We start from the raw sequence: 137,912 nt of genomic DNA, 5'->3' as shown, positions 1-137,912 counted from the left end.
CTCTTCCTGCTCATTAACCTGTATGTTAATGAAGATAAGCATTTGGCTCATTTCTAGTTTTATCCAGTTCAGACTCCAGGCTCTACCATCTCTTCAATAATAATTACCAGGGTCAGGGTGACCAGTCTTCCACAACCCGCAGGGACACGAGAGAGCTGGGATCCTAGGTCCGACCCAGGCACGCTGCTTCTCAGGACAACACACAGAAGGTGGAGACAAAGAGATAGGTTTCCCTCCGTGTTCTCCAGCGCAGGTGCTGTGCCAGGTGGGGAGAGGTATGCCATCCCTGGGGAGAAAGCAGAAGAACCTGGAGGCAAACCCATTAGTCAGGTCTTCAGAGCAGAAGTACTAGAGGGTGAGGGGTCAGAGACAGATGAAGTGTGGTGGATCCAGACCCAGTTTGGAACAAATCTTGCCCACACCAACAATTCCTCTTGTGCACGGATTGGCAGATCACTAGGAAAGAAGCAGTTCTGAAAGGACTGAAATGTGAATGCAGGAGGTCTCCTCTGCCCTTAGCTGAGTAAATGTGTGAATACGAAAGGTAGTGCTGTGGCTGGTTGAGGAGCTTTATGGAAAAGTCTCTATGGCCTCGGTTTATCAGTCCAGAAACTGGGATGTAGGGAGCGGCTATAGGGTTAAGCCTCGGACTGACCTGCTGGCAAAGCTGCAAACAAGTCCCAGCTTAGAGGGCACAGCCCTCTTAGCATAATTAAGCTTGACCTTATGACGCTCCCTAGATCCTTCCTGGGTAGCTAATGGGCTGTGAGAGGTGCAGCAAGTGCTGCCAAAACAAGTGAAACTCACAAGAACATTGTAACTATGGTGACCACTACCTTGTTTACCTCTGGCTATAAAATAAAGGCCCAGCTTGCCACCATCTGGATCTGTTCTGTGGCCTCAGCCCAGGCACAGAAGATCCACCTAGACCAGCCGTGGGCAAACTACGGCCCGCGGGCCGGATCTGGCTGTTCTATCCGGTTCTCTTGCTCTCCCCTCCGCTCCTTTACTTTGAATTTATATTAGTTCACACAAACACTCCATCCATGCTTTTGTTCCGGCCCTCCGGTCCAGTTTAAGAACCCATTGTGGCCCTCAAGTCAAAAAGTTTGCCCACCCCTGAGTCCTAGACGCAGCTTATTCTCTTTGTCTGTCTTTTCTTCATCCTTCGCCGCCCCTCCCTCAGGCTCGCCGAACCCTTGGCTGTGCGGCACACTGGGAGAAGTTATTTTGTGCTAGAGACAGTGGAAGTCACTAGCTTAGCGTCTGTTCTTTCCTGTGGCTACCTCTCAGGGGAGGCCCCAGGAGGAGTTTACCCTGCCAAGGTACAGCTTAGGTGGGCCGGCTGGAGTCAGTCTGGGCCCTGGCATATCTGAAGAAGTGAAGTAAGTCTACACTGGAGGGAAGTAATCTGAGGTTGGCAAAGGCACCAGATGCTGAGCCAGGGAGAATGGCCCAAGGGGCAGGGGCTGACCAGACAGTGACACTGTTGGCACCCAGGGCTCAACCCCATGCTGACTCCATGCCGGGAAGAGAGAGTGTGGGGGGAGAGCAATAGAGGAAATACGAAGAGACGGGCGTCTCTCATACAACTCTCACTATAAGGGGAAGGCAATGCATGCAGGAGACAGACGAAAGCAGCACAGGCACCTCCTGTTCTTCACCTGCGTTAGGAGCAGAAGGGAGCTTTGAGTTTGTGGTTGGAATTAAAAGCTGAGGAAAGTGTGAGTGCAGGAAGAAAATGAATATAAATTGTAGAGCCAGAGTATTAATCCAAAGGGCTTTGATTTCAGACATGTCTGCAGGTTAGCTCAAGGTAGGTCTGCATATCACACACTAATAACATAAATGTGACAAACACTGAAGAACACGTGAGCTCAGAGAGGCCAGCTTGCACCATGAAGGGTCAGACAGTCACAACATCAAACCCATGTTTGTATTTCAGACAGCAGAGCCTCAGGGAAAACAAACAGCAGCACCAGGCAGAGGGGAGAGCTGAGCTCATGGAGAGCTTTCAGTCGGAATTGGGGCTGAGGACACTTAGAGCAGCCCTCTCCGTGCTCTGACTCCGGCTCACATCGGCTCCGGCCGAGCCGAGTCTCAGCTCTTAGTTGGTGCTAATGAGGATGTTTACCACACACCATTTCTAGACAGAAGCCTCCTAACTTTACAGCTAAAGAAACAATGGAGAGACACATGGACCAGAGGCAGACAATGAGATAACAGTATAGAAAGTCTAATGTGGAACGCAGGTAGACAGATGTGAGCAGACCGAGTACAGAAGGACGCCTGGGCGGAAAGCTCCGGGTGCCTAGCAAGGCGCAAAACTGGGAAAGCAAGGACCTCACCCCAGGGTCACCTTTCCTCCCCTGGCATGTTGTTAGTCCTGCCGGTCAGACCCCTTGGAGGAGGAATGAACAAGGAGTGAGAGGACAGCCCTTCAGCTCAAGCCCCCAGGACAATGAGGTTCTGACTAGAAGCAAATACATACAGACCTCAGTTGTGTTTCAGCTCCAGGCCCAGAAAATCAGCAAAACCAGACAAACGAAGCCATAGCCGCCTCAGGACCAGAGGCATTGGGTGATGACCCCCTGCCCTGGCGCTGACCAATCAGTAGAGACCAGGACCCTGAAAGGACACCCCTGGAAAGCTGATGAATATTCTATTGGGATCCTCCCCTGAGACCTCCAGACAAATACCCTCTCTATGGGGAACCCCCCCCCCACCCTCCCACCCTGCCCCAGGTGTGGTTTCCTGGCCTCTCTCTTTCTCTAAGCTCCATGGGCCCTGCTTTTGCCCCTGTAACTTGTTTCCTGAACCCATTTCTTCAACGGCTCACTTCTCATGCCTCTGCGACTTTCTATAGAAACGTTCTCTGATAGTTTGAGTCTTGGCTCTGAATTCCTAGCCAGAACTCAAGTACCCAGGTTGCTGAACCAAAGTCCGGTCTGACTCCACTGGTCTAATACCTGGTACCGTTTTCACCACTAACGCTTACATATCAATAATCTCTCTAAATATAAATGCTCTTCCCCAAATTTGCCATGTTTTCACCCACGTTGTTGTCTGTGAACAAAGCTATCTTGCAAACTCATGCTCATGCTTCAGGAACCAACCCCTTCCATATATTGCACACCGTTAGACTCTTGCTTGCAAGAGGAGGGGGAGTCTAAGCGTGGCCGACTCTCCACAAGTCTCCCCCACTCCTGGACACAGGAAGCACGGTGTGCCACACTCTGTGCATCTTGACATTGGGATAATGCTGCAACAGACAACATGTGTTACTCATTTCTGGGCTGAGAAATGTAGGCTGTGTGCAGCTCTACTGCCCTCTGTTGAAACAAAGTGGTTGAGACACCCAGTTTCCAAGTAAACTAAAGATCTGAGTGTTTTAGCACCAAGAGAGTGAGGTGTGTTCAGGAGCTAGGAAGGGGGCTGGCGGGAGGGGCTGGCTTTAAGCACTGCTCTGCTCTTCCGCTTGGGTGACCGGACCTCAGACAGTGGCAAGCAGAGACTTGCTTCATTCACCTGCGTCTGGCTTTAGGCCCCCGGTGATGAGGATGGGATTTGAGGTAGAGTAGAAAATGGGGAGTTAGCCCTGGCTGGTTTGGCTCAGTGGATAGAGTGTCAGCATGTGGATTAAAGGGTCCCGGGTTCAATTCCGGTCAAGGGCACATGCCCAGGTTGCAGGCTCGATCCCCAGTAGGGGGCATGCAGGAGGCAGCTGATCAACGATTCTCTCTCATCATTGATGTTTCTCTCTCTCTCTCTCTCTCCCTCTCCTTTCCTCTTTGAAATCAATAAAAATATATTTTAAGCCAAAACCGGTTTGGCTCAGTGAATAGAGCGTCGGCCTGCGGACTGAAGGGTCCCGGGTTCGATTCCGGTCAAGGGCATGTACCTTGGTTGTGGGCACATCCCCAGTGGGGGGTGTGCAGGAGGCAGCTGATCGATGTTTCTCTCTCATCGATGTTTCTAGCTCTCTATCCCTCTCCCTTCCTCTCTGTAAAATATCAATAAAATATATTTAAAATATATATATATATATATATTAAAAAAAGAAAGGAAAAGAAAATGAGGAGTGAGATCTGTTAGAAATAAGGCAAGCCCCCCAATTCAGGGGTCCTGGTAGAACACAAAACATACTCAGGAGCCAGGCAGCAAGGCAAACATCTTTACTTCTACATAGAAGGGTGTGCACACATGGTCTGGAACAGTGGTCAGCAAACTCATTAGTCAAAAGATCCAAATATCAACAATACAACGATTGAAACTTCTCTTGAGAGCCAAATTTTTTAAACTTAAACTTCTTCTAACGCCACTTCTTCAAAATAGACTTGCCCAGGCCATGGTATTTTGTGGAAGAGACACACTCAAGGGGCCAAAGAGCCGCATGTGGCTCGCAAGCCGTAGTTTTCCGACCACGGGTCTGGAAGCACGTGCACACCGAGCAGGTGAGCTGCTCAGCTCTATAATCCCTGATGCATGTGACCTGTCCCTTGCTCTTGACTGGAGCTCAGGTGCACAGTCTTTCCCGATTGGCCGATTGGCTAATTCAAAGGGAGGGGTTGGCCTTTGCTGTTTCAAGATGGTGGCCCCTAGGGGAGCTGCAAGCCATGTGGCCAACATGGAGACTGCCAAATCACGCAGTCCAAAATGGTGGCTGTCTAAACTGTTCTTTGACAGAAAAGATGATTTGTTTATTCTCACAATTCCCCCCTTTTCTTTATTTAAACTCTTTTCTTCGAACTCAGCTGACACTCATTGACTTTCCTGCTCTGCAGTGTCTAGGAGAAGACTAATTTGCTGTTTGGTCAATGCAGTTTCAATTAGCCCTTGGATAAGACCCCCCTCCTCCCATACATGGAATGATGTGACATCCCATCACTGTAGCTCCCAATCAAAGGGGTGAATGTGGACACCATCACTCTAGTGCACCAGAGAAAGGACCCTCGATCCCAGGCTCCAGCTCACTCATCACTAAAGCTGCCAATGCCTTAGGGCCTCAGTGATGGCCCATATGCTGTATTGTCAGGGATGAATGTACAGCAATGGCCCCCAACATGACACATCTTCCTCCTTTTTCTGCCAGAATCATACCCAAAGCCAACCTCTTCTCCCAGGTCATCCTGCTGCTGGCATCTAGCTCTTCAGCTATCCCTCTAACTGCATCTCGAGTGTAGTTAACAAGCCTTTGCTGGTTCTAGAAAATGTAATTAATCCACCACATTCTTATTCACAGTGGGCCACCAACACATGACAGACTCAAACCCTGCAGCAATCTGATTTCCAGCCTTAAACTCCTTGGCACTCCTCCTGGAACTCCAATGGGATCTGTGTGTATATGGAGATCAAAGGAGCCCCCAGACTCTCTCTCCTCTTCCTAGTCTGTCTGTCCATTGAAAAATGCTTATGATATGCCAACGTGAAAGGGATAGCCAATTGTATCAGAGCGCAAGTTCCACTCCAACTGCTGGGCAAGGCCCAAGTCAGGGTCCCCCATGACACCACCAGACATCAGCACGGGGTACCGACAGTGCAGTACAATGGGCTTCTGAAGATACTCGGCCATTTACGCATCTGGATAAATTTCTCATAAACTCCAAGCACTGTTCCCCGCCTTGAGAGGTAGGAGGTATAGTTTCCGTCGGAGGACAGGGCTGGATCCTTCTGGGGGTCCTTGCTGGATGGATGGGAACAACAGGGCGAGAGTCTTACAGGAAGCATTCCCCCAGGTGTTTTCCTCCTGGTACGAGGCAAACACACATTCCATCCCGTTACTGTCTGAGGTCCATCCGAAATGAAATGGGACCACGTGGGTCTCTAGCCTTCCTGCTGTGCAAGCGTAACAGTTGCTTTTATTCAGGGCGCATACGGAATATTTAATCCATTCCATCCAGGCATTCGTTCCCTTATAACTACTTCTATTTGCATGGTGGTGGCAGTGGCCTAGGGGATCTTGTCCTGTGACATCTATTCCTAAATCTAGTCCTAGCCAATCTTTTGACCTAAAGGCTGAAATATCCAAGTCATTCAAGTTATCTATAATCAATAACTTAACTGGGTAAGCATGATCCAGAATATACACATTTCTCCAGCCCACATTGTAAGCCCCTGCAATTTGCCAGATTCCTTAAGCAAATAGAGCCCAGTACATGATGGTTATTAAGACAGCTCACAGTTTTTAGCATCACTTTCAAGGGGATATGTCCTGGTATGGATGTTCAAGTTGAGGTGTGTCCAACCTTAACCCATGTGTTATGGGTCCAAACTCGCCCTGCAATCCGAACAGCAGTTTCTGTAGTAAGCAAGACAGGTAAGGTCCTTCCCAGGAGGGTTCCAACTTGCTTCCCTTCCAAATCTTGATTAGAACAAACGTAGCCTTCCAGTGATGGCGATCAACTGGAAACTCAAGAGGAGGGCCTTGGGTCAGGAGGCCTTCTAACCTGAGAGAGTTAAAGTGGAAGAGACACCCAGTACATAGTTCTTAAGAAATTGGTCCCTAGTTTCCATTGTAGGAAGATCTTGAGGCATTCCATAGCCTATTGGAATCACCTACAGCCAGCTCTAGGTTTAAAAAAAAAAAACTTTTCCTAAAATTCAAACCCTAGGAACATTGGCAAACTTGATTTTACCAAAAGATTATATATAACTAATTGGATGTCTGCTATCAGTCTCCCTGAGTACTTTGGCATAAGCTATTTACCCTCTGTTTAGGGAGGCAAAATGCAAATCATTGCCTTTTAAGTATCCTTGCTTTAGGGAAGATAGAGTTTTCTAAATGGTTGAAATCTGCTGTTTAAATATCTTAATTTTCCTGTTCTGCTTGTCCTGGCTTACTAGCCTGTATCATTTAATTTCCTTTTAACATTTCTCTTTTCCTTATCACATACACAACCTTTACAAATTTCACACTTTCAAATTGGCCTTCAAACCTTCTTTCTATGTCCTTCAAAAATGCATAACTATGCCTCAGTCCTTCCATTAAGTATAATTCTTCACTTTTAGAAACCTTAATTTTTCAATGATTATCAAAAAGTAAACAGTCAGCATTTCTTAGATTAACATTTATGAACACACTTTAAACACACTCTTACTTTCAAGAAAATAGACCTTCAACAAAGTACAAGACACCTTCTTTAATAAAATCTAAGAACAGGCAAATTAAAACTTGTCTAGCAGTTAATGTTTCAGTTATTTTTTTTAATGTTTAGATGCTTACCATTTAATCCAGCACTGCTCCAAAACCCTTAAGTTAATTAAGAAAATTATTATAGGAGCAGGCTTGGATTTAAACTGCTACATTTTCCCTTAGAGATAACATCTAAGGCTACTGCTGTGGCTTCTGTTTCTGGCCCTCCAGACCAGCCCTTCCCCAGGCCGCTTGTTCTACAGTTGTGAGCATCATGTTAGCTTTCTGTTTCTGCCTTCCTTATCTTTATGTACATAAACCTTCTGAGCCTCTTTTAACAGCTCTTCTGCACTTCTGTTCTTCCAGTTCTCTACCTTTGCAGTTTTCTTGAAATGTCAGGCCAACTAGTGGTGACAAATGTAATTTTTAATATTTCTTGGCCCAACAGGTCCTCAGGGTCTGGCCCGGAGTACTTTCTCATTTGATCTTTTAGTCTTTGTAAAATTCGGAAGGCCTTTGCTCTTTGCCTTGCTGAATATTGAAGGCTCTATTTAGGTTCTGAGACCAGGGAACTGCTCCCCTAATCCCTTTAATTATTAGTCCCTGAGAGATCTCTCATGTGTCCCCTATGGGCCTTGTTGTTAAGGTCCCACTGGGGCTCCCGAGTTTGGAAATTTTACATCTGCTGGAAGTACGTTAGGGCCAGCCAGGAGCTCCCTTTCCCAGATAGCCATAGCCAACTTTCAAATCACTCCCCCTTCTTCTAGTTTAGCTAGTCAACTGAGCCACATGGGTCTTCCAGCAGAATTTTTAACTTTTTTTTTTCTGCTCCAACTCCTTTTGCAGCCTAGAAAAGCTGGTTTCTGATGGCACAGTGGCCTCATGGCAGTTGGAGCCTTATCAAGATAGCTCTCCACCCGAGGGGGAGGCTGGGATTATAAATTACCATCTTGGCTGTTCCCTCAGATCGTCCCTGGGTCGCATAGGGAGGGGAAGGCAGTACAAGGGTCTCATTGCCCTTGTTCTCTTTTAGACTTCTCTGCCTTTACAGGGAGAAAGAGGACTGACCCCTTCCTCCAACAGAGAGCACAGTCAGTCTCCTCTTGAGTGACTGGACTTTCATTATTAACATATTTATAATTATTACTGAAAAGCTTTATCTAAATTCTTTACTTCAGTTACATCTATTTATTATATCTTAACAACTTTGAGATTTTTAAAGCCAATTATTACCTAAAGCATTTTCTTGACTAATTTTGTAACAGGGATAACTCAAAGTGAAAGTACCATTTTATTTTAATTATCCTGTTAACTGTGATTGCTCTTTCTGTTCAAAGAAAAGACATGCTAATCTGGCTGAGAGTCATATGCCTCCAGGACCACCCTTGGAATGCAGTCCATCCTCATTCAAGAACCGCCCATTCTCTTGCTGCCATGCCCCCAAGGTCAGCCTTAGTTCTGCCTCGGCTGGCCTGCATGGGTTTGTGACATCACAAGCAGGCACGGGCCACCCACCTCCTGTCCTGGTCCCATTTCGGTCCCATCCTGGTTAATACCAATGCTGACAACTGGATGGTTAATGGACATGATGTTGGGTGGGGTTTTACAAATTTCTCCACCCTGCCAAGTTCGGCAAGTACCCAAATACCGCCTTCCATTCTGCCACTTGGAAACCTGGGCGTTTTTCCTTTCCCTTCCCGCTTTGCCTCAGGTGGGGAAAATAATGGCTTATTAGGCTTGGAATTAGCTGGCCTTTGTTTTAACTTCCTTGGGTTGCAACCTTTACAAATTTTAAATCAGGGAAGAGCAAATTAAAGTCCCCACTTTACAGACCTACAGACAGAAATCTTACTAGCTAAGAGTTTCTGGCGGACCAACACCCTGCCAGGGAGAGTAGGATGAATCCCCAAGAATAAGGATTCTTGGCAGCTGCTGGGACATCCTGCAATCTCTGTCACGGATTCAGCCTCACCATACACAACTGGGCTTCCCCCAAGGTGGAACTTGCCCCATCTTTAAACAAAAAAACACACACAAAAAAAAACCCACAAAGAGACGTAAAACATCAACACACACTCTCATAGGCGTGCACAACACTAAAAGTTTACACCAAGAACAATGTCTCTGTCCCTGGTTTGGGAACTTGCCTCCCCAGAACCTCAGCATTCTCCCAATGAACTATTTCAGGGGAATGTATTCCCTAGGCCTAGAATTTCTGTTTTCCATCCTCGGCAGGTCCCTTGTGACTATGTACTCAACCCCCCATGTTGGAGGTTTCTTGTACTCCCTGAGATCTGCTTCATCCCTCTCTGGCCACTTCCCTCACAGGAGAACAGAACCACAGATCAGAACTCCACCCTCGCTTTATGTCCAAGACACATCCCAGTCACATATGCCCGACCTCCGAGGAGACCCAATCACCAAAGTAGTACTCAGTCTATTTCCTACCTAGGCTCATGCATGAGGTTACCTGATTGCCACAGGTCTTGCTTGGGCCCTTCCTGCATTGCTGGCTGGCTCTCGATCCTGAGCTCGGAGTCAGCCCAGGGGTAATGGCTTTCCCTCCTCACCAAGGCCGCCACAACTTGGCAGCAGGGTGCACCTTCTCAGGAGAGGGGTCCAATTTCCCTGTGGTGATAGACGGTATCCTGGACACGCAGCCAAATTGTTAGAAATAAGGCGAGCCCCCCCAATTCAGGGGTCCTGGTAGAACACAAAACATACTTGGGAGCCAGGCAGCAAGGCAAACATCTTTACTTCTATGCAGAGGGTGCACATACATGGTCTGGAAGCACGCGCACACCTTATAATCCCTGACACATGTGACCTGTCCCTTGCTCTTGATTGGAGCTCAGGCGCACAGTCTTTCCCGATTGATTGGCTAATTCAAACGGAGGGGTTGGCCTTTGCTCTTCCAAGATGGTGGCCCCCCGGGGGAGCTGCAAGCCATGCGGCCAACATGGTGGCTGCCAAGTCACACAGTCCAAAATGGTGGCTGTCTAAACTGTTCTTTGACCGAAAAGATGACTTGTTTATTCTCACAGATCCCAACATTCACGGTCTTCCATTGTATTTGCATGTCTTTGATTGCTGGTGTGTCCCTGTGGTCCCAGGTATTTGCTCACTGGTTGTGCTTCCTCTACTGGGTGGAGAGCTCCTCAGCACAGTACCTGCACCTGGGACAGTTCTTGTCCTTTTAGCCACATATTTTTGCAGGTCAAGATTGATATCCTCAGGGACATAGTTCAGGTAGGATACTCTGAGTTTGGGGTACCTGTGGCACAATGACCCTCAGATGCATTGTCCTTGAAGCTGTACATACCTGTGCCTGGGTCTCCATGAAGCCTTGGGTGAGACTCGGGAAGAGGGGCCCCGTCCTAAGGCAAATGTGCTGAGAGCTGCTGGAAGCTGCCTGCTGCTGAGTAGCAACTAAATATTTGACAAGGACATTTGAAGGACAAATGAGGTTCGAAGTGATTCAAAATATCCTCATCAATGAAGGGACCACTGCCATGGCTTCCATTAGCTTCCTTTTTTTAACATTTTTATTGATTTCAGAGAGGAATAGAGACAGGGAGAGAGATAGAAGCATCAGTGATGATAGAGAGTCACTGATCTGCTGCTTCCTGCACGCCCCCCACTGGGGATCAAGCCCGCAACCTGGGCATGTGCCCTGACCAGGAATCGAACCATGGCCTCCTGGTTCATAGGTCGATTCTCAACCGCTGAGCCATGCCAGCCAGGTCACTAGCTTTCTTAGCACAGTTCAGCTCCAGTCTGTGTCTAGTTCTAGCCCAACCTCTCCTTCCAGATGCTCAGCTGGTCCTGAACACGCCATTGCTATGTGCCACAGGCCCCCCAAACTCAGAGTATCCAAACCTGAACTATGTCCCCCAGGATATCAACAGTGACCCGCAAAAATATGTGGCTAAAAGGACACAAACTGTCCCAGGCGCAGGCGCTGTGCTGAGCTCTCCACCCAGTAGAGGAAGCACAACCAGTGAGCAAATACCAGGAACCATAGGAACACACCAGCAATCAAAGACATGCAAATACAATGGAAGACCCGGCTCTCAGCCATGGAGCCACCGAAGATTCAGAAAGAGAATGTGAGCCAGTGCATTCCCAATTGTTTGAGAGTAAATTCAAACAATTGTTTTGGAAAGAAATGTGGGAATACTCAAAAGCTCACAAATGTATATACCTGTGACACTGTAATTTCATTTCTTGGAAAATGGCCATTGGAAATAAGCCAAAAAATATTTTAAAAAAATACTGTTGGTCTCTGCAGCACTATTGAAAATAATGAAAATTAGAAAAACCTAAAAATGTCCAAAACCTGGAAGTCTGGCTTTAGATGAATTGCTCTGTAGCTATGTCAGCTGAAGCCCCCGGGCACTGAGAGGTGTATGAATCAGTTAGGTGACTGTGCAGCAAGTTCCAGAAAACTCCACTCCCATGGCTTCCACGAGAAGGAATATTGTATTATCTCCCATGCCAAGGTGAGTGAAGACGGGGCAGTTCCAACCCTGTCACTGCTCTGTCTTCAGACAGCTTGGCGGAAGAGAGTAAAATACTCCGGTAACTCCATAATGCCGCTTCACCAGACTCTTCCCGCCTGGCCTCGCTGCCTCCGCATGCGGCCACTCCCCTGGCGGAGCGGAGGCTGCAGCAACTCCAAGCATGGCGCTCTTCAACATCACCGTGCCCAACCTGGCAGAGGAGTCCTGCTTCTTAGCCCAGAATCCCCAAGCAGGGTGCCCTCCAGAGTTCATTGTCCAGAGCTGGGTCACGTGTTCAGTCCTGAGTCAATCACTGGTGAGCACATTGGTTCTCAAGATGTGGTCCTGAGACCAGCAGCATCAGCTGGACACGCACTGGAAAGGCAAATTCTCAGCCCCGGAACCAGGAAACCTGAGCATGAGGCCTCCCACGTGTCCTCCGAGCCTTCCGGGGGCTCCTGCAGCTCCAACGTGAGAACCTCTGGTTTAGACCAAACCAAAGTCACCCCTGGGGCTGGGACAAGCTCCCGGCACCACGCGGCGGGACAGAACCCTGGTCCACCCGCAGGAGGAGGGAGGGGCCCGGGGCAGGCAGCTCCGGGGAGGACAGGCCTGCTCTGCGCCCCGAGTCTGCCAGGAGGCAGAGCCCTGCCCTCCACCCTGCCTCAGAAGTATTCGCTGCATTTTCTCCGATTAAAAGAAATGTGGAAACGCTGGTGATGTGTGTGTATTTGTGTGCCCATGTGTGTGGGGATTGTCATCCTATATAATAAAAGAGTAATATGCAAATTAACATCACTCTGCTACACCCACAAGCCACGCCCATAAGCCATGCCCACCAGCCAATCAGGAGCGAATATGCAAATAAACCCAACCAAGATAGTCTCGGCCACAGAGAGCAGGAGGGAGGCTTGAGTTTCCCCGGCGATGGAGGAAGCCAAGCTTTCCGCCTGCCCTTGCCAGCCTAGGCCTCCACTCAAGGCTACAAAGTTTCAATGATAGAAGATACATAAACCCAAACAGAAATGGCAGCAGCCACGGAGCTGGAAAGAGCAGGAGGCTAGGGTTGCCCCCGGTGATGGAGGAAGCCAAGCTTTCCGCACACCCTGGCCGGCCCAGGCCTCACTTAAGGCTACAAAGTTTCAATTACAGAAGATACATAAATCCCCCCAAAAAATGGCTGCCGCCACAGATCAAGCAGAAGGCTTGACTCCGCTCCAGGCTACAAAGTTTCAATTGTAGAAGATAAATAAATCCCAGATACCAGGGCCTCCACTTGGGTCACCAGGGGGCGTGGCCAGCCTGCAAACCACCACAGGCCCCTCGCCCAGGCTGCCCCACGCCCCAAGGGAACCCCACTCTGATCCGGGACACCCTTCAGGGCAAACCAGCTGGCCCCCACCCGTGCACCAGGCCTCTATCCTATCTAATAAAAGAGTAATATGCAGATTGACCATCACTCCAACACACAAGATGGCTGCCCCCATGTGGTCAAAGATCCTGCCCCCATGTGGACACAAGATGGCCACCACAAGATGGCCAGCAGGGGAGGGCAGTTGGGAGGGACCAGGCCTGCAGGGAATGGCAGTTAGGGGTGACCAGGCCTGCAGGGGAGGGCAGTTAGGGGTGACCAGGTCTGCAGGGGAGGGCAGTTAGGGGTGACCAGGCCTGCAGGGGAGGGCAGTTAGGGGCAAACAGGCTGGCAGGGGAGCAGTTAGGCATCAATCAGGCTGGCAGGGGAGTGGTTAGAGGGTGATCAGGCTGGCAGGCAGAAGCAGTTAGGGGCAATCAGGAAGGCAGGCAGGCGAGCAGTTGGGAGCCAGCAGTCCTGAATTGTGAGAGGGATGTCCGACTGCCCGTTTTGGACAGTCATCCCTTGAGGGGTCCCAGATTGGAGAGGGTACAGGCTGGGCTGAGGGTCCCCCCCCTCCCCCGTGCACGAATTTCATGCACCGCGCCTCTAGTCAAAAATAAAGTTGCAGAAAGTCATGTAATAAAATGTGTAAATATAAAAACAAAACACAGTAGGTGTGTGCCCGCATGAACACGTGCACAGGGAGCTCCCGAGGGACACGCCTCTTTTCTGCGGGCGGGTCGCCCTGAGGGCTGAGGCCGGGACAAGGGTGCATTTTGAAACAAAAATGGTTTCAGCACTAACAGCCAAGTCGTGCGGGAGGGATGAGAACTGCGCAGCCATGTGGCCCCGCCCGACGCCGCAGCGCAGCCCCCCTTCCCCTCCCACCCCCCCACCCCCCCACCCCCCGCTTCCACTCCCGCTCGGGACGTGGTGCGGGCCCCTCCCGTCCCGCCCGGCGCCTGAGAGTGAAGCCGAGCTTTCCGGGCGTCCAGTGACTCTCCATCCGAGAGGGGCGCTGCCGGGGAGCCCTGCGCCCCCGCGGCTCTCAGTGGGATTTGCCGCCGCCCGAGCGGACGCGCCCGAGCCGGCCCTCTGACCACGGGGCGCGGAGGCGGAGGGACCACCCAGCGCCGCCCGGGGACCTCCCTTGATGAGGAAAGGGCTCGGGACGGAAGTGGGGACACCTGTCAGACCGAAACCAGAGCCCGGGCTCACTTCCTCCTGCGCCCACATTCTCACACCCCACCGGTCCGCGGGGAACGCCGCTGCCAGTTTGGGGGCGGGGTCTGCTTGCGTCCTGCTAAGAGGCAACAGGGCGGGGCTGGCGGCCAGGCTGCGGGGGAGGCCTAGAGCCGGGCTGGGGGGAGGGGGCCTGGAGCCGGGCTGGGGCGGCGGCTTGGAGCCAGCTCCCGGGCAACACTGCGTTTCTGGAAATCTCTCCTATGGCAACAGGCATGTTAGTGTGATGACCACAGAAAAATAAACCGGCTGTGGCTTAAGGTCACGCACAAGCCACTTCCATTCCCTCTGGTTCCGCCCCTTTTGCCTCCATCCATCTCTTCCTGGTTTGGGGTTCACTCTCATCTTTCCCACCGCCACCTCCCTGACACCCATCTGCCTGGGCTCCCAGACCCTGGGCGCGCCCGTGTGCCTGTCCGTCCTTCTGAGGCTCCGCCATCCTGGCTGATGTCCCTCTCTCCCGGGATCCTTGGGACCCTTGTCTCGCTCTGTTCCCTTGGTTCTTCTGGATCTTCCAGCCCCAGTCAGCCTCCAGGGCTCCCTCTCAGCCTCCCCCTCCCCCTTTTTTACTCTCAGGACCCTTCCTAGCTCTTCTCTTTTTACTGCAGACGCAATGGTAAACGTTTTCAATAAATGATTTTGATATCTTTTGCATTTGTAGTTCAGAGGTTACTATATTTTGCTATTAAAATGAACAAGTAGAATATTTACTTAAAACTTTCCGTGTGAATTTGATCACAGGTTCCCATGGTCTGTGAAAAGACTTAAATTTCTTGCCCGGCTGATGTGGCTGGTGGTTTAGTATTGACCTATGAACCAGGAGGTCACGGTTCAATTCCAGTTCTTGCAGGCTCCATCCCCAGTGTGGGGCGTGCAGAAGGCAGCCAATCAATGACTCTCTCATCATTAATGTTTCTACCTCCCTCTCCCTCTCCCTTCCTCTCTGAAATCAGTAAAAATACATTTTTATTTTTTTTTAAAGGAGAGAGATGAGACCTGTCTCCGACCCTGGAAGCTGGGTGGGCCACCACAACTGGCAGAGCAGTGGTCACAGTGACCTGGGGACAAGCCCAAGCCTCTCCCTAAAACAAAATAAATCTCCCTCTAGGAGCTCCCCGCGTGTCCCCCAGGCTCTGATGGTAGCAGCCGTTTCAGAATCTGACATATTAGGAAGAAAAGGGATTGACTGGGTGGGAACTGGAGGCAGCCAGCCGACCCCACTGCTGTGACCACTGAGACCGCCGTCCCAGCGGAGACACGGCCAAGAAGGGTCCTGTGGCTGCTCTTTGGCTGCCATAACAAAGCACCACAGTTGAGGGAGCGGAGACAACAGACCTTTATTTTCCCACAGTTCTGGGGCTGGAAGCGTGAGGTCCAGCAGTTGTCAGGGCTGGTTTCCCCTGAGGCCTCCCACCTTGCGTAGAGACTGTTGTCTTGTCTGTGTCCCCACATGTTGGCCCTGGGCATGTCTGTCCTAATGTCTCCCTATGGACACCAGTCTTATCGGATGAGGGTCCACCTTAATGTCCTCGTTTTAACTTACCCCCTGAAACAGCCCACCTTCAAATGCAGTCACACTCTGAGGTTTGAGGTTTGAGGACTTCCGCGTGTAAACTTGGGAAATAGCTTAGCCCATCACTCTAGCCCGAGATGGGAACAGGGGCATGCAGCCCTTGGGTTTCTGCAGGGAAGCAATCACCACTTTCTATTAAGACTTCTCAAGGTCGGGGCTCCCCCGGGAGCATGAGATGCTGGTAAGAAGAGGGGGCTCCTGGTAACAGAGATGCTCAAAAGGACTAGTGAACTCACTAAAACACTCTTGTTTCTACGCGGTCTTCAACCAGCACTTCTCAGGCTTCTGTCCCGCAAGCCCCGTCCCTGAAATTGATCAGCAAATATCCTAAGCGCCTCCCCAGGGCCACGCTGGACTTTGCTGCAGCCTTTTGCACTGTGACTTCTCCCTCCCTGAAGAGGGGCCTCTGGCTCCCTGTTTGTTTTCCTCGTAGCCCCTCCTCCCCATCTGCTCTGTCAGCAACTCTCGGCTGGTGCACACTTCCAGGGCCCAGTTTCTGGCCTGGTCCTCCCCATCGTCCCCATCCTCTCCTGGTTCCCCTTTTCCGATGCTCTCTAGTCAGATTCTCGTCGTCCGTGGTTACCCTGACCTAGAGCCTCTGGCGGGCCTCACAGGGAGCTCCTTGAATTACAGGGAAAAGGGGTACATTTTCATTTGTTCTTAGGAGAGGACCTAAAGCTTTTATCAAAAGTTTAAAACATCCACTTGTCTCCTAAACTTGTCTTTTGTCCAGACCTGTCCTCTGAGCTCCACGTGTCCCCTGCCTGCTTGACATCTCGCCTGAAATCACCACAACCACCTGTACCCCATCACTCTTTCCGACCCCAGCCTGCTCCTCCTCCCGTCTCCAAGTCCATGAAATGGACACCATCCTCCTGATCACCCACATCCAAGCTGAGCATCACCCAGACCCCTCCACCACCCCTCCTGGCCCATTGCTCACCCACATCCTGCCCACTCTACCTGCTCCCATGTCTGCAGTGCAGGCCCACTTCCCTGACAGACAACCCCTGACTCTCGCCTGGGCTGTTAATGACTCCATGCCCGCTTGGCTCCCACAGCCAGGGTTTCTTTTCACAGACCATGGGAACCTGTGATCAAATTCACACAGCAAGTTAGGAGCCCCTGTGGGTCACGACCCCAGGGCATGGGCATTTTAAATTTGAAAGAAAATGTTGATGAAGTTAATATGGGGTGAGGGACACTTTAGGTCTAAAGATTGAAATGCCTGCTCTCTGTACATAGGCAGCAGACAGGAGGGAGAAGGTCTGAGATGGAGATAGAGACCCTCAGGAAACACCCTCCCTCGTCCCAGTCTTGTCCCCGGGGTCCAGCTATCCCCTTCTTGGCACTGGGTGGCCCCAGCCCCGCTGGGTGGGGCAAATGCCCTGAGATTTCTGAGGATGCCCCAGGGACTGTGACCTGGTCTCAGCACAGACCCCCGTGGGGCAAAGGGACACGCCCACCTCAGCTTCTCCCCCAGGCTCTGCCCCCAGCCCCCACCCTGGGCTCCCTTGTCCAAGTTTCGATCAGGAGTCAATAATGCTCCCAGAAAAAGGAACCTGCTGAGTAGTGGGGTGCAGGGGGAGGCTGCTGACTTCCTCTCTCAAGCCAGCTAGATCACTGTCAGCTTCACCCGGGCACTCACTCACTCTCACAGCCAGCATGTGGCAGCTGCTGCTGCCCAAGGTCCTGCTCCTCCTGGGTAAGTCGGCTTGCAGTTGAGGGAGACACTCAGGATGCCTGGGATCAGGCCCCGGGTGGGACCCTTCTCATGTCGACAGGCAGCCAGCCCTAGACTTAGCTCGTAGGACAGACCGCTGGGAGGCTAGAGACAGGGAGGCTCGCTCTGAGCTGGGCCCTGTCAGGAGGTGAAGGGCACTGCGACGCCTCCGTCCTCTGTTTCCCTATCGGCAAGTTGAAGAGTCTGGACCAGCCAGACGGTCCCTAAGGGCTGTCTCTTCCATGGGACACCCCAGGGTTCCTCTCTAAGACTGCATCTCTCTTCTTCCCAGGGGACGGGGTTGCGGTTGTTCCTAGGCTGTCGTTCAGGGAAATCCAACCCATATCACTAATTAGGGAATTTGAACAGGGACCGAGGAGTAACAGGATGCTTTTGAAAACAGGGATTTGGGCCAAAACCGGTTTGGCTCAGTGGATAGAGCGTTGGCCTGTGGACTGAAGGGTCCCGGGTTCGATTCCTGTCAAGGGCATGTACCTTGGTTGCGGGCACATCCCCAGTGGGGGGTGTGCAGGAGACAGCTGATCGATGTCTCTCTCTCGATGTCTCCCTCTCATCGATGTTTCTAGCTCTCTATCCCTCTCCCTTCCTCTCTGTGAAATATCAATAAAATATATTTTTAAAAAAAGAAAAGAAAACAGGGATTTGGGTAGACCATGGGGGCAGGGCAGGAGTCACAGACATCGGAGAATAGAGTGTAGGCAGCTGGACAGCTGGCCACTGTCTGTATCCTGGTTCCGGTGCCGCGGGCCCAGGGGCAAGGCAGGCAGGGCGCCGAAGCTCAGCCCGCTGCAGCCGCCACTCCTGCTGTGCTCAATTTTTGTTTCACTCTTTTCTCTGCAGCGTCAGCCGGCACCGGAGCTGGTGAGTCTGCTTCCAGGTGTCAGACTGATCCAGTGAGGCCCTTAAGGACGCAGTAGCCACGGGCTGTGGCCACGCTGGGTGGCGGGCCAGCAGGGACAATTGCCCCAACTCGGTGGGGCTTGGCCCTACGCTCCTTTAACCAGTTTTCCTCAACATAAAAAGGCTGAAAGTGGGGCCAAGTGCCTCCAAGCCAAGATGCTCTAAGGCCGAGTCCCAGACCAAGGCGGAGCTGCCAACTGTGGTTTGGCAGGGTGGGTCCGGGGAGGCAGGGCGGGGATCCCGGCCGCCTCACTCACATTCTCCTGTCTCCTCAGAAGGTCTCCAGAAGGCTGTGGTGTCCCTGCATCCGGAATGGGATAGGCTGCTCGAGAGGGACAATGTGACTCTGAGGTGCCAGGGGGCCCAGGCTGAGGGGCACAGTTCCACACGGTGGTGGCACAATGGCCAGCTCCTGCCAAGCCGGACCTCCAGCCACTTCATCGCCTCCGCCAGCGTGAACGACAGCGGGGAGTACACGTGCCAGACCAGCCTCTCCAGCCTCAGCGACCCGGTGCCGCTCCAAGTCCGTGCTGGTGAGTGGCTGATGGGGGCGAGGGGAGTCGCCAGTGAAGGGTGACAGGAGGCTGGAGAGGCTGCAGAGAGCCAGGTGATGTTCGAAGGGTTAGAACTCAGATGAGATGATCCGTGACCCCTGTGAGGTGCATTAGCGTTAGGTCCTACCCCGGTGAGCTGGGGGTCACGCCTCGCAAGTAGAGACACAGGACTGCTGCCCAGGGCCGGGAGCCGCACCCGCAGAGGACACACAATAGTATTTATTGCATGAAGTAATGGATCTGTTCTCAGGACCTCCATCTCCTTCTCACTCTCAGGCCCACAAAGCCCTAAGCCGTCCCCACACCACCCCTAATGGCCGAGCGTCTCTTTCTCCCATCAGCACCACTCCCAGCATAAATGTCCCTCCAACACACATGTCCTCGTGTGCCCTGCACAGCGACTGTGGAGTGAAAGTGTGTGGTCAGTGGGACTCAGGCACCAGAGGCAGGTAGGGGCGCACTGAGGCAGGTAGGGGCGCACTGAGGCGGGGACTCTCTTGTGCCCCTGGAATTGCACCGCAGGCCTGTACCTGCCGAGTCCCCTGCCAGCCTGACCCCAGCAAGGCTGCCCATGTGGACAGTGGGCAGGCAGAGCAAGCCCATAGGGAGAGCCCATGCGAGCGGACCTGCCACAGAGTCCAGGCAGCTGAGCCCGAGCTGGTTTGGGGGCTCCCCTGCCGCTGCCCGTTCCGGAGCTGACACCGCACGCACAGAGCCCCGGGAGGAGTTATTAGCTGGCTGGGAGCAGAGTGCCACCTGAGACCAAATAAAATGGGGATTTTCCAACAGGAAGCAATAGAACAGTCAAGTCTAAGAGTTGTCAGTTTGTCTAGAGACTGGCTTCAGAAGGCCAGCCAGTGAGGGCTGTGTGAACTGTGACGCTGACCGCTAACCTCTCCAGGTGGGTCCGCTCTCCTTCGGCTCAGGCTCGCAGCCCGCAGTCCCCGGACTGGGCAGCCCTCACCGCCCCCCACTGGGATGTTTCTGAGTCTAAACTGCAGGTTCTTTGGGGTTAGGGTCACGGTCCTGGTCATCTGGGTGTCCCCAGTTTGCACATCACAGATACATACTTGATAAAATGTTTGTCAGATAAGCACATGAGTCCAGGACAGGACAGACAGGAAAAAGTGTGTCTTCCAAAAGCCACCAGGCCACATGCACATGCACAGCATCTTACGGCCACCACGTCATGTTACTAACGGTCCATCGCTGCTCTCGCAGTAAGTGGGTGCACAGGGTGTGGCCTCTTCTGATAGTGATATTTATTGATAAATAATGAAGGTTACCTTCTGTTTGGCAAATATTCCAGGTAGAGAATTTTTATGTTCTGCCAATTTTGTTTAGCATAAGGTCGCCTATTCTTTAAATTATAATTAGTTCTATTGTTTTGTTCTGCTCCAGAAGCCATTTGGGTTTTCAAAAATGTGTGAAAGTGAAAGGGAGAAACGCGCCGACATCTGAAAACAGTGCGCAGGTTTCCTTTCTGTTTCTGGGTGTGTCCTTTTTGCATTCTGTCTTTTTAACCTAACGTTGTCTCATGAATGTTTCTCATGTCATTTTAAATATATTTGTACTGATTTCAGAGAGAGGAAGGGAGAGGGAGAGAGACAGACACATCAGTGATGAGAGAGAATCATTGCTGGGCTGCCTCCTACACCCGCCCCCTCCCTGCCCCTTGCCCCCACCCCCCACCCCGCCCCACTGCGGATCAAGCCCGCAACCTGGACATGTGCCGGGACCGGGAATTGCACCGGGACCTCCTGGTTCATAAGGCCACGCTCAACCACGGAGCTGCACTGGCCAGGCCCTCCTGTCATTTTAAAGATTGTCGGCAATTCCTCTTTGTTGTCCAGCCCCGCCTCTGGCCAGCCCGCGGTCTCTGGCTCCACGTGGAGCCCGGTGCCGGCGAGGCCGCTGAGAACGGTGTCCTGCTGCCCTAGGAGCTTCTCTCCTGGAGGCTGGGCCCAGAGGCCCGGTGGCCCCTCGGAAACGCCCAGTTCCCACGGGCACCCCCCCCCCCCCGCCCCGTCTCTCCTCCTGCCCTTTAGTCCTTCGCCCCTGCCGCCGCCACTCCGGCCTTGCCCTGAAGCTGCACGAGGCCCCATCCTCCTGCAGCCCCCTCCCTCCGGAGGCCTTCCCCTGGTGCAGCCAGTGGCCTGTCCCGGCCTGGTGACTGGGCGCTCTGGGCGGGGCGGCTCCCTGTCACCGGCCATCGCCAGCCCAGGCAGCCCCTCCCCGCGCCTCTGTGCTGGCGCGTCCCTCACCCCGTGAGACAGAGGCCTCGGGGTGGCTCCTCCTCACGCAGGCCCCGCAGCTCTTCCCAAAGCGGGCGGTGGGAAGGGCTCCCGTCTGCTTCCCACCTGCGGGACCTGGGGCGCGTGTCCCCCCACCCGCGCTGGGCGCTGAGGCCTCGGGGCCTGCGGCCTGTCTTTCAGCCTGGCTGCTGCTGCAGGCCCCGCGGTGGAAGCTGCGGGAGGGGGACCCCCTGGTGCTGCGGTGCCACAGCTGGAAGAACGTCCCGGTGCGCAACGTCCAGTACTTCCAGAACGGCCGGGGCCGGAGGTTCTCCTACCGGAACTCGGCCTTCCGCGTCCCCAGGGCGTCGGACGCGCACAACGGCTCCTACTTCTGCAGGGGCCTCATCGGGAAGCTGAACGTGTCCTCCGAGGCGGCGGTCGTCCTGGTGGAAGGTGAGGGCTGCAGGCGCTGGCTCAGCCACTGAGTCTCTCTGAACCCCAGTTTCTGTAACTAAGACAACTGACGGGTGTGGGGCACCGTCCGTGGGCGGGACGCTGTGCTGAGGGCCTCAGCACCAGCGCCCCCTGATGGCCACGCACCGCAACAGCGGATGAGCTAGGCCGCGCTGACTCCGCAGGAGGAGCTGGGGTGAGGGGGCGGGTCACCTGTCCTCAGGTCACAGCGAAGGTCCAAGCCCGCTAATCCAGCCACGCCATCACGTGTGAGCGTTGTTCACGCACCCATGTCTTCTGGTTGGCTTGGCCCATGACAGATCAGAGCGCCCCCCCCCGTCAGAGCCACACACACACACAATCACACACACACACACACACACACCGCTCCTGGGCTCCTGGTGCCACAAAATGTCCACCTGGAACCAGACCCAGACCCATAGCAAAGCAGAGAGAGACCCACACCTAATGCGACTTTGATACAGCAAAGCCATCGTTTGTATGAAAATGATCCCACTGTGTTTAAATGTAAAGTAAAAACACTCTCAACTGGTGAGGGAAAGAAAAGACAAAGAATGAAGCAGCTGGGCCAGAACGCCAGCACTTAGCAAATGCAGGGAAAGAATAGGCGAGAGTTCTCTGTATGATTCTGGTAACGTTTTGTCAGTTTGAAATTAAATCAAAATTAAGAGTTAAAAGTTGAAATAAAAAATCAAGTATAGCCTGGTCACTGTGGCCCAGTGGTTGAGTGTCAACCTATGAACCAGGAGGTCATGGATGATTCCTGGTTGGGGCACATGCCCAAGTGTGGGCTCAATCCCCAATCATGCAGGAGGCAGCAATCAATGATTCTCATCACTGATGTTTCTATCTCTCTCTCCCTCTCCCTTCCTCTCTGAGATTTTATATACTATAGCACACACACACATATATATACTAGTGGCCCGGTGCACGAAATCCATGCACATTAAAAGGGGATTAATTAGAGGAAATAATTTAATATTGCTATTTCCCTTTCTCTATAATAGAAGTGTCAGAGATGAAAGAAAATTAGTAAAATGTATATGAAAACCTTCCTCCTGTCAGAGTCTGGGGCACATCATGGGACCCAGAGTCAAGTCCCCGCCCACCCACAGCACCTCAAAATTGTGTGAGACCCAGACCCGGCCGGCCCCCCTCCCCATTGGGCTATATCCAGACCTAGCCAGTCCCACCCTTGTCAAGCCCTGCTGGGCAGGGGAGGTAGTCTCAGGTCCCCTGGCCCCGCACCAGGATGGGGGGCGTGGCCTGAGGTCCCCCAGCCCAGACCGGAGTGGGGGGGCATGTCTTGAGGTCCCCCGTCAAGCCCTGCCAGGTGGAGGACACAGCCTGAGGTCCCCTGTCAAGCCCCACGGGGGCAGGGGAGGGCGTAGCCTCAGGTCCCTGCTGATTGCTCATTAAGGCTCCTTATGGGAACTTGGCCTCAGCTGTGGGTGCAGCCATCTTTGTGATGGAGTGATGGTCAATTAGCATATTCCCTCTTTATTAGATAGGATATATATATTTCCTGTATCTTAAATCCAGTATAATGTTTCCAGTCTGTAGACAGCGGCAAGGAATGAGTCTAAAGCAGCCGTGGGCAAACTACGGCCTGTGGGCCGGATCCAGCTGTTCTATCCGGTTCTCTTGCTCTCCCCTCCGCTCCTTTACTTTGAATTTATATTAGTTCACACAAACACTCCATCCATGCTTTTGTTCCGGCCCTCCGGTCCAGTTTAAGAACCCATTGTGGCCCTCGAATCAAAAAGTTTGCCCACCCCTGGTCTACAGCTTGTCATCAGGGGCTCAGGGGTGAGAGCCCGTGCCCCACCTCACTCCCTTTGGATTAGTTCCTGCCGATAAGGAGCAAATATCAATGGCTCGCTGTTTGTCAGATTTCCTTTAGCAACAACGAGCAATGTGGGGAGAGCAATGAGTGTAATTCTGAGACACTGAAATTAAGAAATAATGTTTTCACACCAACTTAAACTTTGACAGCTTTCAAAATCCACACCAAACCCAACATCCTAACGTGCTTGGCCCTCCCAGTGGTGGACTCGCTCAGCCCAGCCAGGCAGAAGCCAATGGGAGAAGCAAAGGCAGGTGTCAGCATGGCCCTCCGCTAATGACCTTGCTCTTGATTCCAAATTTCTGCCTTAACAACGGCTATTTCTCTGCCTCTCTGCCTCTCGCACAGCGCTGGCCATCCCCCACATCTCCCCAGGGCGCCTCACCCTGCTCTGCCTGCTGCCGGGACTCCTGTTTGCCGTGGACACGGGGCTGTATTGCTCCGTGCGGAGAGGCCTTCGAAGCTTATTGAGGAACAGGATAAATGACACTGTCACTTGGCGCAAGAGCCTCCAGGACAAGCAGGAGCAATAAACGCAGAACCTCTGACCTTCAAGCCTCAGAGGGAAGGCGGGGGGGGGGGGAGGAGCAGGGGGAGCAGGGGGAGCAGGGGGGACATCCAAAGGACTTGTGTGCATGCATATAAGCATAACCAATGGACACAGTTGGTAGGGGTAAGGGCATGTGCTGGGGGCAGGAGTGGATGGGGAGAGGTCAATGGGGGAAAAAGAGACATATGAAATACTTTCAACAGTAAAGAATTCAAATTTTTTTTTAAAAAAAGCAGAACCTCTGAGCCCCTCTGTGTTCGCAGCTCCATCATCCCCACACCCCCCTGGCAGGGGCAGGAACTCCACATGTCAGCATGGGCTGAGGGGCCTCCCCCCAACTCTGTTTTCTCTTGCTCTGCAATGGAAAGGAAGGGCCAGCAGTGGTTTTTTATATTATTGTCATTTTTAGCTCAATCTGTTTTTTTTAATTTTATTTTTAATTGCAGTTGACACAGAATGCCATACTGTTTCAGATGTGCACACCGTGATCCAGCATTTCATGTCCCTTACACAGCGATCCGGGCCATTACCGTCAGGGCCAACGTGGAGCCCTGGCCGTGGCATTGCCAGACAGTGAGGCTGCAGAGCCGCACAGCACCCGGTGGGGCAGAGCAGAGCACAGTCTCTTGGGCGGCGAGCCTTGATGTATGAACCTGTTTTAAGTGACTGGGCAAGTGGATAAGAGCATGGATGTCAAGTGCCGGCAGGCAGTGGTCCGCATCCTGCTGTGGGACGGGTGCCACCGGGTGCCCCGAAACTCCTCCCGACAACAGTGGGACTGCTGGGGTCTAGGAGAAGCAGCAGGACGGGGGAAGGGGGGCTGAGAAAGAACAGGCGGTTCAGGACAGACTAGAGTGTTGGGGAGCACAAAAGACTTGGTTAGAAAGTTGGGAGGAGGACATTCTGAGAAAAGGGGAGTGTGTGGAAGGCCTCCTGCCCTGTTTATTGGCATTCCGACTTAGGGGAGTGCCGGGGGCTAAGACCAACAGTAGTTAGCATATTAATGCAGTATTCAGCAGGGCTGAAAATCAGCATAACATTGCCCTGCTGTTGTCCAAATGGCTCAAGGCAATTCCCTAACCTGATACTTCTTTTACTGTTTACAAACTTTACCTTTGATATGCCTGTATGCATTCCTAAAGGGCAAATGTGTATTCGAGTGAATAATAAGCTGACAGGACCCAGTTTTCAGGGAGCTTCTCCACAAGAGGAAAGTTTTCCGCCTGGCCCCCCCATGCCTTCTAAATTCCTATTGTCTGGTGTTTCCACTTGTGCATGGCCCCTTCTTTAAGTCCTGAACCCTAGCTGCAAATGGATGTGGATTCACAGGGGAGACTTAGGGGTGTGTTGAAAGCAGCACCCCTGATTATTCCTTGACCTTTCCAAACAAGTCTGTGCACGTGCAGACCCCCGGGTGTTTACTAGAATCCTTATACTTAATCCCTGGATGTCCTTGCCTAGAAGACAATGTACACATGTGTCCTCCCAAGATTACCCACCCTACGGATTGTACCTAAAGATAAAAATTGCAGTAAAGGCCTAACCAGGCAGGCAATCGAGGCTGCCTGGCCACTAAAGCCAGGGGCCCCTGAGCCCTCTCTTGCACAGTCAAACTGTGTCTGAGGAACCTATTCATCTGTCGTTCAGGGGCTGCTGGTCAGCCCCCGCACTAGAGGACACCCCAACGGACCATCTTCCTAGGACACAGGGGCCGTGGAAAATGGAGGTGTCGGGAGCCCCTTGTAAGAATTGGGGTGGCCGTGCCTGTGTGAGGAGCCATGGTCCTGGGGAGAGAGCTGTGGGTGGACGGGTGGGAAAGAAACACACAGCCCACCCTGGGCCCCCAGGAAGGAGAGCGGCGCTGCTGTCCGTGACGAAGCTCCGTGAACAGATGTCTGTGCTGAGAAAGGGCGACAAGAAAGTCAGCCACAGCTCCCAGGAAGCCTGGGCAGAGGAGCACACGCTGCCGCAGGAGAGTGAGCATGAGAGAGCAGGGGCGGGACTGCGAACCAGGGTTCCTGCTTCACTAATTCAGGTCTAGCTTTGTTCACGCGGCTCATTAGACAAATATTAGATAAACCCACTGAGTTCAACTGTGGGCCTTTTGTTGCCAGGCACCCCCCGGGCTGCCTGTCGCTGTGTCCAATCAGGAAGGCAGGGTTGAATCATAGAAGGCATTTATTGAGAAGGCCAGCCAACCACGAAGACAGGGTGCTTACAAGCATCCAAAGCCTGCCTTTCCACAAGGTGAGGGGACAGGATTACATAGGAAAAGTGGGCTGGGGTGAGGTTGGGAACGTATGCGGTGGCATGCAGTCCTGGGATCAGCAGAATCCAACCACTGTTCTTGGTGTCAGGCAATGAGATGACAGCTTAGCTCCTGGTGGGGTCGGCCTGGCCATGCCTAAGGGTTCTGCTTGCGCGCTGGGCACAGTGTACCTTGTCCGCAGCAGAATCACCTCCCCAATCACTTTGTGCCTGGGATCAGAGGGAGTGTGCAGGTGCACCGGCCTGAGAAAGGAAACTTAGAAAAGAAAAAAACTTAACCCCTATACACATATGTACTTTAGAATTTTGAACTAATATGATTACCTCTCAGATTAATTCCGGTGTCTATCTATCAGATCATAACCCCTATCACTTTGAATCCCTCAGCATGGCCCATGCGGGGGTGGGAGGGTGGAGCAGCCGCTGAGGGCAGAAAGCTTCCGAGCGCTCTGCTCTAGAAGCTCCACCGGACAGCTGTTGGCTCCAGCAAAGCATCTTATAAGACCTTCCTTGCTGCTCTGAGAGAAGATGGAGACACCATGGTGATAAAGCATCAATGACAAGATCCTTTTCTCCTCCCGTTGGGCGGGGTTGATGGACACCCCTCTCCATCACAGCCGTCTGGCCACAGCTCCTATGAACCAACCACTCAGCTTGCTGATTCGCCACATCCTGTCCGACAAGTGGGCACCGGGGCTTTTACAGGTGTAGGGAGGGGAGGGCGAAGGAGAACTGAGGTAGTTCAGAGCCTGGGGCAGGTAGGAGAGGCACAGGTGGAAGGAGGCAGGGGCCTGAGCAGAGGTTAGGCCAGCCACACTGTGCTTGTGGTGAGCTGCACGCCAAGACTGAGCGCAGTGTGAATGCTAGACGGGCTGCGGGCAGGAGGCAGTCCACCTGGACACCCTGCACATTCACCTCCTGCCTGTTTGGTACCTGCCCTGGACACCAGGAGCCACCACACAGGGTCACCCCTGGGGGGTGTCATTCTAGTGAGAACAACTACCGTGTTTCCCTGAAAATAAAACATCCTCCGAAAATAAGACCTACTTACAGGTTTCCTTCTGAGTGAAATATAAGGCATCCCCCGAAAATAAGGCCCCCAGGCTCTGTCTCCGACTGGCATCTAGCAACCAGTGACGTTACGGGGAGTCCTGACGTCACTGCTGTGTGGAGGCGGAGCGGAGGTCGGAGTGAGCGGTGAGCGCGGGGGTGGGAGAGAGGAGGAGACTTTCGCAGATGCGTGTAGAAGAACAGGAGGATTAGAGAGACGGGATGCGGCGAAGGTGGTGAGTGCTGGTCTGTCTCTGGTGACACTACCTGATGCTCGCGGCCGCCTTCATGATGACTGAAGGTTCTCAGTCAGTGGCAGACCCTGCTCCAGCCCAGATCCAGGCCCCAGCAAGCCCAGTGACAGTCCCCAGGCAGGCCCCAGGGGGTAAATGTCTGATAAAGGGGTAGGGGGGATGTCTGGTGAAGGTGTTCAGTGGCACAGGGGTGGGGGGAGGGGGATCACTTAAAATGACACAGGAGGATCAGAGGGGGCAATCAAAATGACACAGCAGGGTCAGAGGGGACAATCAAAATGACACGGAGGATCAAAAGGTGTTACTAAAATGGTAATCCCCCCTCTGATTCTCCTGTGCCATTTTGATTCCCCCCTCTGATCCCCCTGTGTCATTTTGAATGATCCCCCTCCCCCCACCTTGATACCCCAATTCCTTTCTTTTACCCCTAGAAATGAGCGCAAAAAGAAAAAGCTACTCCGTGGAGTACAAGAAAGGAGTCGTGGAAGACTCTTGGGGCCAAAATCTTACTGCTTTCTGCAAAGAGAAGATGTTGAGTATCCGATTGGTCCGAAAATGGCGAGCAGAGTATGGTAACCTCATTGAACAAGTGGACAAGGGAAATGCTAAAAAGCACAAGTGTGGATCAGGTCGGCAACCATTATTTTCCAAGCTGGAAGACCTGATCTGTGAATGGGTTGTTGACAGGAGAGCAAAGGCTTTGGTTGTGAATAGGGCTCAGATTCAAGAATTTGCCCTTGCAATGGCACCACAGTTTGACATAGCCCCCGAAGACTTCAAAGCATCACAACACTGGCTGGATAATTTCCTTCAGCGAAGTGAACTGTCTTTAAGAAGATCTACAACATTGTTTAGGTTGGAAGATACTCAAGTTATTAAGCGAGCACTTGCATTCAAGTCCTTTATTGACGATGCTGACTTCTCTAAATACAATCTTTCCAACATGATTGCTATGGATGAAACTGCAGTGTTTATGGGCCAATCATCTCAAACAACAATTGAACAGCGGGGTGCCTCCTTAGCGTACAATTCCCTCCACTGCTTACGAAAGTGCACGTGTTTCCTATATTTTGGCAATTCGTCTGGATGGCACTAAAATCCCACCTTTAATCATTTCTAAGGGCAAGAAGGAAAAGATTGAACGTGTTTTGGGCGTTTTTATTCTTGAAACTGAAAAAGCCTGGGCCACACAAGCAGTTATAAGGAAGTGGGTCGATTTAATGCTGCCGCTTGTTATGCGAGGGAGCCAAAGAGGTCTGCTAGTCTGAGATGCAGCCAGCACTCACCGCGCTAAAGACATGAAGACATTTCTTCACGAAAGAAAAATAGATCAGATAATGATTCCCGCAGGAATGACGGCCTATCTCCAGACTGTTGATATTGCAATAAACAAGCCATTCAAAGACAATTTGCGCATGGAAATTAATGACTACATTGAAAATAGAATGGAGAGAAATCAGCGTGGAAACTTTGTGAAACCTAAACTGCAAGAAGTTGTGACTTGGGTGAAGAATTCATGGGAGAAAATCACTGATAGTTGCATTGCAAATGCACTGCGAGCAGGCTACCTTGACAAGAAGTACTCATTTAAAGACAGTGCTGTTGCTAAACATGAGAGATTTGGTCCACTGATTCTGAAAGAAATGGAGTCACAAGAAATTCACCAGGAAATTCAGGAATTGGATTGTTATGATGATGTTCCAGAAGATGATGACATGATTGTCATTGAATAAATGAGTAAATTCTTGATACTGTAGGATTCACAGTTTGTCTGGTTTGTGTTGACAACTACCGTACTACCGTACCGTATACAGGTAATAAATTTATTTTCATTTAACAATAAATGTGTACCGTATTCTTCTTCATAGAAAAATAAGACATCCCCTGAAAATAAGACCTAGCGTGTCTTTGGGGGCAAAAATTAATATAAGACACTGTCTTATTTTCGGGGAAACACGGTAGTAAAGAAGGAGGTGAAGAGGCTTCCTTTGCGGGGGGTGGGGGGGCGGTGTTGAAGGACGAATGGGAGTTTGCCAGGCAAAGAGGAGAAAGGCTGATCCAAGAGCAAAGCCAGAGTAAGAGTGAGGGCGAGGAGGGATCCAGGGCCAGATGGTGCAGGGCTCCGCCTCCCAGGCTGAGGAGCCAGCGCCGCCCGGCGGCCCCAGAGACTTTGAGGGGAACGGGTTGGCGTTTAGAAGCCTCTGCGCGCGCCCTGGGGGAAGGGAGGAGGGGGGAGCTGACGGCAGACACCCGCCAGCTTCCCGCGGCGATCGGCAGTGACGGGGAGGGAGGGGCCGCGGGGCTGCGGGGGAGGCGCCTACCCCGCGGTGACTCGGGAGCCACAGGACGCGGCGTGGCTGCAGGCCCAGGTTCCCACGAGTCAGGAAACCAGTCGCAGTAAGGCGGGCGCAGGTTTGGGGAGCGACTCACCTTTGAGTTATTGGGACTTACCCCGGAAGCACTCATTAAAGGGCCAGTCCCGTGCAAGTTCAGTACAACCTCCGTCCAGCAGCCAAGGGTTTTATGCCTAACGACAACCCCACGCAAGTGCCGGCACAGTCCCCGGGCCTGGGGGTGCCGGGGAGCCCCATACAAAAGAGGTCAGTAGGCGTCAGGACGCACGACCCAGGCTCAAAATGTAAGGCTGCGTCCCTGGGTGGGCTCGAACCACCAACCTTTCGGTTAACAGCCGAACGCGCTAACCGATTGCGCCACAGAGACAGCCGCAAGCAGCCCTTGCTGGCAAGTCAGTTAAACGACAACAAAGTCCTAGCGCCACATCTCCAAACACCTACGGTCGAGGCAGCCTGGGAGCTCGAGGACGGTCCCGCTCGGCGCCTGGCGCGCAGTTGCGCGTGAATCCAGCAGGTCTCCATCCGCGCTCCCCTCTGGGATCCGGAGGCTCAGGAAGGGGGCGTCGAGGATGGATGGACCAGCGGTCTTTGGGGAGCCAAGGTGAGTGCTCCCTGGCTCCGGCGTTCACTGGTTCTGCTCAGAGAAGTGTGTCCACAAACTTTTTTGCTGATCCAGACAACTTACTAATTCATGTGTACACGTGCGAGTACTAACTCATAATCATCTCACTGTGAAAATTTAAAGTACCAACTGTGTCCTGCAAAACACAAAACCTAAGTAAGGGAGCCTAGCATCTTCCACCCAGCGGTTCTGAAAGGTTCCTGCTGGCGTGTTAGGACCCGGGCAGAACACACTTTTTAGATGCCTGTGGTTGAATGACTTTCCCAAGGTTACATCGAACCCAAATCTCGGAGGGCAAAGACCCCTTTCCCAACATCATCAACCCGGACTCCGGGTCAGTGCCCACTGTCTCCCCCCGCCCCCCCCCCCCCCCCCCCCAGGAGAGAAGCTTCTGCCTTTGTCCCTGGGCCATTTCAAGGCCACAGGGTTCCTGAGTCCCATCACCTTCCCCGGGCGTATCTAGGCACTTGCCACACCGAGTCTTCGCCGCACTGGGCACGGGAGCACCGTCTGTCACCCGAGTCCCAGGCCCCTCGAGACCTCCACGCAGAGCCTCCTTTTCCGTCCTGCGCCGCCCTGCGGTCTAGCGCTTCCTGAAACGCCCAGTGAAATGAGCGCCACGTCCCGGAAAGCCGAGCCTGCACATGCATCTCCTCTCACGTCTGTGGCTGACCCTTGAACTGGGTACGGACTGAGCAGACTCCATGGGCCAGGGGGAAATAACAGCCAGAAGGCCAAAAGCTGCCTGCCAGCAGAAATTTCAAAAGCTGCCACCCAAGAGGAGACAGGAAAATACTGGAACTGCATAACTGTTCAAAAGTAGGAGAATTGTTAAAGAAATTATTATGTAGCCATAGGGTACAACACAATGAAGTCATTTAAATAATGTTTTAGACTAATATTTAATGAATATAGAAATATTCACATTTTAAAGTAAACACTCAAGTAGGTTAAAAAAATATGCACAGTATGATTCCAATTTCTCATTTCAAAATGCCAGGGGTAAACATACAGCAAAATATTAATAAGGATTTCCTGGATAATAAAAAGATGGCTGGCTTTTCTTTCTGTTTATTCTCTATATTTTCTACAAAGGCTATACATTACTATTATATCCGGGGAAAATAGCATCTTTTAGAAAATGAGCATATACTATGTGCCAGGTGCCAGTGCAGGGATTACTGCAGAGAACTCAACGCCGCCAAAGGTCTCTAAACCTTAGAGCTGGCCCGTCACCTTGCAGACCAGAAGCCGAAGCCCAGGGAAGTTGAATGCAAAAGCAGCCTGTTCGTCGGCGATAAAAGCAGGTCTCCGTCAGACCCGCGCTCTCATCTCCGTACTGCCTGGAACAGACAGAAAGGCGTTGTAGGGAGGCCGGTTCACCAGTTGGCGCGCCTTCGGGTTGTCACGGTGGGGACTCGGCTGCCACCGCCGCACATCGGTACGCGAGATGAACAAAAGGAACGGTGGGAATTTAGAGTTTGGGGCTGAAGGCAGAGCTGGGACCCTGGGGTTCTCCTCCGGTGGGCAGGAGAAGGCAGGTCGGGGGGCAGCGGGAAAGGAAGAGGACCGGAGAAGGTACGCCTGCCGGCAGATCAGGTGGAAACTTGATTGCAGTGTTAATGATCCAACGCATTTCCCGCAGAACCAGAGTCAAACCGCACTCACCAGAACTGTTGCCCGTCATCCACGAAATTCTCAGGCGAGACGAACTCTACAGAAAACCTAGCGTTCTGCAAGAATTTTTGTTTCAGCAAAGGGAAAACGTAGACAACGGCTTGGAGGAAGAGGGGGAAAAAAGAAACTGCACAGTCTCCCCGTCGGGGAATCGAACCCCGGTCTCCCGCGTGACAGGCGGGGATACTCACCACTATACTAACGAGGAGAATCACGTCAGGTTTTTCCAAGTCCCTATTTAGGAATCTACTTCTAAGCTTCCAAATAGATTTCTTATGTGACAGATGCAAGTTGCTGGCAAAGTTGCACATTTGCTGTCTAGAACGGGCGTCGGACCCTGGCGGCGATTGGGGCGGAGGGTCGAGGGGAGACCGCCCGCAGGGGGCACAACGTAATGGGAGTCCGATAGAAATTTAAATTTCCCAGTGGTCACATTCAAAAAAATCAGAAGAAGCAGGTGAAAATTTTCATAATCTACCTTATTTAACCCAATGTATGCAAAATATCACTTCAACATGAACACAATCAGATTGCTTTCTGTACTTAGTTTTCGCACCGGTATGTATGCTACTCTCACAGCACAATTTAGCTCGGACGTTGGACGTTACATTTTCACCGGAAAAACTTGGTCAGTGCTTAGATTTTATAATCTTGATGGAGGGAATGAACTCATACACCCAGTTTGTTCTTAGCGCGGAGAAAAGCACGTGTGCGTTGGCCGGGAATCGAACCCGGGTCAACTGCTTGGAAGGCAGCTATGCTCACCACTATACCACCAACGCCTTAAGCGCTTCTTTTCGGAAATCCTTACATGAGACTAATGCAAGCCGTGCACTTTCCCCATCTGTTTTCTTGTGTTTTGTCTGTGACTCCGAGGCGTCCTTTGAAAAAAAAGGTATCCCGTACTCACTCCTCCTGTCCTCTCGGCCATGTGGCGCCCCAGCACCGAGTCCACCGGGCGTCAGACCCTAACCACGATTTGAGACGAGGGTGGAGGGAGACCGCTGGCAAGGGGCCACCAGGCGTAGCTCGCCCGCCAGAGAAGAGGCGCCAGGGAAAATAGGTCTTTACCGTTTAGGATGGTGAAGCAGGGGGGGATCAGAGGCAGTTCTATTGGCCGTGCTTAGCGAAGGAGTCCAGGAACAGTTCTATTTTATTTAAAATCATAAACTTCACATTGAAGTCACCTGACATGACACCTCGTTGTAAGATATGTAACCTTAGGGTTAAGTAGAAGTTGTCTTTCGAAGCGTCAGGATGGCCGAGCGGTCTAAGGCGCTGCGTTCAGGTCGCAGTCTCCCCTGGAGGCGTGGGTTCGAATCCCACTCCTGACAAAGCAGGTGTTTTTTTCCCCTCCAAATCTACCTGTGAAGGTTGTTCTGCACTTAAATATGGAACTCAGTATTTCTTCTGTGGGCAGGAGACTGGTCTATGAAATTAGGGAGCAGTTGAGACTAAGGTCTATCCATAACTATGAAAAACACTTTTTCTTTAGACTCCAGTTTCTCAGTGCCTATTTATTCTTTTTTTTTTTCTGTAATATTTCTTTCTTTTAAAAAAATCTTTATTGTTGAGAGTCCCCCCTTTGCTCCCCATTGACCTCTTCCACTCGGCTCCCGCCCCACCCCAGGCCTTCACCACCCTATTGTCTGTGTCCACAGATAATGCATATAATATCTTTGGTTAATCTCTTCCTGCCTCCCCCTCCCCACTTCCCTCTGAGATTCTAAGTCTGTTCCACATTTCCATGCCTCTGAGTCTATTTTATTCATCAGTTTATTTTGTTCGTTAGATTTCTTGTTTGTTTATTTTGATTTTTAGATTAAATTGTTGACATATCTGTATTTATTGCCATTTTACTGTTCATATTTTTTATCTTTTCTTCTTCTTCCTCTTCTTAAAGAATACCTTTCAACATTTCATGTAATACTGGTTTGGTAATGATGAACTCCTTTAGCTTTTTCTTGTCTGGGAAGCTCTTTATCTGACCTTCAATTCTAAATGATAGCTTTGCTAAGTAGAGTAATCTTGGTTGTAGGTCCTTGCTACTCATCACTTTGAATATTTCTTGCCACTCCCGTCTGGCCTGCACAGTTTCTGTAGAAATCAGCTGATAGTTGTATGGGCACTCCCTTGTAGGTAACTGCTTTTCTCTTGCTGCTTTTAAGATTTTCTCTTTGTCTTTAGCCCTTGGCATTTTAATTATGATGTGTCTTGGTGTTAGCCTCTTTGGGTTCCTCTTGTTTGGGACTCTCTGCACTTCCTGGACTTGTAAGTCTATTTCTTTCATCAGGTAGGGGAAGTTTTCTGTCATTATTTCTTCAAATAGGTTTTCAATATCTTGCTCTCTGTTATTGTTCTGGCACCCCCATAATGCGAATGTTGATACACTTTAAAGTTGTCCTTACACTATCTTCATATTTTTGGATTCTTTTTTCTGTTTGCTCTTCTGATTGGGTCCTCACTGAGTCTTTCCTTTAGGTGCGTCACTTGTGGATGTGTACAGGTGTAAGCTATGGTCTGAAGCTGTGCACTGGGTGCACTGGCTCTACCCCTCCCCGCTGAAGGTGCAAAATCAGCCACTGCCTGGGGCCACTGAGCTGGAGCTACAGAGAGATCTGCAGATGGCTGCTACTTGTATAGGGCTAGGAAGTGTTCAGGAGAGATCCAGCTGTGAAGCAAGGCAGGCTGCTGCTAGCACCAGGTCTTGGGCCTCTTACTGATAGATTTGGGTCACGCTAATACCAGCTGCTCCTTGCTTGAGGGATTTTTTTAAAGTTTGAAGCCTGAACCAGGACAGGCCATTCATATGGGAAAGCTGCTGCAAACAGCTTGGGTGGGGCTGTAAATTGGATAGGGCTGAATCTCAGGGAATCACCAGGGCAGAGCCAACAATGTGAGCCACTCAGATATGGCTCTGGGACTGGGCGGTCCCAGCTCAGGAACAATGATCCCAGCAAGCACCCCATCTGGGAGAAAGCTGCCCCGAGTTATTGCTCCAATGCCAGACAATCCAGTTTCTCCCAGTATGTCCCTGCATCCCCCAAAGCCACTGCCTGGCACTGGAGCTCAGAGGAAGAGGGAGGCTGTAAGTTCCTACCCCAGCCCTTTAAGAGGCATTGCCTGGAGCTCCAGCAGCCTCCGTGTCACTCAGCCACAATCCCTGCTGATTTTTACAACCCAAAGTTGGGGACTTCTCTTCCCAGCTCTGGAGCAGTGGGCTGGGGTCTGGTGTGGGACTGGGACTCCTTGCTTCTCACAGGAGGCCTCTGCAGCTGAGATATACCTCCTGATTGAAAAAAAAAAGAGAAAACTCCACACATGGTTGTTGGACCATCCTTCGCCTCTGCCCCTCCAACCAGTCTCAGTGTACTTTCTTTCCTTCTCTAGTTGTAGGACTTCCATTCAACCAGATTTCAGGAGGTTCTGAATGACGGTTGTTCTGTATTTTAGTTGTAATTTTGATGTGGTTGTGGGAGGCCTCAAGTACCGGTGTTTAGTTACACCACCATCTTTTCATTCATTTCTTTTTTCGACAGCGATGCATCGAGCCTTTTCTATATGCCAAGCACACTAGGGCAGGCCAATAGCAGTGACTCCTCTGACGAAAAGAAAAGGCCTCAACCCAGATCCCTCAGTTTGCTGTAATTGTCCTGAGATTTTTCAGTGCTCAGGCAGTGGTGTCAAAGCCTCAGATTCCCACCCCCCGACCCACTCCCACCACCAATTCAAATTCAGTAGGTTTGCCAAGTCACCAAAACCAGGAAAATAACTCACCAGGTGGAATAAGGTTGGGTGGAGTCACAGAGAGGAGAGGTAAAGTCATTGAGTTGCTTATTTCAACTCCTTTTTCTTGATGATGGCAAAGAAGCCAGTTTCTGATGTGGGAGCAGTTGGTGATGCAGAAATCTTGCTGTCATTTGGGGAAGAGGGAGAGTGTCCAGCGGAAGAGGTTGAGTGTGTGAGGTCCCCAAGTGTGAGGACAGAAGGGCCTTGGGTTGATTAGTGAAAGTCGGCCAAACTGCAGTCTTGGTTATTTCCTAGACTCTGATCTTGGGGAATGCCTTTGACCTCTTCCTCTGCTTAGAGGGAGTAGAGGTGGTATTGCTGTTCGGGAGGTAGCCTAGGAGCGTAGTAGCAATGCAGACCTCAGACCCGGACTGCATCATAAGACCTCCAGGGGCTCCACATGCTTGTTGAGTGTGGTTAGCACTGGGCTGTCGCACCTATCTTTGTGAAGGTGGCGTTTAACTTGGACTGTCTGTCCCTTCTTCTCACCAGGCCCCCTTTACTCTGGATCATTTGAGCACTTGCACCGTGCCTAGAACAAAGACTACAAAAGTTAAATTACAAAATGTGAACTGAACACGACGGTGGTGCACTCACAGAAGACAATGAAAACTGAAGCCAAGTTGGACCTGCGTCACATGATCGAGGTAAATGAAACAGGCCAGCGAGCCAGGACGAGTGGAACAGGGACACTGAGGCAGAGAGCTGAAGGAACACACTGCAGAGCAGTGCACAGCGGATGCAGAAGGTGATGATGACGGACCTCCGTTGAGTTTCAGCTCCAGGGCGGCACCAGGACCAGCGGTGATGACTGACGACCCCCTGCCCTGACACTGACCCATCGGTGGAGACCACGGCCCTGGAGGAGCCCACGGCCCTAAGATTCCCGCCTGCAAAGGAGAAATAAACGCCTCAAGACAAAGGACCAGGGCCTGCTCTCCCTCTGGAGGGCAGCCCGCGCCAGTCCCTTTCCCTCCTCTCCCCACTTCCTCCCCCAAAGGCACCTCCTAACCCCAAAGGACCCACCAGGCTTGCAACCAGGGAGCATGGGCAGCGGCAGCTCGCCCCAGGCTCCCCCTGACCTGACTCCAAGCCCCTTTGCTCTGACTTCCCAGAGAGCGAGGGGCCCAGCCTGGGCTCTCCCGTTGCTTCTGGAGGAGTCACGAAGACTCCACAAACGCTGAATGATGCGGTGAGACAGGCACTCGCCCTGTGACCTTCTTCCCAAACACCTGCCTAATCATGACCAAAGCTAGGTCAGCCCCACTGCGGGGCCACCGGCTTAGCTGCCGGGAGGGTCCGCCCCGCCTGCCAGGGAGTCGCAGGTCGGCGGCAGAGGCGGTGGCTCTCGCCGGCAGTGTAATCGCTGTTTTAAAGTCTTGGCACTGTTTGGCCTTGAAACAGACCGGCAACCTTGTAGATTGGGAACAGAGGGGCGTCGGGTTCCCGCTGCTGATGGAACCGGAGGTGTGGACGCGGAGAAGAGTGATGCTGCAGTAGTCGCCCCTGCGGGCATTGGTGGTTCAGTGGTAGAATTCTCGCCTGCCACGCGGGAGGCCCGGGTTCGATTCCCGGCCAATGCAACTTGCTGTCTTCTCCTTTTTACCACGTGGCACTTAGAGCATGGAGGCAGGAGAAGCCAGTCAGCGGAAGGCTGGGCTCCTCGCCTGGCCCCACTTCCCAGCGGTCGCCTTCAAAAGAGCCGGGACCTAGCGCTGGGGCGCGGGTGACCCATCCCCCTGTGGCCAACCCCCTGGTGGCGTGATCCTGCGGGCCGCAGCCTCGACCTCGTCGTCCTGAACCCGGAATGTCGTTTGAACTCAGGTTTTGCTTGGCGTCGGCGCCCCCCCCCCCCCCCCCCCCCGAAAAGCCAAAGGACTCGGAGCCGCGGAGGTGGAGACTGAGGAGAGAAGCGCAGGGGCCGACCGCCCCCGGGCGTGGAATCCGGCCTGGCGGCGCAGGGGCGCCCCAAGGTCTCCGTCCAGGCCCGCTGTCGAACGCCCCGCAGCTTTTATGTGACCTTTGTAATTTGCCCGATTCAAATGAAACTACTACTTTTAAGGAGAAGCGAAAAGTGCCTCTTTTCTCCTCAGATGGCTCTCCTCCTGCAGGAAGCGGGGGCCAGGGGAGGCGTGGGGCCGGGGAGGAGCTCTCGGTCCGCCCTCGCTTCCTCCAGGCTGCCCTCCGGGATCCCTTCCTCTCGGGTCTAGGCCACCTGCCCGGGGCGGGGTTGGGGCATTTTAGCCAAGGGCCTGAGAGAGAAGGGGACCGGTGGCCTGGCCTCTTCAGGGACTGCCTGTCCCAGCTCCCTCCTCCTTCCCTCCCAGCCCTGAGCCTCAAAATCCCCACCACCACCCACCCACCCAGAGCTCCAGGCCCAGCGCTGACGCCAGCATCCATCACTCACACGCTTCCAGTGCCACCCACCGCTTGGCCTGTTAGCTCAGACCTCCCATCTCATGGACCTGCTCATGTGTAGGAACTTGGTTGGAGCATCGTGAAAAACAGAACAGACATCAAGGTGATGCTTTCAATAGGCGCTGAGAAGTGGGTGAGGCTGAGGGCCGAGGACAAAAAGCAAGTTGTAGAACGAAACGTGTCCTGTGTCCAGAACCATGTCCATAAAGGTCTGCGTATATACACTTGTGACACCACCCACCTGTACATCCTGAGCAAGGTCATTTCAAGCATCCGGGCCACTGCTTCCTCCGTTTTAAAACGAGGAGACTGCACTACATCGTTTCTAGGTTTAAAATTCCCTACATTTGCTAAAGAATTTACTCATTCCACGAACACTGATTGAGTTCTTTATCACGTGCCGGACCCTGCGCTGGGCTGTGGGTGTACAGCAGTGAACAAGGGCCCTGCTCTCCTGGGGCTCCGTTCCGAGGGCAGGAGGCTGCGCAGTAAACCACCTGCAGGTGAGCGTGGTAACAAGTACAAGGAGGAGAAGCACAGCAGACGGGGGGTCAGGAGATGGTGGGGGAGTGGAATTACATCGAATGATCAAAGAGACCTCACTGATAAGGTGACATTTGGGTAAAGACCAGGATGAAGTATGATGACACATCTGTAAGAAAGAACATTCCAGAAACAGGGAATAGCATGAACCCTGGGCAGAAGTATGATCAGTGTGTTGAAGGAAGGAAGGAACAGGAGCAGTGAGGTGGAGGCAGTGAGGCCTGAGAGCAGCAAAGGCCTTAGCTTTCACTCTTAAGTGCAAGGGGACGCTATGGCGTGGCTTGGAGCAAAGACACGCCGGGAGGCACATTGAAAGGTGGCTCTGGCGAGAACAGACAGTGCGGGAGGGGGTGGCGTGCAGGGCCAGCAGGCCTAGAGGACGGAGCCGTGGTCAGGTGCTGGGCTGATTTGAAAGTGGAAACAGGACTTAGTGAGCGTGTGTGTTGTGTGTGTGTGTGTGTGTGTGTGTGTGTGTGCGCGCGCGCGCGCGCCTGTGGAGACACAGGTCAGTCCTCTTGACCAGCAGGAAGTCCGTGAGGGCGAGCCTGGGGTGGTTGGGCCCTTCCTGCCCCCAGGCCCCACGCAGCTCCAGCTCGCCCAGCAGGAGGCGGGGAGGGCAGAGGTCTGGCCTGCAGAGACTGTAGCTCCTACAGGTGAGATGAGGGTTACTTGTCCTCAGGGCTCTTGGTCCATGTGACTTTGTCATTCCTCCCGTCCCTCAGTGAGCTTCCAAGTTCTCTCTGCACGGAGAAATAGAGGCCTGTGTCCACTGCAAACAGGAACCCCATCACCAGGCAGAACGCGATTTGGGGCCACGGAGGAAGGACGGGTGAAATGGCTGCGGGATGGAGAAACGACAGTTGTTAAAGGCCACGGTCAGAACCCACAGCCAGGTCCCCAGGGCGCCCTCCCGCTGTGGAGTCCTCCAGGCCAGGGGCCGAGGCCTGTCAGGAGCAGCAGGTCCGAGTCTCCTCGCCTCCCAAGCACAGCTCCGTCGGCACCTGCCAGGGTGCGCCGAGCCGGCCTGGAGGGACACTGCCAGGAGCTGACAGGGCTCCCCACGCGGTGCCTCTTTGGCATGTGGACGTTTTGAGCTGAAGGCAATCGAGACCCTGTGGGCTCGTGAGAAATGTTTCCATTGATTTTAGAGAAAGTGGAAGAGAGAGGACGAGACAGAGAAACATCGATGTGAGAGGAACATGGATGGACTGCCTCCTGCATGAGCCTCGACCAGGGCCCGGGCCGGGAGGAGCCTGCAACCGAGGTCCATGCCCTGGACCAGAACTGAACCCGGGACCAAAGGGTCTGCAGGCCGAAGCTCTATCCACTGAGCCAAACCAGCTAGGGCCAGAAATAACTTTTTATGACCTATGTAGAGGGCAGGGAGTTAGTTCAGTGCTGAACATCTGCTCTTCTTATCATGCTGCAATGACCTTCCTCCATGCCCAAGTCCCCGCCCACCGTGCCCATCTCATCCTTAGCTCACAATGTCTATGTCCCTCAGTATCCCTTTCTGTCTCTGATTCCTCATGTCTGTGGGTCCCCATACGTATGTGTGTGATTAAATTTGCTCATTTTCTTGTTAATCTAGCTCATGTCATTTTAATTACTAGACCAGATGAGAGAAGCTTAAAGAGTAGAGGACATTTTTCCTCCCCCACAAAGTCATAGAGGAAAAGGTTTTTGTGGTCATGCAGGTTTTGCAAATGCCTTATGAAATTTAGTTTAAAAGTTTTCTTTACAACAAGGCTTCTCGAGACTTTAATGTGCGTCATGAATATAAAACGTGACTGGGGCACCGGCTTGGGGAGAAGTGAACTAGGGAACCCGCAGACCCCGTCGTCAGCATGTCCCTCGCCTCCTCCTGCGCCCAGGGCTGGGCAGCGTCACTGCCTCGCACTCATCTGGCCGAAATGGCCTGGAGTGTCCCTGGCGGACACACGCTGAGGTCACGGCGCACAGTTTCTCCAGGTCAGAAGCGGCCGGAGCTTTGTACGTAAGAGACTGCCTTGCCGCATGGCTGCCCTGAGCTCAGATTGGAGCCCAAGCTGAGAGGGTCTTAGGGAGACACAAGGCGGCCTCAGAGCCTGCGGACAGAGGGACATGTGACCACGTGGTCTGAAGGAGGTGGGAAAGAGGGAAGGTGGTGTGTCTGCTAGATGGGTGAGAGGGTGAAAAGGTGGCTTTTATCCCGAGAGCTAAAACTCCGAGTGAGTGGCACCGTTTCTTTAGTCCCTTAGGAGGGAGCTGGACCAGCGCTTCATGTCCACCAGCCATCAGGTGCAGCTGGGACGGGAGGTCCCGTTGATGCCCACTCAGGGGAGCGCCGGTGCTGAGGGGACCCTGCCCTCCCCCTTCCAATGCCTGCAGCTCCCACCTGGGACAGTGATGCTCAGCGGCTGCGATGCGTGCAGCGTCTGCCCTAGGAACCCTGAGCAGTGGTACGCGCCACTGTGGCTGGCGTTTGCATGTGGGATGGAGAAGCTGGAATTCGTATATGAAAACCACTTGGGTTTCCCATCCTGGAAGAATGTGATCTTGTACAGGCGCCAGTTCTTCCAGCTGTGGCACCGCAGCACGATGGGGTCCCCCTGCGGGACCAGCAGGCGGGGCGTCTGGAGCAGCAGCCAGGCTGAAAGACACAAAGGGAAGGAAAGGGTCTGAGGCTGGATGCTGGCCCTGCAGCTCATGGGGGGCTGCCTTCCTCCCAGGAGCGGGAGGATGTGGGGCCCAGCAATGGGAGATGCCTCCTGGCAGGTGTGCGCATTCCCTTACCTGTGAGTCTGCGGCCTGAAGGAAGGAAGTCTTGCAGAGTCTCAAATATAAGGAGTAGGAGCCCCCTCAGGCGGCGCCAGGAGTTAGAAGCTGCCCCGGAGGGGAGTGGAGGAGTGCCCCCCGCACCCCGGAGGGGACAGAGCAGGACCTGGGCCTGCTGTCTGGGGCACAGCGTTGTGGTCTGGGGCTCCCGATGGAAGGAAACTTCTGAACACGTTTTGGGAAGTGAAGAAGTGACCAGTGGGGAGGCCTCACCCACCTTCCATCCGCAAAAGCAGTGAGCAGGTGTGCGCTTGAGTTCAGGTTCATTGTGACTGAACAAGAGCAGCAGTAACACAGGCTTTACATGTAAACTCGCTTTCCCACCCTGACTGCGAACATCGTTCGGACCGCCCTCCCTCCACTGACGGCAGAGGAACCAGAGTCCGGAAGCCAGTGCTGTGGAGGACAAGTCCGTAAAGGATGTTCCAAAGACACCAGAGAAGTCCCATCGCTCTAGTTACTATAAAAGTACAAACCAGAGTTTATTGCACCTCATTTAAATGATCGCTTGTTTAAGACAACCATGTGCTGACTCTGAAGGACAGACAACCATGTGCTGACTCTGAAGGACACACAACCATGTGCTGACTCTGAAGGACACACAACCATGTGCTGACTCTGAAGGACAGGTGTAGCTGGTGAGACAGCGGAAACAAATCTGGAGTCAGGGTTCCGATCTTGGCTTTTCCCAGGAGCTCGGGCTCTGAGGTCCGTGGCTGCGTTTCTTTGCGCAGTGAAGGGAGGGACCAGGTGGCTTCCCTCTAACAATCCTTCAGAGCGAAGGCTTTTAAAATCTCAAGTTTTACATTTTTGTAGGAAAAGTCGGAAGCACAACCAGCTGTGGGGCAGCTGTGGGGCAGAGAGCAGACAGGGAGCTGTGACGTCACTGGCAGGCTTTGAGGCTGAGTCGGGGGAGGAAGAGAACCTGGTAGGTTCTTGTTTGGTTAATAATTAAATAGGCACGACACAGAGTAACCAGGAACAATGAGCACGCTTAAGTGCATACGTACTAGCATGTACAGGAACACAGACATGAGAGACAGGAAGGATGATGAGGGATGTATGACCTTCTGAGCTAAGGGTGAGGTAAGGCACCGGGGGCTTCGGAGAGGAGGAAGGTCAGGGCAGGACATACGAAGAGAAGATGTTCAGTAGTTAGTAGTTTGCCCTGCCCTCTAAATAGGCATACATAGTTCTTGCTGGTGATAGCTCGGCATTTCTTTCAGGGAGCGGTAAGGGTTCCTCAGGAACCTGCTGGGTCTCAATCACCTTCAGCTCAAAACAACTCCCAGGCCAGTCGCCCAGGCTGGGAGTGCTGGTCAGCACTGACGGCCCATTCACCGGGGCTCCATCAGCAGAAACGGGGCTCTCGGGAAACAGGATCCAAAAGACAGCCCCCAGCCCCTCACGCAGGACTGAGCACTGCCTGCCTCCGTGCAGCCATCTGCAGGGTATACGCCCCAAATCAAAGTCAACTTCAGTATAAATGTGCTCCCATTTCACACACTGGGTGGGCGTGCTTCGTGTGTAGGAGGATTTATCCACAGAATCTATTAGACTGAACACTCAGACATGTATATGTAAACCTAAGTCAGATCAATTTAAAGCATCTAATGACTTCATCTCTTCAGGAATAAAAGATGATGTCATTGCACCAAACTCCAAGCCTCCCCCCCACTTCTGCCCTCATCTTCCAGATCAGATCCCATGACCCCCTGGCCTCCTGCCCTGGGCAGGAAGGCCTCCTAGGTAGGTCTGACAAAAAATTGAATCGGTGCCCCCTCCCCTGGGAACTGACCTTCAGGCCACTTCACAATGGACATGCCACTTGCTTAGACCACATTCCACTGGCTGAGACCATTCTCTCTCCCCTCCAGACTTTCCCGGAATCCACACCTGCACAGAGAGTTCTCCGCCCAGAAAAAGCCTGCCTAGAGTCCTTAAAAACCTGACTCCCCGTCTTTGGGGGCTGGCGCCATTTTGGGGCTCAGCCCTTCCAGTGTCCAGATGACCTAATAAATTCATCATTCTTTACCCCTTTGGCCTTGTGAGTTCCTCCTCTGCTGATCCTAACCCTCCTCACCCATGCCCGGCATGCCCCCCCGCGGCCTTTGCCTCCTGTGGGTCTCCAGCCACTGTGCTGACCACACTGCCATGAGGGCAGGAAGGCTGTCTGGAACACATATTTCCTTCTGCTGCTCTCACCCCCGGTGGCCTGTTTGTGGCCTTGTCACCTTCTTGCTCAATCAGGACTGAGGCCAAGCAACCTCACATATTCCGAGGAACCCACATAGAAGCAAAGAGGCGGGGGTGCGAGGGGAAATGACTGGGCAGAAACCACCTCCAACAGCTCGGGCCACACTTCCCAGAAAACGGCCACCCCTTTCCCGAACCCTCTGCCGGGCCAGCAGCTCTCAGGCCCGCCTCCCAGGCCTCCCAGCTCCTCCACTGACCGGAAGTCACGTCCAGGTGCACAGGGTCGCTGAGGCTGGTCTGGCCCGTCTGGCACCTGTAGTCCCCGCTGCGGTTGCTGCTGGCCTTGAAGCTGTAGCTGGGCTGGGCCTGGGTGGGGATGGCGGTCCCATTGTGGAACCACTGGGTGAAGTTGTCCCCAGGGCTGTGGGCCCCCTGGCAGCTCAGAGTCACGTTGTCCTCGGGAAACACCTGGAGCCAGGGGGGCTGGAGGCTCACCACGGCCTTGGGGAGACCTGGCGGCAGAGAGCAGACAGGGCTGGGGATAAGTGACCTTGGAGGCCCGTGGATTCCTCAGGAGCTCCCAGGGGCCCTCGGGCCAGATCCACTGTAGACCCAACTACAGCCCCATGTGCTTCCGGCAGCCGCATCCCTTTGTGTCTTTGCGGATCCAGCAGCAGTCTTACCAAGAATCAAACCCCAGGCCCCTCTAAAGAGGGGGACCTGCCCACGCCCCGCTCTTGGTGGGCAGGCAATAGCACCATAAATACCAGGCGGCATTCAGCAGACTCACCAGCTCCCCTGTCTGCAGAAGCTGTGAACGAGAAGAGGGCGGGTCAGCGGGTCAGCGGGCGCAGGGGAAGCCCAGGGAGCAGATGCAGCTGTGTGTGGGGGCGGGGGAGGGGGAGCCCGCACGCCCTCTCCCGGAGGACCCACAAGAGCCTGCTTCCCTTGATGTGCAAGATGCTCACTGCTCACGCCCCAGTCTCATCCCTGTCCCCCCACAAAGTTCCCGTGAATGTCTGGTGCAGGGACTGTGGACGGACCTCTGAATTGTGGCTTAGGGACCGGCTGATGGGTAAGAGTCAGGCTTCTCTCGCTGCTGTCCATCAGTCCCCAGCTCCAAGGGCCCAGCCTGCTCCTCACTATGCAGGTCCCTGGTGGAAACCACCCTACCCCAGCGTGGCCCTCACTCACCCAGCAGCAGCAAAACTAAAACTGTCCGTGGTTGAAGCAGCCGCAGGCGACGGGGATGTACATCCTGAAGCATTTTGGTCTTCAAAGTCCATGCAGAACTGGGCCTGAGTCCAGCAGGGTTCAGGAGATGAAGCAAGGAAAGAGGAAGGAAGCTGGTCACCCTCTCACAGACCTTCCAACAGTCACCAGACGCCATTTCTGCTAACGAATCAGCAGCACGATCAAATGACCGGGCAGTCTGCTTTGAGATGAACCCTTCCCCATGCAGCTTGTTCTGCACTGCGGGACTCCTGGTGGTTACGGCCCAGGTGAGCCAGCGGGGCACCAGGAAGCAGCGCTGGGGGCGGGCCCTGTGGGTCAAGGTCGGGGCCTCCCAGACGCCGCTGTGCCGCTTCTCCGCAGAGAAGCCCGTTTATATCTGCAACCAATGAGGGTGTGTGCTAAACACCCACAAGCGAAGGGAGTAGTTGTCTGTGGGTAACACTCAACCCGACAGTCTCTAAGACACCACTGTCCCTCCTTCATCTGCACTGCAAACCCCGGCTCCCCCAACCCTCCAAAGACAGAGAAAGTTTTCAAGTTTAAGAAATAATTTTGTGCCCAGATGGCATGGCTCAGTGGTTGAGCGCAGACCCATGAGCCAGGAGGGCACAGGCCGGTCGCAGGCTCGATGGATGTACAGGAGGCTTCTCTCTCATCATTGATGTTTCTATCTCTCTCTCCTACTCCTTTGAAATCGATAAAAACATATGAAATATTTTTAAAAATAATTTTGTTAAGAGAGCCGTACAAAAATTTTAAGGGCTATATATCCTGTGCAGGTGGCTGGATAGTGTAAGTCAGTAGAACATGAAATAACCATTAAAAGTCAGATTATGGGGGCAAAAATAGACAAATGGAACTACATCAAACTTAAAACTATGTATTAGCCCTAGCCGGTTTGGCTCAGTGGATAGAGTGTGGGCCTCTGGATTGAAGGGTCCCAGGTTTCAATTCCAGTCAAGGGCACATGCCTGGGTTGTTGGCTTGACCCCCAATAGGGGGCATGCAGAAGGCAGCCAATCAATGATTCTCTCTCATCATTAATGTTTCTCTCTCTCTCTCTCCCTCTCCCTTCCTCTCTTTAATCCATAAAAATATATTTAAAAATACAAAAACTGTATCAGTCAACAGAGTGCAAATGAGAGAAAACCATTGTCTGGTGAGTTTAATATCCATAATATATAAAGAATTTCTAGGAGAGCCAAAACCGGTTTGGCTCAGTGGATAGAGCGTCGGCCTGCGGACTGAAGGGTCCCGGGTTCGATTCCGGTCAAGGGCATGTACCTGGGTTGCGGGCACATCCCCAGTACGGGGTGTGCAGGAGGCAGCTGATCGATGTTTCTCTCTCATCGATGTTTCTAGCTCTCTATCCCTCTCCCTTCCTCTCTGTAAAATATCAATAAAATATATTAAAAAAAAAAAAAAAGAAAAGAATTTCTAGGAGAAACCAAGATGGCGGCATAGGTAAGCACCTAAACTGCTGCCTCGCACAACAATTTCAAAACTACAACTAAAAGACAGAACGTCTATCACCCAGAACCATGGGAAAGCTGGCTGAGTGGCAGTTCTACAACTAGAAGGAAAGAGCAAACAGCATTGAGGGGTGCACAAGCGCTGAAAAGCTGAGGTACAGAGACACGCGAATCGGGCTGGCGACGGGTGACTGAAAGCGCTGCTGTTTTCAACCCGAAGGGAGGTAAGCTCCCGATTACTCCGAACTCGTTTCTGGGGAGACGCGGGGCACCCAAACTCCTACGGGGAGAAGCTGGACTGTCTGCCGTGGGGTCGGAAAGTGAGGGAGACGCAGAGCCACAGAGCCGGCTTACTGGCAGCCATCGCTGTTTGCCATGCCCTAGCCTAGTGACGCCCTGAGACCCCGCCCTGCACAATCTACGAACACACCCAAGCTCCAAGCAGCGGCTTTAGCATATGAATGGCCTGCCCTATCAGACAGCTCCAAAACCTCCAAACCCCAAGCAAAGAGGAGAAAACTGTAGTTCTTGCTGTAGCTCCTGCTGGGTGGCCTCAGACAGTAGCTGACCTGCACCCCATTGGAGATCCAGAAGCCAGTGTACCTAGTGGTCAGTGTGAGACACCAGATTTCAACTCCTCACATCCATAAGTGACACATTCAAGAGGCAGACTCAGTGAGCACCAAAGCCCCACTGAAACAAGTCCTGCACCATAAGCGTGTCTCCAGCGCAGCAGTTCTTCCATTATAGACACAGCGGGTCCTCACAGCCATTTGGCCTGGAGGTCAATTCCTCCCAGTGTACCAATAGCAATCAAGGCTTAACTACACCAAGACTTTGCACTCAGCCCACAAAGGGGTGTACCAAAGGCGTCCACCTCAGGTGATTGAGGAGTCTGAGCTACTGGCCCCTATAGGTCACCTACCACACAAAGCCACTCCATCAACATAGGGAAGCAACAAAATTTGGAGACAAAGAAAGATGTCACGAATGAGAGAAATGGAGGAAAGCAAACTAATGGACGACATAGAGTTCAGAACCACATTTATAAGGTTACTCAAGAATCTTCTAAAAACTGCCGAGAAACTTGATGAGACCTCCGAGGAGCTTAGTGAGACCTTCAAGGACCTTAATGAGAATGCCAAAAAAATGGAAAAGGACCAGTCAGAAATTAAGCATACACTGTCTGAAATAAAGAATATACAGAAACTCAACTGTAGATCAACATACCCCAAGAATCAAATCAAAGATCTGAAATATGAGGAAACAAAAAACACCCAACCAGAAAAACAAAAAGAAAAAATCCAAAAATATGAAGATAGTGTAAGGAGCCTCTGGGACAACTTTAAGTGTACCAACATCCGAATTTTTGGGGTGCCAGAAGAAGAGAAAGAGCAAAATATTGAAAACCTATTAGAAGAAATAATGACAGAAAACTTTCCCTACCTGGTGAAAGAAATAGACTTACAAGTTCAGGAAGCACACAGAACCCCATACAAGAGGAATCCAAAGAGGACCACACCAAGACACATCATAATTAAAATGCCAAGGGCAAAAGACAAAGAGAGAATCTTGAAAGCAGCAAGAGAAAAACGGTTAGTTACCTACAAGGGAGCACCCATACGACTGTCAGCTGATTTCTCGGCAGAAACTATGCAGGCCAGAAGGGAGTGGCAAGAAATATTCAAAGTGATGAACAGCAAGAACCTACAATCAAGATTACTCTACCCAGCAAAGCTATCATTCAGAGTTGAAGGTCAGATAAAGAGCTTCACAGACAAGAAAAAGCTAAAGGAGTTCATCACCACCAAACCAGGATTACATGAAATGCTGAAGGGTGTTCTTTAAGAAGAGGAAGAAGAAGAAAAAGGTAAAGATAAAAATTATGAACAACAAAATGACATCAAATACATACCTACCAACAAGTGAATCTAAAAATCAAGTGAATAAAAAATCTGAAGAACAGAATGGACTGGTGAATATAATAGAATCAGGGACATAGAAAGGGAGTGGACTGACAATTCTTAGGGAGAAGGGGGTGTGAGGGGTGGGGAAGAGAATGGACAAAAATCTTACACCTATGGATGAAGACAGTGGCGGGGGGTAAGGGCATGGGGTGGGGTGGGGAATCAGGTGGAGGGGAGCTATGGGGAAAAAAAGAGGAACACCTGTAATAATCTGAACAATAAAGATTTATTTTTTTAAAAAAAAAGAATTTCTACAACTCAACAAAAACAAGTAACCTGATTTATAAAATGGGTAAAAGATTTGAATAAACATTTATCTAAAGAAGGCATATAAATAGCCAACAAACACATGAAAAAGGCGTTCACTATCACTAACTGGTGAGAAATGCAAATCAAAACCACAAGCTATCATCACCTCACACTCAGCAGAATGGCCACAAAACAGGAAATAACGCGTATTGGTGAAGATGTGCAGGTATTGGAATCCTGTGCACTGTTGGTGGGAATGTAAAATGGTGCAGCTGTTACAGAAATCAGTATGGAGACTCTTCAAAAAAATTAAAAATAGAACTTACCACATGATCCAGCAATCCTACTTCTGGTTATTTACCCAAAAGAATTCAAAGCAGGATCTCAGGTATCTGCACACGCGTGTTTATTGCAGCATTCTTCCCAGCAGCTAGCCCAGATGTTACTGACCGGTGAGTGAATAAACAAAGTGGCCTGTAATCCAAGGAATGGAATATTATTCAGCCTTAAAAAAGGAGCTCCTGCCATGGCTACGACACGGACGAACCTTGAAGACACTATGCCACGTGAAATAAGCAGTCACAACAAGCACCTCGTCTGTGAAGAATCTAAAGTGGTTAAACTCAGGAAGCAGGAAGCAGATGGTGATTACCGGGGGCCGGGGGAGAGGGAGCTGCTTCGTGCAAGGGGACAGTTTCAGTTTCCCAAGCGGGAGCTCTGGAGGGCTGCTGCTCCGCCAGGTGCACGGACACGCACCGCCAGGTGCACGGACACGCACCGCCAGGTGCACGGACACGCACCGCCAGGTGCACGGACACGCACCGCCAGGTGCACGGACACGCTCTGCTGACTGTCTTTAAAATGTCTCCGATGGCCCTTAGCTCTCAAAGTTCAGTTTTTTCGCCTGTAAAATGGACACTGTCTAGTAAAATTCAATTAGAAGAGGTTTTATTTTTGTGAGTGTTCCCGAGGGTTTTTAACCTTTGACTTTTTCTGGAAGGTGACTCTCCTCCACGTGATGGGAACTTGGTGATCTCACCTGTTTCTCTCTCAGTCAGATCATCCCAGACCTTGGCGGCCTGGATGCTCCGCTCCGCGCCAGGCTTCTTCGCAGGCAGAGGTTTGGGCGTGAAGTTTCCTTGTTTGGTCGTAATCTGGTCACTTTCACATCACACCTGGGCTCCGTAGCTCCCTGAGGCTTTCTGCACCAGCTTTCTCTCTGCTGCCCCTTAGCCCTGTCTCAGGAGCGTGACCTGAATGCTAATTGTGCTCATCACTTACCACCGTGAACTGTTACCGCTGTCGCTGGACCTTGGTGCTTTAGGTTAGCACCACCTGAATAATGGCCAGACACCCCCATTCACTCAGGAGGTAGAGGACAGAAGTGTCCGTGTCCAAATCATTTCAAAATTTGAATTTATGGGAAACTGTATGGTGGATTTCTGCTTTGTAACAAAGAAAAAAAAAGGCAAAGTGTGACATCTGGTAACAGCGGATTCAAGCTACTTATACTAGAATTTAAGGGCAGAAGATTCACTCATAGAACCATAGGCATAGAATGCTCAAGTCCAAGGCCTTCATTTGTATAAATGAGGAAGCCATGGCCCAGACCAGGGCTGAAGTTGCCCCAGGACACACCCCTCTTAAGTCCTGGGTCGGGGTCTTCACTGCCTCCACTCTTTCACCTGCACTTCCCACTCAGCACCTACAGGTAACCATGGGGATCTATCTATCTGTCCATCTATCATGTTGTCTGTCTTTCCACAATTCACAAGTAAGGTCATCAGACTGGGGGTCTCTCTAGGCCAGAGAGTCTAAAGACGTGAAACGTACTTCCTGAAGTGTGGAGTGGGCACAGGAAGACAAGACCGATCACATTCCCTGAGCATCAGACTTATTGGCCTGAGGCCCACTGAGCGGCCGCCATTACTGACCCTTCTGTCTAGTAATGGTCAGAAAGAAGGCTCGGTGCAACCGTCTCGAAAATGACACGTTGTAGGGACTACTTCCCCAAGCTCAGGGGTGTATTTTCTCTCATGGCCAATGGGTGAGGAAGAGCGTCCAGGCCCGACATCACGTGAAGCACATGACGGCACCTGCACCAGTTCACAAACGGAACAACAGTGCAGGCCCTGGCGCTTGACACCAGGGCGTACAGTCATGGTGGTATTTACCTAGAAAGCCATCAAAATAATCGGTACTCAGAGGCTCTCTGTACCTCACAGAACAATGTTGGTGTGCTCATTGATTGACTGATTTCATAACATAGCATCTTTTTATTGCTCCTCCCCTCGTAGCAAAATCAAGCAGGTATGGTTCCTGTGGGGTCAGGATGAATGGCAGCAAAAAATACCTATGGCTGGAGGTTTATGGATTTCAAGGACAAATTTAAAATTATGTTCAGGAAAGAGTATCAAGTGTCAAAGTCAGAGGATTCTTCCAAATAGACCATAAAGAGGGTTTGAGAGTCTGAGAGCTGGAGACAACGGAGAGAATGTTTAGATGAATACCAAAGGCGATGCCTGCTGCCATTTGCTAATTAGAGACGGGCTTCCATGTTAACCAGGGTGTGGGTCCCAGGCATCACCAGGCTGAGGGCGTGGGGGAGAAACAGCTTCCTGGTAGGATTGATTCACTGCTAACCACGTCTCCAGAGCAACACTCTCCGACAGAAATGCAATATGAGCCACACACATAGACTCCAATTTCCTAGTAGCCACATTTTAAAAAGTACAAATAAATAAATAAAAGCAGCAAATCATCCCATACCGGAAGGGATGGTTTCTCTAGCATTTATGAAATTACAAGTGTATAATTTTTACATTATTTCTGTTGTACATCCAGATACACTAGCCACATTGTAAGGAGACCATCGGCACCATCGGCATCTGTTGCAAATACTGTGCGCAGCTGCCTCCAGCACTGTGCACCGCTGAGGGCTGGAGGTGCCCACCTCCGCACAGGCCTCCACCGGCCTGCGGCCCAGGCGCAGCACTGCCACGGAGCAGAGTTCGAGTGACAAAGATGAATCTGGTGCAGACTTTTGTTAGATGATGGCAGGTGCTTAACTGGACAATCACAGAATCAGACCATGTGAGGACCATGTGGAAGAGGGCGAGGGAGGGGGGAGCGGAGGGAAAGTAGAGAGGGGAGAGAGAGAGGATGACACTGGAGAGAAGTACAGAGAAAAGCAGAGTGTCTTCTGGTTCCAGCTTCCCAAAACCACTTTCAATTTCATGTCCAGCCCACAGTGCGCAGCTCGGGTGCCCCGCCTTTGGATGTCTTTGCGCTTCCTCACATGCTTACAGTCTGCCTGTCTTTACTTAACCTGGTTGGAGTGGGTTTTGTTTTCTTGCAATCAGCATTTTCTCTTGGTGAGGACACAGTCATTACCATGTTAGGGAGAACCAGCTTCGCCCGCTGGTATTTCATTAGAGGCAAAGATGGAGCACGTTGGCCCGTGGCAGTTGGGGCGAGTCTCAGGGGAGGGATGGGAAGCTAAAAGCATGTGACTTACAATCTTACTGAGGTATTTATTTGTCTAAACAAAACAGGATCGCATAAGCTATTCTTCAAACAAAAATACTTCAGAGAAAAAGTCCAATAAGTGATGCACTCTCCCAGATTCTGCTGCCATTGTCCACCTGCACTGTAACTCTTTTTTTAAATATATTTTTATTGATGTCAGAGAGGAAGGGAGAGGGAGAGAGAGAGAAATCAATGATGAGAACCATTGATCGGCTGCCTCCTGCTCGCCCCCTACTGGGGATGGAGTCCACAGCCTGGGACCCTTTAGTCCAAGCATGTCCCACGCAAAGGCTAGCACGGGCCAAATAAACAAGGTGTAAGTGTATGTGGCCACAAAAAAACAAAAGCTTCAATTTTCATAGAAATGTAGGTTTATTCAATAGAGACATGCTGAGTACAAAGGGCTGAAATAAATGAGTAATGGATAACATAAAAGAACATTTTAATAAAAATTAATATTTTTTCTTGAACATTAACTTACCAGACACTGAATAACTGCACAAATTAATAAGCATAACACAAATAAACCTATTTTTGTTGTTCTCTGAAAGCTAAATATCTCCTGTTGCGCACACCAAACAAGTCAGTCCAAGACTAATGACATGGCCATCTGCTGCTAAAATATTCGCCACTAGTATTAGTGAAGAGAAATGGTGCACCTGTGCGTAAGGGGTGTAAGGGAAATGAATGCAACACGATTATAGTAATCAGTCATTAGCGAACGGTGTAGGAGGCCCGGTGGACGAAATTCGTGCAAGGGGCTTGGCCCTTGCAGCCCCGGCTTTGTCCGGAAGGTCATCCGGAAGGACATCCGGAAGATCGTTCGGCAGTCTGGTCTAATTAGCATATTACACTTTTATTATTATAGATTATGTATAATAGAATATTGTAAAAATTAAGTTATGAATTTTTTATTAAAACGTTTCTTACATACCGTTATATTGACGGAGCCGCAAAAATATTCACTGTGGGCCACGTGTGGCCCACAAGCCGCGAATTTGATGTGCTTGCTAGTCCACAGGCTGACGCTCTAACCACTGAGCCACACCAGCTAGAGCTGCACTGTCACTCTTGCCTATGATGTTCTCCTCATAACTCCTTGGAGCTCTGAGGGCAAGAGAAGGTGTCCCTCCTCTCAGGCATGGGGAGCGCTGTCCCACAGCCGTCTTAATGGCGGAGGTTCCTGCAGGTCCACAGCACTGCCCCCACCACACTGTGTGATAAACAACGGGCTTGTTGTGTTTAAAACGGGTTTGCACAATTTTTTGGAAATCCATGCACCTGTCCATAGGGTATTGAAGAGGGAAGATTCAGGGCCTCTTCAAGAGGGGATATTAAAAAAAGGATAACATTAATTTAATAATATATTTTATTTAACTCAGCATACAGGGTGTTCCCACAAATGTATCCGCACTTGAACAGCTGAGAGCTTGGTTGTGAAATGAAATGTATCTTAGTAAACAGCCTTTATTGTTATTCACAGCACATGCGCACATTCTAGGGACAGCCTGTATCAATGCTCTAGGTCTGTCCTCACAAAGTGCCACAACTCAGGGGCTTAAATGACAGAAACGTGTTGTTTCACAGTCTCAGAGGCCAGACCTCAGACCAAAGCATCAGCTCACTTCTCCACAGGCTCCCTCCCTGCAGACCAGCTTGGTCACTGCCCATGGGGTCAGGGGCAGTCAGAAGGGCCTCCGGGCGGCGGTCTGAGAAGAACCCTTCCTTGCCTCAGGGCAGCTTTGGTGGCGCCCTGGATCCCTTGGCTCGTTGCAATGTAACTTCAGGCTCTGCCTCCACCTCCGCCTTACACAGCCTCCCTATGTGTCTATGTGTCTGACCCTCTTTTCACAGGGAGACTGGTTATTAGATTTAGGGGCCACCCTAAGTCCAGAATGATTTTATCTTGAGGTCCTTAGCTAATTACACCTGCAAAGACCCTATTCCAAATAAGGTCACATTCTCGGGTTCAGATTAGATTCGAATCTTAGGGACACTATGAAGCCACTGCCACGTGTTGGGAGTAAAATCCTCTCGCTTTTGCTCTTAGTATGGAAGTGCTCCTGTTATGCCGGATGTTGGGTGCCATTTAACGCCGGTGGTCTTGATCCAGCATCTGCAAGGGGGGTTCAGAAACCTGGAGAAGGGGCTGTGTGTAAATTAATAGAGTCCAGAGAAGAAACCTAATTTTGAAAGGCATATCGGGGCGGCAGAGGAGCTTGGCTGAAGAAACCAAGTTCTCCTTGTCTCAGGACCCCTTGCTTTTTATTAACACAAATTGTCCTAAGGCAAGGTGGAGATATACACTTCAAAGGTTAGGGTTTCATACAGAAGCATTGTCAGATTGGGGAATTGCCTTCGGCTGTTCAGGTGTTTGGCCAACAGGAGGCAATAACATGTAGATTAAGATGCCCTGAGCTGCCCTAACTGGTTTGATAGAGCATCAGCCTGCAGACTGAAGGGTCCCAAGTTCGATTCCGGTCACGGGCATGTACCTTGGTTGCAGGCACATCCTCAGTAGGGAGTGTGCAAGAGGCAGCTGAATCAATGTTTCTCTCTCATCAATGTTTCTAACTCTCTATCCCTCTCCCTTCCTCTCTGTAAAAAATCAATAAAATTAAAAAAAAAAAAAAAAAAAAAGATGCCCTGAGCTGTCTGGCAGCAAGCAATCAATTTAATGCATCCTTTTCAGGTTTGGGGAAATGCCTTCAGCCATCTCCAACAGGCAATAACATATGTGACTCAGCCCTTGTTGAGTCCCCAAGTTCCATCAACCTTTCGATGAAACTCTTGCAATTATGACATGTTGGAACTGGCTTCCAGCACTGTTAAAGAGAGGAAGGTGCTTAAATATCGCAAGCTGATGTGAGTTAGCCCGCAGGTTACCGCCAGAAGAGCACGGGGCTTGTCTATCAGAACTCCCCCTATGAATACGCTCATGGACGCTACATATTTGCCAGCTGTCCTGGTCTCCTTTTCTTACTGATTTCTGAGAAAACATGATAGAGAATATAACTGATTTCCCTTGTTCAAATATTGCAAATGTTTTTTGTTCTATTTTTGCCATTTAACCCTGCATATGGGGATTTTGAGCAGTTGAATGTTTTTCATTAAAAAAACATGTGACTTGCCTGGCTGGTGTTGCTCAGTGGCTGAACCAGGAGGTTACAGTTCCATTCTCTGTCACGGTGCATGCCCAGATTGCAAACTCCACCATCAGTGTGGGGCCTGCAGGAGGCAGCTGATCAATGATTCTCTCTCATCATTGATGTTTATTTTTCTTTCTTTTAATCTTTACTAGTATTGTTGAAAGTATTACATAGGTCCTCCTTTCCCCCATTACCCTCTTCCAGCCACTTCCATCCCACCACCAGGCCCTCACCACCCCCCTGTCTGTGTCCATGGGTGATGCATATGTGCATACAAGTTCATTGGTTGATCTCTTCCCACCCACCCTCCCCTGCCTTCCCTCTGAGGCTCAACAGTCTGTTCATGCTTCTATATGTCTCTGGGTCTATTTTTGATCATCAGTGTATTTGGTTCATTAGATTCCACATATGAGTGAGATCATGTGATACTTATCTTTCTCTGATTGGCTTTTCTTGCTCAGTTTAATGCTCTCCAGGTCCCTCCATGCTGTTGCAAATGGTAAGAGTGCTTTCTTTTGTATTGCTCCATAATATTCCATCGTGTAAATGTACCACAGCTTTTTTATCCAGTCGTCTGCTGATGGGCACTTAGGCTATTTCCAAGTCTTAGCTATTGTAAATTGCACTGCTATGAACATAGGAGTGCATATAATCATTGATGTTTCTCTCTCTCTCTCCCTCTCCCTTCCTGTCTCTAAATATCATTTAAAAAAAACATGTGACTTTGTCATACAAAGAAATAATCTACCCACACCAATATTATAATTGCTCTGGTACCATGGTTTGAATTACGTAAGTTTGAGTATTTGACCCATCACAACTGTATCAAGGTGTACAGAGGCAGTAAAGAAACAATGAGCCTAAGACTCCCATAAGCCACATCCCAGGGACCAAACCATTTTCCCACAATGTGTCAGAAAGAAGCATACCAGCAACAAACGTAAAGAACCATACATATCTAACATGACACCAGCTGCTCCAGAGGACAGATCTATGAAACCAGGAAACAGACTGTAACTATGATTATTTTGATACTAGAGGCCCAGTACGTGAAATTTGTGCACTGGAGGGAGGGGGGATCCCTCAGCCCGGCTTGCGCCCTCTCACAGTCTGGGACCCCTTGGGGATGTCTGGGACCCCTCGCCTCTTACCGCCTGCTCGCTGCTCCTCACAGCTAGGCTCGCTACTCTTTAGCCGAGGTGGGCTTCTGGCTAAGCAGCACTCCCCTTGTGGGAGCACACTGACCACCAGGGGGCAGCTCCTGTGTTGAGCGTCTGCCCTCTGGTGGTCAGTACGCATCAAAGCGACCAGTCATTCTGGTTGTTCCACCGTAAGGGTAGCTTAGGCTTTTATTGTATAGACTAGAGGCCCGGTGCACAAAATTTGTGCACTGGGGGGGGGGGGGTTCCCCTCAGCCCAGCCTGCATCCTCTCCAATCCAGGACCCCTTGGGGGATGTCTGACTGCCGATCAGGCCTAAACTGGCAGTCAGACATCCCTCTCACAATCCTGGACCACTGTCTCCTAATCACTCACCTGCCTGCCTGCCTGGTTGCCCCCAACTGCCCCCCCTGCTGCCCTGGTCGCCCCTAACTGCCCGCCCCCCCACCGGCCTGGTCACCCCATGCAGCCTGCTGTCCAGTCATTTGGTCGTCCCTCACTAACCCCCCCCGCCGACCTGGTCATAGCCAGCCATCTTGAGAGGGCGTGACGGTCACTTTGTATATTACCTCTTTATTATATAGGATTATATAGATATAGATGAGATAGAGATATACCAGATATAGATATAGATATAGATATACCAGATATAGATATAGATATACCAGATATAGATATAGATATATCAGATAGAGATAGAGATATACCAGATATAGATAGAGATAAAGATAGAGATAGAGATAGAGATAGAGATAGAGATAGAGATAGAGATAGAGATAGAGATAGAGAAATATTTGGAAAGGTTAGCATTCACACAACACACTGGAAATCAGGGGTTGTCCACATTACATGGAACAGGATACGGGCACAGGTGAAGATGCCAAAACTACATCTGTATGCTGGGCCACAGCCAGGGAGGGAACTTGCCACCACAGGAATGAAGACAGCAAAGGACCACTTTGCTGAAATGAATTCTCACGCTTGGAACCTAAACTCAACCCCATAGATTAGCCATACAGGCACCTGGACCGGCCTGGAGAGTGACAGATGCCAGCGAGCAGGGTGAGGTCAGCAGCAGGATGGCGCGGGACCCCAGGGGGGCACTGCCAGTTCTGTTCAAATAAATGGTCCTGTGAAGAGAAGCCCCTGTGAGGGGCAAGAACTCCAGGAACCGAGACCAGAGGCCCAACTAAAAGATTTGTCAAAACGCAGGGACACGAAGGCCTGCATTCCTGGACGGATCTCGGAGGTTGTAACCGAGCGTTAGTTCCAGCACTTCCTGCCCCGCCGGCAGACCCCCACGTGACTGATTGTCAGAAGAGCTAGAGAGCTCGATCTTGTGCAAAACCAGAACAGGTACGTGTGAGATAGCTCATTGCATCACAATATTCCAGAAGAAAATACATAAAGCAATGAACTCGAAAATTACGCAGCCGGGCGGGACCCTCAGCGGCGGGAAAGCCCGGCAGAGCCCCCGGGTGAACCACGGGAAGGTATAAATGCCGTTTCCACCGGGAACTCCTCTCCGGGACCCCCTCTGGGGAGGCGGGGGCTGTCGGTGGCGAGGTTGGTCCCGGATGCCGCGCTGCTGGAGAGTCCGGGTCCCGCAGCGGCCAGCTCCGAGCTCGGGCCCTCCTCGGGGTCGGGTGGGGGCTGAGGGCCGGGATCAAGGCGAGCTCCCCAGATGGAGGGGAAAGGCCGCAGGTTGGGCCCAGACGTACAGGGAACCAGGAAAAGGAGACGGCTACCGTTGGCTAAAAGGTGAATGGGATGCGGGCTCGCTGAGGACCAAGAAGGAAAACTTCCCTGACCGGGAATCGAACCCGGGCCGCGGCGGTGAGAGCGCCGAATCCTAACCACTAGACCACCAGGGAGCGACGGGTTGAGCCTCTGGCCTGCGCCTGCTGCTCTCGCGCCTCCGAGCCCTTGGGGCCGCCAGCGCCTCTGCCTTTCCCAGTGCAGCTGCCCGTCGCCCTGCCCATCGTGCCCGCCCCTCTCCCCGTCCGCCGCACCCTCAGAAACTGCCAGCCACCTGCTCCCACGCTCGCCCGCAGCCGCGCGCCCTGCAGGAGGCCCACGACCCAGGTGCAGCCCCAGGTCCAGCACTCAGCTGCGGGCCGGGAATGGAGCCGGGTCAATACAGGCAGCTGTGCTCACCCCTGCGCCACCGACTTCCCTGTGGTTAACGGCTCACGCCTACCCTTGCTCTCCCCCCGCAGGCGCTCCGTGGCCGAGTCCCAGCCTTTCCGAGAGCAGGGCCCGATGCTCAGCGCACGGAGTCGCCCCGCCGCCTACGGGGCCTCGCTCAGCGCTCTCCTCCGCAGGCCCGGCCGCCTCCAGGGCCTCTCGCTGCCCGGCTGCTCCTGGTCCCTGGGTTCCTCGCCGCAGCGTCTCCAGCGCCCTGGTTCCCAAAGCCCTTCTCCACCGGGTGACACTGCCCGCACCGACGGGGCTCCCCGCCGACCACCAGCGGCACAGCTGTGCTCACATCACCGCACTTATGGTGGCCGGTAGGCAGGAGCTGCGGCTGCGGGAGGCCTGGCTGGGAGTGGGTGGAGGGCAGGGTGCCAGTCAGGAACCGGCTGTAAGGTGGGAAAAGGATGCGGTGGATGGGAGTGATGGGAAGGGGGGGTGCGGGGCCCAACCGGAAACAGTTGTGGTCTGGGCCCCAAGCAGGGCAGAGGGCCGAGAAGGGCCCACGTTTTCAACCTGCGCCAGTGACCACAAAAAAACTGCACTACCTCCCCGTCGGGGAATCGAACCCCGGTCTCCCGCGTGACAGGCGGGGATACTCACCACTATACTAACGAGGACGGCGCGAAGCCTGGCTTCATAGACTGCCCTGTGCGTAAGGCTCACGCCTACTCCCGCCCTCAACGCCCTGCCCGATGCGGAAGCTCCACCCTGAATCCCTGCGACCCCCAAGGAAGCAGCCGATGAGCGACCCTGAGCCCGACCCCCACACCGACACCGGTGGCACTGAACCCTCCGAGTGCGCGCTGCCCCTGGCCTCCAACGCGGGGGCTGCGCCGGGAGGAGGCCCAAGAGGGCGAGTGAGGCCCCGAAGCCAGCCGGTTGGCGCGCGCCGTGCCCGGGCCCAGGAAGGGCGAGAGGCCGTGGGCGGCCGAGCCAGGCAGTCGGCTGTCATTGCTCCCCGTCGGCCCGCTAACGGCCGTCCATTGGGCACCCCGACAGCCGCCTGACCGGAGAGATGTGGGGTGCAGGCCACAGGGGTTCACAGTTGGGTGTCAGCCACGTGAGCGCCGAGGTGGCCAAACCTACTGTCAGGATGGCCGAGCGGTCTAAGGCGCTGCGTTCAGGTCGCAGTCTCCCCTGGAGGCGTGGGTTCGAATCCCACTCCTGACAGCTGACCAAACTTTTGCAAGAGCTTCCCCCGACCGGATTACATCCATCACAGCCTTTTCACGCCTTACAGCCGGTTCCTGACTGGCACCCTTGGGGCCCCTGCAAACTCGGGCCTCCACCTTACACCCTCGGTTCAACGCCCACTCCCAACCCGCACCACAAATAGGCAGAAAACCCAGACTCCGAAGGGTCCGTGGGCGTCCACACGTCACCTGCCCGGGTTGGGATCCGAGCGCGGGCCCAGCTCCTGGGCTTGGTCCAGCTCCTGGCCTCCTCTGGTGACACTAACGCTCTCGCGGCGGCCCTGGACCGCTGAGAGCACGCAGCATTAGCCGGCAGAGTCTGCCTTGGTCTCTTGGTCCTTGGTTGCCTCTGCGCCGCGCAAGGGTCATAGACGTGCCTGCAGCCTCGGTTTTAGGTCCGCGGCTGCCGCCTGCTCAAAAGAAACAGGTGTTGGTGTAGGGCCCTGATACTGCTCTTGCTGGTGCATGGGTGGTTCAGTGGTAGAATTCTCGCCTACCATGCGGGGAACCGGTTCGATTCCTGGCCCATGCAGTTAGTTTCACTTTTGGTCCCACCGCTCTGTTCGTGTGCACCTGAGGACTCCTTCCGCCATACCTCTGGCAACATGACTACAGAGCCAAGCCTCCACGCCCGACACCTCCCTGGTCCCTCTTCATCAACCAAATACCGTTTGAGTCACGCCATTCACTACAAAGGAACACAAGTGGCGCTGCACATAGCTGGCACCTGCGCACTCCCCTTCACTACCTTTCATCACGCTCTAGCTCTCTCCCACCCTACGCTCTCAAAATTACACCTAGCCGGCACAACACAACCAAGAGGTGGGATGTAGCCACTCTTAGGAGATGGAGACATCATATCCTCCTGTAAGATCACAAGTCAACATGGCGCACAAGCAGGTGGAAAATAATTCCAGTCTCATCTCACAGCATTCCCCACGTTCCCTTTTCAAACACTGGGCCGCTGCTCCACCATTAACACCGAACGTGCAGGAAGCCGGGTTGCATCAACTGGGCTGGGAGCGGGGGGGGAGGCAGAGCGCTTTGCCTAAAAGGAGTGTAGCTTTCCCTGACCGGGAATCAAACCGGGGCCGCGGCGATGAGAGCGCCGAATCCTAACCACTAGACCACCAGGGATCAACAGCTAATGTTGTGAGCAAGTGTCTCATGTATAAAGCACTTCTGGGCCACCTACCTGGAGTTTCCACAGTTCCAATTTTCCTTGCTTTTCCAAGTATAGCCGCCCTCTCTCCCCTACCCACACGTGCCCTTGCCCACTTTCTGCCTGTGCACCTTCAAAACACTACACGCCTCCTCCTGGCGCTAACACGGCCCAGGTCGCAGGTCCCGGAGTCCAACACCCCTCGCAGGTGCATGGGGCAAAAATACTACCTCACTGCGTTGGCCGGGAATCGAACCCGGGTCAACTGCTTGGAAGGCAGCTATGCTTACCACTATACCACCAACGCTGCGGGAGAGGGGCGCTTCAGAAACTCTAGTCCTAACTGGCACCAGCGCAGGGACTTGCCGCTGCCAACCAAGCCAGCCTCAAGCAGCTGCTCTAGTTTGTCGATCCAACTGCCTCTCCGGGACGCTCTCGCTGGCCAACTGCTCCTGGTCCCTCCGATTCCACACCGCTGCCCCCGGGTCGTGTCTCCAGCCCCGGGGTCGCCAAACCCACCTCCACTGGGCGACACCTAGTCCGCACTGACCGGGCGCGCATGCTCCGCCCACCAGCTGCGCTTCCCCTCCACCAGCCGCTTTGGGAGGGCCGCTCACAGAGGCTGCGGTGGCGGGAGGATGCCCCTGCGTGCCTGCGGGAGGAAAGGTGGGGAGAGGGATTGTTGGGGAACACCCGGCACCACCAGTTGAGGCCCTGGGCCTCGACGCAGGGCGAAGGAGCGAAAAGAGGGACTCTTGTCGGCAAGCTACAGGACAGAAGGCTGTACCAACGACCAAAAAGAACACGCCTCCCCGTCGGGATTCCCCCGGTCTCCCGCGTGACGGGCGGGGATACTCACCACTATACTAACAGGACAGGCACAGTAGTTCCTACCCCCTCCCCTCGCCCCCTTTACCTTGTCCAATGCAGCCCTGTGGGTCCCCAACCGGACTTCAAACCAACAGCACCCTCCCACAGAGCAGGACTGATCAGAGCCTGTCCCCGCCCCCACACCGACACCGGTGGCACTGAACCCTCCGAGTGCGCGCTGCCCCTGGCCTCCAACGCGGGGGCTGCGCCGGGAGGAGGCCCAAGAGGGCGAGTGAGGCCCCGAAGCCAGCCGGTTGGCGCGCGCCGTGCCCGGGCCCAGGAAGGGCGAGAGGCCGTGGGCGGCCGAGCCAGGCAGTCGGCTGTCATTGCTCCCCGTCGGCCCGCTAACGGCCGTCCATTGGGCACCCCGACAGCCGCCTGACCGGAGAGATGTGGGGTGCAGGCCACAGGGGTTCACAGTTGGGTGTCAGCCACGTGAGCGCCGAGGTGGCCAAACCTACTGTCAGGATGGCCGAGCGGTCTAAGGCGCTGCGTTCAGGTCGCAGTCTCCCCTGGAGGCGTGGGTTCGAATCCCACTCCTGACAGCTGACCAAACTTTTGCAAGAGCTTCCCCCGACCGGATTACATCCATCGCAGCCTTTTCACGCCTTACAGCCGGTTCCTGACTGGCACCCTTGGGGCCCCTGCAAACTCGGGCCTCCACCTTACACCCTCGGTTCAACGCCCACTCCCAACCCGCACCACAAATAGGCAGAAAACCCAGACGCTGGAAGGACTTGCCTGGGGGGTCGCTAAAGGGACTATGGGCACTTAGCTGCTCCCACCATATGTGACCTGCCCGGCTTTTGATCCGGGAGCCAGCTAAGCTTGGTCTGGCTCCTGGCCTCCTCTGGTGACACTGACAGTTTATTGTTTGTTTGTTTGTTTGTTTTAATGCTTCACAAATTTGCGTGTCATCCTTGTCGCAGGGACCATGCTAATCTTCTCTGTATCTTTCCAATTTTAGTATACTAGAGGCCTGGTACACGAAATTCAGGCACATTAAAAGGGGATTAATTAGAGAAAATATTTAATATTGCTATTTGCCCTTTCTCTATAATAGAAGTGTCAGAGATGAAAGAAAATTAGTAAAATGTATATGAAAATCTTCCTCCTGTCAGAGTCTGGGGCGCGCCGTGGGACCCAGAGTCAAGTCCCTGCCCACCCACAGTGCCTCAAAATCATGCAAGACCCAGACCTGGCCGGCCCCACCCCCATCAAGCCCCACCAGGCGGGGGGCTCGGCCTGAGGTTCCCCCATCAAGCCCCGCCAGGCAGGGGGTGCAGTCTGAGATCCCCCGTCAAGTCCCGCCAGGTGGGGGGCGCGGCCTGAGGTCTCCCAGCCTGGCGCCAGGGTCGGAGGTGCCACCTGAGGTCCCCTGTCAAGCCCCACGGGGGCAGGGGGGATGCAGCCTCAGGTAGCTGCTGATTGCTAGGTAAGGCTCGTTTTGGGAACGAGGCCTCCGCTGTGGGGGCAGCCATCTTGTGTTACGGAAACCCCCCACCTCCGTTGTGGGCGCCACCATCTTTGTGGCAGAGTGACAGTCAATTTGCATATTACCTCTTTATTATATAGGATGTGCTGCCGAAGCAAGCAGACACTGACAGTGTTGCAGCGGCCCTGGATGATGGAGAAAATGGAGGATGGGCTGGCAAGTTCACCTGAGTCCTCCGTCCCCGCTGTCTCTGTGCTGTGCCCCAGAACCTCTGACTGCCTGGCATCTCTGTTTCAGGTCTGCCTGTCTCCCGCACAAATGGAACAGGTGCCACAGCAGGGGGAGCGGCGGCCGGCCATCTATGGCTGCTGTTAGAGCATGAGTGGCTCAGTGGTAGGGCTCTTGCCTGCCATGCGGGAGGCGGGGACTCAATCCCCAGCCCTGCAATCCACTGTTCCATTTTGGGTCTGCAAGCGAGACATCCAGCTTCCCAGCCAGGCTTCCCCTTAAGACACCTGTCCTGCACCTGCACCACCCCCACACGCCTCTCCTTTTGCTACAACATGGGACCCACTGGACCTGGGAGCTGAACCCCAAGCCCCACATCTTGACTGCTCAGCCCCTCCTGTGCCCAACACCTCCCTTGTCCCTTTTCACAAGCACACCGCTTGAGTCATGCCCTTGGCTACAGAGAACACCTCCTGCTCCTCATGTGACTGGCACCCGAACACCACGCCTTTCCCTCTTTCACCACCTTTCCTAGCTCTCTGGCTCCATCCAGCATCACATTCCCCAAATTACATCGTATTACAGGCACAACCAGGAGCAGGAATGTGGCCACTCTTAGGAGATGGAGACATAGCACCTTCCCGGAGAGTCACAAGGTCAGCATGGCCAGGAGCCGGTGCAGAATAAGTCACGGTCTTATCCCAATGCACAGCCCACATGCCCTTCATCACGCCCAGGGCAACAGTCTTCCAACACTGTCAGGCGGCTCCACCCCCAAAACCGACTCTCTGGGCCCAGCACGACCACCACTCCCACAGCACGGGACGCCCGCCAGCATGCCCTCGCCACCCCCAGGAGCACTGCTAGCCGCCGCTCCCCAGCCCGCCACCTTTCACCCCCCACAGCACACCCTCCTTCTCTCACATCCCGAGTGCGCAGCCCAGCGCTCAGCCGTGTTTATGGAGTCAGTTGGCCCTCCCTTCACCCCCTCGTGGAAGGCCACCCACGGGCACAAACTCCTTCACTCCTCACCCTCACCCACCCGGAAGGGAACCGCCTGAGGTGACCCGCAGCGCCCGTGTGCGACGCGGGGACCCTTTGCCTCGGCGACAGGGCTCTGTGCAAACGGGGTGCGTGTGCGCGGGCCTCGGGGTGCGTGTGCGCGGGCCTCGGGGGAAGCAGCGCGTGGACAGAGGTCAGGCTCCGTCGCTGACGGGGAGGAGGGGGTGCTGGCGGGAGAGAGAGCGGCGCGCGCGGGTCGCCAGGGGCGCGCGGCCAGGAAAGACGGGTGATAGGGGACGGAGACCCCGCTCGGCGTACATGGTGTGGGCGAGCGGAGGGGGACCGTGGTAGGAGCCAGGTCGCTGTGGGAGGTGTGGGTGCGGGCGGGGAGGGACCGGGGAGGTGCTTTCCTAACATTCCTGCGCGTTAGGAGAGGATGGAGAGCGCTGGGGATGCGAGCTGAACACCGTGTTGGCCAGGACTCACCGTCACGCCCCGCCTCCACCTCCTCCCACAGCGTGGCCGCTGGGAGCCGGGGCCGGTCTCCCCAGCGCCTCGCGTCTGTCGGGCAGCGGGAGTCCAGCTCTCCGGACGCCGCGTCACACCTCCGCCTGCGGGGCGCCACTCCCATCCTCCCGAGCGCACACGACGCCCCGGGGCCCCGTTGCCACCCTCGATGGAAACAGTGGGTCCGAACCGGCTCGCAGCGGGAAAGGCCCGGCGGCTGAGCTGGCAGGAGCCTCCGGGCGAGGCGCCGCGGGCTCTGGCAGGCGGTCCGACTTGCAGGTGTAAGTGTGGTTTCCAACAACGCCCTGCCCTCCCGGGACTCCTTTCCGAAGGGCGGCCTGTCCCTGCGAGGCGGGTCCCACCGACGCCCGCGCAGCTGTAGAGCCGGAGCGCGCGGGGGCGGCCGGGCTGTGTGCGCGGTGCCGGCAGGGAGGCCTGCCGCGCTGGCCCCTCGGGTTTAGGAGAGGGGCGAGCTCCCTAGACGGAGGGAGGAACCGCCGGACTCAGGGGGCGAAGGAAGCCAGCGTTGGCTAAAAGGTGGGTGCGCGGACGTGAAGAGAAGAAAAAGCTCCCCTGACCGGGAATCGAACCCGGACCGCGGCGGTGAGAGCACCGAATCCTGTCCCCTAGAGTCCAAGGAGCGGTGGGGGTGAACCTCGCCGGCGCCTCCGAGCCACCCACCCTCTCCGCGCCAGCCCCTTGTCTCCAAGCTCAGTCTCCTGGGTCCCTCACCACCATGTGCCCTCGCTCTCTTCCTGCCTCACAGCACTGCGAGCCCTTGTGTCCCGCCCTCGCACGCAGCCGCGCCCAGCGTCCAGCGCCCAGGATCCCCAGGGCTTTCCAGGCCCCGTTCCTAGGTGCCAGCATGCAGCCCCTCCACGCGCACACTGGGCGTGAGGTCCCTGGAGCCTCGCAAAAAGTCCGGACCGCGGCGCCCCAGGACTCGCGACCGAGGACCAGCTGGGTAAGCTGTGCGGAGCCAGCGACCAAAACGTACACGGCACCTCCCCGTCGGGGAATCGAACCCCGGTCTCCCGCGTGACAGGCGGGGATACTCACCACTATACTAACGAGGACGGCTGCAGGCGGCTTCCACGCTGCCCTATCTGTGGCCGCCCGCCGGCGCCTGCACTGCCCTCCACGCCCTGCCCAGTGCAGGGGTCCGCCTGTGCCCCACCTGATGTCAAACCAGTGGTGTCCTCCGGCAAAGTAGCCGGCAAACGCGACCTGGAGATGACTCGGAGCCTGTCCCCGACCCAACCCCGACACGGTGGCGCTGGAAACTTGGAGTGCGGGCTGCCCGTGGCCTCCAAGGCGGGGGCTGCGCCCGGAAGAGGCCCGAAAAGGCAAGCGGGACCGCGAGGAGAAGCAAGTGGGCGCGCGTCGTGCCAGGGCCAGGATGGGCGGCGGCCGAACCAGGCCAGTTGGCTGTCCTTGCTCCCCATCGGCCGCGCGGCGGGTCCATAGCGCACCGATCGCCGCCTGACTCGAGCGACGCCCAGCGGAAGGCACAGGGGTTCACGATGGGTCTCAGCCCCCTGAGCGCGGGAATGACCAGAACTATGGTCAGGATGGCCGAGCGGTCTGAGGCCCTGCCTTCAGGTCGCAGTCTCCCTGGGAGGCGTGGGTTCAAATCCCACTCCTGACAGCCGCCCTACTTCTTGGCTCCCCAAATAAAACCCCTGTCGCAGGCGATCACACCTATAGCAGCCCCCCACAGAGCGCGTGCCCACCGCCCCCCATTGTGTGACACTGCTGTCTTACCTTCTGTCGAGTGCGTTCGAAGGTACCGCCTCGGCATTTCTACCTTCTTTTTTCTTCTTAGAGATACTCAGAATTTGTCAGCCATAGGTTTTGAGTGGGATGAATCCCACCGCTGACTTCAGGAGCGGCCTGAATCGGTAAAGTAAGCAGCAGGGCCCCCTTCATCTCCTCAGCAAGGAGCTCTGGGAGGAAGAAGCCCTGCTCCTGCAGGAGATGCATGCCCAAGCCGCGGTGGCGTTTTGAGAACAGGAGCGGACAGCCGGCTTAGGAACCGAGTCCACACTGAGGAAGGACCAAGAGAAGCAAGATAATTTGAGGGCCTGTATCAAGCCCAGACTTACCTAGGAATGTGAGGTAGTTTCCCCTCATTATTAAAGCCAATTTATGGATTTTCTGTTAGAGCAGCTCAACCTGATAAACTCTGCTATCCTCTGAGCGCTCAGTCCACTGGCATTTCTGATGTCTCTCGAGTTCTACATGGGCTCAGCCAGGTCACCTACCATCCTGGGGTTCTCACCTACTCCCCCCACCCCAACTCCTTCTCCTTTGCTTATTTAGCCTACACCCACATTCTCCTCCAGGCTCCTGCCAGACCCCAGCTCTGGGAGCAGCCAGTCAGCAGGTGCCACTGCAGTGTGCTGGGCATTTGCACCAGCCAACAGCAGGTTAGTGGTCACTGCTGTCTTAGTAATTCTCTCATCCTCTTCTTCATGTTCTAATGCCTTTCTCACCTGTTTCATCCCCAAACTGTCTCCATCCCCTGCCTCCCCAGATAATTTCACTCCACACCACTGAGAAGATGAAGTCATTTAACCTCGGCTGTCATTTCCAACAAGATGTTTGGGGTCCTGAACGCCATCCACAGAGGTTCCTTGCACCCCTCCAGGCCCACTCTCTCACTCTGGCCCCGGGGTGGGTACGTCTCCACTCCCTCCGGCTTCCTCAGATGAGAAGGTGTAGTGCCTATAAGACCAGGTATAACCCGACGTTAACGGGCTGTCAAATTAATTGACTTAGCTCGGTCTCTTTGTCTTTACACATTTTAAAACACCTTTCACACTTCCTTCATTGCAGTTTAGAAAACTAAATGTGAAAGTGCAGAACAGGGAGACCTCCACGTGAGCGCTCCATCCGTGCCTTTCCGTCCTGAGTCCCCTGAACACCGCGCACAGCGCGTCACTCCTTCACTGTGTGCGGCTTCCCAAGCCCAGCAATCCTCTGTGACCCGCTGGGTGTCCTACAGTCACCTGTTGGGGTGTTTGTGCGGTTAGTGACCAGACTCCCAGGAAAGAAAGACATAGGAAGGAGCAAACTGAGTTTTTCCTCAACAAGTGTCTCCTGAATTAAGTGCTGGCAAATGTAAGGTGTATTTTTATTTTTTCAAATATGAGCTGGCGTCCCTGTGTTGGCCAAGTCCCCAGGTCTCCTGCTGCCTGTCGTTGGCACCATTTCCTGGCCTGGGCGCCAGGGGAACCACGCTCCCTGCCCGGCTGCTCCGGGGGCACCGCTGACCAGCACCGAGGGGCCCAGAGCCCAGCGGGCAGGGCGGGGATTGCGGTTGTTTCGGCGCCAGGGAGGTGGGTTGCTGGGGGTGGCACCTGGCAGGGACAGCCCTCGAGGACTGTTAAGGGCTTTCCAAACACACCCGTCACCGGCAGTTTCTGTAGGGTAGTGGTTATCACGTCTGCCTCATACACAAAAGGTACCTGGTTCAAAACTGGGTGGAAACAGCTACGGCACCTTTTGCCGCGCTGCCCCAGCCCGCCTTCCTGTAAGCCTGGCCATAACTGGGGAATGGCTGATCATGGTTCCGGACACTGAGGGGTCACCATGAGCAGTCCGGCCACACATGGGTGGGAGGGAGGGGAGCCGAGCGGGTACGACAGCGGGGAAGGGGGAAGGGGCACTGGAGGGGACGCCCCTGCCTGTCCCGTTCCTTTAAAAGGCGACCGAGGCCTTAACCGGTTTGGCTCAGTGGATAGAGCTTTGGCCTGCGGACTGAAGGGTCCCAGGTTCGATTCCGGGCAAGGGCATGTACCTTGGTTGCATGTACCTTAGTTGCGGGCACATACCCACCAGTAGGAGTGCAAGAGGCAGCTGATATATGTTTCTCTCTATCAGGGCTTTCCTTCCCCCTGCGCCCACCCCCCTGCTGTAGCTGGCCCTGCCCCCACCACTGCCACTGCTTGCCATCTGTATGCTTGCTCCCTGGCCAATCACATCGCACCCGCCTTGGCTGGCCTGGCGCCAGTGGGTGTCATAGCGTGGTCATTGGATGGTTGTTCTGCTGTTTGGCCATTTGGTTGATTTGCATGTTACACTTTTATTATTATAGACGAGAGGCCCAGTCCAGGAAAATCCCCTGGGGAGCAGGCCTAAGCTGGCAGTTAGACATGCCCCTGGCAGGACAGAGGGCGGGGAGGCTCCTGGCATGGCAGCTGTGCTCCGAGCCATCAGCTGGGCTTGTGGCTGAGCGGAGCTCCCCCCGTGGGAGCGCACTCATCACCAGGGGGCAGCTCCTGTGTTGGGCGTCTGCCCCTGGTGGTCAGTGTGCATCATAGCAACAGGTCCGTTCCAAGTCATTCCTCCCTTAGGGTCAATTTACATATTACCCCTTTATTATATAGGATAGCCAAGACATAGAAACAACCTAAGTGTCCCTTGATGAATGAATGGATAACAAAAAATGTGTGCGCACGCGCACACACACACACACACACACACAAACACACACACACACACACACACACACACACAATGGAATACCATTCAGCCATCATAAAGAATAAAATCTTGCCATTTTGACAGCATGGATGGAGCTTGAAGGCATTATGCTTAGTGAAAAAAAGTCAGAGGAAGACAAATACCATATGATCTCACTGTATAAGGAGTTAAATCATTTTAGATTTAGACCAGAAAATGAACTTAGGAACCTAGATTTTTAGTGTTCACTACTTTTTGTGTTACTGAAAACTGTAAAGGAGATTAGAGATACATGCTGAGGTGGCAGCCCTCAAACGTTCTCTACAGAAGGCGAGACCACAGTGTGACAGAATGGTCCATACTTTTAGGGGAGGTTCAGCACTAATCCCCCCCCCCCAACCCTGGGGAGTTCACTGCTGAGGCCAGATGAGATGTAGGATGGCCCACACACAAGGACTTTCTCCTCATCCCCCTGGAGGCCACGCTCAGGGTGGGCTAGTCTCTTCCAGGAACTGAAGAGGATGTGCCAGCTTTCCCTCCCCCATGCCACCTGACATCAGTGGTCAGTGAGACCGGGGGTCCTGTGGGCAGGGGACATGCCCCTCCCCCCCATCAGCCTGGCCTAGCTCAGGAGACTCACTCTGCATCACTACCCGGCACTATTTCTCACCAGGGTTTCTCCCAGGCAATGCCTTGTGGGGGATTTCCCTAGGCACACAGAGACATGGCTGTGTATGACCTCTTTCTGGCCAGAGGTCATGGCGATCCTCCACCAAGAAGAAGCTGAAGTTTCTTCCTGATTCTCAGCTGAAAAATGCAAATCTTGGCTCTTAGAGCCTCTCACGCCTCTTGCCCTCCTCCCTCTAAAACTTGACTATGCTGACTCTGCTATTCCGTGGCTCATCGTCCGCCCCACACCCGTGACTCTAATACCTGAGCAATTGAAGGGTATGGCCGAAGCAGACAGGGGCAAGATTTCTTCCTTTGTGGTGCCGGGTGTGGGGGCTAGTTCTGAAACTGCTCTCCCACGGGGAGACTTGGGCTCAAGAGAGAAAATGAGCCCTGCTCAAGTGGCTGAGCAGGAGCCCAGGATCCAGGCGGGCACTGGTTTGGTTCCCGGTCCTGAAACTGTTGTAATTTCCTAGGGACAGAAGGGTCTTTGTTCTAATGAGGCGACTCTGGTGGCTCCTGGATGGGGCTGGTCACCTGACAGGCCATGATGAAAAGCTTGGAATTTTCAGTCCCACCACAATCCTCCAGAGAGGAGGGAAGCTGGAAATGGAGTTAATAATCCAGCCTATGTGATGAAGGCTCCATAAAAGTCCCAAGACCTTCCAGGTGGGTGAGCACATGGAGGTGTGGGGAGAGTGAAGCCCTAGCCCTTCCCACATTCCCCTTCCGCCTGGATGCTCACCTGTACTCTCTATTACATTGTTTTTTAAAAATACATATTTCAGCCCTAACTGGTTTGGCTCAGTGGATAGAGTGTCGGCCTGCGGACTGAAGAGTTCCAGTTTCAATTCTGGTCAAGGGCATGTACCATGGTTGCAAGCACATCCCCAGTGGGGAGTGTGCAGGAGGCAGCTGGTGTTTCTAACTCTCTATCCCCCTTCCTTCCTCTCTGTAAAAAATCAATAAAATATATTTTTTTAAAAATACATATTTCAGAGAGGAAGGGAGAGGGAGAAGCATCAATGAAAGAGAATCATTGACCGGCTGCCTCCTGCATGCTCCACACTAGGAATTGAGCCCTCAATCTGGGCATGTGCCCTGACCAGAATCAAACCCAGGACCTATGAGTCCACAGGCCAACGCTCTATCCAGAGCCAGACCGGGTAGGGCTATCATACCCTTTTACAATGAGCTGGTAAACAGTAAGTAGTGTTTGTCTAAACCTTGTGAGCTGCCCTAGCAAATGAGCTGGACCTGAGGAGGGTCATGGGAACCTCTGACGTACAGCGGATGGGTCAGAAGCACAGGTGACAACCTGGACTTGAATGACCTCTGAAGTGGGGGCAGACTTACTGAGCCCTTACCCTGTGGGCCTGAGCTCTCTCCGGGTGAATGGAGTCAGAACTGAGGTAAATGGTGGAACACCAGCTGGTGTCACGGGATGGCCTGGTGTGAGGAGCGCTGTGTGTCAGTGTGACAGGAGAAACCCAGGAGGACTGGGTTCCCCACACAGAACAACACTGAAACTCTCGGGTGCTTAACCCCTTCCTGTTGCTCTACCCTCACACCTAAGTTTTATTCCTAGTTAATACCTGTGGATGACAATCAGGGCCTATTCTCCTTCTCACATACTCTCCCTAACCTCTCCTCGTTGATAACTGTACTATGTGTACAAGGTTGCCAGAAATCTGGAAATATAAATGAATACATATGAATAGTTTGTTGATATTCTATTTCAGTACATTATAAATAACTAGAGGCCCAGTGCACAAAATTTGTGCACTCAGGGGGGTCCCTCAGCCCGGCCTGTGCCCTCTTGCAGTCTGGGAGCCCTTGGGGGATTCCAACTGACAGCTTAGGCCCGCTCCTGTGGGGAGCGGGCCTAAGCTGGCAGTCGGACATCCTTAGTGCTTCCATGGAGGCAGGAGAGGCTCCCGCCACCGCCACTGCACTTGCCAGCTGTGAGCCTGGCTCAGGGCTTCTGGCTGAGAGGTGCTCCCCCTGTGGGAGTGCACTGACCACCAGGGGGCAGCTCCTGCAGAGCATCTGCCCCCTGGTGGTCAGTGCACGTCATAGCAACTGGTCATTCTGCTGCTCGGTCAATTTGCATATTAACCTTTTATTATATTTGATAGTATCTATTTCCAGACATTATGGCCACTCTGTATGCTGTGGAAGCACAAAGCTACCACATACTACCCTGCTTCCATTATAACCACCCTTTACTCTTAGCCGTGCAGGTACACAGAAGTTAACCGTCACCACTAGGGAGAGACACTGATGTCTCTTCAGTTGCTCTGATTGCCTGCAGCATGTCCTCTGAACTCCTCAGGAAGTGCTGTCACTTACCCACTGTGTAAGCCGCCCATTGTCCTCACTAGCAGAGAGGTGTGGACAGGGATCCCGGAAGGCTGGAGACCTTGAGCTCTGGCAAAGGTCAGAGCCATACACCCACTGTCTGATTGAGACAAAGGGAGCTGAAGGAACTTCCACCTTTTAGTTTTATGTAAATCCTTGCTGATGGGCTATCACCGAGCTATTACTGGAATTGCCTGCCTAAGGGCTATGGGTGTGTCCCAAACCTGAATAAAAGGGATGGCAAGGCCAGAGCAAAGCAGAGTCCTTCCTTGGGCTTCTGCCTGGCCCCCAATTTCCAAATTATTATTGTCTTGTCTCTTGCATTTGCACACGGCCTCCTCCGGAGCCCAAACCTGAACCTTGAACCTGAACCCTGAACCACGTGGGACGTGGGACACTCGCAACCCAGAGTAGTTTCCTTGCCCGACCGGCATGGCTCAGTGGTTGAGTGGCGACCTATGAACCAAGAGGTCACAGTTTGATTCCCAGTGAGGGCACATGCCTAGGTTTTGGGCTTGATCCCCAGTGTGGGGCATGCAGGAGGCAGAAGATCAATGATTCTCTCTCATCATTGATGTTTCTATCTCTCTCCCTCTCTCTCTGAAATCAATAAAAATGTTTTAAAAAATAATAGTTCGTTTTATGGTGTATGGGGGAGATAAATAGCGATTTCCAATAGAGGAAGGCTTAGATCCTCCTGTTAGGTCGAGGCAGGGGGAAGTCCAGAGCTGATGTATACACCAAGGCAGATGGTGACAGAGATAACTGGCCCGAGGCGGAATTCCACACCTCCCATGCCCTCCGCCCTTCCGCCACTAAACAGCTGTATAAAGGAAGTACCGCCCTGACCAGTTTGGCTCAGTGGATAGAACATCGGCCTGTGGACTGAAGGGTCCCAGGTTCGGTTCTGGTCAAGGGCATGTACCTTGGTTGCGGGCACATCCCCAGTGGGGGGTGTGCAGGAGGCAGCTGATCGATGTTTCTCTCTCATCGATGTTTCTCTCTATCCCTCTCCCTTCCTCTCTGTAAAAAATCAATAAAATATATTTTTTTAAAAAAAGAAGAAGTACCGACGCCCCCTTTTGGCGCAAACTTCCCTGGCCCACCCTCGGACCAGCAAATTTCGCCCGGGAGCGCAAGATTAAAACCTCCCCCTTTTTAATCATCTGGACTCTCTGTGTTTTGTCTCCTGCGTCGCAAACCTCTCATCTGGTGCCTTGAAACCGGGTGGGTGAGTGCACCCCATTTGGCCTTTCACGGTCCGGGATGCCCCCCTCTTCCCCCCACTTCTTCTCTCCTCGTGGCTCAGGACCCTCAGCGCCCCCCCCCCCCCCCCCCCCCCCCCCCCCCCCCCCCGGCGTCAGCGGTAAGTCCCAGCCCGTGCTAATTGCCCGCATCAGAGATTGCCTTCCGGGCATAGCCCTCCGGGCCCTCCAGGAGGGGTTCCGAACCTGGGGAGGCAGCGAAGACGTTCCTGCCCCCCCTCAGTTCTCCGGCCTTTTGGCCTCTGTCCGGACCCCAGGAAGTAGAGGAGACGTCCTTTACTGTCCCTCAGGTTCCCTGTTTGTCACCTTGGCTCAAAGATTGGGACGCTGGTCCTTAGCCTTCGCTACCCGACCCCAGGAATTGGAATGGGCAATCAAAAATCTAAACCGGATCATGGCCTCAGTATGAATTGGAATGGGTCCAGGTGACCCGAAAGCGGGACTTAACATCCTCACTGACCTCAGTAATTTCTGCTGGGAAGCCGGGAAGTGGCCCGAGGTCCCATATGTCCAGGCTTTTTTCTATCTGCGCTCCTGTCCCTCCCTCTGCTCCTGTTCCACAGCCCAGGTTCTCCTAGCTCACGAGAAACCCCCTCAAACTGGTCCTCAGCCTCTCTCTGTCTTCTGACTCTTTCGATCCAGCCGCTCTCTCATTTCCACCCCTCTCGCTCCCGCCGCCCGCTTTCTGCTCCCTCTTCCTCCTTCACCGCGGCTGCCGCTTTCCAGCCGTCCCTTCCCTGGCTGCCACCGCTGCGGGAGTCATCATCGCCGCCTCAGGCTGCCGCACAGCGCGAGAGCCACCCGCCCACCGTCCCGCCTGCTGTTCCAAACAGCTAAGTGAGATTTCTGCTTTGGGTTGCTCCTCCCTTGTGTATTGTGAGCAGACGCCCCTCTCTGGCCACAGGGCCTGCCGTTCCCAGAGGGCTGCCATTTTGAACCAGTAAGTCCCGCCCCTGCAGGCCCAGCCTGGTGTGGCCACCCGCCGCCGCATTCCTCCTCCTCCGGCCCATGGCTGCCGCCTGCTCCACCACCCCCGCCCCTAACGCCTTCTCAGACCCCGGTCCGAGATCCAGTGAACACGGCCTTTAAGGTTTTAATGCCCATGAGGAGCAGGCAGAGTAAGCCCGCCTTCGACAAAAGGTGAATCTGCAAACCCAAGCCTTGGCAGCTCTGAGGCCGATGGCAGCCATGCATGGTCCAAAGGGGACTGTGCGTGGTGGGGGTGCAACGAGAGGACGAACGCCACCTGGGAGATGCTTCAAGTGTGGAAATGAAGGCCACTGGGCAAAGCAGTGCTCCAGCCCCTGGCTCCAACCAAGCCCTGCCCGGCGTGCAGTAAAAGTGACTGCCCCTGGAAAAGTGACGGGCCCTCTGCATCTCAGCGTAGAGGGGCTGCCCTTCCAGGTCATGATCCGCCGCTGGCCATGGTGGGACTGGCTGAAGACTGAAGATGCCTGGACTCGACCCCCATCACCCTCGCCGAGCCCAGGGTAATGCTCAAGGTAGCGGGGAAGCTGGTCTCCTTCCTGGTCGATATGGGGCTACCTTCTCTGTCCTGCCCTCCTTTTCCGGGCCATTCTTCCCTTCCATGATCTCGGTTGGGGTATTGACGGCAAATCACCCTTTAATGCTCTGAAAACTGCTCTGGCCTCAGCGCCTTCTCACCCCGTCCCCTCCCCCACTTCACTGTCCCTAGAGAACAACTTTCTTGCCTACACAGGCTTATCAGAAACTTAGATCTTTATCTCTAGGAAGGTATGTTGAAAGAAAGAAGTTCTAAAGTTAACTGTTGACAGGAATTGTAAAAGGACCCACTCACCTGGACGGTCCTGCCCCAGGGGTTCAGAGACAGTCCTCATCTGTTTGGCCAGGCCTTACCCAGAGACCTCCGACAATGCTCAGTAGAACCCAGCACTCTTCTCCAGTATGTAGATGATCTCCTGCTCTGCAGCCCCCCCCTGGACATGTCCCATGGGGTCCCAAACTTTGCTCTCCTAGCTAAGCCCCTATACCAGGCCGCTAAAGAAACACCAGTAGGCCCCCTCTCCTCACCCTCCCTCGTTCACCAGGCTTTTTCTAACTCCGGGATACCCTTCCGGCATCTCCCTCTCTCTCCCGGACATCTCTAGGCCTTTCCAACTATTTACTGATGGAAGACGGGAATAGCTATGGGGGTCCTCACCCAGCCTCTAGGGCCAGCCTTAACCCCTGTAGCCTACCTGTCCAGACAGGTCTTCTCCACCCACAGACTACAGAATCTTCTGTCCCACCAATCCTTATCTCTCCTTGCCCCCTCTCGCATGCAGGAACTCCATCTCCTGTTCCTCGAGAATCCTGACATCTCCCTGACCCAGTCCCCAGCCCTGAACCCGGCCACTCTCCTTCCCGCTGCCTCCACCCAACCTGTGGCAATGCACTCCTGCCCCAAGGTTGTCAAGGCCCTCACTCAACCTCAGGCAGGACTCTCAGATTTTCCTCTCTAATCCTGATTTAACTGAACTGCACATACCCTACCGCCCACAATCATCGGGTAAGATCGAGAGGATCAACGGCCTCCTTAAGGCCCATCTAACTAAACTCTCTCTAGAAATTCTCAGCTCCTGGCCGGACCTCCTGCCCATGGCCCTGACCGGAATCCAGACTACACCAAGGAGCCCCGCCTTCTTAAGCCCTTTTGAACTTATCTTCCATACCTGCCCTCACTCAGGCAACTGCTTCGGGAACATGCTGACAGGTTTCTGTCCAGGCCAGAACCAGCCAACCAAGACTCCCGAGGACCAGCCCTCCAGCTGGGGGACTCAGTCCTCCTTAAGAATCTACATCCCAAGGCCTTGGAGCCCAGGTGGACAGGACCTCACATAGTAATCCTCACAACCCCCACTGCGGCCAAACTACTTGGCGATCCATCGTGGCACCACCTCTCCAGACTCAAGAGGACCCCGGAGCAGCATGACTTCTATAAATGTGAGGTGTTGGGCCCCACTAAGGTCCGCCTTAGCCGCCCTCCCCCTCCTCCTCCTCCCGGCCCTGGGCAACCGACACCCACCCCCACCTGCTTATGTGTGGAGGTTCAAGGTCCGTGAAACCTACGACCAGGACAGCACACAAGTCACCCGGCAGCGGAACCCGGACAGGTGTAATCAAGACGTCAACACCTATGGGGGTTGCCGCTGGTCAGGTTGTGTCATCCATGATGCCTACAATGAGGTCAGGTCTGGCCCCTTTTTCTGGAAGGACGGGACCTTCCACATCAGGGTCCGGGACCCCTGGGACCAGCGATGGGTTGCGGGCGTTATGGGAAAACTATATGGGGGTGGTTGGAGCTCGACCCCTTCAGGGACCATCTACATCTCCCGGGAATATGTCATGGCCCAGGAGGCCCAAGTCCAGGTCTCCAACAGCATCCTACAGGCCGAACAGTCCCTTAAAGGGAAGCTGCCTGACTCCCCCCGGGTAGAAGTCCTGTCTTCTTGGCTCCAACTTATCCAACACACTCTACTGTTCCTCAACGAGACCCGCACCCTGCCCAGTGTCTCGCACTGTTTTCTATGCGTCCCTCTCCAAAGGCCTTTGCTGGCTGCCGTCCCGCTCACGGCTCCTCCAGGAACCCAGGGACACGGTGAATGTCAGCCTTCCCTGGCTGGCGTTTCCCTCTGGGAGCCCGGAACTCCAGAACCCACCTTGCCCCCCTGGATATGCTACCAGACCAGCAACCCGGTAACTGGGGTACTGGTCACTTGGAACTGTACCCAAAACCACACTGCAGCCGGTCCCACCAAGGCCAGCCCGGGCACCTTCTTTTGGTGCAACTGCACCTTAAGCACCTGCATCAACTCCTCTGACCCCGGGCCTTGCTTCGGGGTCACAGTAGTTCCCCAACTGACCTTGTGTGGAGAGTCATAGCTCGCCTGGCTGCTCCCTTCACCCCACCCCCGGGCCTGCCGGGCCGCCTTCCTCCCTGTCATGTTGGGGGTAAGTATTGCTGCCTCCGTAGGCCTAGCCAGAGAGGGGGGGGGGGGCTCAGGAACAGCCTAGTCCAGCCGTGGGCAAACTACGGCCCGCGGGCCGGATCCGGCCCGTTTGGCTGTTCTATCCGGCCCGCGGAGCCGAAAGAGCGGAGGGTTCTCTTGCTCTCCCCTCCGCTCCTTTACTTTGAATTTATATTAGTTCACACAAACACTCCATCCATGCTTTTGTTCCGGCCCTCCGGTCCAGTTTAAGAACCCATTGTGGCCCTTGAGTCAAAAAGTTTGCCCACCCCTGGCCCTAGTCTCTGCTCAGGATTTCAATGACAAACTCCAGATAGCCCTGGAGTCTACTACCGCCCCCTCAGCCTCCCTGCAGCGGCAAGTAACATCGGTAGCTCAAGTAACCCTGCAGAACCGACGGGCCCTAGACCTTCTCACTGCGGAAAAGGGGGAACCTGCATGTTCCCTCAGGAAGAATGCTGCTGCTACATCCACGAGTCCGGAGTGGTGGAGCAGAACGTGCAGACCCTGACTGAGCTGAGTGAAGAACTACGTGCAAGACACTCCCGGGACAACTCTCCTTCCGGCTGGCTCCAAAGCCCTTAGCTACCTGGATCCTACCCCTGATAGGGCCCCTAATTCTCATCTGTGTCTTTTTTTCCCGCTAGCCCCCTGCCTCCTCAAATTCATCCGCTCCAGGTCGCGGAAATGTCTGGGGTGACTGTAAACCAGCTCCTGCTCCACCCCTACACTCCGCTGCCCTTCGACCCGCCTCTGCCTGACCCTGGCCTTTAACATCCCCGCCCTCTTTGCCCCTGGTCAGCAGGAAGTAGCCAGGACGATTTCGGCGCCCCCTATCACCAAAAGGCTGGGATGTTAGGTCAAGGCAGGGGGGAAGTCCAGAGCCAATGCATACATCTGGCAAGGTAGATGGTGACAGAGATAACTAGCGCCTTCCTAGACCCCTGGCCTGAGGCGGAATTCCACACCTCCCATGCCCTCCGCCCTCCCCCACTAAACAGCTGTATAAAAGAAGTACCAATGCCCGCTTTTGGCATGAACTTCCCTGGCCCACCCTCGGACCAGCGAATTTCGCCTGGGAGCACAAGATTAACACCTCCCCCTTTTTAATCGCCTGGACTCTCTGTGTTTTGCCTCCTGCGTCGCAAACCTCTCACCTCCCAGGAAACAAAGCAGGCCAGGAGTGTGCTGCACAGGATCGCCCGCACTAGGTTCTGTCATCATCCTGCTCCATGTCCCGCACCAGCTCCTCACCTGTCTCAGCCAGCCCACAGCACACCTGGGGCTCCAGGGAATGAAGGAGGACAAGGAGTCACGTGAGGATCACGGCCAAGATACGCTTTTCTTTCCGGGAACAAATCTGAGTCAGCCGCTTTTTAAAACATTATTCCTTTGTTCCCGTGTCTGGCAAGATAAAGGAGTGGCCCCTACAAACAGGCCTCGGCAGTGGTGACTCCCAACTGTGCCGTGGCATCATCTGGTTCTGTACTCACTCTGCCTTTCACCCTGTGAAGCAGGGCTCTGGCATCCCCATGCGAGTCCAGTGCCCAGTGTCACACAGCTCCTATGTCCCCATGGTAAGTAAGGCCTCGACCCCAGGGCTGGCTCTCAAGTCCATGCTACATTGCGCCACACTGCCCAAGAACACCCCTCTGGGGGACCTTGGGTCCCTGGAAGTTGATAAAAGCGGGGTAAGTTATGCTAGAAGAAAAGGGTTGCTGCCCATCCGGCGTGGCTCAGCAGGTGAGCGTTGACCTAGGAACCAGGTCACGGTTTGATCCCAGTGTGGTGTGCAGGAGGCAGCCAATCAATGATTCTCTCTCATCGTTGATGTTTCTATCTCTCTTCCTCTCCCTTCCTCTCTGACATCAATAAAAATATTTAAAAAGAAAAAAAGGGTTGCTATTCAGCTAATTTTCTCCCATTTACATACTCTTAGCTTCTAGAAAAAAGGTCAGGGTAGTGTCATCCAAGGAAGTGAGTAAGGAGCTCAAGAGCAAGGGGCCTGTCTGTTCATTGGGAGGTTGTCTCCAAGGCCAGCCTTCTGCAGTTGCCAGGCAACCAATGTAAACAGCACGAAGTCGCAGGATCATGGCCACTAACTATAGTGCCAACCAGGTAAGTTCTCTTTTTCCATCTTTAACGCTTTTAATTTTGCCTTCAAAATTCTACCTTTGGACTGACACCTCCCCTAGGGTTCTGGTCACTGAATGGCTGGCTGGCTGAGCGGGGATGAGGGAGCATTTCCCAGCTCCTCAGGGTGGGGAGGGCCCAGGGACCAGCAAAAGGCATCTCTGGGTGACTTTTAAGGTCTAAACCGGAGGTCAGCAAATTTTCTGTAAAGGGCCAGAAACTAAACATTTTAGGCTTTGTGGGCCAACTGACAAAATGAGATAGTAGACACATAACAACAGAAAACACAAAAGTCAGAGTGTAACCACTGAGTGCCATTGCTTATAACACTAATGAAAAGAATGGATTCTTTTGGGAGAAACATTTTGCTTGATTGGGATACAAACTTAGTGGTCCCTTTTCTCAAATTAACTGCAAATGTTCATCTATAAAAACCGTTCTCCACTCTCTCAAGCAGTCCAGGCGGATCTGGCTCACAGCATTTGCTGACCACTCGTCTAGACAAGCATGGCCTAACAAAAAGATAATGTGAATCACAAATGCAAGTTTAACTTCCTAGTAGCTACATAAAAGTTTTTAAATGGTTAATTTTAACAATCTCATTTAGCCCAATAAATTCAAAATATTATTTCAACATTTAATCGTCAATATTTTAAAAGTTACAATCAAATGTTTTACATTCCCTTTTTTGTACCAAGTCCTTCAAATCCCGGGTATTTTTTGTTTACAAGCACCTGTGTGGACCATCACATTTCAAGTGCTCAGGAGCTGCCACGTGTGGCTAGAGGCTCCATTAGGACAACACACTTTAGTCCAAACAAACTGCCCCCTCTCACCGCCCCCAGGCAGTGCGGGCCTTTGATCCTGGAACCCAGCGAACAGTGTGGCTGTCTTCTGCGGGGCAGGGCTTGGAGCTCAGAGGGCTTCCCCCTTCTCTCCACAGTACGAAAAAGCGTTCTCACCCAAGTATCTGCAGAACTGGTGTCTCTCCAAGCCAACAAAAGAGGTATCCATGTGTTTCTACGTAATCATTGCCACCAGCCTTCTTCCCACATCCTCCACTCCCCTCAGCCCTCACTCAAGCCCCGATACTCCCTTCACTATCCATCTGCTTCGCCAGCGCTTCTCTTCCACTTTCCCCCAGAGCATTCCCTCCCACGAAGGCTACACTCAGATTATCGCCAACGACCGTGGCCATCTGCTGCCTTCAGTGCCCCGTTCCCAGGTGAGACACTCGCCTCCATTCTCACAACTGGAGCAGAGTGGGGAGACGTGTGGGCTCCTGCTGCCGCTGCCCGGGAAGTGAAGCCCAGGCTCCTTCACATTGGAACACGAGTGCCCCAAGCTGCCAGCCAGTCTACCCCGCAGGGCAGGGTACTAGCACCAGGTCCCTACACTGTGGGTGACCTGTATAAAATGGACGCCTGCGCAGTGACACTTCTGTGGTGGGCACGCTGCCAAACAGCCCGAAGACGCAGAAGTGAAGCCAGCAGAGGTCAGGCCATGGAACAGGGTCACTGAGTGGGGGGAGGGGCTAGCTCCCAGTCCTGTTTCATTGCCACCCAGCCCCAAAGGAAAAGGATGAATACAGGGTCTGCCAGGCAGGCCACTGCCAGGAGTGAGAAGCCCTGCTTCTTCCTTTTAGGCAAGTCCTTGGGGTTCCTTCATGGGCACCTGGCAGATGCCTCTGAAGATACCCCCTGCTCGGGTGACCCTGACGTCCCGTACAGCTGCTGGTGCTGCCTCCCTCACCAAATGGATCCAGAAAAATCCTGACTTACTCAAGGCCTCCAATGGGCTTCGTCCAGAAATCTTGGGCAAGGTACCCACTCATCCCAGCGTCTCAATTCCAACCCGTTATGCCTCGGCTACTCCAGCAGGGGGACCTCTAACCATCTGGCTTGCCCTGTGTCGTCCCTCAGTACCTTCCCGGCTCTTAAGGGCTGAGCTAAGGACATCTTCCCCCACAGCACAAGGCCATCTGACCTCACCAGGGTCAGCGAGCGCATCAGCTCTAACTCTTCTTGTTTGGAACCTGACCTTTGGCCCATGGTGTGGGGAGAGACACTTAGAATTCTCTGGATTGGGAAGGCCTAGGCCTCACCTGGCTCTCTTCTATTCCACCCCGACAGCCCCAGGATCCAGCCAGTCAGAAGAAACTCCGGAACTCTGTCCAGCAAGCACCAAGTCCAACCATCATCCCAAGCTCCCCAGCCACAAACCTCAGTTCCCCAGATCAACCCCCAAGTGCACACCCCTCCGCAGGTCACACCCCGGGTCCCCTCAGCCCCGCCAGCGCTCCTGAGTGCCCACCTGGAAGCCCATGCACGTAGGAGCTGGGCGGGTCATACTGTAGCCGGGCCAGGAACCAAACCTGGGACTCCGCAGGCCCCACTGTCTAGAGATGAGTGAAATAAGAGCCCGGTCAGGAGATGATAGGAATAAAGGCAAATTTGGAAAATAAACATCACTGTTTACTCTTTTACTAATTTTGATTTCTCCCTCCTGCCTCTTATCACCAATAACCGGAAGGGTTGGGGAAAGGGGAAAACATGACAAAGGCTTGGGGGAACACATTTGTACAAGGATCAAGTTGGTTAACTCCAGAAACGGCCAAGGGAAGTCGGTCTGCATCACAGCACCCACCCCCACACCCCCTCCCCGAGCACACCCGAGGGCAGCGCGCGGCCAGCGCTCTCACCGCACTGCGCAGCGTGCTCTTCCAGAGTCTGAGGCCGCTATTTGGAAAGAAGCCTCTTTGGTCGAAGTTGCCATAAACCATGTTACTGACCAGCAGGTAGCTGGCTCTCATGGCTGCTTTGCAGAACAGATGTGTTGTTAACCAGCAGGTGCTGGCTCAGATACTAGCTCCTGTGTGGAGGCTGCTGTGTGGGGAGGATGCATGGTTAAGCAGCCGGGTGCGGCTGCCTGCTTCATGGGGCTGCTTTGAAGAGCTGTTTTGTCTGGTGGCCCCTTGGTAGCCATGGCTACCTGGGCTACAATAAAGACTCTCTTCTATGCCCACGACTTCTCATGTCTCCTCCATCCAATAGCCGGCGTCCCAGCAGGTCCCGTCCCCGGCAGAGGAGCTCAGACCCAAGTTGGTGTTGTGGAGCAGGAGGGAGTGAGCACTCCCAACTCCTTCCTTCTCGGAGGCTCCTGCATGGCAGTAAATCTCCGCTCCTTGTACTGAGTCCCTGAAAATCTCCCCAGTTGCAAAACAAACTGTTTCTCTCCTGAGAGAGGTCAAATTGGGGGACAGAAATGCCTGCGACCAGAGGGAAGGGGGGAAATTGGCTCCTCCTCACCGCCATTCTCTTGGTTCCTCTAGATTTCAAGGAAGAGTCAAAGACAAAATTAGTATTTTAATTATTTTCAGAAAAAGAGGTCACATGAATGTCGATTAGAAAACATGACAATTAGAAGCTTTTCTGGAATTGCAAGGAAAAGAAATAACCCTTAACAGGTTCAGCAATACTTTTCTGGATCTTCTCTTGTATCAAAAACTATATATCTTCTCCCCAAAGCACCTGCTTCAAAAGCCAACCCACCCTCTCTTTCCCCCTCTGGCCGGGACAGGCTAATCTCCCACCATGTGGGTGCTGAGGACCCTGGGTCTGACCAGTGAACAGAACTGTCCTTGAAGCCACAACCCACAGGCAGTGGCACCCAGAGGCCACTCCCAGTCCGCATGGTAGAGGCCACAGAGCTGGCTTTGTTTCCGCCGTCTCGGGAAGAGGAGCCAAGAGCTGACCCTCAGCACAAATCAAGGCCCAATATGGAGAGAATAAGGGCTCCTAGGCCCAAGCAGGCTGCGAGCGGGGGCAGGAAGAGGGAGCTGCTGCAGCCACCCCATCTTTAGAAACAAAGGGACCCTGGGACCCTTTCTGCAGCTGAGCTCCAGGGACAGCGCAAGCACACAGGTCTAGCAGGTGAGAGCGGAGGAAATCTGGTAACTGATCATCCAGGGGAGGAGGAGCTGGGCCGGAGCGCTTCACATGGCTGCCAGCCCCACCGAGGACAGCACGCTGAGCACCAGGACAGCCACCCCGGACTGGGTCAGCTGCGGGACCTTCAGGCCTTTTCCCAGGTCCCACATCTGCAGGAAACGGAAAAAGAAAAAAAAGAATCTCAGCAATCAGGACTCTGGGCAGGGCCACAGTGGCCTTCTCAGAGAGAGTGCACCTGGCGGCAGCAGCCTCGCAGTGGGTTCCAGGGAACAGGGGAAGCCCTTCCCTCTCCACCGCACGCGGCGCCCAGGCAGCCCGGCCCAGCCAAGGCGCCGCGCCTGTGGGCACGTTTCCAGACAGACAGACAAAGCTTCCCAAGCACCTTCTTTCAAACACTCTCCTCAGAACGCTAAGAGGGTGACAGGCTGGGGGGGGGGGGGGTTGTGGTCACATAAACTTGGTAAACATTTAACTGCAAGACTTCCAAACCATGTGTGGATGTGCACCGCGAGTCTCCAAAACGGGGATTTGACAGACACGATCTCCATCACCGAGTCCCTTTGGAGAAGGGTATCGGCCCCTGAGGCCTAGCTAGTATCTAGAAAAGACTCTTTGGAATCTAGAACACTATTTCTCTATTTTGTCTTGACTGTGACCCCCCACTAAGAAAAAAAATACAGATATATGTATTTTAAATATTTGTACTGGTTTTTAGAGAGAAAGGGAGAGGGAGGGACAGAAATGTCAATGAGAGCATAACATCCACATTGACCAGCTGCCTCCTGCACACCACTACTGAGGACCGAACCTGAAACCTGAGCATGTGCCCTGACCCGGAATCAAACCGACAACCTTTTGGTGCCTGGGACAATGCTCAACCAACTGAGCCACACTGGCCAGGGCAAGAAATATATTTTTAATTAGAACCCACTTATGTTAAAGGGAAAAACCACAGACTCCCAGAAACATCCTCTCAGCCAACCCGCCTGGAACTCGCTGGTCAGCACCAGGAAGGCCCTTCTCCATCCCCCACAGGAAAATGAGACACTCTGCAGGATAAAACCCTTCTCCTCTCTCCCAAAGAAGACCTGCCCCGACCCCAAAACAACCCTTTCTTTTATTTTGTCAACACCTCCCTTGCCCGACCGCTCTTCCTATAAAAACCTTCCCTTGACACAGCCCCTGGAGAGTCCTCCCAGCTGCTGGGGGGGGGGGGGGGGGGGGGGTGCTGCCTGCTCAGGAACGCCTTCATAGAGCCAACCAGGTCTTCAAATGTACTCAACGGAATGTGACTAACATCTGCCCAGAAAAAGTTCATGAAACAAAAAAACAATACTTATAATCACCATGTGCTACATTCTATGTGTAATAATCCACTTAAATTTCTTTTTTTGTTGGTAGCAACCCACTAATTGGTTTTCTACCCATTGGGTCAAAAACCACAATTTAAAATCACTGACTTAGACTCTCTCGTGCCCCAGAGAATTAACACATTGTGCTCTGAGCTGCTGAACGATGGATCCCTTATGGTGAAAGGAAGGTCTTCAGATTCCACACTTTCCCACATGACTGCCCCACACATCCGCCCACACTCTGAATGTACTAGTAAAAGTGACTAAATTAGCAGCACTTCAGAGAAAACAGAGCCCAGAAGAAAACCAAAAGGATGCCCCACCTCAGCCCCAAACAGCTTCTTCCCAGGTCAGATGGAGTCCGGCAGAGCCACAAAAAGCTGTCTGCTTATCGGGCCCAGGTCTCACACAGTGGGAGTCCCGCTGGGCGCGGAGGGAAGGTGCCTTCTGGAGCACCAGCATCAGCTCGGCGGACAAGAGTCCTGGCTGCGCAGAGCAGAGCGCCTGCCCCGCACTCAGAGCCGCACCTGCTACGAGAAAAGGAACAGCAGGTGCAAAGGCGAAGGGAAGCCACACTGCTCTGGCTCGGTGGTTCAGGTGGGCGTCGTCCTGCCACCAAATAAAAGGTCGAGGGTTCAGTGTTCCTCTCTCACATCAATGTTTCTCTTTCCTTCCTTCTCTCTCTCCCCTCCTTCCCTCCCTCCCTCCCTTTAAAAAAAAAATCAGAATCAGCCAGGATTAAAAAAAAAGCCATCCCTCAGTTCTGAGATTCTTTGCCCCGCCCCCTCAGCCGGAGAGGAAAGCCCACAGAGGAAGGCCCGCCCTCAGGGAAGTGAAGCCATCTTTGATCACGCTGAGCGCTGTCCCAGAACAGCTGACAGACACGTCGACTTCACAGCCATTTGTCTCTCACTTCTCTGTTCTTTTAAACTGTCTACCGGACCAGAGTGGAACACACAGAGTGCTTGTCTCTAGGAGGCTCTAAAGGTCAATTAAGGCAAAAGCATCCATGTGACCGATGGCTCGGGCTGGGAAGTAATGGGGAACCAGAAAGAGCTGAACTGTATTTGTCTTCCTGGGAAAGGAAGCAAGACCAGGGGTGGGGAGACACAGAATTCGAAATCTCAAAGGTGCTGGAGGAGGGAGTGATCTTCTTTATAAAGAAGAGACACGAGTCTAAACTGACCCCAAGGTTCTCAGGCCATCAAAACATTCCTACACCCAATATTAAAATCTGGGACCCGCCCTAGGTGGTTGGGCTCAGTGGATAGAGCATCGGCCTGCAGACCAAAGGTTCCCAGGTTCGGACCAAAGGTTCCCAGGTTCGATTCCCGTCAAGGGCACATACCTTGGTGGCAGGCTCCTCCCAGCCTGAGCCTCCCTCCCCACTCCCATGCAAGAAGCAACCAATCGATGTGCTTCTCTCACATCGATGTTTCTGTCTTTCCCTCTCTTCTACTCTCCCTAAAAATCAATGGAAAAATATCCTTGGGTGAGAATTAACAAAACAAAAAAACTAGAAAAAAAGCAAACAGAAACCTGGCATCCTAGGCACCCATTTCTGTTAATAATGGCCTCGTTTTCTCTAGTAGTTCAAAATAAACAAAGATCAAAAACAGGTAATGCAGCCGAAACCGGTTTGGCTCAGTGGATAGAGCGTCGGCCTGCGGACTGAAGGGTCCCGGGTTCGATTGCGGTCAAGGGCATGTACCTTGGTTGCGGGCACATTCCCAGTGGGTGGTGTACAGGAGGCAGCTGATCGATGTTTCTCTCTCATCGATGTTTCTAGCTCTTTATCCCTCTGCCTTCCATCCCTCTCCCTTCCTCTCTGTAAAATATCAATAAAATATATTTAAAAAAACAAACAAACAAACAAACAAAAACAGGTAATGCAATTCAATGTCAAGAGAGCAAGTCAGCCCTGGCCACTTTGGCTCAGTGGATAGAGCGTTGGCCTGTGGACTGAAGGTCCCAGATTTGATTCTGGTCAAGGGCACGTACCTCCGTTGCAGGCTTGATCCCCGGTTGTGGTTGGGGTCGAGTGCGGGAGGCAACCAATCGGTGTCTCTCTCGCATCAATGTATCTCTCCCTGTCTCTCCCCCTCCCTTCCACTCTCTCTAAAAATCAATAGAAAACATCCTCGGGTGAGGATGAACAACAACAACAAGATACAAAAGTCAGTGTATTTGATACCAGCCACACCTCACCCTGGGCTGACAGGAATGTCAGACTGAAAGCAGCAACCACGTTCCTCTGGCTCACAATGGAATCCCCGGACCTGCAACAGTGCCTAAGCCAGGAGGCACCAAGTCCTCGTCTAGGAAATATGTCTTCCATGCCAGATGGATGGCCTGGCTTCAGGGGTCTCTTTTAGTAACAACCCTCTTAAAACTGTCAGGCGTAACAGTGCTCAGCTCTATCCCCAGCAGAGCTGCCCAGAAAACCCCTGAGCAAAGGCCCAGTACAAGTACCTCTCCCAACAGCACTGAACCCAGACAACGAAGGAGAGAGCCCTCCCAGCCTCTCCACCTCCTACACCCGGGAAACGTCCGAATCTCAATGAACTTACCAAGTGTCGGATCCCGTTCCAGGTGTGATACATGAGAGGGAAGGCGAGAGCAAACTTGGCTGAATGGATCAGCACTGGCCCCAGACACAGGGACTTCACCAGTTCCAGATGAGACTCAAAGTTCCCCGGGAGCAACAGGGCCGACAAGCCAAAAAGAGAGACCCCTGCGGAGACAACCACAACAGCCCATCACAGCTGCCCGCCAGCCACCACCACGGTGACACCTGAGCTGGCTCTGACAGAGCCCCAACGTGCCGGACACCTGCGTCGAGAGCACAGTTCATTCGCAGCTCCATGCCCCTGAACACCTGCTGTTTGGCACCCGTGTCTTCTCTTCCTAAGCATTCCTTTTCCTGCTATCTGTTCACTGTGTTAACTTACCTTTCCCAGTCTCCCTCAGTTCTCACCTGCCATTCTCAAGGAATTTACCTAGTCTCACCCAGATTTCCACACCATCTTCACTATGAAAAATCGTGAGTATATTAATCCCCAAGAACCTAAGCAATGGAAGGTTGTTACTAGCCATCACTTTCTATCTTTTAAAGAATCGTTTGTAAAGTTCTTTTTCAATAAATTCTATTTTAAAGTCAAACTAGTGTCACCCTTCTTTTCAAGTTCAACATGCTTTCTGGAGTTCTACATTGGCCACCAAGTCTCTACAGTCTGAACAAATACCTCCTGTCTCGGCCAGCTGCTCTGTTGCTGGAAGAAACAAAAGCAGGAACCTCTCCGACCCCCACGGCCACGGGGCCACGTCCCAGCGTGTGAACCAAGGCCACTCCACGCTCTCCCACAGGCCCTACTCTCAAGCAGCAGCCCAAGTCATCACTCCAGCGACTGGCGCTTCCAATTCCTAAGCCTGTGGCTAAGGTCACTTCTCTACTGGAATGCCCTCCTCGACCTCCTTGTCATGACCTTTCAACTCATCCTTCCCTCAAGCTCACCAACTCCTTCAGCTGCCTCTCCTCTGAGATCGCCTGTCTATTAAAGTTATCACAGTGCATTGTAAACATTTGTCTTACTCCTTATACTCCTTGACCCTTCAGGGGAGAGGCTATTACTATCATCCCCCAATTTCCAATGTGTAACAGGAGCTAATTAGAGGGTAGGAGGGAGGAACAGTTCTTTCTGAAATGACACTGTGAGCAAACATCCATTTATTTACTCACTTAGTAAATAAAGATTTCCTAAGTGCTACAGCGTGTGAGTGTAAATAAGATAGATGCAGTCCCCACTCTCTATAGTCTAATAAAAGAGACAAGTTTATAAGAATTAAGCAAAGAGCTCTAACCGGTTTGGCTCAGTGGATAGTGAGTCGGCCTGCGGACTGAAAGGTCACAGGTTCGATTCCGGTCAAGGGCATGTACCTTGGTTACGGGCACATCCCCAGTAGGAGGTGTGCAGGAGGCAGCTGATCGATGTTTCTCTCTCATCGATGTTTCTGGCTCTCTATCTCTCTCCCTTCCTCTGTAAAAAATCAATAAAAAAATATTTTTTTAAAAAAAGAATTAAGCAAACAAAATAATTACAAAGTATATAACACAAACTATGAAAGAAACAACCAACGTGATAAAAACTATGAAGGACAGTGCTGTGAAACTGAAAACTAACAATAGATCTAGCAACAGAAGCCACTTCAGACCTGGCAGTGAGCAAAGGACATCGAGATGACACTTCTGTGAGGAAACTAACCACGCTCTGTGCCCGGGGCCTGAGGGCCCGTGACAAGGGAGCAGAGAGCAAGGGGGGCAGATCAGGCGGGGCCTTTAGGCCGTGGGGGAGGCCTGAATTTCAATCTAAGAGAAAAGGCAGATAATAGTAATAGAACAGTGAAAACTGAAGATTCCAAGCCTGACATGATTCAAAAATATTTCATAAAAATTTTTTCTTGTTGTGTGAAAAATAAATTAGAGGCGAGCCACAACATGCAAAGATCATGCTGCTGGGACTGATTCATTTCAGGCCAAATGAGCCGAGTCTGGCTGCCATCTGGCCAGTGCACATCGCCCTCCGAGAGGCTGCTGCTATTAAATTAATTGTGCTTCTCATCCCTGTTCCCGTAAGTCACATCTAGAGTCTAGTTTCTTGAAATCCCATCAGTTCTGGGAGCGGCATTATTAATGTGCCATTCTATAAGGAATAAACTGAGGTTTAGAGAGTTAGCGAAGTCGCCTAAGTTATCCACCTGGCGACCTCTGCTCCCTTCAGCACTGGAGGGAACCACCGAGAACAGCTACTACCTCCCGCCCCAGAGCCAGGGAGACCTGGGAAGAACAGGGTACGTGCTGACTACATGGTCCTTCAAAGGGGTAAGGAAAAAACCCCAAAAAACAAGTAATCACTAAGTACAGTTGTGAAAAAATATATTTAATTTCAGCAAACTTTATCATCAGAGTCCATGATCAGACCGTTCCCACTCAGTGGTGACAGACACGCTTAGGCAACACAGGGAGCTACAGCCAGAGAAATGAGCCGCTCTTGCTCTCCCAGTGCTTGTATGGTGAGTCTGCCCTTCAATACCCCCACTAAGCAGAAAGCATCCACCTAAAAACGACAAGACTCAAGCAAGTAGAAATACAGTAATGATGAACTTATAGTTAAAATAGCCTAATCTTGAAGGTATCCCGCTATTTCAGTGCAAGTCGGTTAACCACCAGAAAGCATCCCCAGATTCCCAGGTGACACAGTCATCCTTATGCCTGGACTCCATCCCTCCCCCAGCCCAGGGAATGACAGCATCGAATCTTAGCTGGGAGTGCCCATCCTCACTTCGTCACCAGCAAAACGAATCTGGCTGCGTGTAGCAGAGACGTGGCTTCAGATAAAGCCTGCCACTGTCTCAGCTGCAGCTCCCTAAATACAGGACTCCTACACTGAAGCCACCAGCCTTGCTGATGACCACGACCACTTCAGTAAAAAGTCCTCAGAAGCTTAGGAGCCCTGGCCCGTTTGGCTCAGTGGACAGAGCGTCGGCCTGCAGAGTGGAGGGTCCTGGGTTCAATTCCGGCCAAGGACACCTATCTCGGTTGCAGGCTTCTCCCTGTGCAGGAGGCAACCAACGGATGTGTTTCTCTCACATCAACATTTCTCTCTGTCTTTCCCTCTCTCTTCCACTCTCTAAAAATCAATGGAAAAACATCCTCGGTGAGGATTAAAAATAAATAAATATAAAAGAAGCCTAACATATTATGAAAAACAAAAATATCTCCAGGTCTCCAGCACAGAACGTTTAAAACACAGCTGATCCTCTTACAAACTATCTCCCTCCTGCGGAAAGATGCAGCCAATCCCAGAACCTGTAACAAACCTCACTACCGGAAAAGGATGAACTGAGACCAGTGTACCATCACCCGGGGCTCTGTTTACAGCACATAAACAGGCAGGCATTGTGGTCTGTAACTGAGACAGGGAGACTGGAGAGTGATTCAGGCATTGGGCCTGATCAATCCTGGGTGACAAGGAATGGGGCTAAACGGAGTCTAAGAATAAGGCTGATGACTGACCTCAGATTGTGTTGGTCAGCGTTCAGTCAGCCAGCCCATCTCTATTACATTTCTATCTCTGCACTGTGATTTTAGTAAATATACCAGCAGGACGTGCTAGGGATGACTTTAAAATCCCTATGCAAAGAACCTGAGCATAATGGATACTCTTAATTAATTGTTAAAGTAATGAATGAAAAATAAGCTTAAAACAGACTCATCTTTTTCTCTAAATCAAGTTGCTGAGTTGCAAGGAAGGCAGTGCCCGGAGCCAAAGAAACAGCAAAGTTATTCACAGAAGTTGTGTGCGCGTGTGTGTGCACAAAAACAGACAGACGTACCTGCACTCAAGGCAACACCAGTGCCGCGGTGGCCAATGGACATCGCCATGGGAAGAGACCAACTGCAAAGAAACACAAAAGCAACTGAAAAAAGGAAAAGATGAGCCCTAGCTTGGCCAGAGTGGCTCACTGGTTGAGTGTTGACCCATGACCCAGGAGGTCACGGTTCAATATCCAGTCAGGACACATCCCCCAGTTGTAGGTTCATAGGCTCGATCTCCAGTAGAGGTTGTGCAGGAGGCAGCCAATCAATAATTCTCTCTCATCACTGATGTTTCTATCTCTCTCTCTCTCTCTTCCTCTCTCTGAAACCAATACTAAAAAAAAAAAAAAAAAGAAAAAGAAAGAAAAGATGAGCCCCAGCCGGTTTTCTCAGTGGTTAGAGCATCAGCCCATGGACTGAAGGGTAGTGGGTTCAATTCTGATGAAGGGTACGTACCTTGGTTGCAGGCTCGATCCCGGACCCAGTTGGGGTGCATGTCGCAGGCAACCATTAATATGCCTCACATCAATGTTTCTCTCTCTGTGTCTCTATCCCTCCCTTCTACTATCTATAAAAAAGTCAACAGGATATCCTTTGGAGAGGACTAACAAAAAAAAAAGGGAAAGATGACACACACTAGAGTCCACTCTGGCAAAGAGAATAGAAACCACTGTGGAAACAGGCAGTATTTAAACAGAAACAATCAGCTTTCACATTACTGTGTGTCCACGTTCTCGTTTTTTTTTTTTTTTAATATATTTTATTGATTTTTTACAGAGAGGAAGGGAGAGGGATAGAGAGTTAGAAACATCGATGAGAGAGAAACATCGATCAGCTGCCTCCTGCACACCCCCCACTGGGGACGTGCCCGCAACCAAGGTACATGCCCTTGACCGGAATCGAACCTGGGACCCTTGAGTCCGCAGGCTGACGCTCTATCCACTGAGACAAACCGGTTTCGGCCACATTCTCATTTTTAATAAGAACACTGATCTATTTAAGCAGCAGCCTTCCCTTTGACCAGACTGTACTGCCGACGGAGCTGAAAAGAGGGATGAATGGTAACGCAAGCACCTCCTTTCACAGAGAGAAGCACCATGTTCAAAGACACCAGTAAATCTGCACAGCTAGGAGACAGTCACTAGAATACAGCCCCTGGTCCTTCTGTTTCTCCATCATAAAACTGAAGTAGAAGAAAACCTAAGTGAGATTTATTTATCCACTGTTTCATATAATATAAAATCATCCTTGAGCTCCTTTGTTTTTTTTAAATTTTATTTTCAATTACAATTGACATATAATGTTATATTATGTTTTTATTAATGTTTAGTGAGAGAGGGAGAGGGAGAAAGAAACATAAATGGGCTGCCTCCTGCACGTCCCCTACTGGAGATCGAGCCCGCAACCTGGGCATGTGCCCTGACCGGGAATCGAACCGGTGACCTCTTGGTGCATGGGAAGATACCCAACTGAGCCACACCTGCTGGGCTAAAATCTTTTTCTAACATCCTTTTGAAGAACTCATTCTCTCTCTCTCTTTTTTTTCTCACATGTGATTGTTTCTGAGCTTTATCCATATGTTCAACCTCACCAAATAGTACACATTAGAAAAGGAATTTCCGTTGCATGTCAGTTATACATATATCTAAGTAAAGCTTTAAAATGTGGTTCCCAATAAAAACACAGATGTCCCTGTTGTTAGAAAATTAAGATGGCAGTTCTATATAGACACTAGTGGCCCGGTGCACGAAATTCGTGCACTTGGGGGGTGGGCGGTCCGTCAGCCTGGCCTGTGCCCTCTTGCAGTCTGGGAGCCCTGGGCGGATGTCCACGGCTTATGGGCCTGAGCCATCAGTGGGACATCCTTAGCATTGCCACGAAGGCGGGAGAGGCTCCCACCACTGCCGCTGTGCTCGCCAGCCATGAGCCCGGCTTCTGGCTGAGCGGCGCTCCCCCTGTGGGAGCACACTGACAACCAGGGGGCAGCTCCTGCGTTGAGTGTCTGCCCCCTGGTGGTCAGCGCGCATCATAGTGACCGGTCATTCCACAATTCGGTCATTTGCACACTGGCCTTTTATTATGTAGGAGGATATGCTGTAGATGAGGCCCCCTAGAATCATAACAAATGCAAAAAATTCACTGTTAACTCATTCTCGAATTTTCCCCACTTGAAATCAAATTGCCCCCCTCCCATGGGGCGTGTACTGCACCTTGGGAAGCACTAGGCTTGACACTTTTCCTCTCTGAGCTTCAGATCTGAATACATACGCATATACCATGGGAATTGTAATCTCTTCTCCGCCCACCTCATTGGGTTGTCATGAGGATGTTCTGAGCTAATAAACCTAGAAATGTTTCATCAAGTGATGTCTAAACAGGAAGGGACTGTTATTTTTAAACTCACGGGTACCCTTGCAGGTAGAAGGTGCTGATTAGGGGAGGAGGGCATGTTCGTTTCCTGGGACTGTAGCTATGGAAGCTTTGCAGAGGGTTCCGCAGGCCTCCAAGGAGAGGGCTCTGGCCAGAAGTCCTGCAGTGGTGGTCGTCCCTGGAGGCACTGGCAGGGGGCAGGGTGTTAGGGGGGTGGTGAGGCCGAAGGGGAAGTAACTGCCAAACCTTCCCGTTTGGCGCCATTCTTTGAATTGCACATGGTTGTTTTGCAGCTGTACCTGATCAGGGTGGGGCTCCAATCTCCTGGGGGGGTGGGGGGGGCGCACGGGCCAGTGCAGAGCCAGGTGGGCTAGGAGGGCGGGTTCAGCCGCGCCCTTGGTGAGGTTCAGCGTGCTTCCATTGCGGAGACGGTGCTGCTGCTGTCGGGGGGAAGGGTCTGACCCTGGGGGTTGCTCAGGCCTGCCTCCACCTGGGTCTGGAGTTGTAGGGAGGAGAGGCATGCCTGGCCCAGCAGAGGGGGCCCCACAGTGGTGGGCCGTGGGCGCCTTGGGGGCACTGACGGGTAGTCGCCAGCATACTACTGTTGTGGGTGCCCCTGGAGGGGGTGGGGGGGGGGGAAGAGATTGGAAGTCAGAGGTGTGGGCTACAGCTACCCCCAAGGCTGGGTCTTCTCCCCGTCTGGTCAACCTCCCCATTCCCCCAGGGGTGCGGGGGCTGGGGTGGGGTGTCTGTGCAGGGGGTTTGGAAGAGCTCCCCGTGGCTACTTCCTCTTCCTTCTTTGCAGTCCGGGGTCCTGTCAGGCACTCTCCTCAGAACCCTGGGAACTTGGCTCCGGCCGCCTGCCCCCTGCTGCACATGCAGCCTCCTGCTGGTATGTCAACATGCAAATTGGTCATTACTGGGACACTTTTAACACAGTGAAACACAGCTTACACAGAGGGATATTCTGGGTGCTTGGAGCTGTCTTAGAAGACCTGACCTGCGACTCTCCTTTTATAGATACACCCTGATCAGAACAGGCCTCATCACCATCGATTTTATGCCAACAACCAATGATACAAGTGCAAACACTTCCAGCATCACATCGCAGTACAGAAGTCTGTGAACCTCATCAAGGAGCACCCACTCCTCCTGAGAGAAGGCAATGGCCACGTCCTCAAAGTTCACATCCATTCTGAACGCTGGGACCTGGGTGACAGGACCTGAGAGGCACGGGTCCCCCAGGCTGGAGGGTGAAGTGGGGTCAGGCTGCGGGAACGCTGTGAGCAGAGAGGAGTCCGGGAGGCATGGGGACGCCGATCTCGGTCTGTTGGGGCTCAAGGAGCCTCAGACACACCCCACACAGCAGGCAGCTGCCCCCCAGGCCTCCTCCTGCTCCCGACCAGCGCCCTGAAGCCTGTGACTCTGTGAACAGACCTCTCATTTTCTCTTGATAACTTAATCCCTATATACACTTTTGCTTTGATGAACTGACTCAATATATTGAACTAAAGAGTGCTTCAGAAACTGCTAACATTTACTTCAATGCCTCCTCCAAAAAAAATCCAGAACTTAGAAATAGGAATTATGATTCCAGCCATCTTGGGCGTCTTTCCCAGACATGTCACCTTAGAGACAGCCCCGTTCACTGCTATTTCTCTTTTTTTCCACAAGCGTGTGTTGAATTTCAAAACAGGACGAACAGACAAGACTCACCTCACCAGCCCACTACCATTTGTTATATGACCCACGAAGAAAGATCAGGGCTTTAAATATAGATTCAGAATAATTTGAAGAGTTCTTTATCATTATAATCCTCCCCCAAATCTTTTATGTCTAAAAAAAAGTTTCACCATAAAGTAGTAAGGATTGAGATCACTTATCAGTATCCTTCTGTTTCAATATTGGACATTTGTCCAATTTCTGCAATCAGAATTATTTCTGGAATCCGGCTTAGAAAAAATCTGAAGGGCTGTGGTATGTGTGGAGGTGGCTGAAGAACGGCCAGGCTCCCTGGCAAGAACACAAATAAAGGGCAGCAGAGCTCGGGATGCTGCGCTGGGGTAGCCAGAAAGAAGCAGACCTTCAGGAAGACACTGGCGTTACAGCTGTCAGTGCTACTTCTGAGGACAACAGATAACAGACACACATGTACGTGTACACTGTGTGTGCACACACGTGCCCTAGCTCTATCTACTGACAGGGTCTAGAAGCAAGGACAGCTGGGAGCAATGAGCACATCTAGCACCAGGTCATGATGTCACAGGATCCCCCTGAAGAACGCCCACTGGCCAAGCATGGAACAATCTGAACCTCAAAACAGATGAGCGTAACAGTGTAGTCCTTTGGGCAAAAGAATAAGACATCTACCTACCTCTACCTCTACTCTCTGCTCTGGTTCTTGAAACAGAGCACCTAAAACCTTACAATCTCCTGTGGAGCAGGAGCGCCAGGAGCATCTTTTGTTCTAACATTTGGTCTCTGACCCTGGCTCCTGACCCACAGTTCCTAAATCCATTGGAATCTCCAGGGTGGTAAGAGCATCCTTTGTTCTAATGAAGTGACTCTGGATGTGGGCTGGTCACCAGAAAGACCAAACCATGATTAGAAGGTTGGAACTTTCAGCCCTACCCCACCTTCTTCCAGGAAAGGGGAGGGGCTTGAGGTTGCATTACTAATTTATCAGGCCCATATGATGAAGCCTCCATAAAAAACCCAAAAGTACGGGGTTTGGAGAAGGGTTTTTGTTTTTGTTTTTGCTGTTGTTAATCCTCACCCAAGGATACATTCCCATTGACTTTTAGAGAGAATGTAAGGGAGGAAGAGAGAGAAAAGAACATCGATGTGAGAGAGACAAATCAACTGGTTGCCTCCTGCAAGTGCCCCGACCTGGGGCTGGGGATTGAGCCTGCAACTGAGATACATGCCTTCGACCGAAATCGAACCTGGGACCCTTAGGTCTGCAGGCCGAAGCTCTACCCACTGAGCCAAACCAGCTAGGGCTGGAGAGTTTTTAGGTTTAAATACATCTTCAGGTCAGGAACCTATATACACACAGGAACCTGTATCATTTGTAATACCCTTTATAATAAACGAGTTAATGTAAGTAGACGTTTCCAAGTTCTGTGAGGCCAAATCACTGAACCCAAGGCAGGGATCGTGGGAAGCCAACTGATACCTGGCCAGTAGAATACAGGTCTCAACCTATATGAAGTGGGGGCAGTCATGTGGGACTGAGCCTCTAACCTGTGGGGCCTTCGCTAACTTCAGACAGTTAGTGTCAAAATGTCAGGTACGCAGTGTTCAGATCACAGAAGGTCCAGTTGGTGCCCAGAGTTGGAAAACTGATTGGTGTGGGGAAAAACCCTACACATTGGTGACATTGAGAAGAAACTGTGGTGTTTTCTTTTAGTTGGTTTCACAAAAGTGGAGGAGATACGAATGAGTTTTTCCTTTTAGAAATCCTTGAGTCTGTACCAATGAAGAAAGCAAGCCTCACCCTAGTAATAAATAAATGAAGAAAGTACGATGGAATTAGAAAAACCGTTTGGCAACCATCATAGTAATAACAATTCAGGTGGGTAAAAGTCTGATGAGAAATAGAGTATTTATAGGCTCAGGGTATCTCCCCACAAAATCAGTATTAATAACACAAACCTAGCAGACACATCTTAATCCATGATGCAAGTTTGCGACAGCAGTAATGGTCTGAACCATCAGGTGCCTCCCCAGACACTAAGAGCACAGCATCTCTCAGAGGTAGTCCTGCCCATAATGTATAAATCACAAGAGTGCATCAGACAAACCTAAAATAAGCAACATTCTAAAAATGTCAAGGTCATAAAAGTTAAGGAAAAACTAAAAACTGTTCCATCCTGAGGGAGGTTAAAAAGACCACTGAGTGATACACAGCCGGTGGGGTCTTGGACCTATATGAAGGACATTACTGGGGCAACCAGCAAAATATGTGTGGGACCTGATGATCAGATGCTGACTGGATCAATGTTAACTTTCTTTCTTTTTTAAAAAAATGATTTTATTGATTTTTAGAGAGAGAGGAAGGAGGGGGATAGAGACAGAAACATAGATGATTAGAGAGAATCATTGATCGGCTGCCTCCTGCACATCCCCTTCTAGGGTTTGAGCCAGAAACCAGGCATATGTCCTGACTGGGAATCGAACAGTGTTCTCTTGGTTTTTGGGGTGACCCTCAACCACTGAGCCACGCCAGTCGGGCGTTAACTCTTTGACTATGATGACTGCACAATGAAGAGTCCTTGATTTCAGGAAGCACATACGCAAGTATTAAGGGACGGTGGTAGGCAGAACAACAACCTCCCTCATATTGTAAGACTGCAGATGAAATGAAGGTTGCTAACAAGCTCACCTTAAAATAAGGAGGCCACCCTGGATGATCTGGATGGGCCCAATGTAATTGCAAGGGTGGCAGAAGAGGACAGTCAGGGAAGAAACATGAAATGGAAGCAGGGTCAAAGTGATGATGGGAAACGAATTTGACCCATCACTGCTGGTTATGAAGATGGAGGAAGGGGCCACAAGCCCAGGAATTCAGAGCAGCTTCTAGAAGCTGGAAAAGACCAGGAAGTGATTCTGCCCTGGAACCTCCAGAAGGGACCGGCCCTACCCACACCTTGACTTTAGCCCAGGGAGACACTGTAAGACTCTGACCTCAGAACCGCTGGATAATAAATGTTTGTTGTGAGCCACAATTGTGCTAACTTGTTACAGATGTAATGGAAAACTGCATCATTACCTCTGCATTTGTTCTTTTTTTTTTTTAAGTAGCACATTTTTAATGTTGTTTTTTAAAAATATATTTTTATTAATTTCAGAGAGGAAGGAAGGAGAGATAGAAACATCAATGATGAGAGAGAGTCACTGATCAGCTGCCTCCTGCACATCCCCTACTGGGGATCAAGCCTGCAACCAGGCATGTGCCCTGACCGGGATTGAACCAGCAACCTCTTGGTGCATGGGACAATACTCAACCACTGAGCCACACCAACCAGGGCTGCACTTGTTTTAAAGTCCTCAGACATATTAATACCTTGTGAATCCCATTAAGTTATACTGGAACTCGGTGTACTATTTCTGCAACATTTAGGCAAATTTGAAATTGCTTCAAAATAGTGTGGTTTTTTTTTATGGACAGCATTTTTACTTACCAGGATTTTCCAAATGGTAGCTCTGTAGAATAGATTACCCTTATAAGCCCAAAAGATAGAATTTAGCCATCTCTATATATAAAAGGCTAATATGCAAAGTGTCCTCTCAAGAGTTAACCGGGAGTTCGATGATAGCTTGCTATGACACGTGCTGACCACCAAGGGGCGACATGGAACCAAGGAAGGCCCTGGCCAGCAGCCGGAAGGCCCCGATCGGTCCCTATTGCTGGCCAGGCCTAGGGACCCTACCCATGCACGAATTTTATGCACCAGGCCTCTAGTCTTTTTATAAAAGGCCTGAGGGAAATAACCAGGGAGGCCATGGGCCAGTCCAGCACTTTCACCCACACCTGCTAGGTTCCCTGGTCCCAGAGCCCTTACCTGTAGATAGTGATATGAGGAGAAAGAGGGCGGTTAGAACCAGTGTTCTTATTCCAGAATCTCTCCATCTCTTCCTTGGCTGAGGTTCCCAAAGGAACAGCACTAAAATGAAACCAGAAGGTTTTAAAATGATTAAAAGTAAAGTTGGTTTAAAATTTTTTATATAGCAGAAAGTTACAAATAAAAAACGGTAAGCTGGGCTGGATGAAACACTGTATAAGGAAAACATGTTCAACCACTCACCTTATCTTTATGCCAAGTTTGACTCAGTTATTAATACCCTCAACCACCCAATGAGGTCATATCAGAGGGTAATCTTCTTCCCATTCCCCATGCCCAGGTCCACCAACAGAAGCTCCATTGCTTTGTGGTTGGGCATCAGGGCAAACATAATACTTCAAAACCAGTTAGAGAAATGGACTGCCCTTTTCCCAGGCCACACGTGCAGCCTCACACATTCTCACCTGCTCAGCTGCTCAAGACTCCCTGTCAGGTTCACAAAAACCAGGAGCTGCATTCAGCTCAGTGCCTCTGAAGGGTTTCTTGGTTTCCCTTGTCCCTGGGCTGGGTGAAACCCACTGTTAAACAGCTATGTCATCAGCTATGTAACTGATTATGTACCTACACTTAGCACGACTCCATTCCCCTCAGAGAAGTATCTTCCCAGAGATCAGGTACTAATTACAAAAGAAAAAAACAGTACGTGCAGACTGGACAAAGCCTAGTAGACATTTCCTTAGTCAAATGATCACAGTTGAAATCACTGATAATGAGACAAATGGCCTCATGTCCCCTCCTCCAATTTACTGAGGCTGCACCATCACTCACATACTCTTCCTGCCAGGAATGGGTAACCTGACTACTCATCAGGGCAGTCAGACAAGTCAACCTCACAGACACTCCTCAAAGCAACTGGCCCTTATCCTTCAAATTGTCGATGTCATAAAAGACAACGGAGGCTAAGAAACAGTTCCAGATTCAAAGACACTAAAGAAACATGACAACTAAACACAATGTGTGAGATCCTCGATGGGAACAGGTGAACTAAATTTCTATAAAGTGCATTATTTGGGACTCCTAGAAAATCTGAAAATGGAGTGTATGGCGAAAAAAAGTACATCAATGTTAAATTTCCTGAACTGATAGTTGCACTTGTATAATTATACCGTGTTATGTAAGATCATGTTCTTGTTCTTATAAGTAGTTACAAGTAAATCATCACAATTCCTGCAACTCGATCACAAAGAACTCAGAGAAAATGATAACAAAAATTAAATACATAATGAACTACATTAAATTACCAATATTAGATCAGGTTAGACCTACAAAAATACCAATTTCATATGACACAACCTAAAATATATGGTATACAGACCTTCACTGTATTAGTCTTCCAGCTTTTCTGAATGTACATTTCCAAAATTAAGTTTTAAAAAAAACAGAGGCAACTGTTGAAGTCAATAGACTAGAAATGAATATAGCAGAGAAAAATATAAAGATTAATTCCTGCCCAAAATTAAAGTTTACAAGAAAAAAAAAAAGCATTAAAGAAAGACTAATCAGAAAGGTGAGGGCATGTATGGGAGTGGGGTGGGGGGGGGCAATGGTAAGATATGTACACATATAATACCTTAATTAAAAAAAATTAAAAAAAAAAGGAAAGTAATTAGTTATCAAGAAAGGATCAAAAAGTGGATTACATCAATGGAGTTAAATATAACAGAAAAGCTGAAAGTGAGGAAAATTTTTACAAGAACAAAGAAATACTCTTTAAAAAAATTTGATTTTACAGAGAGGAAGGGAGGGAAAGAGAGAAACACTGATCAGTTGCCTCCTGCACACGCCCCAACCTGGGACTGAACCCACAATCTGGGCATGTGCCCTGACTGGAAATCAGACTCAACACCTTTTGGTGCACAGAATAATACTCTAACCAACCGAGCCACATCGGCCAGAGTCCATAGAAATATTTTTATCTTTCTTTCCACTACAAGATGAGAAAAATAGTAACCACAATCACTGTATTTTCAGCCAACTACGTACAACATCTTGCTTTCATACATATCCCCAAAATCTAAGCCAACAATCTATTGCTTTTCCCTGAGGGAGAAAAATCCTATCTAATAAAGAGGGAATATGCTAATTAACCATCACTCCATCACAAAGATGGCTGCACCCACAGCTGAGGCCAAGTTCCCATAAGGAGCCTTAACAAGCAATCAGCAGGGACCTGAGGCTACGCCCGCCCCCACCCCTGTGGGGCTTGACAGAGGACCTCAAGGTGTGCTTCCCGTACTGGTGCTGGGCTAGGGGACCTCAGGCTGCTCCCCCCGCCCCAGTGCCAGGCGCCAGGGGACCTCAGGCCATGCCCTCCACTAGGTGGGGCTTGACAGGGGACCTCAGGCCACACCCCCCACCCGGCAGGGCTTGACAGGGGACCTCAAGGTGCACTTCCTGCCCTGGTGCTGGGCTAGGGGACCTCAGGCTCCCCCCGCCCCAGCGCCAGGCCAGGGGACCTCAGGTTGCGCCCCCCCAACCGGCAGGGCTTGAGGGGGGACCTCAGGCCACGCCCCCCACCCAGCGGGGCTTGACAGGGGACCTCAAGGTGCGCTTCCCGTCCTGGTGCTGGGCTAGGGGACCTCAGGCCACGCCCCCCTCCAGGTGGGGCTTGACAGGGGACTTCAGGCCATGCCCCCCACCCTGGCACCAGGCCGGGGGACCTCAGGCTGCACCCCCTGCCCCAGCACCAAGCCAGGGGACCTGAAGCTGTGCCCCGCTAACTGGCGGGGCTTGACAGGGGACCTCAAGGTGCACCCCCAGTGCTGGGTCGGGGGAACTCAGGCCGCGACCCCCCGCCCAGGGGGGACCTGAGGCTGCACCCCCCTGCCGATGGGGCTTGACATTGACAGGGGACCTGAGGCTGTTTCCCCCTCCCGGTGCCGGGCTGGGGGACCTGAGGCTGCGCCCCCTCCACCTGGCGGGGCTTGACGGGAGACCTCAGGCCATGCCCCCCACCCAGCAGGGCTTGACAAGGGATCTCAGGCCATGTCCCACACCTGATGGGGCTTGACGAGGGACCTCAAGGCACGACCCCGTCCTGGCACCAGGCCAGGGGACCTGAGGCTACACCCCCTGCCTGGTGGGGCTTGACAAGGGTGGGACTAGCCAGGTCTGGATCTATCCTAATGAGGGGGGGGCGGGGCGGCCGGGTCTGGGTCTCACGCAATTTTGAGGTGCATGTGGGTGGGCGGGGACTTGACTCTGGGTCCCGTGGTGTGCCCCAGACTCTGACAGGAGGAAGGTTTTCATATACATTTTACTAATTTTCTTTCATCTCTGACACTTCTATTATAGAGAAAGGGCAAATAGCAATATTAAATTATTTCCTCTAATTAATCCCCTTTTAATGTGCACGAATTTCGTGCACCGGGCCACTAGTTAATAATAATATCCACAGCCCTGGCTGGTTTGGCTCAGTGGATGGAGCGTCGGTCTGTGGACTGAAGGGTCCCAGGTTCGATTCCAGTCAGGGGCACATGCCTGGGTTGTGGGCCCAACCCCCAGTGGGGGACGTGCAGGAGGAAGCCGATCAATGGTTCTTTCTCATCATTGATGTTTATATCTCTCTTTCCCTCTCCCTTCTTCTCTGAAATCAATAAAAATGTATATTTTTAAAATAATAATAATATCCACAAATTTAGAAACTTACTTTCTGATACAGAGCCGAGGACTGAGGTGGCCACGGAGGCAATAACGGCCAACAGGTCTGCAAGACAAGAGAGCCAGAGTCAGTGCCCCTCAGAGGTCCTGCCGAGAGCCTGCTCTGCTGCCACGCTGCATAGACTTAGGGGCTGAGGGGAAAATTAAACATAAGATGGAAGCAACGATAGTATCAGTGTCCTGAAGATTATGTTCACAAATCTTACTTACAAATACAAAATAAAGTTTTGGCTAAACACAACACAAGGTAGAAAATGATCAGAGTTGGTAGTGTTTAACAGAAATAAAGTGACTTTTTAAGTTAGGTCTTAAAGGAGGTGATGGTTAAGACATGAGTTTTTTAAAAAATTAAAAAAATAAATAAAAGACCAAGGTAAGCCACTGACAACTCGAAGCACACAGCTGAGCTACACGTGACCCCATGCAAGAAGAGGATTAAGAGGTGGAGAACAGGGGTCTGTGCAAGGAGGGTCCTACATGCTAAGTTCTCCTTTTAGGAAGCACATCAGTTCCTGACAACCTGGATGAATTCCAAGTCAAAAGTCTCATATGACTGCATAAAATATGGGAACACAAGACTTTACTACTGACAGGAGCAGGTACCTGAAGAGGACACACAAGTTTTCTACTAAAAAAGTTGCTACTTTTCAAGTCTGAGACTGAAATGTGCCCAGACAGTCTACCTGATGAGGAACTGCACTGACACAGGGTTTACACAGTATGATGACGTGATGACTACACCCTTCACTCACATTATATCAAATCTTCCCAAAAGCACTTAAGAAAGTTATCAGATGCCCTGGATGGTTTGGGTCAGTGGATAGAGCGTCGGCCTGCAGACTGAAGGGTCCCGAGTTCGATTCCGGTCGGGGGCACGTGCCTGGATTGTAGGCTCAATCCCCAGTGGGGGGTGTGCAGGAGGCAACCAATCAATGATTCTCTCTCATCACTGATGTTTCTATCTCTCTCTCCCTCTCACTTCCTCGCTGAAATCAATAAAAATATATTAAAAAGAAGGAAAGTTATCAGAGTGAAGTTCTGGGACTAAAATTTAAATACACTGACTCTGCAGAAGTTCACTGTGTCTCCACTATGTCAAGGCACCAAAGGGACATAGATTTATCAAGACCCTGTGGTCTAAACAAGCTCACGATCATCCGCCCACCACTGAGAAGAGACGCATCAACATTTCAAGAACCTCATTCTTACACTAGGAAACGAGAAGGACCCATCATGTGAAGGACAAATAATCCAACCAACACTTCCTTCAGCTCTTCCCTCTTTCCAGCTTTGGAGGCGAGAGGTGAATACGGACATTGTGCGTCCCAGGCCCCAGGAAGAAGGAAGTGGGAACAAGTCTCTTTCAATTGAAGTGATTGTGACTCCGAAGTTGCAGGGCTCGCATTCCTCACACCAGGCGAGTCCGGTCCCTCAGCTCCCCAGCGAGCGCTTGCAGATGTGGGCTGGAATCTACAGCCTCTCTCGGTCTAGTGCTATTGTTTCCCAGGCAAATACCAAAGCAAACTTTCCACAAGGCTCTCACAGAAACCAGCTGCACAAACTCCGTAACTTTATTTGATATGTGACAAAAGTATTTATCTATCCTGCCTTTCATGGGAGACCAGGAACTCTGAAAAGACCTTTTCCCACCCAGGAATAGCACTTTACCTGTGATAGCTAGAAAGCAATAGTATTCCTTTTTTATTTATAATTAACAAGCCTAGGACTTATCATCTCTATTTAGTGTTGTCCCCTTCTAAATGCATTACCCATGCCTCCCCCCAAATGTAATCATTGCTCAAATCATTTTTGCAACTTCTCTGGGTTGTGAAACAACAGTAATGTAGAAAGAACATTGGACAAAGTAAAAAGCCAGATGGAATTTAAAGTTGTGTAACATTAGCACGGCACTGAGCTTCAGCTTCTTCATTTATAAAATGCTATTGATATTATTTGCCTTACTGGTGCTGAGAGGGTTATATGAGAAAATATATGGGAAAGCATTCTCTAAACTGTAATGTACCACATATATGGAAGATATTAATATTTCATTGGTCTCCCCAAGGTCTTTAGAATTTGCATCACATTCTATTTAAAACCCTCAGTGGTGATAAAAATATTTGCTGAAAATGAATTTGAATTTTTGGAAGAAAAAACCCCACAAATTATTCAAAGTCAAGTCCAAATGATCAAATTGAATAAAGCTATTTTTTGGCCCAAAATAAGATGTGACTATAATATAATGAGTTTCTCTTATATGATCTCTACACTTAATCTGATGTTATGCCAGTTTCATAAATGTTTTGGATAGCAGCAACACGCAATAGATGTACAGCCTTGAAAAGCAATCACTGATGTACAAAAGTTCTGATTTATGGTGATTAGCACACAACTAACTCCCAAGCCACAATGCAAGTCATCCTTGATTTCTCCTTTCCTCTCACCTCCTACATATATGCAAGGCATACCCAAGCCTACCAACACCATGTAGAAACTTCAGTCCGCTGTTTTAGTCCGCATGCTCTTCATTCCTCACCAGGGGCACTGTCACAGAAGCTCCTGCACTATCTCCCTGGCACCATCTCTTCCCTATCGTTCAGTATTACCAGAGCTGACTTACTAAAAAACAAAGCTGATTTCCACTGCTCTTCTGCCTAAAAGTCTTTAACCATTTCCTACTGCTTACAGTTTAAGGTTCCTACTGTGGCCAAACAAGGCCCTTCTCAGCATTGCCCAATCCAATCTCTGGACCTATTTTTCAACGAATTCCCTTTAGCCTTATACTTTCTCCACACTGGATGCTACGTCACACCCTCATGGTGCAACCCCTCTTATGACCACATGCCTTTGCTCATGCAATTCTCTGACTGGAACCTCCCTCATAGCCTGATAAACTCATCCTTCAAAACCCAATAATCCCTAGGTGGCAACTTCACCATTTCTTTCTTTTTATAAAATATTAGAGGCCCAGTGCACGAAATTCGTGCACTTGGGGGGGGGGTTCCCCCAGCCTGTGCCCTCTTATAGTGTGGTAGTGCAGGAGCCCCGCAATCAATTGCCCCAAAGAGGTAGACCGGAGTCGGGGGTCCCTTCTCTGCGCCACACAGAGCCACGGGACCCTCCTTTGCGCCGCACACGCGTGTCAAGCACCCGCCCACCTGTGCGCACCTCGCCGCACACGCAGCCCGCCCACCCACACGTGCTATGGCACACACAGCCTCCTGGTGATCGCTCATTATGGCATGAGGGCATCACAGCGTGAGGGCATCATGACCACATAGGCTTTTATTATATAGGACTAGAGGCCCAGTGCACGGATTCATGCAAGGGGAGGTGGGTCCCTCAATCTGGCCTTGCCTTCTCACAATCCGGGACCCCTTGGGGGATGTAGCAGTGCGCCCAGCAGCAGGCGGCCAAGGAAGAGCCCAAGCTGGGCTTGCTGCACCTGCCACCGCCACTTGGGAGCACTGGCAAGGAGTCAGGAGAGGCTCCTGCTGCTGGAGCTGCACTCACCAGCCGTGAGCCTGGCTTCTAGCTGAGCGTCACTCCGGGAGCACACTGACCACCAGGGGGCAGCTCCTGCATTGAGCATCTTCCCCCTGGTGGTCAGTGAGTGTCATAGAGACTAGTCCACTGGTCATAACAATCGCTTAGACTTTTATATACATATACTAGTGGCCTGGTGCATGAAATTTGTACACATTAAAAGGGGGACCCAGAGTCGTCTCCGCCCACCCACATGTGCCTCAAAATCGCGTGAGATCCAGACCTGGCAGCACCCCCCCCATTGGGCTAGATCCAGACCCAGCCAGTCCCACCCTTGTCAAGCCCCGCCAGGCAGGGGGCATAGCCTCAGGTCCCCTGGCCTGGCGCCAGGACGGGGGCATGGCCTGAGGTCTCCCAGATGGGGTGGGGGTCGTGCCTGTGGTCTCCCGTCAAGCCCCGCCAGGTGAGGGACACAGCCTGAGATCCCCTGTCAAGCCCCGCTGGGTGGGGGGCATGGCCTGAGGTCCCCTGTCAAGCCTGCCGGGTGGGGGGCATGGCCTGAGGTCCCCTGTCAAGCCTGCCGGGTGGGGGGTGCGGCCTGAGGTCCCCTGTCAAGCCCTGCTGGGTGGGGGGCGCAGCCTGAGGTCCCCTGTCAAGCCCCATGGGGGTGGGGGAGAGCATAGCCTCAGGTCCCTGCTGATTGCTCGTTGAGGCTCCTTAAGGGAACTTGGCCTCAGCTGTGGGTGCAGCCATCTTTGTGACAGAGTGATGGTCAATTAGCATATTCCCTCTTTATTAGATAGAATGTTTTTATTGATTTTTTTTTTTTTTTTTAGAGAGAGGAAGGGAAAGTGATAGATAGAAACATCGATGAGAAACATCATTTGGATGCCTCCTGCACACTCCCCACTGGGAATTGAGACCACAATCTGGGCATGTGCCCTGACTGGGAATCGAACTGATGACCTCTTGGTCCATGGGTCAACACTCAACCACTGAGCCACACCAGCCGAGACTTCACCATTTCTTTAGCCTTACCTGCTATACTTGTCAAGATCCCACACCACTTGTTCATATCTCTACATCAACATCCTATATAATAAAGAGGTAATATGTAAATTGACCATCATGCCCTTGCACAAGATGGCCGCAACCATGTGGTCACAAGATGGCCGGCAGGGGAGGGCAGTTGTGGGTGATCAGGCCAGCAGGGGAGAGCAGTTAGGGGCGACCAGGCCAGCAGGGGAGGGCAGTTAGGGGCAATCGGGCAGGAGGGGAGCAGACTGGAGAGGGTGCAGGCTGGGCTGAGGGACACCGCCCCACCAGTGCACAAATTTCATGCACCGGGCCTCTAGTCTATTATGATGCTTAATAATTAACCTATTTTTTATCTCCTCTCTAGACTTTGAGCTCTTCAAGGTTAGGACTGCAATACTTTGCATCTATACCTCTAAATGTCTGACACATAGAAGAAGCTCAAGAAAATGGTCTGTGAATGAGCATGCCTATTTTAAAAAGACTGTTACAAATATAGTTAAAACTTATTTTTGGAGATGTTTCACATGTAGAATCTAATATGATGAGCAATGCCCAGAAGGTTAGTGATTCTTGGTGACTTTGGGCTTAAGTAGCATGAACATGGTCACACAGAAGCCCAGCTGTTCTCTATCTCTGCCTTGGCTTCAGCAAGTCATTCCTTAACTGAGTGCCAATGGAATTTGGGTTACTCTGCTGGCTACTGGTCACTGGCTAATCCATGAACTGCTTAGGAAGTACCTATATATATAAAAGCCTAATATGCAAAGTGTCCCCTCAGGAGTTCGACTGACCGGGAGTTTGACCGCTCGCTATGACATGCGCTGACCACCAGGGGGTGATGCAAAATAAAGGAAGGCCCCGGCTGGCAGCTGCTAGGGACTCTACCCATGCACGAATTTTGTGCAGTGGGCCTCTAGTCTTTATACATAAAAGTCTAATATGCTAAGTGTCTAACCGTTTGTTCGCTATGATGCACACTGACCACCAGGGGCAGACACTCCCACCGGTAAGTTAGCTTGCTGCTGGGGTCCAGCCATCAGGGCTTGGCAAGAGGGGCTGGACATGCCCTAGAGCCCTCCAGCAGTCCCTCCCCTGCCAGGCTGAGGGATCCTACTGGTGCACAAATCCCTGCACCAGGCCTCTAGTACAAAATATAGACTATTCAAAAGCCATGACATACAGTACTCTGATGACTAATAATATTTAACCAAGTATTAAAAATGTTTAACCAATATTCCTCTTCAGTGGGCCCAAGTTATTACTATTTTCATTCACAAATAAGGAATCCATAATCACGGAACCAATGACCTTGAGTTGTTCCAAATAAAGCAGTGACACTAGAACTAGAAACCAGTCCTAATTTCTTAGAAGGTATTTTCCTTTGAGGTTAAATCAGCACATTATAAACAGTTCCAAATCCCTCTAGTGCAGTGAGTTAGAACTAGAAATTCACCAGGAATTTTTATTAAAATAAAAACACAAACTTCTATAAAATCCCTGTGAGAAATGAACAGAGAAGTGCCCCTCCTATGAAAGCCCCAGATTGCCACTAATGAAAAAGTCTACTTCTTGGCACGGAATCATGGTGGTGACAGTCCTACAGAACGGAAGATGATGATGTCTAAACACAATTCATGAGGATAATGATCCTAAGCTTCTAAACACGATCTTGAAACTCCTAAAATGAACTGTTTAGAAATGGTCATTTCAAGCTAAATGTTAATTCTACCACTACCAAAGTCTGATATATCAAAGAATCCAAAAGCATTCAATTATGGAGGCAATTCTGTAAAGAATGGGCAAGGCACACCTTCGGGGAAAAAGGACTTATCTATATATACATGAGCCAAGCAACCACAGCTACCCAAGGACCTGTCGCTATGACGCACACTGCTGAGGCCAACCACCGATGGGGCCCCAATCGGCCCCCCCCAACCTCCCGCACCCCTCAACCTCGGCAGGCCCTCATCCCCCCAACCCCAAATGCCCTATCGGGCGCTGGCGGGACCCCACCCCTGCACGAATTGGTGCACCGAGCCTCCAGTTTGGAAATAAGAGGCAGGGAGAAAAATAAAGGACTAAGCTGACTCATTCCTGATCTCAGCTCCAAAAGGAATCATTTTGTCAACAGAGAGAAACTAAATAAAGTCTATTTTTATACTGGGTGACTTAAGTGGAACGAGAAATGAGGAGACATTTGGGTAAATCAGGAATTAAATCTCAACGGCATTAAAGCTAACTTTCCATAACAAATAGTTTCCAAAAATAGGGCTGGCACGAAACCATGCTGGGATTGGTACCAGGAGTGTGCAGAGCCGCTGAAACCACCATGCTAGGCAGGCTCAGAGGAGGGTGAGGCCTGGCAGCAGCAGTTCAGAAGGAAGAAAACCTACGGTGTTTCTATGGACAGGAATTGACATTACAGAGAAAAGCTGGGCAGCTGCTCCTCCCCCACAACGTGACTAAAACTGAGCTCCTGTTCATCACCAGCCGGGAGAGCCCAGGCCTCCTGCTCTCGGCGGCGGAGCCGGCGCCGGAGCCGGCGCCGGTGGGAACTCGGACGCGGCCCGCCCGCCGACAGGAGGCGTCCGTAGCGTTGGAAGCAACGGCGAGTAATCGAGATCTCCGACCCAGGCCCGTCCCAGGGGATCGCGGAATGGCCGAGCCCCTGGCTCGCTGACCTGAGCCCAGGCACAGTTCGCTTCACTGCGCCTCACCAGACAGCTTTTCTCTCTTTTAGAGGCAAGACCCCCCGCGTCCCCCGCAAGCCAAAACTGCCGGCTTTACTGCGACCCCCACCCTCGCTTTACTGCGTGGCCCGAGGTCCGCCTGCATTCATCTCTCGGCCCGGCTCCCAGGCGGCGGAGAATGACCCGGGACAGATTCAGAGGTGGGAGCACCGGACGGGGAAAGACGGCTGCGATGACCCCAAGCCCGCGAAAGGCAGGAGCGGCGGGCCGCTGGGGTCCCGGCGTGGGCCCCACACACGGGCCTCCCGCTGCCCGGGCACGGGTGAACAGCCGTCACCACGAAGCCAGCGGCCAGGCCGGGTTTCCGGAGGGACGCCAGCACCGATCCCGCCCCACACGAAAGTCACCTCAACAAGAGCGCAGCCATCTTGGTTTCCGGCCTGGACGGAAGTGACGCGCGGCCCGGCCCTCGGCGCGAACCGGGGCCTCCGGCGCGGGGCGGGGCCTCCGGCACGTGACCGCACGGGGCTGGAGGTGCGAGCCGGCCCCGGGTGCTGTGCGCCGCCGCGCCTCCCGCCCTGAGTCCTGCCAGAGCCTCCCCGGGCCTCCGCACAAACGCCTGGGCTCACTCTTCAGTGGACCTTTTCGTTGTTGTGGGAACCGCTGCAGAGGCCGGACCCAGACTCCCCCCAGGACCTGTCGGTCCACCCCTCCCCGTGGGGTCGGAAACGCCCGGTAGACACTGTGAGGTTCCCTCCAGGTCTAACGCGCAGCCTCCCCGCACAGAAATGCACAAGTCGAGACCCAGTTGGGAGTGAAGTGGGTCTGGGGAAGAACTCGCAAACCCCCGTTCCCAGGACCCGAGCTCTAACGCCCCGCAATCCGCCTGAGCTGGACGCCCACTAACCAAGGACAGCGCTCCCTTGTCCCTTGGTTCAGATTTGGGGGTGACACCCTCAGCCGGAAGATCCAGGGTGGGCTGGGGAGAACTCGCTTGGATTTGATGTATAGGAACAGTTTTGAGGAACCCAAGCACAGCAGTCACTTCCAGAGACACTTAGAACTTCGGGGAGAAAGTGAGCAAGTGAGAAAGGAATGGGGAGGGGGAAAGTTCTTGAGTCTTTTTGGGGGGCAGAGGGGAGAAGGAGGAGTGAAGGGAAGAGCCTAGACAACAACTATTCCACAATAAAACATATTATTACATTAATATTCAGACCTTACTTGTATTTAACACTGCTGCACCTTTTCTTTCAGGATTTACTAGTAAATAGCATAAATTCACTTATTTCTGTATCAAATGAAAATGCTATTTTGCATTTCCATAATGCAAATTTAATACTAATCATGGAACCCACCAGGACTGCCAGGAAGGAGGGGCAGGAGCTGTGGCTTTACAGGTGAGCCTGCAGTGTCCTAGAGCAGGAACGGCAGTGATCTCTCCCCTCACATTAACTTCCGGAGCCCAGAATCGATGGAAATGATTCACATTGGAATGCAAACCAAACATTAAGTCAATCCTCTTAACACCAGGACTCATCTTAAAAATAAGCAGGAGAAGTAGCAGAATCTACCCAGGGCTTGGGGTGAGAGAAAGGCAGGGGAAGAGAGAAGGGAAAACATTTCACACGGGAGTATGAGAGGTTCTGTGGAAAGCAAAATCACTTCAGATGATTCCAAGGAGGGAAGGAAAGGAGGCAACAATCAGGAGAGCTCTGACTGGATGATTTTCCTGGCCAGGTTTGTCGTAAAACTCAGCTTTGAGCATATAGACACTTCCATTATTAACTTTAAACACTGCGCCCAAACCTTCCGGAAATTCTTAGAATGTAAATTAAATCCACCCTTGTTAGTCTGTATGTTAAGGCCCATCAAAACACCTTCAACTTACTTGTACAGACTCGTTTCCTATGATGCCTCTTCAGGTTCTCCCAAGTCAAAGTGGATGGCCCAGATCTTCCTTGAATGTGCCCAATACTTCACAGACCTTCTCAACACACACACACACACACACACACACACACACACACACACACACACCACTGCCACCACCACCACCACCACATACAATACACACACATCACCACCACTACCTCACACAACATACACCACTACCACCACACACAATGCACACGTTCTTGCCTCTTTGTCTCTGCTTTCACTGTTTACCTGCCTACATACTCCCACCACCTGGGTTCATTTCTCTTTTTCAAAATGGCACGGATCCTTCATGGTTGGTCCACAGCTAATACTGCCTCCCAGACATGACTCCCCCTTCCTCTGAACTTCATTTAATAAGTAAACCTTCTTTTTTCACATCTCCGTTACGTCAGTCTTCTGTCCATGCAGCTGAATGTACCTCCCGGTACCCAGCACATTGTTCCTCATTCTCCTGTGGCAGGTGTCACAATCTATTATGGTCGGTTGTTGATGGGCTTGTCCTCTGATCCTCCTCTCTCTGCCTTCCCAAACTAGATTCTGAACTCCTTGAAGGGGGGACTTAATTTTTATTCTTCTCTCTGTTGCCTGCACACCTGCATTTTACATTAGGTAGCACAATATGGTTTTGCTGACTTGTTCTAAATTGAAATAGGCTAATGCAGCATACGGCATTGAAGGACTTCCTGACAAAGAGGGGGAAGATAGGAGATTCTTCCCTGGATATTTTCCAGGGAGAAAAGCTTCCCTCTGGGAAGAATCACCCAGGACGAAGGGAGACGGGGTCAAACAGAAGGCTCCCAAGGACCTAGTCCTCTCAAGAAGCCTGTACTGCAACCTAAGGTTGTCAAGATGACAGAGGACACCTGCTTCCCAGGTTCTTTTGGAAAACCTGCCTGTAGCTCCCAGGGTTCTAGGGGAGTCATCTCAGGCAAGGCATCTGGGGAGGAATCCCCTTCTTGTGGCCTTAGGACTCAGGTTCCCCTGCCCATCTGTCCCTTAGAGAAGTGTGTTTGTGTCCCTTTTTGTGTCCCTCTCCCTCACCACCACCCTCGACATTCCAGCCTAGGGCAGGGGGAGGCCAGCAGACACAAAGCCCTCTGTGTATGGGATGGTATGTGTACCCCACTCTCCACCCAGAGGACACAATGCTCCTTCTGCTCCCTGCAGTCGGCCCCCTACCACCACCTCTCAACTGCACATGCCAGGCTGCAATTGGTTACTGGCTCAGGACAGCCCCCTCATACTGGGGCCCTGGGGGATTTTAAGCGGGTTCCAGGAACCCCCTGCTCAGTTCCTGGTCCCCCACTCTCCTCACCCTGCAGGCCCTGCCCCAGCCATGGCTCCTGGGGCTCCCTCGTCCAGCCCCAGTGCTATCCTGGCCGCACTGCTCTTCTCGTTGGGTAAGTGGAGGCACCCCAGCCTGGGGGCCCTGGGGCTCAGGTTCTCTCAGCAGCTTCCCAGCGCCCTCCCTGTGCTGCTCACTCAGTTAAAGGAAGAGTGAGGAGGGCCAGGACATTCTACTCAGAGAAAAATAGTTTGGAGGGAGGCATAAAGGTATCCCGAAGGAGGAGGTAAAAGAGAATATGGAGAGCTTCCCTGAGGTGGGCCATACTGGACCCAGGCTGGGGATCAGTAACATGGCCCAGAGCCATGCTGAGGGCCTGGGCGCAGCAATGTTAGAGCAAGACAAGGACCAGGGTCAGACACCCGACTCTGGTTTGTACTCACGGTCTAGTGCAGACCCTTAGTACAACCCTTAGTTTCCATGAAGGGGAGATCCAGGGATTGTGATCCAAGGAAAGGTCCCAGGTTTGTGGTCCCAGCTCCTTGGGCCCTTTGCCTCTCGGTGCCTCAGTTTCTCTCTGTGGACCAGTTGTCTATTATGTGGGAGGAAGGGTTTACGAGATTTTAGGATTTTGTTCATCAAAAGCTGTCTTCCTTCATAAGTTGATCGACCCCTTCCTTGCCCCAGGGTAGATGTTGGGTGAGCAAGAGAAGGTCAAAGCAGAGTAACTGAACGGTTCCTTCTTCTCTGAAATGTCCTGGAGCGGCAGGCAAATGGGTGGGGGCTGCTCAGGATGTCCAACATTCTCTGCTGTCAACTTCTTGAGTCCTCAACCCAAAACCAGACTCTTCCGGGCTGTACTGGACTATTCAGGGCCCCTGAGGAAACGCTGGGGAAGGGCGTGGAGAGGGGTGGGGACAGGGGATCTTGAAGTATAAGGGGGAGAGTTCTGTCCCAGCACCTGCCCCACTCACTGAGCAGAGCTGAAGGTCAGTGGGGGACATTAGAACAGGACGACTCGGAGGTAGACCCAGTGAATAACTTTCCTTGTTGCTTTTGGGAATCCCAAGAAGGCTTTAAGGCGGAGGTTCTCGGTGGCGAGTCAATGATATTACATGCTGAGGTGGGAGATTCAGGACTATGTGGGGGTGGCATGAGCCCCCAACATTGCTCAGACAGTGGATCTCTCTGTTTGGCTGCTTGCTCCCCATCTTGTAGAACAAAAGAGTCTACAATTGCCCCCACTCAGCCAGCCCACGCACATAATCTTTCTGGAATGGCCTTTCTTGTGTGGGTGAGTCTTGGGCGTGGCACTGACCCAGAATGGCCAAGAGGAGGGCGAGCAGGTGGAGCCACAGAGCGCTCACATGCAGTCATCTGAGCTCTGGGCTTGGGGTTTTGCTCGGTGCCCAGCTTCCCCTGGGTGTTTCCTTCCTGATCTCCCAGTCAAGAGGAAGCAGTATGGCAACCAGAGAGTCAGCGATGAGGACTATTGGGCCAGGGAAGAAGACTTAACATTCTCTAGTTACCTTCTTTTTTTTCCCTGTAGAAAATTTTGATTTTGCTCTACTGAGAAATACTGTGCAGCTTTTAAGAAGAAGATTGTCTCTCTGAATCAACGTGGAAATCCCTACATATATTCTTTTATATACATATATTCTTAAGCATAAGTACCTGCATATCTTGAGTTTATTAAGTTTATATTGAATTTGATTCACAGAAAAAGGCTACACATTAAACTGATAACAGCCTGGCTGATGGGGCTCAGTGGTTGAGTGTCAGTCCAGGAACCAAGATGTCCCTGGTTCAGTTCCCAGCAGGGCAGAGGCCTGGGCTGCAGGCTTACCCGCCAGTGGAGGCGTACAGGAGGCAGCCAATCAGTGATTCTCTCTCATCATTGACGGTTCTCTCTCTCCCTCTCCCTTCCTCTCTGACATCAATAAAAATATATATTTTTAAAAATGATAACAGACAGGAAAGGAAATGGTTGAGGGGACCTTATCTCTATTGCTTGAATAGTTTATAAGAAGGATGTAATATGTGTTACCTGTATAATTTATAATAAATTTAAAAATTGTGAAGCCTGCATCGCAGGGATGGCTCATGGGATACTGAGCCCAAGGGAAAGGGAGACTTGCAGAAGAATGCAAGCTGTGGTTGTCCCCCAGGGAACAGTCACTGCCCACTTCGTTCCCTCAGACCTGACAGCTTGGACCGACACAGCATTTCAATCTGCTGTCAGTGGAGTCGGGAGACTTGGGCCTCAGAATCTATCATTTCTGCCTCCGTCTCTCCTCCGCCGACTTGGCCTGAGCACCACCTGCCCGCGCCTGCTCAGTGTCCTGCGGCCGCAGTAGCTCGGCTCCCTCTGCTTGCAGTGCTGTCCCTGGCCCAGGCCATTGTCGTGTACACGGACAGGGAGGTCCATGGCGCCGTGGGCTCCCGGGTGACCCTGCACTGCTCCTTCTGGTCCAGCGAGTGGGTCTCGGACGACATCTCCTTCACCTGGCGCTACCAGCCCGCGGGGGGCCGCGATGCCATCTCCGTGAGTGCCTGGGGCCCGGGGCTGCGTCGGGGAGGGCGCTTCAGGGCCACAGGAGGGCGCTCGGGCTGAGGGGCCCCTTAGGAGCCACGGCCCAGCTGAGGCAGAGCAAGGGCCATCTTGGTCGCCCGCGGGCCGGTCTGCACGGTCCTCTCCCCGCACTGCCCCCGCCCGGGCCCCTCTGCGGCGGGAACTGCCACCTCCCTGCTCCCACAGATCTTCCACTTCGCCAAGGGGCAGCCCTACATCGACGAGGTGGGGACCTTCAAAGAGCGCATCCAGTGGGTAGGGGACCCGCGCTGGAAGGACGGCTCCATCGTCATCCACAACCTGGACTACAGCGACAACGGCACCTTCACCTGTGACGTCAAGAACCCCCCGGACATCGTGGGCAAGACCTCGCAGGTCACACTCTACGTTTTTGAAAAAGGTGCGAGAGGAGACGAGGACGGGTCTGGGGCCCTGGGAGGCGGGAGGCGGGAGGAGGTCCAGCGCCCCGGCTGACGCCGACGGGCGCGGGGAGGTTGGCAGAGGCAGCTGTGGTCCCCCCCCCCCGCCCGCCGGGAAGGGGGGGCAGGCCCGGCTGGTCTCTCACTGGCTTCCCTCCCCCCAGTGCCCACGCGCTACGGGGTGGTGCTGGGCGCGGTCGTCGGGGGCGTGCTGGGCGCGGTGCTGCTGCTGCTGCTGCTCTTCTACCTGGTGCGGTACTGCTGGCGGCGCAGGCAGGCGGCCCTGAGGCGGCGGCTCAGGTAGTGGCGCCCCAAGGAGGGGGAGGGGGAGGGGAGGGGGAGGGGAGGGGGAGGGGGAGGGGAGGATCTCGGGCAGGGGGCTCCGGCAGGCCCCGCCCACACACACGGGTCTCCCCGCAGCGCCATGGAGAAGGGGAAGCTGCACAAGTCTGGGAAGGACTCGTCCAAGCGCGGCCGGCAGGTTAGCGGGGCTCCGGGCCGGGACCGCGGGGAGGGGGCGGGGCGGGCAGGTGACTGACTGCGCCCCTCCCCAGACGCCCGTGCTGTATGCCATGCTGGACCACAGCAGGAGCACCAAGGCGGCCAGTGAGAAGAAGTCCAAGGGGCTGGGGGAGTCTCGCAAGGATAAGAAATAGCGGTTAGCGGGCCGGGCGGGGGCTCGGGGCGCAGGGGCGGAGGCCCCCCAGGCCGCGCAGGTGGTGGTCATCGAGATGGAGCTTCGCAAGGACGAGCAGAGCTCGGAGCTCAGGCCCGCGGTCAAGTCCCCCAGCAGAACCAGCCTCAAGAACGCCCTCAAGAACATGATGGGCCTGGACTCGGACCCGTGACCAGCCCAGGCCCTGCCAGAGCTGGGCCCGGGCTCCTGATGCCCCTCTAGGTGCTTTCCGCCTTAGCACCCAGGCCTGCCCTGCCCTGCCCTCACTTCCCTCTGAGATGTAAGTTTCATTCCAAAATTCATTCCCCAGGAACGTCATATTCTCCCCCACCTTCACCCCCTGGCTTTCTGGGAGTCCAGGGCCTGATCCTACCCTGCACCGCCCCCAAGGACTGTGTGTTTGGTGCCTGTCCCTCCGGCACCGAGAAGAAAGGGACCTTGCTACCCCGCGCCTCGACTCCAGGCCACCTGCACCCAACCTGTTCTGCTGCCTCTTCCCTCTCTGACCCTCCCCCCTCCGTCAGGGGTCCTGCCCATACTGTGTGCTCTCAGCTAACACCAGGACCATCCAGATCAGCCTCTCCTGCAGGGTTTAGTTGGGTTATTTTTATTTTTTTAATCCATGCTTGTTTGCCCGTGCCCTTGCTCTGACCCCCATGACTGAGTACCAATGACGTCATGTGGATGTTTCGATTCCCGCCCCCATTACATCCTTCAGGGAGTCAGCCCAGCGCAGGGCCCTGACCCCAGCCCTGGCGCAGGATGGGGCCGGCTGCTCCCGAGCACTGTCCTGGAACTCGAGGTCCTGGGGGAGGAGAGACAACGGTCCGCAGGTCAGGAGTTGAGGAAAGGGGCAAATGAGCCTTAAGAAATGGCTTTTAAACAGCCAAACAGAAAGGAGGAAACAAAGGGGAACTAGGGTGAAAGGGAAGAGGCTACCCTCCCACCGCAGGGGTTCTTAGAATTTCCCTACGTTCTGTACATTTCTTCTCAACCCCGAATGTCTTATATGTTTAATAAACACTGACATTTCCAGAAGCTGCTGCCTCCATCTCCGTTGCCTCGTTCTTCTGGGAATAACCCCTGCCCTCTCCATCCCTCCCCGCGCCCACAACTGGTCTCCACTAAGAGCTTGGTTGTCTGGTGTGGGCTCACACAGCGCAGGGGAGGGGACTCTGAAATAGGCTCACGAGACACATCCCCACATTCACAAACACCCGGAGGCTCATGCCGTGTGCGACCCGCGTGGCAGGCTCTGCGTTTTCCCTTGGAGAGAAGGTGGTGAAGGGGGGCAGCAGCTCACTGGAGTGACCCCAGGGAAGACTGGTAAGCTGCGGAGGCCACGGGCACTGCAAACAGCTCCAGAAATGATGGACACCCAGCAAGGGGAGCGGGCCAGAGAGAGAGGCAGAGGTGGGCTGGAAGGAGCGCCCTGAGAGGAAGTTAGTGCAGGAATGAGAGATGGAAGAGACCCACGTGGGAACGCTGGCGGTGTTGGGGCAGGATGGAGGAGAGGGCAATGACCGAGTCCCTGGCTGTAGGTTTTCAGGAAAGCAGGATCCTTGTCCCTTCAGGGGCCTGACTTTCTGCCAAGATCATCCCCCAGTTTGGGGTGTGAGAACCAAGCACCCCTGCTCAGACCTGCAGACTCTCCACCTCAGGGCTGCACACCCAGCTCTGCCACCCACTTCAGCTGGGAAACCAGAACGAGATCAGTGAGACAGGGTGGAACCGCCAGTGCTTTCCGCCGGGACTGTCTCTAGCACCGTCTCTTCTGCGGACCCGCAGTAGCAGGTTTCCCTCGCAAAATAAGGCACTCGCACTCGAGCAAGTCCTTGGCGATTGGTACTCAGGATCGTGTCTCCAGCGGCAGGATCTAGGGGGACAGGAGAGAAAAGGGGCTCCAGGGCCCAGGAGGAGTTGGGGGCGCAGAGGTGAGGCTCCCTAAGAGTGCCAGTGGCAGAAATGAGCAGCGAGCGGAGAGGGGAGAGGCGGGTTTCAGGACCTGCGCTGGGAGTGGCCACTGGCTCTGCAAAGGAGGCCTCGCCCTCTCTCAGGTCAGAACTCTCTCCCAAAACTGCAGCCTGTGTTTGCTACCACACCCATTCCTTAACGTGTATGGAGGCAAGTGTAACACTTTCGGAGCAAAAAATGGGAAAGGGAAACAATAATTTCAGCACCAGACCACCCTCTGAGCAGGGGAGCCTGCAGGAGGGGCTGGTGACAGACCCACCGCTGCCTTCCGCCAGCCAGGCCCGAGCCCGCCCCAGCCGTCCCCAGGAGTCCTGCTCTCCCGCCCCTCAGGGACGGAGGGCACAGGAGGAGGCACAGTAACGTGGGCCTCCCTGTGACTTAGCTCCACCCTCCCATGCCCTGGGCCTGGAGGCACCGGTGCCGGGCTCCCTGCTCACAGCTGTTACGTGGTTTCACTTTGTGTTTGGCTCTGGTTTCCAAGTACGAAGGTCACAATGTAAACTCACTTGAAAGCCATCATTTTATTTAATTCATGGTTTAAAGTCTTCAGTGTGGCCCAGTCTTCTTTTTCCACTGCTTTTGCTGAACAGCTGTGTGTGTCGGGGGAGGGCAAAGCAGCAGAGACAGCTAGGACAGGCCACGTGGGGTGGGGACTGAGAGCAAGATGGCTGGGGGTGCCCTCGGCTGGAGGGGAAGGGAAAGGGGACACCAGCAGGTGCGGGGTGGGGAGGCAGCAGTGTGGGCATGAAGCAAGGTGTGGGCAGGTCGGGAGACAGGGAAGGGGGCTTCAGTGAGAAAGTGCTCAGGCACCTGCCCCCTGTGTCACCCAGCACCGCCCTGCCCTCCCTGGGGCCAGCTCCGGCCAACATTCACACTCCTCCCAAGGAAAATCAGAAGTAGAGGTTAAATGACTCCACTTCAGGGGTTTTGTTATTTTTTCTATAATTACGAAACATGCTAAAATCTCATAGAGTGGCTATTCCACTTCTGTCCCGATTCCACAGTGGGGCAGGTGGGAGCTCCAGGGGTCACCTGGTCTGCGTGGCCTCTGGGGAGGCTAGATGTGGGGTTAGGGGCAGGCAGGCTGGCACTGCCCAGGAGTCCTTTCCCGAGCACTCTCCCTGGCAGCAGCCTGTGTCCTCAGAGACCCCTCTCACTGTCTTTCCTCCCACATCCACCCCCACCCCAGTCCCCTGCCTCTGCCCTGCCCCAGCCTGGATGGTGAGGGCCACGCCCTTTGCTTTGCCCAGGCCCCTGCGTTCCTTGGGACTCATCTACTCAGCAGGCACTGATGTGAAAGCTGCTGTCCTGGGTCTCCCAGGGGCAGGGGCTCCTGTCCCCACCGTGGCTTGGCACACAGCAGCAAGTGGAGGGGGCAGTGCAGAGGGTGTGAGGGGAATGTTACCTGAAGTGCGACTGCTGTAAGGACAGGCAGACAGTGTGTATCCCCCCCAAGTACCCTACTCTGAAGACTTGCCCGCCCTTCCACATTGTCGGGGCGGGGTGGGGGGGCCTCAGTCTCAAAGCCTCTTCTACTTCAACTTCATGGGGCAGAGGTACTGGTTAAGGAGGCTTCTTCCAAGGAGAAGCTGGCCCACTCTCAGGTAAGTGGCTGCCAGCTGAATTCTTCCCCTTTCCTATGTGCCTCATGCTCTGCTGCTGTGATGACTCGAGGGGCCACAGAAAATAGCAGATAAGGGTCAAACTTGCCCTAATGAGGGACTAGCAGGGTGAGGAACCTCTTTCTGCAAAGGGCCATGTGGATATTTATAGCATCATCATGGGCCACACAAAACCATCCACTTAAACATTAGCCTGCTGTATTTGGTCAAACATTTAATTAACTCGCTCCTAATGCCTTGGCAGGGCCAGACCAAATAAATGATTTTGTGGACCTCTTTCGGCCTGAGGGCCACACATTCCCCACCCTGGGATAGAGGGACAGAGAGACAAAGGTACATGGAAGTCAGAGCTGTGGAGTGTGGAGTGGGGGAGGGCGAGGCTGGCATTCAGGAGCTGGGGTCCTTTTTCCTCTTCTGGAATTGCCGGAACTTGCCCTGAATGGCCAGGGCAGCCTTCTCTGTCTCTGGCGCTGACAGGTCGATGTCCACCTCCTCCTCCTCCCCCTCAGCCTTCTTGGCATTGCCAACTTCCCCTGCAGGTGGGTGAGATTCCCAAGTGAGTGACCGGCACCGCCCAGCCCTTCTCCAGGCCCCAAATGCCCAGGTCAAGCCCACTCCCTGTGGCCTCTGCGCGCCCGGCCTCTGCTAGCACTCGGCAAGCCTAGTGTCGCTCCTGGAGGCAGGGACCAGGCCCATGGAGCTCCACTGCGCCTGCACCAAGACCACAGGTGTCCTCTCCCCATTTGTCCCGGAACCTACAGTCCCACCCAGAGCTCATCCTCCTCCCCTCGGCTTCCAGTTGAGACCACGGCTGCGAGTACTGATTAGTTCCTGTCTTGGGCCTGTCTCCACCACTCCAGAACCCGTTTCTAAAATCAGAGAGTAAACACTGGTAGGTGTACTTCTTGGGGAAAAGTGGAAGGAAGCCTGTAGAGACAGTAGGTCTAACCCAGTGCTTTGTTCCCTTATCCCCGTTCAGAGGCCCCAGACTTATAGCCCGGCCTGTCTTCCTGTCCAGGCGTCACTCACCTGCTCTGTGAACTGCCCAGCCCAACCCCACTCACCCTTTTCCTCTGGGCCAGGTGCCTGGTTGGCTGCTGGGGATGTTTTGGTGTTAAGCTGGGAAAGAAAAATCAGAATATTAGACATTCATGGCAGTATCATGGTGCCATCCCCTCAGACTCCCCATCATCACAACCCAGCCCTCCTATTAGGAGGCGCACTCCCTAGTCTTTTGAAAAAGTGGGTATTGAGATCAGAAAGGTAGAAAGTCATCAGAATCCATTCCACAGGTGATTATTGGTGCCAGGGAAATTGCAGAGGACAAAGCAAAAACCTCTCCCTCGTGAAGTTTACATTTGAGTGTAAAGATGAATAAAACGGCCCCTGGCTGGGCGGCTCAGCTGGTTAGAGGTCAGCCTGCGCACCGAAAGGTCACGGGTTTGATTCCTGGTCAGGGCTCATGCCCAGGTTACAGGTGATCCCCAGATGGGGTGCAATTGGGAGGCACTGATTGATGAGATGTTTCTCTCTCACATCAATGTTTCTCTCTCCCTAAAATTAATAAAAATATGTCCTTGGGTGAGGATTTAAAAATCAAAGTAAAACAACAACACGGGTGTTGTCAGTGGTGCTAAGTGCTGCAGAGAAAAGGCAAGGAAGGGGGGTAGGGGTGCGGTGGATGTGGAGCACTACGGCTTCACACCCAGAAGGGCTGAAGGAGAGGAGGAGTCGGGTGTGGTGTCCAGGCAAGAGCTCTCAGGGGTCTGGGGGCGGGGGCAGTGACCAGCCTGGGTGAGGGACGCAGCTGGAGTGGAGAGAGGAACGAGGGAGGGGTATGGAGATGAGCAGAGATAAACGGGGGCTGGGCCGATACTTAGGGCCTTACAAGTCTTTCCAAGGAGTTTACTTTCACTGCAAGTGAGAGGGGATGGCATCCAGTTGGCATAAAGGGGCCTGAGGGAGGAAGCAGAAACACCTGCAGGAGGGTGTTGCAGAAAACCAGGCAAGGGTGGTCCGTCTGGGTCAGCACGGTGGCACGGGCGGAGTGAGTTGTGGTCTGATTCTGGGTATCTTTGCAAGCTGTGAGCAATGTGATCGGGTGACTAACTGATTGGATAAGAGACATTGCAAGAGAGGAGTCAAGGATGACATCCAAAGTATGTCATTTGGCCTGAGGGACTTTAAAAAATGGAGTTGCCATTTCCCAAGATGGAGGGGTCTCAGGAGGAGCCTGAGAGGTCAGGAGCTTCTCTTGGACAATCTGAGATGCCCATTAACGATCCAAGAGGAGAGGCTGTTACAAGCAGCTGGGTACTGGAGATGAGGTAGTGAGAAGCATCCGCCCTGCAGAGAGAAATGAGCAGCAATTCACATGTGGATGGTGTTTAAAGCCAGGAGACTGGATGAACCATCTGGGGGTGAGTTCAAACAGAGCAGACAGAGAAAAGGGTCAAGTCCTGGAGTATTCAGTGATTAGAGGTTACAGAAATGAGGAAAAATCAATAAAGAAAATGGAAAAGCCCCTGGCCGGTGTGGCTCAGTGGATAGAGCGTCAGCCTGCGGACTGAAGGGTCCCAGATTTGATTCCGGTCAAGGGCATGTACCTTGGTTGCGGGCACATCCCCAGTAGGGGGTGTGCAGGAGGCGGCTGATCGATGTTTCTCTCTCATCGATGTTTCTGGCTCTCTATCCCTCTCCCTTCCTCTCTGTAAAAAAATCAATAACATATATATATATATTTTTTATTTATTTTTATTTTTTTAAAGAAAATGGAAAAGACATCAGGTGGGAGGAAAGCCAAGACAGAAACCACGAGAAGCAGACTGGTCCCGGAGAAGGAGGGCTGCCCCACCTGCAGGCCCCACCTGCAGGCCCGTGCTGCAAGGAGGGCTGAGCACTGACCACTGGGTTTGCTACAGAGATCATGGGACACTGACATGAGAAGGTATGGGGAGGTGGGAGCAAACCCTAGATTTGGTGGGTTCATGGGGGACAGGGAGGCACATTCTATAGTCCCATGATCTCTGGCTTCAAGTCTAACACTCTATTGCCAGCACATCCCTGACTCTAGTCCTTGCTTTAACCATTTCCTTCTGTTGGACTCTGAGCCTGTTCCCTTAATCCATCCACTCTTTTCTCTCACTGTAGCCCCTCTAGACACCTCCCCTCTCTTCAGCTCTACTTCCCTTCCCAGGTCAGCTGTGAGAACCCACTAAGCAGGAATGTGTGTCCCGACTGAAGCCCCAGGCCAGCCCTCTTCCCCTGCACTCCCTGCCAGGCCCCTCCCTGAGTCTCTCCTGAGGTCACTGACCCAGAATGGAGCCACCACAGCTCCTGTCTGGCCCCCAAGGACTCACAGTGAGGCACAGGCACTCCATCTTGCCCCGTCGCCTCTATGTTGTAAAAACTGCTGTTTGAAATTTTCCACTAAACATAGAGGGTCCTTTGTTCTGTGAATTAACTCTGCTATTCTTGGCTTCTATAAACACACTTGCTCGAATAATAGGGAAAATAAGCTCAGTTATCTGGCCTTGTGGGCCACTCTGCTGACGTAAGGGTCTGGTCCGTCCCTGGTTCCTCCCATGCCAGGTGTCTTTTAGTTATCTGAATTGTGTTGTGCTCAAGGCTACAAGTTTCCTGCAAACTATCTCCCAGTACACAGGGCTCTTTGTAAGGCCTGCGAAAGGCCCAGAAGCCCCATGTTTGGGAGACAAAGAAACCGGGAGAGTATAAAGGGAAAGCTCCCTCCATGTTGCTTTGCTCAGACTCTGGAGGCCACTCCTCTGAGACCGCTGACGTAGCAGGCGTCCTCAAACTACGGCCCACGGGCCACATGCGGCCCGCCGAGGACATTTATCTGGCCCGCCGGGTGCCGCTGCCTGTCCTGCTTAGCAGCCGACTCGTCCCGGGCCCGCAGTGCACATAGGAATTTGTTCATAGTTTTTTTTTTAAACTATAGTCCGGCCCTCCAACGGTCTGAGGGACAGTGAACTGGCCCCCTGTTTAAAAAGTGTGAGGACCCCTGTAAGGACTCCACATTTGGCTGATTAAGGCGTCCTCTGCTCAGCTCGCTGATTTCCAATATAACAACAGCTCCACTAGGCTTACATGTATGACAGGTCACTGGGGAGATCAGAAAAGAGTGCTTTAAAGAGAAGAAACTCCTATTACCCACAATGCCCTCCGGAGCACATAAACCATCTCTCCTGACCAAGTTCTGCCATTCACCTTTGTATCGTAAAGATGATTCTGTAAACCCCTCACCTCGAAGAAGAGTTTGTCAGTATTGTCTTGGCAAAGCACCTGGAAACAGTCAAAGCAGAAGCGATTTAGATCTTGTTTCCCTGTTGCCACCACTGGTGACCAGGCCCTTGTCACTCCAGCCCACTCGTTCTGCCGCTCCTCCAGCTGTGCTTCGTCCTCTCTTTGTCTCCTTTATTTTGAATGGTGTTGCCTCAGCAACCACTGTCGCCAGGAGAGGCAAGATAGTGTCACCCCCTCTGCTCCAAGCAGCAAGTGAGAACTAACCTTGGGAAAGGTAACCCACCCAGCTTTCCCCCTCCTGAGCCCGTGGTACTCTTTAAGGGGGTCACCGGGCGTTGGCAGCAGCAGCAGACAGGACGAGGCAGCACATCACCCCACTGTACAGCAGGACCCTGTTCCGCATGGAACAGCTTGGATGCCGTGCGATGAAAACACGTCACACACACAGTACAGCAGCGTTGCCAGAATCGCTCTGTCCCGGTGAACAGGCACTCAGAATCCCGTCCCACAGCCCAGGGCAGGGCAGAAAGAGCCTGAATTCTAAAATCCTCAACACAAGCCCAAGACCCCTTTTGCCTTTGTACTGGCGTGAGTCCTAGGCTTGGTAAGCTCCCTGCTTGCTTTAGAGGCGGAGGTGAAGGGAGACAGGAGTTGTTGCTTCCAAGTGAAGACAAAGGGACTTGGCCTCCCCTGCTCCCACCAGGGGCCCTTCTGTCCCTGCTGACACATTCTCCCCATGTTAAGTGAAGGTCACTGCCAAAGGACCCAGAGAGGGCTCGGCGTGGCCCGTGCCAGAAGCCCTGCCTGCTGCTTCTGGAGCACTGCTGGAACCAGTCCGCCTCTGTCTGCACAGCCAGCTGCAGTCCTCCACAGCTTCAGAAAGACTCGCTCAAGGTCACCCTCAAGGTCATAACGGAAATAGAGCTAGGTGCACATTCTTCTCCCAACACATGGAATAAAACCCAAATACCTCCTATCCCAGATACCTCCTACGAGGACTAGAGTCCGCAGCCCCCGGTCTGTCCCCTGCCCTCAGCCACCTCACCCTGTGTCCTGGAAGAGCAGTACCCCTTGGCCTTGCCGGCTCACAGTGAGTCACGGCCCTTCCCGTTCCCACAGCAGGGGCTGTGGCACTTTAATGAGCGGTTATTTGTGGAGCTCTGCGCACAGCCTGCTGTGGGGAGGAGGGAGTGGTGCCAAAGCATCGCTCCTACTATAATCTTCAGTGTGCATCCCACCTGCCCTGATGTCCCAAAACAGACGCACCAATCCCCCGCCCCCTGAAAGCACTCAGCTGGAGGGGTCGGCGTGGGAGGGAGGCAGCACCAAGGACCACAGCCAGCGGTGGGGGTGGGGAACCTCGGCGGGCCAGCCTTCCCCTCCCCCCAGCCCCATTGAAGCAAGTCAGGCTTCAGGGAGAAGATGTGAGAAGGGCTAGGTTTGGAGCCCTTGTTTAGAGGCGCTTGCAGCGAGCGATCCAGGTCTCTGAAAAAGTGGTTTTGGATCTGCTTCTGACTGGGCTTACTCATGCAGGCAAAGTAATTCCAGGGCAAACGGAGCCGTTTGCGCAGCAGTCTGAGGGTGGGTTTAGAAGATCATGCACTTAGCAGGCGGTCACTGCTTGCTTGGCCAGCCTGACACATCCTTCTCCCCCTTCGTAGGCTTCTCCTCCCAAAGCCTGTGGTCTCTCTGGAAGTCAAGTGGCAAGCGCCCGAGGACCGCATGCCCGCCTTTGGTCACCAGGCACGCTAGCTTCACGCAGACGCCTGCTTTACGGCACTGCGTCCTGCAAGTCAAATGCTTCCTGCTTTTCAGAAAAAGCCTGTCTTCTGGTCCTTGATGCTCTGCTGCTCTGGGAACAATGATGGACAGAAACGAAGCACAGGAAACGAGGGCCTCCACCCGCCCCCTTCGCTCACTCCCGTCACTGATTCCACATTGGCACGCTCACACCGTTTTAAAGGAACCAGGCACCAGTGAGGAAGGATAGTATGTGCCCTGCCTTGTATCCCACCAGATGTACCCACTGATAGATACCATTCTGTGTGGCTCTCTCTTCTTTCTCTATCCTCTTGCTCAACATTTATTAAATCACACTGCTTAGATTTCCTATAGAAAGTATTTATAATATATTCCTTAAAAGTTGCATGTTAATGAAGTTATTCTATATTCACTGGAGTAACATGATAAAGAAATCCATGGAAAATTCTTTTGGGATGAGAAGTCAGCAGTCTTGGTTCAGGTACTGAGTAAATTTAGGTAATGTTTGGGTTGGTTTCCTTATATGTAAAATGAGAATTTTGGACCAGATGATTTCAGGGCTCCTTAACAAATCTAAAATATCACTAAAGTGTTTTGATATATTATTTGAGATTTTCTTGGTAAGAGATATACCTGTATTTTTTTTAAATATATTTTTGTTGATTTCAGAGAGGAAGGGAGAGGGAGAGAGAGATAGAAACATCAATGATGAGAATCATGGATTGGCTGCCTCCTTCACACCCCCCACTGGGGATCAAGCCCACAACCTGGGCATATGCTCTGACCAGGAATTGAACCAGTGACCTCTTGGTTCCTGGGTTGATGCTTAACCGCTGAGCTATACCCAGCTGGGCAAGATATACCTGTATTTCTACCCTGAAGAATGTTTGCAAAGTTGTTTATTTTTTTTTTCAATGATAAAATAGACTCATGAAAGACAAATTGAAACTATAGATAAATAGAAAACAGGGAGACATTCATAGAACCACTCCCCCCCATTACCGCCCTGACCCTCTTCCCTCCCTTTCCCCCCCCCCCATCCCGCTCCCTCTCCCCATCAGCTAGGACACTCCACAGACAGACATGGAGTTGCATCAGGTTTCTGTGTTTGGACCCCAGCCACGTTCCTCAGGGCCCTGCCCTGCAGAGACCTGACATTCTACGAGGTAACTGATCACAGCTGCAGCTGGGAAAGAGTTGTCCATATTCCCAGGTCACAGGATGGCAAAGTCACCCAGTTGTACTAGCCAGAGGCTCCTGCTCAAGCAGCTAAAGCTGACACCCGGAATGGGGACTGAGTTCTGGTTTCTCTTCCTTCAGAAGACAGGATGTTTCCAGCAGTGAAAGGCATCCCAATCTTAGATGCCCAATACAGCCATGATGAGAGAAACCTGGACTTCCTCCACACCCCTACCGGGGTTCGAACAACTGGCTCACTGCAGACATAACACGGTGATGTCACCCTGAGCAAACTGCCATCAGGCAGACTCAGGCAGAGAGGCACAGGAAAGAGAATGTGATCTCCTTAGTGTGAGACCCCATTCTTATTATTTAAAAGAACAGCAGCAGAATAATAAAGGAGGGAATACCAGTTCTAAGCTCTCCCCTCATGAGATTTCTAATTGATCTGCCCTTTCTGCAGCCCCTGGCTGTCGAAACAGGACAGACACCATGAGCAGTCACCGTTGTCCATGACCTCCATGTCAATGGAATGACTGCTGGACCAACAGACTCCTCCAGCTGAGTTCCTCACAGCTGAGGAACGCAACAGGACCACAGAACTTGCCAGTGTGCCTTAAACAGCGAGCTACATCACATGACAAGGGATTACAGAAAGAGCCCTCAGGGACCGAATGCATTTCCCCTTCTCATCCTTCGCTGAAAGGAGAGAAAAGTTATTCAACTGTAAAAGCAGATTGCGATTCACAGCAATCAAGTCTTGCCTGCAACTGTGAATGCAGACAAGCTGGAGAGGAGTCCCCACAGCCCTTCTGTGCATGAGCAACACACACACACACACACACACACACACATACACACATACACACACTCACACACATACACATGCATACACGCATACACACACATACACACATACACATACACACATACACGCACACACATACACACATACACACACATACACACACATATACACACACACACATACACACGGGGCGGGGGTGGGGGGGGCTCTACTGGGGTGCTGAGGGACAGCAAAGAGCCACCAAGGCAAAGTAGAGCTGAGACCCTCCCCAGCAGCCCCAACAGAATCCCTACACTTTTAGTTGTTTTGAGTCTAGAAACCACTTCTTCAGTTAAAATGGGAATCTTTAAAGAGAACCTAAAATCTCTCATTTCATGCAGTTTCTCTGAAGCAAGAAATAAGAAGGTGGGGAGGTGAAGCTTATACAAGAGTCAGGGTGCACTGGGCCTTCCTGGGCTGGACACTCCAGCCTGTGAGAGGAGACTCCTGCAGCTGGGCGGAGGGGAATCAGGCGGTTTAGAGTCTCCCTGGAGCGCCAGGGCTCTGGACAGCACTTCCGCTTTTCATCACACTTCCCAAGAGGAAGGCAGGCTGGGTTCTGGCCCCTGAGGAAGCAGGGCCCTTCGGGGTTCTGGTTCAGTGACAGCTGGGCTCTGTGTGCACCCAGGTGGCTGCTTCTGGATTTTATAAACACTCATCAGGGAGGCCGGGCTCCACTCTGGAGGAGGAGGCAGCTTGGATGGTAAGCTGCCAGTTAGAGCCAGTTACTCTGGCGGCCGGGGGGCTGGGCAGCCCTGCACACACTGCCAGCTGGTCCCCGTCTGAGGCTTCCACTCCCATCACCTGACTAAGCTCCTGACCGAGGCTGCTGAGCGAGAAGACTCTCCTGTCAATACCACCACGTTGTTTTCCTCGCCACCGCGACAGCTCTGTCACGCCACCAAATACCACCCTAAGGTCAGCCTCTGCAGTGTGTCCTACACGGAGGCTGTGCGCTTCCCCAACAAAGCACAGGCTAACCATCAGCCCTGGTGGCATGGCCTTCAGATCACAGACTCCCAGGGGATGGCTTAAACTGCAACCCACAGATTTAGAAACACTAGAAGGGGTGTTGAGCTCTAGACCTCAGTGAAAAAGGAAAAAGAAAACCTCTTCTCATATTCGGGCTGAAAGAAGCAAGAGAAAAGAAAATCTGAACCATTGTTTTTTTCTTTTTATTTATTTATTTTAATTTTTTATTGACTTCAGAGAGGAAGGGAGAGGGAGAGATAGAAACATCCGTGATGAGAGAGAATCATTGATCGACTGCCTCCTGCACCCCCCCCCCCCCTCACTGGGCATCAAGCCTGAACCCAACCCCGGCACATGCCCTTGAGCAGAATTGAACCTGGGATCTTTCCGTCTGTAGGCCGATGCTCTATCTGCTGAGCCAAATCAGCCAGGGCTCTTTTCTTTTTCAAAGGTGCCTGAGCGCGCGCACACACACACACACACACACACAGCCACAACCAGCTGAGGGACTAGAGACTTCCTTAGTCCATCTACAGTCCCCAGAGTAGCTGCATTTTCCAGGAGAAGCTTAGTGGACATGGCAACCAGGACCACAGAGCAGTTGGCACTAATTGGCTCCCTGGACACCGACTTTCGCAGGAGACAGCAGAACTCCACTGAAGATGGAGGTCTGCACTGACACCAAGGCTCCAGGCTTCACCAACCCGCATCCTTGAGAATTCTCGTGCTAGTTTCCTGTCACACTCTAAAATATATATTTTTTAAAATGGGGAAAATGACAATAGCTAGCTAGCCTGCTTGCCTGCTCTGTGCCAGGTACTGTTCTAAGCACTTTGTAACATGAGCTCAGTTAATCATCAGAACAGCCAGCATTGTCCTCATCTGACAGATGAAAGCCAGGAAGCGCAGAAAGGTGAGGCCACGGCTAGTAAGTGTGTGGGTTCAGAGCGGGGCCTGGCGTGCAGCTGAGAAGCGGATTGGAGGAGACCCTGGTGCTAGGAAGGGCTGCAGACACCAGCTCTGTGCTGCCGCCAGACCAGTTCCCGGGAGGGAAGGGAGGCCCTGGACTCCGGACAGGAGAGGGCGGGAGAGGCTTTCCCGCCGTGGCATGGACCCCACCGACGAACAGTGCTCCGTGGAAGAGGCCACACTGTGGTGGCTGGGTCTGGCTGGATGGACACCAAGGAGCCTCACAAAAGACCCAAGATGTCAGCAGCGCTGCGGGCAGGTCTGCTGGAGGGGCCTCTCCCGGAGCCGGCAGGCCCCCAGGGGCTTCGGACGCCAGGAACGCCCACAGCGCGCCGGGGGCTGAGCCTGGGCCGCCGCGGGCCTGCTGGGGTCTGGCTGAGGGCCAGAGTCAGGGGCGTTCCGGGGAGCCCGGCAGCCGTCGGGGCAGATGCAGAGGGCGGCCGCCAGGACCTCAGCCCATCGCGCCCCACAGCGGGGACTCAGCGCCTCCCTTCCAGTCTCTTCGCAGAGCTCGGAGGAGGGAGGGTCTCCGCGGCCCGGGCTGCGTGCCCCTTCCTCCCACCCGCGGACCTGGAGCTGCCCTCTTGTCCCCCGCCTCGGGACACGGAGTCCCCCTTCGCCCCCCACCCGGAGCACCTCTTGTCTCCCCACCGGGAGCGCAGGGCCGCTCACCTCGCTCATCTCGGCGGATGGACAAACGGGCGGACTGACGGAGCGGGTGGCACGTGCAGCGTGGCGTGGCCCTGGGGCGACGGCGGCAGTTGTGGGCTGGGGCACGGCTACCCGGTGGGACGAGGAGAATCGGTGCGGGGCCTCCGCTCCCCGCCCGCGCCAGGCTCGCTCCCGCCGGACCGGCAGCCTGGCTCTCAGCTGTCAGGTCACAGCCCGCCTGTAACCTCCTGCTTCGCGCCGCCTCGGGCCCCGCCTTTTATAGTCAGCTCCGGCCCCGCCTCCAGCCCGACCAATAGATGCTCCCCTGCTGCAGAGTGACAGCCCCTTGCATCCAATGGAGGCAGGCTCAGAGGTCTCCGGCAGCTCCATCTAGGGTCTGGCAGTCGGAGCGCGGGAAGGAGGGGGCACCGCCGCGGCAGAGCGGGGAAGGTGAAGCAGGAGCCGAGGAGGAGGGAGAGGGGAAGGGACAGCACCCGAGGCAGGGGGAGCAGCATGGAAGGAAACGCTGGAAGGAAAGCAAGAGGATGCATGGGACGCAGGAAACAATAAAGGAAGGGGGTAAAGGCAAGAGATATTGCCGATAAAGATTTAGGGATAGGATAGCAATCGCATGAGAGAAGGGCGTAAGGGAGGAGGGGAAGGAAAGGGACAGACCAACCGAGAGTTGGAAGAAGGGCGGGGCACGTGGACAGTGCTCTGTGGCAAAGAACAGGGAAATTGTCAGGTAGCCTGTTTGAGTTGGAAGTTCGTAGATCCCAGGAGTTGAAAGACATTTAGGATTCATCAATGCTACATCCCACACAGTGAAAAACAACACAACACAAACCAGCCGACCAGACAAACAAACCCCTCCAGCAAGGTTAATGAGCTCCTCCCAAAGCTTATTAGTTCAGTTCCAACGAGACAGTGTGCCCTCCACTGTGCCAGGCATGCTGGTGAAGCTAAAAAAAAAAGGAGATACCCTTAGGACCTTGCACCTATTGTTGCCATTAAAATAGCTTTCAAGCACTGGCCGGTTGGGCTCAGTGGATAGAGCCTCGGCCTGCGGACTGAAGGGTCATGGGTTCCATTCTGGTCAAGAGCACATGCCTGGGTTTCGGGCTCGATCCCCAGTTGCGGGATGTGCAGGAGGCAGCCAATCAATGATTCTCTCTCATCATTGATGATTCTATCTCTCCCTCTCCCTTCCTCTCTGAAATCAATAAAAATATATATATTTTTTAAAGTTTTCAATATGCAAGTTCTATGCTAGAGTCTTGCTTGTTTCACCAGTTCAGGTAGCAGCCCATTTGGTGGTCCATGTTTGAGGACCAACACTAGCCACGTGGACTCTGCCCAGGTGTAGGGACCAGTTGTGAAAGATGAATCCCACAGTCCAACCTATGTAGATCATTTTTTAATAAGATGGAGCTTTAGGGAGGAGGAGGGAGCGGAGTGGAGGGGATCAATGAGGAGGGGGCAGGGGACATCTGTAATACTTTCAACAGTAAAGATAAATTAAAAACATAATTTACTAAATAATTACTGTGTTGTATAATTTTTAAGAAAAATATGAATAGAGAAAGATTAAAAGAAATAGAATGCCTAGGCAAATGTCATGATCTTTCTAATAACTTCAACTGCTATTCCTGTTTATCTGAATATCTAGCTTTCCTTCCAACTTAAAGAAGTTCTTCCAATTCTCTGGCTTGGGACAGTCCTAAGCATTGTTAAGCCTCTTAGTCAGCCAAAGCCACACACTTTCACCGGGACACCCTCTGGACAGATTCTTTCCTGAGTCCTTTCCAGCTGAGCCTTTCTCAGCCACAACCACTGATCTCTCTCCACAGCAGCTTCAGGTAAGATCTCAAGTGCCCTTTCTCTAGCGCCACCCTCTGGGCTTGTACATTTTCTCTGCCAGGTCAGAACCCAAGGAGATGGAAAAAAGACCCGTCTTTCCCCTTCCACCTGCAGCCCTGACTCTCACTTCCCATGAGAACCTGGCTGCCTAAGTTTCTAAGTTTCTAAGTTGGGGTCTCATACGAAGTCTCTGCAGCCTACTCTTCTGGCGTCCCCCACCTTTCTAAGGAATGGCTAATTAGCATGGGAAAGCTATGGAACAGACCTCTCCACAGTTCTTAACCAGCTGTGCAAGAGGATAAAGGAGTTCGAGATCCTAGACCAGAGGTCTGCAAGCTTTTTCTGCAGTAGCCAGAGAGTGAATGGCTGATGGTCTCTGTTGAAACTCCAAGTCTCTCCTTATAGTTTGTAAGCATAGGCAATATGTAAAACATAGGTGGGGCTATCCTATCTAATAAAGAGGGATTATGCTAATTGACCCTCACGTTGTCACAAAGATGGTGGCACCCACAGCCAATAAGGAGGGACTATGCTAATTGACTGCCACACCCTCAAAGATGGCAGTGCCCACAGCCACAAGATGGTGGCGCCCAGTCCCCTCAGCCCTGCCAGGGTGGCAGGCGTGCTGCAAAGCTGGGTCCACCCCCAGGCAGGCCTGGCCTTGCTGCACCTGCCTTTGGAGTCCCCCAGTCCCCTCAGCCCCGCAGCCACTCAGGACCAGCCCAAGGCACAGGCAAGCCTTGGATGGCGGCTACCCAGCCACCCAGGACTACCTGAGGCTCAGGTAACCAGGGCTGGCCGAGGCTTGCGCTGCTGGCAGTGGCAGCAGCAGAGGTGTGATGTGGCGTGGCCTTCCCCTGATCGCCCCTGAGGGCTCCTGGACTGTGAGAGGGGGCAGGCTGGGCTGAGGGACCCCCCTGCAGTGCATGAATTTTCATGAACCAGGCCTCTAGTATTTTAATAAAACTTTATCTGTGGACACTAAAGCATGAATTTCATATAATTGTCATGTATTATGAAACATTCTTTTTCTTCTTTTAAATTTTTAATTTAAAAAACATTATTAGTTCAAAAGCCATAGACCAGATGTGGTTCACAGGGCATAGACTGCCCACCTTGCCATAGGTGATTAAATGCCCAAGGACAGCCTTAGCTGGTTTGTTTCAGTGGCTAGAGCATCAACCTGCCAACCGAAGTGTCCTGGGTTTGATTCTGGTCAAGGGCATGTACCTTGATTACAGGTTCCTCCAGGCATGAGCGTGTGCAAAAGGCAACCAATCGATGTATTCCCTCACATTGATATTTCTCTCTGTCTTTCCCTTTCTCTTCCACTCTCTCTAAAAATCAATGGAAAAATATCCTCAGGTGAGGATTAAAACACACACACACACACACACACACACACACACACACAAATGCCCAAATACACTACAACAGTAACTTGTCCTACATAATAAAAGCCTAATATGCTAAGTGTCGAACTGTTCCTTCAACTGTTCGACCAGTTGCTATGACCCGCACTGACCACCAGGGGGCAGACACTCCAACTGGTAGGTTAGCTTGCTGCTCGGGACTGGACGAGATGGCCCTAATCAGGATTGGGCCAGACGGGCCAGACACGCCCTGGAGCCCTCCCATAGTCCCTCCCCAGCACCGATTGGTCTGCCCTGCGCCTTCTCACAATCCAGGACCCCTCAGGGGATGTCGGAGAGCCAGTTTCCGCCCAATCCCCACAGGCCAGGCCAAGGGAGCTGACCCCACCAGTGCATGAATCTGTGCACCGGGCTCTAGTAAAATAATAAACAGTAACAGGTCAGAGAAGAAAGACATTGTTCAGGACCAAAAGAGTCCAAAGCTTCCTGGGGAAATGGGGTCTGGGATGGATCTTAAAAGAAGAGTAAATCTCAGGTTGCGAGTTTGGTTCCCAGTCGGGGTGTGTACGGGAGTTAAGTGGTTGATGTTTCTATTTCTCCCTCACCCTCCCTCTCTCTATAAAAAAATCAATAACAGGCCAAAACCGGTTTGGCTCAGTGGATAGAGCGTCAGCCTGCGGACTGAAAGGTCCCAGGTTCGATTCCGGTCAAGGGCATGTAACTTGGTTGCGAGCACATCCCCAGTAGGAGGTGTGCAAGAGGCAGCTGATCGATGTTTCTAACTCTCTATCCCTCTTCCTTCCTCTCTGTAAAAAATCAATAAAATATAAAAAAATCAATAACAATGGCTAGTGGTTGAGTGTCGACCTGTGAACCAGGAGGACACAGTTCAATTCCCAGTCAGCACATGCCCAGATTGTGGGCTCAGTCCCCATTGTGGAGTGTGTAGGAGGCAGCTGATCAATGATTTTCTCTCATTGATGTTTCTGTCTCTCTCTCTCCCTCTCCCTGCCTCTCTGAAATCAATGAAAATATTTTTAGAAAAAAATCAATAAGAACATATTTTTAAAAAAGGGTAAAACTTAGACAAATGGTGGAAGGGAAGGAGGAAGGAAAGATGGGTCTCAGCCTTGGGCAAACTACGGCCCGCGGGCCAGATCCGGCTATTCTATCCGGTTCTCTTGCTCTCCCCTCCGCTCCTTTACTTTGAATTTATATTAGTTCACACAAACACTCCATCCATGCTTTTGTTCCAGCCCTCCGGTCCAGTTTAAGAACCCATTGTGGCCCTCGAGTCAAAAAGTTTGCCCACCCCTGGTCTATCTGGTATCTGGTGATAAGAGAAAAGTGATTAAAGAAGACTGAGTTTTATAATGGGGAAGTTGCAAGATATGTATCAGAATAAGGAACTCAAACTTGATCCTCATAGAAATAACATTTTTAGATTATTCTTACTGGGAAACATAGGACTTATCTGACAAGAGGGAGTCAGAACAGGGAGACCAAGAAGGGGAAATTGTCATTGTAGGAAGTGAAAGCATCTGAGTGAGTGTAGTACAGCAGCAGAGGAGAAGGGACACTGAGAACCATAAGGAATAAAGAACCAAGGAGACTTGGTGACTAACAGGGTTTATTTTATTTTTAAAATCTTTATTGTTGAAAATAGCATTACATAGGTCCTCTTTTTCTCCTCATTAACTCTTCCAGCCGCTCCCGTCTCCCCTGCCCCCCCACCCCAGGCCCTCATCACCCCATTGTCCATGTCCATGGGTTATGCATATGTGCATACAAGTTCATTGGCTGGTCTCTTCCCACCCAGGGTACCCTCCCCTCCCTTCCCTCTGATGACTAACAAGATTTACAAGAGGATTCAAAGTGACTTAGGATTCAGGATCAGAAAATCGGGAACGCTCTTCAATTACTCATGGGTGACTCAGCACGCATCACTGCCAGACCCTGGGCGGGCATTGGGAGAAGACCCATGGACTAGCCCAGTGGTCGGCAAACTCATTAGTCAACAGAGCCAACTATCAATGGGACAACGACTGAAATTTCTTTTGAGAGCCAAATTTTTTAAACTTAAACTTCTTCTAACGCCACTTCTTCAAAATAGACTCTCCCAGGCCGCGGTATTTTGTGGAAGAGCCATACTCAAGGGGCCAAAGAGCCGCATGTGGCTTGCGAGCTGCAGTTTGCCGACCACAGGCCTAGAGCTCACAGCCCCATGGGGAGAGACAGCCATGTGAATGCACCGTGCAGTGCTGTCCCATGTGAATGCACAGAGCAGTGCTGTCCCATGTGAATGCACCGTGCAGTGCTGTCCCATGTGAATGCACAGAGCAGTGCTGTCCCATGTGAATGCACCGTGCACTGCTGTCCCATGTGAATGCACAGAGCAGTCCTGTCCCATGTGAATGCACAGAGCAGTGCTGTCCCATGTGAATGCACAGAGCAGTGCTGTCCCATGTGAATGCACAGAGCAGTGCTGTCCCATGTGAATGCACCGTGCAGTGCTGTCCCATGTGAATGCACAGAGCAGTGCTGTCCCATGTGAATGCACCGTGCAGTGCTGTCCCATGTGAATGCACAGAGCAGTGCTGTCCCATGTGAATGCACCGTGCACTGCTGTCCCATGTGAATGCACAGAGCAGTCCTGTCCCATGTG

The 137,912-nt window shown here is 52.5% G+C and overlaps 6 protein-coding genes across 9 annotated transcripts; 3 read left to right on the top strand and 3 right to left on the bottom strand.

Moving 5' to 3' along the window:
- Window positions 1-17,468: 17,468 nt before the first annotated feature.
- On the top strand, window positions 17,469-24,091 carry LOC308237702 (low affinity immunoglobulin gamma Fc region receptor III-B-like; the record flags this gene model as incomplete). The annotated part of the gene is made up of 5 exons (XM_080648652.1): window positions 17,469-17,508; window positions 18,388-18,408; window positions 18,723-18,980; window positions 21,437-21,691; window positions 23,907-24,091. The coding sequence occupies 5 exons, from the start codon at window positions 17,469-17,471 to the stop codon at window positions 24,089-24,091; spliced, it is 759 nt and encodes a 252-aa protein (XP_080504778.1).
- Window positions 24,092-38,916: 14,825 nt separating this feature from the next.
- Window positions 38,917-66,587, bottom strand: LOC308237598 (low affinity immunoglobulin gamma Fc region receptor III-like). 3 transcript variants are annotated; one of them, XM_080648396.1, is made up of 6 exons: window positions 66,510-66,587; window positions 45,291-45,394; window positions 44,887-44,907; window positions 44,354-44,608; window positions 41,461-41,715; window positions 38,917-39,921 (listed from the first exon to the last, which is right to left on the bottom strand). In XM_080648396.1, exons 2-6 carry the CDS (start codon window positions 45,361-45,363, stop codon window positions 39,749-39,751), a joined length of 777 nt encoding a protein of 258 aa, XP_080504522.1. In that variant the 5' UTR covers window positions 45,364-45,394; window positions 66,510-66,587; the 3' UTR covers window positions 38,917-39,748. The 3 variants fall into 3 exon arrangements, with proteins under 3 accessions (XP_080504522.1, XP_080504521.1, XP_080504520.1); XM_080648395.1 differs by lacking the exon at window positions 66,510-66,587 and adding an exon at window positions 59,058-59,346; XM_080648394.1 differs by lacking the exon at window positions 66,510-66,587 and adding an exon at window positions 49,347-49,494.
- A 13,632-nt stretch (window positions 66,588-80,219) lies between these two features.
- Window positions 80,220-82,775, top strand: CFAP126 (cilia and flagella associated protein 126). Its single transcript, XM_080648533.1, has 5 exons — window positions 80,220-80,319; window positions 81,278-81,340; window positions 81,479-81,559; window positions 81,980-82,156; window positions 82,467-82,775. Exons 1-5 carry the CDS (start codon window positions 80,293-80,295, stop codon window positions 82,665-82,667), a joined length of 549 nt encoding a protein of 182 aa, XP_080504659.1. The 5' UTR covers window positions 80,220-80,292; the 3' UTR covers window positions 82,668-82,775.
- A 904-nt stretch (window positions 82,776-83,679) lies between these two features.
- Window positions 83,680-111,376, bottom strand: SDHC (succinate dehydrogenase complex subunit C). Its single transcript, XM_080648534.1, has 6 exons — window positions 111,291-111,376; window positions 103,659-103,715; window positions 99,950-100,051; window positions 92,030-92,091; window positions 88,207-88,370; window positions 83,680-84,433 (listed from the first exon to the last, which is right to left on the bottom strand). Exons 1-6 carry the CDS (start codon window positions 111,308-111,310, stop codon window positions 84,329-84,331), a joined length of 510 nt encoding a protein of 169 aa, XP_080504660.1. The 5' UTR covers window positions 111,311-111,376; the 3' UTR covers window positions 83,680-84,328.
- Window positions 111,377-114,157: 2,781 nt separating this feature from the next.
- On the top strand, window positions 114,158-118,811 carry MPZ (myelin protein zero; the record flags this gene model as incomplete). The annotated part of the gene is made up of 7 exons (XM_080647773.1): window positions 114,158-114,221; window positions 115,553-115,581; window positions 116,445-116,651; window positions 116,865-117,078; window positions 117,262-117,397; window positions 117,518-117,578; window positions 117,652-118,811. 7 exons carry the CDS (start codon window positions 114,158-114,160, stop codon window positions 117,751-117,753), a joined length of 813 nt encoding a protein of 270 aa, XP_080503899.1. The 3' UTR covers window positions 117,754-118,811.
- A 2,752-nt stretch (window positions 118,812-121,563) lies between these two features.
- Window positions 121,564-132,279, bottom strand: PCP4L1 (Purkinje cell protein 4 like 1). Of its 2 annotated transcripts, XM_080649415.1 has the most exons (4): window positions 132,036-132,152; window positions 123,976-124,077; window positions 122,434-122,488; window positions 121,564-121,902 (listed from the first exon to the last, which is right to left on the bottom strand). In XM_080649415.1, exons 1-4 carry the CDS (start codon window positions 132,042-132,044, stop codon window positions 121,757-121,759), a joined length of 312 nt encoding a protein of 103 aa, XP_080505541.1. In that variant the 5' UTR covers window positions 132,045-132,152; the 3' UTR covers window positions 121,564-121,756. The 2 variants fall into 2 exon arrangements, with proteins under 2 accessions (XP_080505541.1, XP_080505542.1); XM_080649416.1 differs by lacking the exon at window positions 123,976-124,077 and having other exon boundaries at window positions 132,036-132,279.
- Window positions 132,280-137,912: the final 5,633 nt, after the last annotated feature.

The sequence above is a fragment of the Plecotus auritus genome, assembly GCF_963455305.1.
Source record: "Plecotus auritus genome assembly, chromosome: 12".
Classification (NCBI taxonomy): domain Eukaryota; kingdom Metazoa; phylum Chordata; class Mammalia; order Chiroptera; family Vespertilionidae; genus Plecotus; species Plecotus auritus.
Note: the sequence above shows the minus strand (reverse complement) of the source record. Positions and strands in the feature narration are given on the sequence as shown.

Coding starts and splice junctions, on each gene's coding strand:
- SDHC (XM_080648534.1), bottom strand. CDS start 111,310: ATGGCTGCGCTCTTGTTGAG. Junction 103,716..111,290: donor ATGGCTGCGCTCTTGTTGAG/GTGACTTTCGTG, acceptor CTTGTCTTGCAG/ACCTGTTGGCCGTTATTGCC. Junction 92,092..99,949: donor CCTCATATCACTATCTACAG/GTAAGGGCTCTG, acceptor GTTTCTTTGCAG/TTGGTCTCTTCCCATGGCGA.
- LOC308237598 (XM_080648394.1), bottom strand. Junction 44,609..44,886: donor TTCTGCAGACAGGGGAGCTG/GTGAGTCTGCTG, acceptor CTCTGCCGCCAG/GTCTCCCCAAGGCCGTGGTG. Junction 41,716..44,353: donor GCACCTGGACGTGACTTCCG/GTCAGTGGAGGA, acceptor TGTGTCTTTCAG/CCTGGCTGCTGCTCCAGACG.
- CFAP126 (XM_080648533.1), top strand. CDS start 80,293: ATGGCCACTAACTATAGTGCCAACCAG. Junction 81,341..81,478: donor TCTCCAAGCCAACAAAAGAG/GTATCCATGTGT, acceptor ACTTTCCCCCAG/AGCATTCCCTCCCACGAAGG. Junction 81,560..81,979: donor CTTCAGTGCCCCGTTCCCAG/GTGAGACACTCG, acceptor TCTTCCTTTTAG/GCAAGTCCTTGGGGTTCCTT.
- PCP4L1 (XM_080649415.1), bottom strand. Junction 122,489..123,975: donor GGGATGTGCCCGCAACCAAG/GTACATGCCCTT, acceptor TTTCTTTCCCAG/CTTAACACCAAAACATCCCC. Junction 121,903..122,433: donor ACCTGGCCCAGAGGAAAAGG/GTGAGTGGGGTT, acceptor ACCCACCTGCAG/GGGAAGTTGGCAATGCCAAG.